A 134133-nucleotide genomic window follows, 5' to 3' on the forward strand; every position below is an offset into this window, starting at 1 on the left:
ATGAGGTTCCCCTCGGCCCAGCTCTCCAGCCTGTCCAGGTCTCGCTGGATGGCAGCACAGCCTTCTGGTGTATCAGCCACTCCTCCCAGCTTGGTACCATCAGTGAACTTGCTGAGGTTACACTCTATCCCTTCATCTAGGTATTGATGAATATGTTGAACAGGACTGGACCCAGCACAGACCGCTGGGGAACACCACTAGTGACAGGCTTCCATCCAGACTCTGCCCTCTTGATCATGTCCCTCTGAGTTCTGTTGAGCCAGTTCTCTGTCTGCTCATCCAGCCCACGCTTCCTTAGCTTGTCTATGAGGATGCCATGGGAGACAGTGACAAATGCTTGACTGAAGTCAAGATAGGCAACATCCACTGCTCTCCCTTTGTTGACCCAGCCAGTCATGCCATCATAGAAGACTACCAGGTTGGTCAAGCATGATCTTCTTTTGGTGAATCCATGTTGGCTATTTCTGATAACCTTCTTGTCCTCTGCATGCCTGGAGATGACCTCCAGGATGAACTGCTCCAACACCTTTCCAGGGATGAGGTGAGGTTGACCAGCCTATAGATTCCCAGGTCCTCATTCTTGAGGATTGGAGTGACATTTGCTTTCCTCCAGCCCTCAGGCACCTCTCCTGTCCTCCACGACCTTTAAAAGATGATGGAGAGTGGCTCAGCAAGAACATCCACCAACTCCCTCAGCACTCATAGGTGGATTGCAACAGGGCCCATGGATTTGCAAGGATGCAGTTTGCATAGGTGATCTCTGACCCAATCCTTCTCAGCCAATGGTAAGCCTTCTTTTCTCCAGATTTTTTCTCTCTCTTCTGGGGGCTGAGATGCCTGAGGGCCAGCCTTAGTAGTAAAGACCAAAGCAAAGAAGGCCTTCAGTAACTCCACCTTCCTTGCATCCTGTGTTACCAGGGCCCCTTCCTTGTTCAGCAGTGGGCCCACTGTATGACCAGAAATAACCCTAACATAGCACCTCCCCCTAAGGTACAGCCTGCAGGGGCTAAGCAGCAGAGTGCAAGCAAGAGCTGGAGTGAGTCCAGGGCTGAGCTTAAATGGGGACTCAGGGCTGTGTGGGTGGGGGGTCCAGGTGAGGCTGCTCAGGGCCAGTAAGGCATATAAGCACCCTCGGGCCCTCATACAGCTGTTCTATAGGGCTGTTCCTATCAGGGAAAGGATATGGTATGATCTGGCTGGTCTTCAGCACTTCTGGAGAAAAGGACTAAGTCTGGGCTTTGAGGAGGAGCTGGGAGATGCATTTTTGGGGATGAGAAATTAACTCTGATTTTATTGTAGACAGTGCTCAGGCTGAGTCTGCTTACAGTATTTGGGGACAAAAGCCTTTTAAGCTGTGATGTAGTTCAGCACATCCTTCAGCTTGTAATGAACAGAGAACAGGGGCATCAGCCATGCAGGAACAAAGCAGATCCAGAGCACCTAAAGCATAGGTGCACGCTCTAACTACAAGGCTGCCCTGGCTGTATGGGGCTGTTGTGTTTTAACCTCATTTGGCAACTTAGCACCACACAGCTGCTCACTCTCTCTGGCCCTGGTGGGGTGGGGGAGAGAATCAGAAGAGTAAAAGTGAGGAAACTTCTGGGTTGAGATAAAGACAGTTTAACAGGTAAAGCAAAACAAGGAATTAATTCACTCCTTCCCATAGGAGGCAGGTGTTCGGCCATCTCTAGGAAAGCAGGGCTTTATCACACCTAACGGTGACTTGGGAAGACAAACGCCATCACTCCGAATGTCCCCCTTCCTCCATCTTCTCCCAGCTCTATATGCTGAGCATGACGTCATATGGTATGGGACATCCCTTGGGTCAGTTGGGGTCAGCTGTCCTGGCTGAGCCCCCTCCCAGCTTCTTGTGTACCCAGCAGAGCATGGGGAGCTGAAAAAGTCCTTGACTAGTGTAAGCATTACTTAGCAACAACTAAAATACCTCCACATTATTAACACTGTTTCTAGCACAAATCCCAAACACAGCCCCATACTAGCTACTAGGAAGAAAATTAACTCTATCCCAGCTGAAACCAGGACGGGGCAGCCCCACACCCCCAGTACCCCCTGTGAGCTGCCGGGCTAGCACCTCTGGGGCAGTGGGGCTCAGCACACCGTGACACAGCCAGGGCACCAGGAGGAGAGCAAGCCTGTTGTCTTGCACTGCAGTGCAGGGTGAACAAAGACGTCCTTGTCACCCACGCAGTCTCACATGAGCAAGGTCTCCGGACACCAACGCCAGCCCAAGGGAACATCGCCCTGAGAGAACAACAGGGCATTAAGGAGCAGCCAGTGCTAGCTGCCCATAAGGGCCTCACCCTCCCAGGGTGCCTCCAGGCCCCTGGGGGGTGCATCCCTGTGGCCGCAGGTCAGCCATCAGGCATGCCACATCCAGCCTGAGGTCCCTGCTGCCCACACCCCCATCTCTCAGGACAGGCAGGGCTGAGCAGCTCAGCTGCCTTGCAGCCCCAGGGAGATGCTATAGCCACGGGTACCACCAGGGCTTGGATGCCTGAAAGGTTACATGCCAGCAGCTTTCAACGTCTCCAGGGAGACTTGGTTTTATCTGCTCCTGCTGGTATCAGTCAGAGCACAGACACCACCACCCATGGCTTCCAGGGAAGCCCCTCCAGCGCTTGTGCAGCTTCTGGGCTGACTGGGGGCAAAGGGTGGTGGTAAAGAAGGAATAGGGTTAACCTGGGCAAGGCAGGGAAGGAAGCAGCCTCGGCGCACTGCAGGCAGCGGTACAGCTTGCCAGGAGCATCTGAGAGAGATTCAACCTGCATCTCCACCCATGGCTATGCTGCAAAGTCTTCTCATCCCTGTGTCTGCAGCATGGGAGGGAAGGCTGCGGGGGACAACAAGCTGCCTCGCCCCCCTACTCCCTGTGCCAGCTTGGCTCCTGCCCCACGGATGTTCCTTGCAGAGGTCAGCACCTTCCCCCTTAGGCAGGTCCTAGGGGGCCAGCTCCCCCCCTTGGCTTTTGCAGAGAGAGCCAGGGATGGACATTTCCCAACCACAACCAGGGAAGGGGGTGTTTTGTTGCAGGCAGAGGTGGCTGGCAGCAGAACCAGTCCAGGAGGCAGTGGGGTACCCTGCACCCCAGTGTTCACCAGGAAACCGAGGCAGGGGGGACGGAAGGGGGTGAAATTTCCGCAGTTGTAGTGCAATCACCGTTATCGCCTTGCACTCTGCATGTCACTGCTGCTGGCATGCAGCCCCTGCACACACCAGTGGGGCTTTTCTGCTGAGTGACCCCCTTCCCCACATCCTGGCAGGGGCAGGGTGCTTCTGCAGGTGGCATTGGGTCCCCCTGCACCGTGGGCACCCAAAACCAAGGGGCTGAGGTGTGGCATGGCGGCGAGGGTGGGAGTGCGGCCCTGACCCCAGTGCCACGGCAGGCGGGGACTGGAGGGCTCGTGAGCAGTGACGTCTCGCCGGGAGGAAACAGCTGCACACCAAGGACGAGCATACGGCCCACCAGTACGCACCGAGCGCGCCGGCTGTTCCCGCAAGCACACCCGGCCGGACCTCGGTGCCGCTCGTAAGTGTGTGCTGGCGCGCGGGGGTCCGCGCTGGCGGGCGAGGGGACGCTGCTGGTGTGCAAAGCCACCGCGGCGGCATGCGAGGGGAGGAAAGCCCTGGTCGGGTGGTAAGCAACGCAAGCGGAGGCTGCAGGGGGGGATCTTTTTTTTTCTTTTTCTTTTTATGAAAAACCCTTCCTTTTTAACAAAATCCTGGGGGGTTTCACAACTGGCGGGTGCTTTTCCAGGTGGGCGCAGGCATTGCTGCGGGGCCCATGGGTGTGTCCTGGCTGGGATGCGCCTTTGTCCATGGCCCAGCGCTGCGGTGGCCGCGGAAGCACCCATCCCTTCATGCAGGGGTCCAAGCTGGGCCCGTCAGGGTGGATCCCCCGGTTCAGTACCTGCCGAGTTTTGCACAGGCAAACGTACCATACGACACCCCAGAGGCACGGAGCCCTAGAAGGGCAGGGAGACTTTTTGGCACTGGGGTGGGGCAGGGCACTTTGGGGACCTCCCTTGCCATGCAGGGAGGATGGATGCTGCTTTTTTTTAACCTGGTGAAGCTCCCTTTCTGCCCTGCAGGCAGGATGATTGGTGGCAGGGCTCTGGGTGTGCCAGGAGAGCCCCGCCAGGCAACAGGCAACAAAAATAGCTGCTGGGCTCCTGGGGTGAAACCCCTGAGCCCAAAGCCATGTTGGGGCTGTGGAGAGGCCGGCGGGGTGCACGCTGCTGGGGGAACAGAGGCTTTTTGGCAAGGGCGGGTCGTTCTGCAATGGAGACAGGCTGTGCACATCATTTAGGGTTTCTCATGGCACTTCCTCTGCTGGAAGCCCCTCAACACAAACCTCTCCATCATTTCTGGGGGGCAGGTACATCTCCACGCCTGGGCTCTGCAGCCTCCAGGTTTCGCCACATGCCCCACGGATGCGGTGTGTTTGTCTGGGTATCCTCCCCAGATCGTCTGCTGGCAGGGCAAGAGCTGGGGCTGCTCCCCCGGCCTCTGCAGAGGTGTCAGCAACGGTGGGGGACAGGGATGGGGCATTGCAGGGACAGGCTGGGGACTGGGTGTGGCCGGGGATTCTCTGCCACTGCTGATATGAGTCGGGCGGTCTCAGCCCAGCTGCCGCATGCGTGGAGCGAGGCAGAAAGGCTGCGCTGCATGGGGCTTTCTCCATTCCCCGGAGGGTACACAGCTTCACGTACAGGCTTCTGAGTTGCATTAAAAGGCTGTGTGGGCCAGGGGCTGGGATGTCCTGGTACCCACCCAGCACCTGGCCGCAGCGCAGCCCCACTCTGCACAGGGCACATAGGGACTCTCCCCCAACCAGGAGCCTGGGGAAGGGCAGCTTGCAGCCTCCCCTGCTGAAATGGGAGGGGAAGGTGAAGACAGCTCTGCTTTTCTGCAAAACTTCCTTCCCTCAGTAAGGATGCCTGCGGGTGCTTAGAAGGCTTCCTGCACCCAAGCGGGGTGACCCAGCTGCACCGATGGCTGCAGGGCTGGGTCTCTCCCTCCATGGCCACCCTTACACGGATGTAGGGCCAAGACGGGGAAGTTTATGTGATTTCCCCCTGCTCACTCCATGGCATGAAATCGAGCTTGGCTGGGGGCAGAAATCCCCCCAGGGCGGCCCCACTGTGCCTTGAGCTTTCCTGCAACGTGTCTCGGAGGGAGGGCGAGCACTGACGAGGAGGGAGCAGTGCCTCATGGCTGGAACTGACGCTCAGCGGTTCGTTTATGGCCACGTTCCATTTTCCAGCTGTTTCTCTCCTTCCGTCAGCTTTCTCAGAGCAAATGGCGCCGTCCGGGGACTTTCTTTGTGGGGGCTGGGGAGAGCCCACACCGCAACGGGTAGCAGCTATAAATGGTGCTAGTGTTAGAAAACAACCGGTGAATTACCCTGGAAACCCCACTGCGTTTCCTGGGCTCCGCTGTGTGCAGGGGACTGATGGCAGCCTTGATTAGGTGCATAGAAACTCAGATAAAGCTGGTGGGACTTCGCGGGGAGTGCCCAGCCCCGGCACCATGCAGTAACAGGGTGTCCCCAGCAGCTGCTGAAGATGGGATGGTGCCAGGGTTTGGGGGCTGCAGCGACCAGGGGGAGAATTGCGGGGTGCAGCATGGATGGTCAGCCCCACAGAGGATGCTCAACCCATTTCCATGTATTCAGCACTTTCTTCCCTTCCCGGTTTCTGTTGGTGCCGGCAGGAAACTGTGCGGGGGCCCATCTCCGCTGCCCCTGGCCTGCGGTGTCCCCAGCTCAGTGCCAGAGAGCAAAGGACCTGGTGACCGCAGGGTGGTTGGCAAAGCCCCTCTCCCTGAGCCTCCTCAACAGCACCTGGCCACCGCCCTCCCGCGGGTACCGCACCCTCAGCGACAGCTGGCAGCAGCACCCGAGGGAGGGAGCAAAGCCTCCCTTAACTAACACAGCCCACAGAGAGGCGGCTTTGTCTCATGTCGGCTTTTCTGTTCCCTCCTGCAGCTCCTCCTTGCCCTCGTTCTGGTGATTTCCAGCTTGGGAAGCCATGGCACCCAAAGGAAAGGTAAGGGTGACCCACTCACGGCAGGCATAGGTACCACGGGTGCCACAGGGCAGACCGCAGAGCCGGGGCAGCATCTCCGTTGTGCAGCAAGGATGGCGGTCGGTGATGCACAAGGGACTTGAAGCTGCCCGGAGCCTGTTTACATTCCTGCCTCTCTAGCCAGTGCTGTCTGGATGTGATGCAGATGGGGGAAGTGCTGGGGTGGGGAGCTGGGAGAGCAGGGGAAGCAAGGAGCAAAAATCCTTTTGGGATCATAGTGGGATAAGCGAGAGAAGCGGGGCTGTGGGAAGGGGAGGAGAAGAGATGTTGTGCTTGGGGATTTGGGCTTTCACTGAAGAGAAATCCCGCCTGTGCCTGAGCCTGCTGCAAGGCATGCAGCCCCACTTTGGCCTCTCCCCCTCAAGCCTGGATTTCTCCCCCCTCTCCGAGCCAGGGCTGGTGCAATGTGGCAGCTGGGTGAGCAGGTGCTCCCTCGCAGCCAGGAAAATATCTCGGTGTGGGTGGAAAACCCTGCCTCGGCGGACAGCTGTGGCTGGTAGGGTACAGTCTGCAGGTGGGGTACATCCTGCCTGCACTGTGCTAGGCGGGGCAGGAGTCCAAGTCCAGAGCTTCCCTTCTCTACTGCTGCAGGCCAGGCTCTGCTTTCCATTCCCTTGAGAAATCAATAATTGCCTCAAGCCCAATTACCTACCTGCCCAGCCAAGGGGGTCGTTGCCTCTGGGTGGGGAAACTGAGGCACAGCATGTGTGAGCATCACCCCTGCAGTGGTCCAGGGCCCCGAGCAGCCATGCAGTGAGAGAGAGCGAAGACACGCTGGGAATTTTGCTTCCACCCTCCTGGCCCCAGCATGACTTATTTTTAGCTGGGAGGTCCCAGGCTGGCCAGGATGACTCAGAGGCTGGAGGAGGGGAGGCAGAGGGCCCCTGCAGCTGAATTCGTGGATGGAAAGGGGGATGGACATGTGAGGAGGGTGCAGAGGGCAGGATGCTGTTTCCCTCCCGAGTGATGTTTCTGCATCTCCTTGGGCTCGTTCCCACAAGAGTGCAGGGAGCATGGGGCAATGCACAGCGCTGAGCTCCTGCCTCAGTTTCCCTTGCCCTCACCACAGCAACACCGCGGGAAGGCAGGCAGCTCGTGCTTCAATGGCTCAGCAGGCAGAAACACAGCCCTGCTGCTCCTCCTTGTTTAACCAGGACCAACCTCATGTCTCCCATAACCACCCATGCAACCCCAGCACCCTCCAGCCACCTTCATCCCCTCCTGCTGCCTCCAGGCACCTCCTTTGCCCTGCAGCTCCTTATTTACGTCTCTGCAAGGCACATGTGTGGGCAGCAGCTTGCACCAAGCCAGGAGGATCTAGGAGCTGCTGGGAAGCAAGGCTAAATCCAGCTCTCTGGATGAATCACCTGCAATACGATCTGTCCCCTCTCCTGCCTGCCAGTCTCCCTCGAAGGACAGCGTCTCCTCTTGCCCCGCCTGGTGTCCACAACATGGGACACCAGTGCCAGCAGCTCCTCCCAAGAGGGCCTGTGGGATGTGCCCAGCCCGGGCTGGTTTCCCTCTGGAAAATGGGGGCACAGAGGCCAGCTGCATGAGATGCACAGTGGAGCTGTTGTGCTGCAGCGTTGGGATGGGGCCTGGGGGAGTGACAGGTATGGGGCTGCCCCATGTCCATCCCCTTGGGTTTATTCCTGGAGGCACTTGCCGTGTCAGGGATGCTGGCACTGGTGCTGTCTCCCTGAAGCCCATCTTTTCTGGGGACATGTTGGCTTTAGATGCCCATGTTGGCAACAGCCCTGGGCATTTGTACAGCTCTCAGGGATTTTAAACAAGCCCTGCCGCAGATCCTGAGCAAGTAAGCCCTGGGAGGTGTACGCACCCAGTTGGCACATGGTATGAGCAGAGTCAAGGAAGGATGTTGAGAGTTCCCCAGCACGCTGACACAACTGAGAGCCCCAGCTCAGCCTGGCTCCCAGCCCTCCTGCTCCTCAGCAAGACTGCAAAGGAAACACTGCTCTTTAGCTCTTCCTGCTCCCTGCCTCCGGTGGGGATGTGTCCCAGTTCCTTATGTGGGGCCAGGCTGGTTTCACATATGGTTCCACCTGGGGTTTGTACTGGTCTCGTTCAGAGTCCAGCTCCAGACTCCCCCGGGCAAAGCTGACCTGGGGAGGCGAAACCCAGTCCCTGCTTTTTCCTGAGGTCTCTGTTTGGGGGTGTCGCTCCTGGGCTCCCCATTGTGCAGCCTGGAGGTGCAGAGGAGCAGACAGAAGTGGATCATGCCAACCCCCACGATTTCTCAGGCTCCTGGGAAAGCCTTTCCCTGTATCCAGGATCTCTGCTCCAACCCCTTGAACCAGCCTGGGCCCTGCAAGAGCGCACACTGGGGCAGGACAAGCTGTTGGCAGCTCTGGAGCTTCTCAGTGGGCTTAGTAGTCCACGATGATTTCGTGCCTGTAAATGCAGCTCCTCACTTGGAGGCCATGCAGAGCTTGGACATCCTCAGCATCCAGAGGGTTTCCCTGCTCACAACAGGCGGTAGGAAAATTACTTCCTTCATCACTCCCAATCCACTCCCATTACTCCCTTCAGCCTGGCTGCATTGCAGGGGGATCACCCTGATCCTTCCATACCTTCCTCTGTGTTCAGGCTCTCCAACCCTCCCGTGGGGTCTCCCCTTTTCCTACTGAACCCCCCAGATGGAGCTGGGAACCCAAACGTGCTCAAGAAACCTCTTCAAACCACCGGCTCTTGCTGGCACAGTGGGGAGGGTTGTATCCAGCTTAAACATGGGGCACAAGCAGCAAAAAGAGAGCAATGCCAGTGAGGTATGAGAGGGAAGGCTGTGTAGTCCAGTGACCCTGCACACAAACAATTTTCACAGCAGGGAGAGCAAACAGGAAAAGGAAAAACTGATGACAACAAGTGTTTATGTTTGAGGCTGCACTTTGTCTTCAGGCAGCCTGAGCGGGAGCAGATCTCACCCCAGTCCTGCCCAGCTTCAACTTCTCCTTTCTCCCATTCCGCTGGGGACTTCTCCTTCCCCTTTCACCTCACCTCCTTTTCCCTAGGTCTACAGGGGCTCGGTGAAGGATTTTCCAGGCTTTGATGCCAGCCAGGATGCGGAGGCCTTGTACAATGCCATGAAGGGATTTGGTACGGATGTTCCCCTGGACTGTCACCCTGGGGCCACCCTGATGTGCCCTATTCCTTCAGCTGACCCTTGCACGGCTGGGCATCCTGCATCACCTCCCCTTCAGCTGCCTGTCTGCATTAGCAGCATGCCAGGATCTCTCCTGGCTCTCCTTTCCTCCCTGGAGGCAGCTCAGCTCTGCTTCTCCTCCCGGCCCCGAGTCAGAAGCAGCTTTGGGCATGGCAGGATGGCTATGACGAGCCCAGCCGTGGGGGGTGAGACCCAGCCATGGGGGCTAAATGTGACTCCTGTCTCTCCCCACAGGCAGCGACAAGGAGGCCATCCTTGACCTCATCACCTCCAGAAGCAACAAGCAGCGAGTGGAGATCTGCCAAGCCTACAAGTCCCTCTACGGGAAGGTAATGGCAGAAGCATTCCCTGGTCCATGCCCCCACTGGAGACGCAGGTGGCCATGGCTCTCACCAACCAGCCCATGCAGGGATCCTCTGCTCCCTGGACCCTCTCAGAGATGCTGTGGAGCAAAGGGTTCCCCAGCCCCTTTCTCACCCTCCGCCAGGACCTCATTGCAGACCTCAAGTATGAGCTGACAGGGAAGTTTGAGCGGCTGATTGTGAGCCTGATGCGGCCCCCAGCTTACAGCGATGCCAAGGAGATCAAAGATGCCATCGCGGTAAGGGGTGGGCAGCCCCGCTGGGGCCCCTCTGAGGACACCCCAGCTGGCCCCGCTGCTCATGGGGCTGCGTCTCTGCCCACAGGGCATTGGCACAGACGAGAAGTGCCTCATCGAGATCCTTGCCTCCCGCACCAACCAGGAGATCCACGACCTGGTGGCTGCCTACAAAGACGGTAAGGACTGGGGAAGGGCAGGGGCTGCCCTGTGTCCCCTCAGGCCAGGTCAAGAGGCAGAGGTGAGGGGATCCAGCTCTCCAGGCACTAACCTCTCCTTCTTTCACCAGCCTATGAGAGAGACCTGGAGGCTGACATTGTTGGAGACACATCGGGCCATTTCAAGAAGATGCTCGTCGTTCTGCTTCAGGTATGTCCATCTGTCCAGTATCTGTAGGTGGTGGGTCCCTGCACCCAGCAGGGCTGAGGTTGTCTCTGTCCCACAGGGCACCAGGGAGGAGGATAACGTGGTGAGCGAAGACCTAGTGGAACAGGATGCCAAGGTGAGGCTTGGCAGGTAGCTGGGAGGGGTGGCATCTGGGCAGGGATGGGGCTGGTGGCACTGGGACCATCTGGACTTAGGGCTGCGGAAGGTGGGTGAGTGCCACAGGTGCCCGTGCTCGGGCAGAGCCCCACGTGAGCAGCACCCTGACTCAGGCTGTGCTGCCTTCCCCATCCCACAAGGACCTGCTGGAAGCCGGTGAGCTGAAATGGGGCACAGACGAAGCCCAGTTCATCTACATCCTTGGCCGGCGAAGCAAGCAGCACCTCCGCCTGGGTGAGCATCTCCTGCAAGCTCAAGGTTGGGCTTGAAGGTAACTTGGCAGCTTCTCCAGGCATCACCTCACTCTCATCCTGCAGTCTTTGATGAGTACCTGAAGATTTCCGGGAAGCCAATCGAAAGGAGCATCCGGGGAGAGCTCTCTGGTGACTTTGAGAAGCTGATGCTGGCCGTGGGTAAGTCAGCCCCGTGTGGGGAGTGCTGCAGAAACACACTGCTGGCCTTGCCGGGGTGGGAGGGCTCAGCACAAGAGCCAGCAGGGTTGGGGTTGCAGCTGTACCCGGTTTCACGGAGCTCAGGGAGGCTCTACCAAAGCGGGTGGAGATGCTGAATGTGGTGCCCAAGGGGCATGGGTGCTCAGAGGCTGGGGCACTGGTGAAGCCAGGTGCCGGCATCTCTCACTGTGTCTCAATTTCCCCGCAGTGAAGTGCATCAGAAGCACGGCAGAGTATTTTGCTGAAAGGCTCTACAAGGCCATGAAGGTGAGTGGATTGCCCCTTCTCCAGGGGGTCCCCACAGCATTGTGGGGAGCCAGCCAGAGGAGGGGTCCCCTTGAAACAGGGTGCTGCTGGAGGGCAGGGTGATGGAGGTCCATAAAGACAGGACTTCTGTGATATGGGGTCTCTGCTCTTCACTCTAAAAGAGTTATTCCTTCAGACCCAGGTCTGGGTAGAAATTTGATAGAAGGTCCCAAATGTGATGGGCTGAGCAGGGTTGCTTGGCCATCCCAGGCTTGATGCAGGGGCTCCTCCATTGCAGGGGCTGGGCACAAGAGACAACACGCTGATCCGCATCATGGTGTCCCGCAGCGAGATCGACATGCTGGACATCCGGGAGGTGTTCAGGACCAAGTATGAGAAATCTCTCCACAACATGATAAAGGTAAGTGCTAGGGGTTCCCAGTCACCATCTGAGCAGCTGCTAGTGCTGTCTTCCTCGTAAGGCCAGTGCCCATGGGAGGGCTGAGCCCCATCCTCAGCCACCCTGTGCTGGATGGCCATCTCTGAGGACAAGGCTCGAGGAGACCCCTCTCCATGCGCCCATCCCATGGCACTACCTTGACCCTCCCTGCCACATAGTTCTCCATCGCCGTCTGTTTTTCCAGGAGGACACCTCTGGGGAGTACAAGAAGGCTCTGCTGAAGCTGTGTGGAGGGGACGATGAGTAAGATCACCTGTCACTCCTTGTTTGTCCCTCTTCATCCCCTTGGTGCTGGGTACAAACCTCTGGGTCAGAGCCTGGTGGAGCACCTGGACCAGCAGCACACGTAGTGACAGCAGTTTGGTACAGGGGACCCTGTGGCCCCTCTGCATGGCCAACTACGATGCCATGGTCCTTTCTTGGCAAGTGGCAGCCCCACAGGGCAGAGATAAACACCTGGAGGGAGGATGCTCCTGTGGGGGCAGTTGGGATTTACCACCCGCTTCCCCCCATTCCCACCCAGCCCCACAGCAAGCGCCCAGCTCCTGCCCACCTGCCCCCCATGCCCAGAACGTGATGGGTACAAAACACCTCTCGTGGAGGGGCAGGATGGGGTGCGGGGCTGAGCAGGGGGTGGCTGCTGGTGGGGCGCGGTGCCCCCATGGCTCACTGTCCCCTGTCCTTGCCCTCCCATTGCAGTGCCGCAGGTGAGTTCTTCCCCGAGGCGGCGCAGGTGGCCTATCGGATGTGGGAGCTTAGCGCAGTGGCCAAAGTAGAGGTCAGCACCCCCCAGCCCTCTTGTACCCCACCTCTGCTCGCTGCCAGCTTGGGACCCCCGGCTGCTCCTCTCTGCCGTGGGGCACGGCCAGCCCTTCACCTCTGCTCTGCCTCTCGCTCCGCGGCTTCTCTCAATGCCGTTCTCCAGTTTTGGGGCACAAGGATGGTGGGGCGTAACCGGCAGGGCTGGCTCCCCTCCACCGGCTCCACTAACCTCCTTCTCTCTCTGAGGCCTCTCTCCCTCAGGGCAGCAGGCCCTGCATGTCTGTACAATGCATCACACGCAGCCCTGGCTCCGGTGCCCACCGGAGATCTCCTGCTCCCCAGGGCAGCCCACCCCAATGCCAGGGCTGGCCAGGGCACGGCCATGTCATGGGGAGCCAGCACCCTGCATGCAGCTGGAGGCACCCACAAAAGGGTGCCTGGGGATGTGCAGAAAAGGCAGCCTGAGCCCTTCATGCAAGGGGAGGACAGAGATGTGCTGGGAGCTGTAAGGACGCAGGAGGATAGAGTTACAGGGCAGGAGCGGGCACCATTTCAGCCACTCCTCTTTGGCTCTCAGCTGATGTGGCCGGCCCTGGCCAAGGTGTCCCAGCGCTAGGGGAGGCGGGTATAACACCAAGCAGGACACTGAAACTCCAGGGACTGTTGCCACCTTCTCCCCGCTCTCTGCTGGCCTGGCTACGGTTTGCCCCTTGATGGAAGGGGTGACAGTGGCAGGGACATCCTCACTGAGCCCCAGGTGCTTGCACTAACACACAACCTGCTTTGGCCTCGGCTTGCCGGGTGGCACCTTCCCTCCCTTTCTCCATCCCCTCCTCTCTCCCCATCCCTCCCTCCACATGCTCAGCTCAGGGGTGAACCCAAACCCCTCTGTGCATCCACAGCTGAGAGGAACCGTGCAGCCCGCGGGAAGCTTCAATGATGATGGGGACGCGCAGGTGCTGAGGAAGGCAATGAAGGGCCTGGGTAAGTGGGGACCATGCACCCAGCCCCTTCCTTCTGCTCCGCAACAGCTCCTGGGGCAGAAAACTCACCCTGGCCCATACAGGGCTGCATGAAAGCCCAAGGGAGGGGGAAAAGAGCCAGTTTTGGAGCCATGGGAGCTTCCTCTTCCCCATTTGCCATTTACAGCGGGGGACAGCAATGTGCCTGTGGTCAGGGGTGACATAGCGTGGCTCTGCTGGCCCCCCCTGGCTCTCCCTAGCATTGCTGCTGTCATTGCAGGCACAGACGAAGGGGCCATCATCGAGGTGGTGACGAAGAGGAGCAACGCCCAGAGGCAGCAGATCCTAAAAGCTTACAAGGCTCACTATGGCAGGGTACTGCCAGCCCCCCTTCCCACCCTGCTCCTTCCTTCTGCCCACATCCTGCCCCTTCCCACACAGAGATCTGCCCCTCACTGACAGAAATCCTGCCCAGGGAGCAGCAGGCAGCCAGGGCACCCCAATTTGCTCCAGCATGACTCCCCCAAGGAAGACCGAATTGTCAAAGCAGCCTCCTGCTCTGGGTGAACCACCAGCCCAAGGGGAGGGTGTCCATTCCCCTTCACTTGCCCCATCCTCGGTCCCACACAGAGGATTCCAGAGCCAGGATCTCCCCAAAACCACCCCACAAAATGTGACAGTAGACCACCCCAAGGGTCTTCCCAGATGTCTCCCACCTCCACACTCTCCTCCCATTTTCTCCCTGGTGTTGCCTCAGCTGGACCGCCCCTGCAGAAGGGGCTGGGGACTGAACCCTCAAACGCTTTTGCAGGACCTGATGGCAGACCTGAAATCTGAGCTGTCGGGCAGCTTGGCGAAGCTGATCCTCGGGCTCATGCTGACGCCGGCGCAGTACGATGCCAAGCAGCTGAGGAAGGCCGTGGAGGTAACTGCCACACTGGTGGTATCGGCTTCCGCACGTAGGGACGGCAGTTTTCGCTGTGGTTTTACCCACACTGCCGGTAGCCCAGGGCTGTGAGTGCACCCCAGCTTCACACACCCCCAGGCTCTCGTCTCCTGTGCAGAAGGAAAGCAGAGCAGAAAACACCAGGACAAGGACCTGGTTTGCACTCAAGATCTGCTGGGAGCCCCGTTTGGCCTCTTTGCAGCCCAGCATGCTCTAACCAGCTCATATGCAAAGCCTCTCAGGGAGGCCTCCCACTGCTTTACAGAGCATCCCCACTTTGCAGCAGGAGCAGTGCCCTGCCAGGCGCAGGCAGCCACAGGAGAGCCAGGGTAGGGGCAAACCGGTGGTGTGCAGCACTGTCCACCAGTCACACCAGTTGGGACCCCACTAGCAGCACACTTGGACACTTTTGTGCTGGTTCCTACCAGCCCTTGGGGCCATTTGCTGGACATGGACTTTTGGCACGTTGTAGCCCTGGGGTCAGAGCAGCCCTTCCTTGCCTGGCACTGGCGGGGTGGTGCCACCATGTCCCCGTCTGGCACTGGCACCCACAGCACCCCACCATGCCGCTCTCTTCCAGGGAGCCGGAACAGACGAGAGTGTCCTCATCGAAATCATGGCCACGCGGAACAACCAGGAGATCACAGCTATCAACAAGGCGTATCAGGAAGGTACGGTGGGGAGCACCAGGTCCTGGGCACGGGCCACATTTAACACTGCTTGAGACCCTTTCCAGAGCCTGGGGTACAACTTTTGTCTCTGGGTTGGGTCCATGGCTTGGTGCTGTGAAGGTCTATTAGTCCCTCCAGGCAACAGCAGCTCTTCTCCAGCTCCAACACCTTATTAAAGAGAAGTGGAAACCTGGGATGAGGCTGGCAGGAGCCCTCAAATCCATCCTGTGATTTCTCACATCCCTAGACCCTGCGCTTCTCTTCCCCTTCCATCCATGCCCCCTCCTCCCTAGGGAACAAGACCCATAAGCTCCAGGTTAAATCCCCAGCCTCTTCTCCCTCAGAAACCCCATGGTTTTAAACAGATGGCTCTGTGGCTGGTCGCGCCTCACAGAGTGCTAGTCCTGGCCCCTCTCTGTGTCACGGTGACATGCCCCAGCTCTGCCACCAATGTCTTCTCCCATGAGAGCTCTTTCACAAAGATCCCTTTCCCTTGAGAGCACCTGGAGCAAGAGGCTGTCCGCCTGCCCAGGGCATTAGAGCTGCTGAGGTAATCCCCTCCTCCCCAGGCCTCACAATAGCAGATGGAGGCATCTGCTTCAGCCGTGCAAAGGCTGGAGGATGGCCACCACCCTCTACAGGCCCCACGGGGATCACAGGCACAATGGGCGCTGGTGGGTGGGAAGCAGAGGTGCAGGTAGGGTGCAGGCTCAGCCGTTGCCCTTCTCCACAGCCTACCACAAGCGCCTGGAAGATGACCTGAGCTCTGACACATCGGGGCATTTCAAGAGGATTCTCGTCTCCCTGGCTCTGGTAAGGGCAGCTCTTGCTGGGGATTGTCACCTCCCTGCTGCGGGCAGCAGTGGGTGTCTGCAAGGACAGTGGCTATGGAGAAGATATATCACCACCGCCTGGCTGGGCAGCACTGCTGGACCCTGTGTGCCACCCCCTTGCTTGGGGCTCTCCCGGGAGATGTCCTCTCCCCAGCTCCATGATTTTTGTATTGAACCACAGGGCAACCGCGATGAAGGACCAGAGAACCTCACACAAGCACACGAAGATGCCAAGGTAAGAACCCTACCGGCAGTGCTGTTACAGGCTCTGCATAAAAAAAAAAAAAAAAGATGTTCCATCCCCTGGTTTAGAAATTGCATCCTCAGGGAAGCAAATGCTGCTGGGCAGGGCCTCTGTAAGCTGCAGGGGGAAATGACAGGTGAAGTGACACCCTTGAAGGTAAAGCTCCCAGGCCTGATTTCTGATGTTCTGGGCTCTGCTGCTGCATGCATGCACAGGGAAGATGCAAACCATGAGAGGTCCCAGCCCTGGGGAGCTCCAAACCAGGGGCTTCTGCATTTCTTGTGCAGAGCTGCCACTTTGGGGACCAGTAACACACACTGATACTGAAATCTGGCACTTGAGCTTCAAATGCAGCTTTGGGTTGGTCTGCAGGAACTACCCGCCTCTTTGTGCTGTGCATGGGGCAGCCCTGAAGCCTAAGCTGCTTTTCACCCTTCCAGCAGGCTGGGAGGCCAGCATCAGCCCCCAAACCATTGCCTCATCTTTTCTGGGCTGTGGTGAGCCAGGACTGGAGGGGGAAGGCTGAGCAGCCAGAAGTGATGCGGGCGGGGTGCTGGGGCCCCATTGCCTGGCTCAGCTCCCAGTCCCAGGAGACCTGTGACCCTCGGACTGTACGCCTTGGCCTCCTGCTCTCTTCTGAAAGGGGTTGGGAAGCTCAGTGCAGGGCCAAACCCAAGCTCTCGCTCTGCTGTCCTGCCCCAGAGCTGCTTGCTCCAACGCATGCCAGCAGCACGCAGACGGGCGGCTCTCCCAGTGGGGCTGCTGCCGGCAGAGGGAGCGGATGCTGCGCTGCCTGCACCCCGCCGCATGTGCTGCTGCTCGCCTTGACCTGCTGCAGAGGAAGAGAGAGCCAGGGATGACAAACACAGGGACGAGACAGCCAGGCGACATCTGGCCTGGCACTGCGCTGCGTTTTGTCAGCAAAGCTGCCCTTCCCCTCCTCCTGCTGCCAGTGCCTGGCAGAGTCGGGCAGGCCAGTGTGAGCCAGCCTGGGACCAGGCAAGGATGCTCCCCAAGGAGCAATGGGCTGGTGCCCAAGACCCAGGGGTGGGGGGCTCACTTTGTCTGGCCAAAGACCACCCCACACCGCCTCCCAGCTAGCAGTGTGGAGTACAAACTGGAGGACACAGGCCCAAAGATCAGGCCCACTCACAGGGAAGCAGGGGAGCTGGAGACAGGTCATTTGGGCGGGATTTTGCTAGGCTTCCCTCACTTTGTCAGGGAAGGACAAAGGTTGAGCAGCACCTTATGACCCTGTTGTCTTCCTCTCTCTCTCTTTCTCTCTGCCAGGTTGTTGCTGAGACCCTGGTGAGTGCCTGCCCTTTCGCTCCTCATCCTTTTTTGCATGTTTGAAGGGATGCTGGGGTCCTCGGATGCAGGGCTGGGGCTGGGAGGAGCAGCCCCATGCACCAGGGCTCCTTTGGCCATGCAGGCTGTGCTTGCTTGCTCAGGGCTCCAGGGTCCTTGCGTGAGCATGGGGTGGCAAGGGGACAGATGGGACCTGCATGAGGGCATTTCCCTGCAGCGCTGGGCAGGGAGAGAGCAGGGCAGGAGAGAGGGAAAGCCACCTTCCTGCCCTTGGGAGGGCTGGGGGCCAATCCTGTCTGCTGCCTGCACGCAGGACCCATGTTCCTGGCAGCCTGAGACTCGGAGCCGGCTTCCCTGGCTCACCAAAAGTGGGAATTAGGGAAGGGGTGACTTTCTACTGCAATAGCCTAACAGGCGCAATATGTGCAGCCTCCCAGTTCAGCCCCGCAGCAGGGGTGGCAGCCGTTTCACCCGTGGGCAGCACTGCTGCAGCCCAGAGTGGAGGGTGGTTCCTGTGTCTGGCAGCTCTGCATTTCCTGTTCAATGTTGGTCACCCCCAAAACATCCTCCCCAAAGGACAAAAAAAAATCTTAACCATGAGCATTGCAAAGCTTTTCTCATAAATCTGGAACATATCTTTTCAGAGGTAATGTGTGAGTGTGCAGCTGTGCACCTTCACATCCATACACACAAAATGCCTTTTTTGGCCAAAAAAAAGCTGTTTTCCTGCTCATCAGAGGCCACCCTCTTTGCAAGAGGGTGTTCAGGACTGGCTGTCCCAGGAAAGGCCACTTAACATCTTTGCCCCTCTCTGCTATGCTTGTCCCCCTGCCTCTCTGTTCACTCTCGGATGCTCTCCCAGAAACTTGCTGATGTCTCCAGCAACGACTCCAGCGACTCCCTGGAGACCCGCTTCCTCAGCATCCTCTGCACCCGCAGCTACCCCCACCTCCGCAGAGGTAGGACCACATTTCTCCATCGCTGCTGGACCCTCAGCTGTGTTACAAATGCTTTGATTTGGGCTGGATGGGACTCCTGGGCAGCAGGAAGTTGGGGTGGCCCTGTCTCCCCAGTGGTGGGAGGAGATGGCATTTGGTGTGGGTGGCTGAAGTGACCAAAGCCTGCTCTGGTCCCATCTGGTCCAGAAGTCTCCATGGTTGAGGCTTGGGTCTCCTTGGTGCCCAGGGCTGGGACGGAACGCTCGGCAGTGACGCTTTCCCCTCCCATCCCCAGTGTTTCAGGACTTCATCAAATTGACGAACCATGATGTGGAGCATGCCATCAGGAAGCGGATGTCAGGAGACGTGAGGGATGCCTTCCTAGCCATCGGTCAGTACCCAGTGGATGCTTCCTCGGGGCAGGGCTCCCCAGAGGGCAGGCAGCCCCTTTGCCTGCCTCTGCCAAGGCAAAATGATGCCAGATTCCTGCTGTCTTTGGGCCACGGAGGCTCCCAGCATGGCATGCGGTCAGGGCACCTTACATGGCCAAACCTGCACCCCTGTACCAAGGAGGGGTTTGCAGCTGACCCAATGGGTGGCATAGCTCCTCGCTGTGATGTGTCCCCTGGGTGCCACAAGCAAGGAGCCCACTTTCTCTCTCCTCTGTCTTGCAGTCCGGAGTGTGAAGAACAAGCCAGCCTTCTTCGCTGACAAGCTCTACAAGTCCATGAAGGTGCAGATGGGCTCTCCTGGGGCTGGGCTGTGGGAGGGGGCTATGCTGGGCAGACAACCTTTGGAACTCTCTAATTTAACCCCACAGCAGTGATGGGGTTTTTCCCCGGGCCATCCCTGAGGGAGCTGGGCAGGGCTGAGCTCAAACCAATACTGGGGTTAGCAGGAGACGTGGCAGGCTTGTGTCTTGCCAGCGGCAAGCCCAGCACGTGTCCAAGGAGAGATCATAGAATAGTTTGGATTGAAAGGGACGTTTAAAGATCATCTAGTCTGTCCGCCCCCCACCATGAGCAGGGGCATCTTCAACTAGATCAGGTTGCTTAGAGCCCTGTCCAACCTGACCTTCAATGTCTCTAGGGATGGGGCCTCCACAACCTCTCTGGGCAACATGTGCCAGTGTTTCACCACCCTCATCGTAAAAAATTTCTTCCTTATATCTAGTCTGAATCTACCCTCTTTTAGTTTAAAACCACTATCCCTTGTCCTGTCACTTCAGGCCTTACTAAAAAGTCTGTCCCCGTCTTTCTTATAAGCCCCCTTTAAGTACCAAAAGGCCGCAGTAAGGTCTCCCCACAGCCTTCTCTTCTCCAGGCTGAACAACCCCAACTCTCTCAGCCTGTCCTCATAGGAGAGGTGCTTCAGCCCTCTGATCATTTGTGTGGCCCTCCTCTGGACCCAATCCTCAGCTTGGACTGTGCTGTAGATGCTGGGAGGGCCCCTGAGTCCCAGTCCCTCCAGGATTATTTGTTCAAGCTCCCCTTTGCAGGGTGCTGGCACGGATGAGAGGACCCTCACCCGGATCATGATTTCCCGGAGCGAGATCGACCTGTTCAACATCCGGGGCGAGTTCATAGACCTGTTCGACAAATCGCTGCACCACATGATTGAGGTGAGCGGACATGGGCATCCCAGCTTGTCACCTTGTCTGGATGAGCCCTGGCCATGAGCCCTGCAGGGACCTGAGCCGTGAGCCATGCCATGAGTGGCACAGGGGCTGAGCATCACCTGGGGAGGGGGAACCTGCCCCAACCAGCCCTGGTACGCAGCTCTGGCTGTAGAGGGGCTGTACCTACACTTTCCACTGCTGCACAGATGCCTGCAGGGTGGCAGGGCATGGAGCTATGCCTTCCCTGCACCCCGTGCCCTAAACTGCGCTTCCCCAGGGCAAGCATCAGTAGGCGGTTCTCTGACATGGGTCTCCTTCTTGCAGAAGGACACCTCTGGCGACTACCGCAAGGCCCTGCTGGTCCTGTGCGGAGGGGAGGACTAAGCATCCGCGGGTGCCCCTTCTTCGTGTCTGAGCCAGCACGCACGCACCCACCGCCTTGATGTCACTGCAGCTTTGGGGGCTTCAGGGGACACTTGGATCCCTGCAGAGGACTACTCACTTTGCGTTGGAAAGTGGCACCACATTGCAAGCGGGGAAGTCTCGGGGAGGGGAGCAGAGGGGTCTGGGTAGGGGGATTATTGTCTGTCTTGGTGCAAAATAATTCATACCCAAACATACCACTAACCCAGGAATTTACCCAGATGGAGAAGACAATTTTAAATCTCATAAATAAAACTTTTCTGTTGCTGACACTGGGGCAAGACCTGTCAATTTATTGGGGCAGGTTTTGGTGGGACTGAGCCCATGCTGAGGAGTCTCAGCATCTCCTTGCTCCTGCAAACATGGGCAGGAGCCCTGCCCCAGCCCCAGGGAGGGCCCTGGAGACCCCGAAGGCCCTCTGAGGAGGACTGCGTGGTCCCCCACCGCTGAGAAAGGGGCTGGAAATGCGTCTGGGGCTGGCAGCAGTGCAGGGGTTTCACTGAGAACTTCACCTCATGCCTCTGAAAACCCCCGGCAGGGTTCGTGCCGTTGTGTGGATGATGCTTTTATAAAACACAGATACAAATCGGACTTGATGGCATCCACCCGTCCTTGCACGCGGTTTCCTGTGCTTTCAAGCTGCTGAAGAAGCAGTTGAAAGGCACATGCCATAGGAGCTACACCCCCAAACAGTTTATGTTTGCGCTTCCCCACACCGCCCAGGAGAAAAGAACTGGAATTTCCAAAAGTGGGAAATTCCAGCACTTTCAATTGTTTCCAAGTCAGAACAAAAAGTCTTAAATACCCAAGTCTTCCTCAGAACAGCTGCATGAGGAAAGCTTCACCTCCAAAATACCAAAGCAGCATTAGGAATAATAACACAATATTATTATAACACTTCAAAACCAGCTGAGGTTGAGAAACAGCATGTAGAGACAAACCAGAGAAGGTGAAACAACTCAGCTGGTAATAACATACACTGAAAATTCCCTTGATGCCTTCCTGTAAAACATCCCCTTGTAATAAAACCACCTTTGTTAGGGGAAAATGGCCTGGCTGAAGATTTTTCACTCTCTCCCAGAGAGATTTGAGCTCCTCTGTGTGTAATAAGGAATGGGCGTCCCGGTCCCGGCGGCACCTGGGTGGACTGAGCCCACCTCACACCCACAGCAGCTCATGGGTCACCTGCCTGGCTGGGAACCTGCTGCGAAAGCTTTGAGCAGATGCAGATGATGTTTTGAAGGGAGGATATAACCCTGATCTTCATCTGCCCGTCTCTTCCTGCAGCTCAGCACTGCAGCTCTCAGCTTCACAGCAGAGGCATGAGGCTACTGGAAGCTAGACACGGCACAGTGACTGTGGGGAGCAGAGCTGGCCACATCCCCGCAGCTGGGAACAGTGCTCTCAGGGACCCAGCTGCAGTGTCCAAGGAAGTTTTCGGGCTCAGGAGACAACCTGGCACCACTGGGAGGATCAGATTTTGGGCAGTGGAGCTCTGCTCCTCCAGAGCAGGGGGGGACATCTGCTCGGCATTAGCACAGAGCTGCAACACGTGAGCTATCATCCTGCCTCCTTCTTGTTGTCAAAACACAGGCTTTTGGGGTGATACAAGGAGGGGAGTATTCCCTGGGCACACACTTAAACACTCCAGTGAAATTTCTGGCTGTACCACAGTTGCTATAAGCCTGTGCCCGGTGACTCCATCACCACAGCCCAGCTGCCTCCGAGTGGCACAGGACCACAAGTGAGACCAGGCAGCTCCTTGGGGCCGGTCCCCATCCCATCTCAGGGCAATGCTGCCGCCAGGATGTCCGGCTGACCTGAGTGCTCCGGTCCCAAGGCCAGGAATTTCTCTGGCACCCACTGCTGGCTGCTCCTATGATGAGGGCAAGATACTGGAGTTACACAGTGTTTGGGGACACGAAGAGAGAGAGTGAGATGGGATTTTCTCCTCAGAGCAACTCCCTCTCCTGGAAAGTCCTGCTGCCAAAAAGCTTTCATCTTGCCCCACTCCATAGCAATCCATCTCCAGCAGCAGTCAGTAAGCTGGAGCAGAAACAGCCAGAGGCATTTTAATCGATGCAAATACTTAAGCACGCTCAATATCCTAATTAAACACAGGGTATTTCAGCATCCCACCCCAATGCTGCTGCGGTTGGCAGCACACCAAGGCTGCTCACAGGGGGCTGCCCTACCAGGGAGAACCGCAAACTGGACTGAGCTCAGCAGAACTGCCCACCTCAAGGGCAATGCCAGGAGGCTGACAGCATCCTGGGAAGCACAAGCATGGCCTCTGGGACTCACTCTGCCCCTGAGGCATTTTGTCCCCGATTTTTACCTTGATGCTTTCTTGCAGAGGTTGATGAATTTGCAGTGAACTCCTGTTTGGAGACCTGCTCCTGTTTGGTGTCATGCATTGAGTAGACGCATATCCCACTGCCAAGTGAATTAAACTCCTGCTGCCTTCCCATGCTGGAGAGCCTGAGGACTCCACACCAGGCCCAGAGAAATGAGACGCTCTGGTTAAAAGCAGCCATGAGGAAGGAGGAGTCACTGGGCAGGGGTGTTGTTCAAGAAGGGCTCCAAGTGAACCAAGAGGAGCCTGGGACCAGCAGCACCAAGACAGGCTGTGGACCCTGGGACATGGAGAAGCACAGAGAAGTGGAAGAAACCCAGTAAGAAGCACAGAGAAGAGGCAGTCAGAAGGTTAGACATGACTTGCCACCTTGCCAAAGGATTTGGGACAGAGTGAATGTAACCTGCGGTGAAACACAGAACACTGAGTCTAGGAAGGGGAAAGAATACGTTTGGCCTAAGCCAAGCCTGGGGAAGGAAGAACACTTGTTTTGTTTAACGCCCAAATCACTCACTAGTGATTTGTGTTAACTGACAATAAATTAAATAAAAATTCCCCAAGTGAGGACTGTTTTGTCCATGAAACCCTCTACAAGTGGGTGGGTCATAGACCCTTCAGACAGAGCAGCTTCATCCTTGTAGCGTCCTGGTCTCTAGAGAAAATACACTTCATAGCACTGCTCTCCAGGAACACCTCCACTCCATCCGCTGGTTCTGACCAGCCCAATCCGAGGGCAATCAGTGGCAGATCTCACACCTTCTTTCTGTGATCAACAAGAAGGCAAGCGGCTCAAGGAAGGCAAAGAAAGGAAAGGGGAGGACAAAACAATAGGCACAAAAAAGGGAAAGAATTAGAACGGCTGTGAGCAGGGCAAAGGCTGGAGGCAGGTCCGTGGTGACCACACACGCTTCAGCCTTCAGGGCTGCCGCAGGGAAGCCGCTGCTGGGGTCCGGGATTTACACACCAGTACCTGGCACGTGGCTGTTGTGCACATTGACCAGCAATGCTGGGGGCAAGGACTCACTTCCAGGCAAAGCCAATGCCAGATTTCACAGGTTGCAACACGCAAAAAACTCCGCGAGCCCACGTTTCGTTCCAGAGGGTCAGACATCTCCCTCTGAGTCAGCTCCACGGGCCACTGCAGATCCTCTTTACTACCAGAACCTGGGAGGAGCCACATCTGGTGCAGGGACACACGGGACGGAACGTTGGTCTTGGTCCTTGGCCCAATGCTGCAACATCAGCAATCCACTTTCATCCCACCCACTGTCCTCCCGTTCCCCTAGAGGGGAGAAACCCAGCCTTGAGTTTTGGGAGCTGGCAGAGGTTTCTTCTTCAGCTCTTCCTCTTCTAAGCCAAAGGAGGAAGAAGCAGCCTTGCCCCTCACAGTCACATGCTGTTCGTGGGCAGCCTGTTCCCTGCAGTGAGCTGAGGCTGGGGAAATGGCTGAGCTCACTGGGGCTGCTCTCCCCACACCATCATCCCTGGAGTTGGCCTTCCAGGACACGATGACTGCTGAGGAGCCCTTTTCTCAGGCATTGCAGGCAGATGAGACATGGCCTGGTGAGAGAGGAAGAGGGGAAAATCCCCTCTGTGTCTGTTGTTGATCTTACTGATTTGGACTCTGAATAATTCAAAGCTTAAGGCACGAAAAGAAACCCTTAGAGCACTTTCGGACCCAGTTCCCACAGCTCTTGGTTTATCTATTGTGGGGCTGCACCGGGTCCCACCACAACCCATTCCCTGCTGACTGTGGAGGAGGGAGGGGGGAGGACAACGAGGCTGTGGAGGAAGGCAGGAGGTGGTGATCTCCTGCGAAGTGTGTGACACTGAGCCTTGCCTCACATGCCAGAGGCGGAGAGAGAAGAGAGCTCTCGTTCAGCAAGAGTGTAAACCCAGCAAAGCAAAAGCAGCCCGGCATCCCTGGAAAGCCATGGTGTGACTCCAATCCCCTGTGAAGACAGGGCGCTGGGGGAGGTCTGGGCGAGTAAGACCGCTCCCCAGCACCTCCCTTCTCCATCCTTCTGCTCATCCCTCACCTATCCCAACCCCAACCCCTTCCACGCTCCCTCCTTCCTTCTCCCAGCCGGCCACTCTCCCAGGCTCCCTGCCCTGCCTCTCCCTCACCCTCCATCCCAAAGCCCTCCCATCCTGCCAGGTTAATTTGAGTTCCTGATTTGCATAGGCAGCAGATCGCAATGTTCTGGAAATCCCCTCCTGCGGCTGGAGCTTCCTCCCTGCTCTCACAGCGTCACTGTGGGTCTTCTGCTTCCCTTCCCTTGCTGGAGCATCGGGATGCATCAGATGAGTGCGGCACAAGCAGCAGCACCCAGCAAAACCCACTGCTGATGCCGAGAGGCACCCATCGGTAGCACCCTGCAGCCCCCTGCAGAGCTAAGCCCACGAGCAGCCCCGGGGTGCTGTGCCAAACCGGCTGCACCCGCCACCTGCTCTGCAGCTGTCTCTCTGCTCCCACCTTGCTCCAAGGCCAGCTCCCTTGCACCTATGCCACCCATGACAGCCAGGTTCTGGGTGGCCCCATCAGGGTTGAAATGCACTCCGTTCACCCAGCAGCGCTGACAGCAGGTGGATTTACTGGGCACCTCAGACTGCTGGGCCGTTTCCACTCGGGGTCCTCACCACCAGACACGCACAAGGCCCACCCTGCTCACCCCTGAGTGGGGTCAACATGGAGGAAGCTAGTCCTGAACCAAAACTAGGAAGAGCAGAGGACAGGAGAGCTCCACCATCTCCACCCGCAGCCGGTGCTCCTTCTGACCCCATTTCCCACAGCACTGTCACAAACACGGAAGCAATCAGGGTGCCTTCACATGAACGAACCTCTGCTGAAGGTGCTGGACCAGCACTCAGTGCCAAAAAATAACCCTAGTATGTAAAAGTGTCAGCTATGAACACATCTTCACAGCCACACAGGCTTGCTTATGAATTGCAGCTGCCATCAGGTGAGTTTCCTCTCCTGGAAGCATGGCAGGACCAAGGGAATGAGGAAGGACCGACGGGACCAAAAGTCTTTGGTTTTCATAGTGAAACTTGTTCTGGCATTTGGGCCAGTCTGAGCTGGCGACCTCAGGTAGAAACACAAAGAGCAGCTGGCTAGGGAGATGGAGAGGCATTGGGTGAGAGTGCACCATCGGCTGACCACCTCCATGGGCCCTTGGGTGCAGGCAGGCCCCAGACCCCATGGCTCCTCACCCCTCCTGCCAAACACCCATGTTCCTACCACCCAAACCAGCCAGTCTAAAGCAAGGCACTTTTCAGGCCTTGCAGTTCACGCCTGGCTAGTGTAGACCAAACATCCTGCCAGGTACAAATTTGTGCCTGCTGGTGAGGAGCTGGGGAGCTGGAATTGGCCTCTATAAAACAGAAGCACTTAAATCCTTGGTGTTTATTCCAGCACCAGCTGGCTCCAACCTTGGTTTTGACTATCAGTTGTCTTAGTGGATGATCTCCAGGGACTACCTGCATCCTCAGCACACCACCACCTGCCTGGCTCCCCCAGAAGAGCCAGCTCTTGCCTGCTCCCCCAGGAACACACATCCTGTTCTGACTCCAGAGATGGATGAGAATGGGATGGAAAGACACATGGGTCAACAACAACGCCTCTCACAAGACGCAGCAGCTTCCCTGGGGAGAACCACGACGTGTTTGCAAACCCAGTGAAGTTGCTCAGGAACCAGGCAAGGAGAATGATGTAACCAGGCTCTCCAGTCGTCCAAAAGTGAATCACAGGCCCCCCGACAGCCCCCCCCCCCCCCCCCCCCCATTTTGCTGACTAATACCTGACACAGCTTGGCAGCCCCTGGAAGGAATGGGACAGGAGAGCCCTTTAAGCGGTGCCTGGCTCCCTATCAAAAGCACGCAGAGGCTGCCTGGGACCTCCATCATGGGGAATTCCCCTTCTCCATGCCTAAAAGTAAGCTCAGCTGGGCCGACCTTCCTGCATTTGGTGATTGCAGCCGGAGAGCGCCTGGCACAAGGGGCTCTCACCCCACCGAGCCCCTCTGCAACCCGGCCAGGTGAGTAGGGCGATGGTTTTCTCGGTGCGATCGTGCCCAAGACAGGGCAAGGGGAAGGCAGGCAGCTTTTCGGCTGTCAGCCCAGAGTGCTGTGAAGCTGAACCATGCCACCCCCCCCCACTCCTCACAGAAATAGAGCAGGGTTTGGCTATTTTTTGCAGGCTGAGACGTTATCTTATAAACAAGATGTTTTCTGGTTCTGTGGGACCGCATTTAGCCTTGAAGCCAGGTGTTCCGAGGGTTTACAGAATAGCACTGGGCCTCTGGGGTGAAACAAGCCCTTCAGGGAACAAAAGGGAGGATGTTGCCTGTGCGTGGGGTCCTGCTATCTCATCCCCAGTTGAGACCTTGGACACAAGCACAGCCAAAGAGCATGTCAAGGTCTCAGCATGCGCTGAGCTGTCTCATAACCCAGCCCGGCTGCCAGGGTGATGTCCTAGTTGGAACGAAGGGCAGTTGGGGAAAGGAATTTGTTTGTTGTTTTTTTTTGTTTAGTTTGGTTTTTTGGGGGGTTTGTTTTTAAATTTTTACAACCCAAAATAACATCAGACCCCCAAGAAGAAGTGGAACTGTCTGAACTGAGTAGGAAGCCAGGATTGGGACGATTGGAAACAGCACGATCGCCAATGAAGGACACCTCTGCGAGCCCAGTAGCAGTCACCTACAGGAAGGAGTAAATAAATGTTAGGAGCACAGAGAGAGAGGGCAAGCATGTCTGCTTACAGCAGGTTTTCTTTGCTTCTGGTTTATTTGTACATATATATATAAAAAACAGCTTCCTTTTGTTGCAAAACCAACCGAAGAAAGAAAATCGGGTAGCTATGGAGCAAGTCCCAAACAGCTACGTGAAACCAGAAGGTGTTCCCTGTGGTTCCAGCTCCTCTGGCTGATTTCTGTTGTTCATGAATGCACAATAGTCAAAGCAGAGGAAAAGGATCCCTGATCATGAGCTCTCCAGCCGAGGGGTGCAACTTCCTTGTGTAATGTAACTCGGAGACACAGGCGTGGCGTGAAGTTCTCCCTGACTCAGATGCAGAAGAGGAGCGATCTGGTAAGGCTCAGCGGGAGCACACAAGCCTCCCTCCCTGGGCACCCGGGGCTGAGGGGGGAGCCTGGGACTGCCGCAGCGCACCTGCCCGAGCCGCCAGGGTCTCCTCTCAGCTATTCCTCCACACCCCAAACCGGCTGCACCCGCCGAGCGGCGCCGCAGGTGCGAGGGGGCCCCTCCGCCCGCAGCAGGGAGGTGGCGCGGCTGGGCCGTGCCCTCCCCTCGGCCCCGCCATTTTGTATCTCGATAGGCCGAGGAAGCCGCTGCCGGGCTCGGGCCTACCTCTCCCTAACAAGCGGAAACCCCGCTAAGGGGCAGACAGGCCAGGTCCCTAAACGCCTAAGGGCCCCGCTATGCCGGGCAACCCCACGGCACCCCGCACAGCCCCGAGCAAGCCACGCAGTACAGCAGCCACTCCACCATGACAGGCCACCGCTCCCTCCCCTCTTTATACCCTCCGCTCCGCGCCGATTGGCTGCAGCGCCTGTCCGTCAGGCTGGGAATTTCCCGAGGGGCGGAACCACCGCCCCCCGCCCCGCTTCCTCCCGTGGTGGCGGCGGAGCGGAGCGGTACCGGCAGCGGTTCGGGCCTCGCCTAGGCTCGGGGGCGCGCTGGCAGGTGAGCTCGGAGCGGTACGGGGGAGCCCCACGCCGGGGTCTTGCAGGGCACCGGGGATGGCGCCTGGGCACTGGATCGTGCCGCCCAGCCAGAGGTCCTGGCGGCGGGGAGGGGCCGGCGAGGCTTGGGGTTGTCGGATTGTACGGGCGGCCGAGGTGAATCCCTGGGGGGGGTCGTGGACGTGCTCCGGGGCCGGCCTGGGTGCTGCGGGCTTGTCGCGATAGTCGTGCCTCAGTTTCTCCTCTCTCGGGGCAGGGCAGGGGATGCCGGCTCCCCTTGCCGCTCCCGAAAGGGCAGGGTGGTGGTGGTGGGCTTCACCGGGGGAGAGGAGAAGGACTCAGGGGGTGCTGGGGGGGGGTCTCTCTCCCTTCTGCCCACCCGCCTCGGGCGCGGGTCCCCCGGGCCGGGCAGCCCCGCACCGCTGCCGGACGCCGGGCTCGCTCCTCCCCTCGTTCTGCCTTACACCACCCCGGCGTTTCCCCAGCCCCACGCATTCGTCTGCTGACGATTTCTGGGCTTGCGTTCCCCGCCCCTCGGGCAGGGTCGGTGCGTGGATCCCACGCCGCGGCCCACGGGTGGCCGCAGCTCCAAGGAGCCTCCAGTCGATGGAAGGGTCCACATCAGGTGTGGAATAGCCAGACTGGGGATGGCAGCCTCACCTCCCCCTTAGGGGAAGGGTGCACAGCTTGCCTCCCCACCTCCCCTCCCTCAATTCCAAGCTAAGGACCCCCGCTGAGGGCAGAGGAAAGAAAGATGCTGCCTGTCAGCCCTGTTTTTGGGTGAAAGTAGCTCCGGATGGGACTTGGTAGGGACCTGCAGCCTCTTGGAGGTCTGGGTGTCACATTCCTCAGTGCCCCTGGGCAAAGGTTACTCCCCATATCAGAGAGGCAAATACAACCTTTCCCCTTTAGCTCAGTATTTCCATCTGTTTGGGTGCGTAAGAGCTGTTCCACTGCCACAAGCTGTTTTGGAGTGCATATTTCATTGAGAGCACTGGCAAAAGCAGCTGAAGCTTGCTGGAGCCAAGAGACTGGACTTTGCTGGGGTGAGTTCTGGAAGCAGGAAAACTCCAGCCAGGCATGTCCTTGAGAGCCGCCTCTGTGGCGAGGCAAAGTAGGCAATAAGAAGAGAGGCTTTTTGCAGCTTTTGGCATCGTTCCTGGCTCTGCAAGAAATCCCACGATGCCCTTTCAGGCTGACCAATGCCAGACAGTCCTATTTAGAACGGGCTGTGGGTCATTGCTTGCCAGCAGCTGGCACAAAACACTCGTGGGTGGAGGAAGCTTGGACCATCTACTCCTGTGGCACTGCAGGTTTTGTTTTAAAGCAACAATTCTTATGCTTTGGGTGACAGAGGTGGCTTTGCTGGTTTAGCTTTGTGGTGCCACCGTCTTCTGTTGCTCGGTTGCAGCGCAGCTGAAGCGCACCAGATTGGACAGGAGTAGCCTGGGTTGTGCTGGAGCTGCAAGGAAAGGGGTGGCTGTGCCTTGCTCTGCTTTTGAGTGCTGTGACAAGTAGCCATGATGCTGTTGAGCTCCGTGAGGGGAAGAAACGGAGCAGGCAGCGCGAAACGAGATGTCTTCACAGCAGAAGACAGGGTCTGGCATAAAATGCCACTGTGCTGCCCAGGGGAACAACACCACCAGGTCTGGCTGCCTGTTCTGCCTGCGCCAGAGCTTGGACCTGTGGTGAGGAGCTTTGTAGCTGCGTGTGGTTACCCGTGTTTGTAAACCTGACTCCAAATGGGGAAATGTTTTAATTTCCTTGCGAGCAACCTCATCCAAAGCAGGTTGTTTTGTGAAGCCTCTGTTGGAGGTGGCTTTCTCAGGCGAGGGTGGGATCTCTGGCTGCAGCACATCCATAACATCTGCTGCTTTTCAGATGAGGCTCTTGCCTTTCCCACCCTCTCTCTGCAGCTGGCCAGGCTGGGAAGAAAAATGCTTCAAGTGGAGGTTCAGACCTTTCTCTTTGAGACCTGAGCCTTACAACGCTTGCTTTCCTCTTCTTTTATTGCTCCCAGCCCAGGGAGTCTATTTTTCTGGACTGCATTGCCCATAAACTTTCCTTATAATTGTTTCCTCCTAAAGCCAGCTCTGCTTTTGCTTCTCTGCAAGTGAAACCAGCCCAGTGTGGTTGGAATGGTTGTCCCTGGGGCTGGGAAGCTGCTGGGGCTCTGGAGAAGAAAAGAAACCAGGCTCGGGGTTGTGGCATTTTGCTGAATTCCAGTAAAATGATTAAACAACAAAAAAAAAAGTCCTCCACAGTATCTATCTTGAGTGGCTTTTGTTTGTTTCCTCTGAGGAGGAGGGATGCTGGGGCCTGGCAGCCCCGGTCATGGGGAAACGATGCTGGCAGGACACTGGCAGCCTGCAGGGATTTGCATTCACCTCGTGCAGTCCTGGCGGGGAGGAGAATTCCTGGGAATATTGAACACCAGGGCAAGGAAAACCCCGTTCTCCTAAGGGCTGGGCCAAGCCCCCACCATGGATCATGGGATGGGAATTGATGGGCTGCCAAACCCACTGCTTCAGCAGGCTGGTCTCCACCCCAGGGCTCACCGCTGAAAGCAAACCTCCAGCGGTGCCAGCCCACTCACTGTGCAGGATTTTCATCCTCTGCCTTCATGTCTTCAGCTGTTAAGTAATTTTAAAGCAGGAATTGTTTCATTTTACCATTTCTGCATGGCCAGTGCAGTGATGACTGCAGTGTTGGTGGCCGTGGCAGTGGGGAACAGTCTGGCCACAGCTACGTGGTGCCCGTTTGCTCCCGAGCCGCAGCACAGCTATTTAAATAGCACCCTTTCTGTCTTTGCCTGGGATTCTCCGCTGCCCTCTTGCTGTCTCATTCTCTCCTTTTGCTGAGTTGTCATAAAAATTTACTACCTAAAGGTCTTGGTGCCTCACTTGCAACCAGCAACGCCCACAGGTGACCACGGCGTCTGGCAGCCTCTGACAGCAGCTCTGCATGGAGCTGGTGAGCTATACCCAGGCAGCCATGGTCTGTGGCCAGCCCTCAACCCCCAGGGCTGTGAAATACCATCACGTTAGCTTAGAAACTGTTGATTGGCAAAGAGAAGTGTTTTCTGGTGGTTCAGTGGTTTCTTCTGGAGTCTGCGGTAGTCTTGTTTTCCTTGTGTTTCTAACCATCGTTAGGTGCTTGTCTGTAGTACTCTCTCCTCCCCTGGTGTTTTTATTGAAATGTGAGATTTTTTTCCACTGCAAATCTCACATTTCAGAACTCTTAAGGGGAAAATAAACAGGACTGGGAACCTGGTCCACATTCGCAGCAGCTTCCTGCAGAAATTGGGCTGTTCCTCTACCCTGGGCAAACCTGTCCTGACCCCAGTGATGGGCTCAGATGCTGTGGGTGCCCCCTCCCCTCATGCTGGGTCTTGTTTGTTGGTGAATTTGTGGCTGGTCTGTGCTTTTGTCAGCTGGAGATAGTTCAGCTCCTCTCCCCAGCTGCTGTTTGAAAACAGCACCAGTGACCCCTGTGCTGGTGGGGTGCAGACCTTGGGTAGAAAAATCTTTGATAAAACCATGAGAATTGGGAACAGTAGAGGTTTTCAGTGGCTCCATCCACCTGGAGGAATATCAGGTTACTATGCATATGTTCTGCTGGTGGGCAAGGTGATCAGTGCAGCTTGGGTTTGGGTGTTTGGTGCCGCATTGCCTTGCAGGCAGGCGTAGGGGACCTCCTGCACGTGTGCCGCAGGGAGAGGTGGAAAATCAACCAGTTTGGGGCCTGGAGTGCAACAAAATAGGGGCAGGTATTTCAGGCTGCTGCAAAGCCATACAGGGAAAGGATGCGATGTGAGAGGGGAGCTTGTCTCCACCTTCTCTGGCCCACACCTGGGTTCATCCTGGTGGAAGACACGACACCCCACGAGATGCTTGTTATAAGATCACTTTGCTAACCAGCTCTTCCCAGAGCTCCAGGTTTGGATCTGGAGCAGCACATGGTGACCAGATGCTGGTGAGAAAGCTTCAGGTCCCCAGCCTGCCCATGACATGTCCCTGTCATCCAGTGGGCTGGCCAGGCAGACAGAACAGCCACAGGGAATGGCAATTCCCTGCAGTGGAGGTGCCACTGGGTTCCCGGGCCACATGCATGCTGCCCTGCCATCCTCGGTTCCGTCCTGCCCACCAGCAGGTCTGCTTGGGGAGTTTTCCTCATCCCGTGGTGGGGGGGATTTCATACCGGCTGTGGCCGTGCTGCCCAGTGCTGGGACCCGCGACATGGAAACTGCCCTGGTTCTTCTGCAGCTTCCTGTCAGCTGCTGTGGGCTCCAGAAATAGCCGCTGCTCAGCCTGCCCTGCAGCTGGGCACCTCCCAGTGGTCACCGCCTCCAGCTGCTTGGGACAGGACTACCGGCTCCCTGTGCGGGGCCGTGGGTGATGGGGGGTTTGGTGGCACCCACAGAGCAGGAGGAAGGTGAGACCTGCCAACAGGTGCCTCTCCCAAAACCAGACTGCAGCTGAGGCCGTGTGTAATTACCTGCTCCCAAAGCAGGCATTCATTGCCGCTCCAGTTGCAGATGCTGCCAGGTGGCAGTTGTCATCTGGAAAGTCCCTGCTGCTCCCTGGCAGGCAGGTCGTCTAAACCAGTGGTCAGCCCGGATTGCTTGTGGCATGAGCATTAGTCTGAGGTCAAGACAGTTTCACATACAGGCTTCCCCCCTTCCTCTTTCAAAATGGTTCTCCCTTGGCCCCCTCCTGCCCGTGAGCACCCTGCTGCCTTGGCTGGGTGGAAGAGAGCTTGGGGGTGCCCACAGGTGCTCCTGTGGAGCCCCCGGCAGCTGGCACTGCAGGCAGCGCCCCAGCTCCGGCTGGCATCGCCCCCAGGACTGTCTTGGCTGCCGCACTGTCCTGCTTTATAGCGAGCTGGCATTGGGGGGAGCAGTGTTTTCAATAACCTGGGCTGTAATTCCCAGGAGCTGCTTTATCACCCCCAGCAGATGGGTGAGACCTGGGGCTGGGATGTTGCCTGGCCAACCCCAGGCCAGACCTCAGCAAGGGGGGAGGCCTTGGGCTGTCCATGAATGCATGGAATTAAAAAAATCAAATTGTGTGCTGCATGCGGGTGTTTCCTCTCCTCGTACTTTGCGCCTGGCCCGGCACATGCCCCCATGTCCCGATTTGAGAAGCCATGCCATTGGCAGCCGGTTTCTCTGGCTGAGCTGGAGGGCAGAGAGGGTCACTGCATGGCTGCTGGGGTCATCTACCCCCTGTGGTGCTGCCAAAACAGCCCACACGCAGCTGCAGTCACTGTCCTTCCCCAAATAGCCCCTTGCAACCCTTTCTGCCCTCCAAAAATATCCTGCAGTGAGCAGGATGCTCTGGTGACAGTGCCCAGATCCTTGGTGGTGTGGGTGGATGATCCTGGGACTGGGTCTCCATCCCCACGGGGACACAGGGACAGGCAGCTGTGACCTCCTTGGGGAATCCCATGCCCCACAGGGATGAGAGCCAGCCTTGGGTCAGGGTGCTGGTGATTCCTCCTCACGTGATGGTTCTCATGGCCGTGAGTCACCCTGGCACGTTCACCCTGTGAGCAGGGCTGGGGGGGAAGTGACTTCACCTGGGACACTTCTCCGCTGGCCGGCAAGCAGCGAGGCAGCCCTGCCTCCCTCGATGTGGTACCCCAGATCCCTGTACAGTTGGGGCCAGGGGACCATGGCTTTCTCTGGGACCAGAGGAAGGTGACACTGTGCTCCCTTGCCTTGCAGGGATGCCCAGCTGGGAGGTAGGCGACTAAATGGCAGGCATGGAAGGGAGAGGACCCTACCGCATCTACGATCCCGGAGGGGGAACGGATGAGAATGGATCCACAGCCTTTGAGCGGCTGGTGGAGGAGAACACCCGGCTGAAGGAGAAGATGCAGGGGATCAAGTCTATCGGTAACTGCTGTGTGGCTGGGGGACGATGTCTCCCTTCGGGGCAGCTCAGCCTGTGCCCAACAAGCCTGTGGGTTTCTTGCTCTATTTAGGAAGGGTGCTATAAGAAGCTGGGGGTCTTGGCGCTGGGGCAGTAGCAAAGCTCTCCCTGTCCTGGGGGTTGAGCAGACGTCTGGGCTTTCTCACACAGGGGTGCAGAGGGAGCAAGGCTTTTGCTGAACTGGGGTGCTTTATGGTGGGATTAATGGCTGAAAAAAAGGCAAGTGATAGAGGAAGGTCAGCTTCCTGGAGTCCACTAGCGGCAGGTCACAGATGCTGGATCTGTTCTGCCTTTGAAAACCCCCACCTCCAGCAACTCCTGTCGGGTCTGGGGCTTTTCCTGGGTTCTGGTTAAAGACCCCAGCGTTGGATGCTTCCTGCAGTGACAGGGACGTGTCAGTGTTGAAACACCCCAGCCGAGTCATGCCACCCCCTTTCTCCTCCTTGGCCGTCTTCCCCCACCCAACCCCAGTTTTGTTTTCGGTCTCGTGACCCAGCTTCCACTTTCAAGTCCTGTTTCTGCAGCCAAATTTCCACCTGCCTCATGATTCCCGTCACGTTGCCTTGCCCCTACCTGGGACCTGGACCACTGATGGGGGAGCAGCTGTCCAGGGTGGGGAGAGGATTGCATTGCCAGTGCCAGACCCCAGAGCAGGCAGGCTGGACCCCTAGGTCCACCAGCTAGGCTTAAATTTGGCTCTTCTGGGAAGCGGAGGAGACCTCTGAGAGATGCAGTGCTGCCCTGCGGCCTCCTGTAACCAGTCCTCTGTGTCCGCACAGGGGACTCTGAAGCCCATGACCCACTAATATAGCTTTGCTGTTGGATTTGGCCAAGAAAAGTTCTTTCTGGATGGAGAACCACGCTGGGTATTTCTCTACCCAAGCAAGGGGCTTGGTGTTGGTGGATGGGGCTGCTGCAGGGTAGATGCTCGGGGAAGGAGGGTGAGCATCCTTCTGTTGTCCACAACAGGAGAGCTGCTGGAGGAGTCCCAGGTGGAGGCATCCAAGCTGCGGCAGAAGGCAGAGGACCTCGTGAAGGACAACAAAATGCTGATGGCGTCATCTTCCGTGGAGGACCTGGTAGAAACTGGAGGTAGGAGATGTGGGGCTTGCTGAGGAGGGATAACCTGATGGCTCAGGATCCTGAGTTCAGGGAAGGGGAGAGGGTGTGAAGGAAACTTTCATGAAGGTTCCTTGCAGCCCTGTCATCTCTGGAGTGTATCAAATCACTGCCATCCTCCCTTCTCTTGGAGGGAGGTTTCTGTCCCACCCCCATAGCTGGAGTAGAAACCGTCTATTGGTGCCTGGCCTCACAGGGTGTCTGCTCTCTGCATCCCCATGCCAGGCAGGGAGAGGCCCTGCTCTCCAAAAGGCTCATGGTTACATCCTCTCCCCTCTCTGCAGCTGTCGGCCCTGATCCCAGCTCTGCACGGGCTGCCCCAGGCAGCACTCAGCCGGACACAGAAGCACGGAAATCTCCTCCAAGTGTGAGTCTGGTGAATGCAAGAGCTGGTGCTGGCATGGCCAGAGGGAGAGACTCTCCATCTAGTTAAAGCAAAAGGAGGCATTCTTTAGCCTCTAGAAATGGGGATAAATCAGAAATGAGGGGTCAGCTTCCCTGCTGTGCTCCTGTCCCATCAGTCCCTGCCTCTGTGGGGTGGGCATCCTGGGTTCCTGTTCCCTGGAGAGACCTGACCTGGGTGCCTCCCCTTGCAGGGATCCTCCTCGGAGTTTGAAATCGTCACTGTCGAAGCGCAGGGGTTTCCCCAGGAGAGCGGGAGAGCGGTGAGTGGCCCTCGTGTCTGTGGGATTTGGTGGGTGGCAGGCGGAGAGTCAAGTTGGTGCGGTGGTGGTACAGGGGCGTAGGAGGGTGTGCAGACAGGCAGCTGTGTGCCCCAGTGGTATCACCGCCAGCAGGCACAGGCAGGGCTGGGGGACCGACCCGTATCAAGGCAGCCCTTGGGCAAACCTTGGCAGGGGAGGGATAAACTGTGCCCAGGCGTTGCCAGGGGAGCAGAGCCAGCCCCATGTATGGCCCCGAGGACGGTGCTTGTGCTGCAGTGCCCAGCTTCCGCCACCAGCAAAGACGAGGGGACCTGGCCAGTCTGCAGGCAGGAGAGAACCACACAGCTCCATGGCTGGTCCTCCCCATGTCTCGCTGTGTCCGGAGGACCTGGGAGCGTACCACTCCTCTCACCTGGCCAAGGCGGGGAGAGGGGACAATGTGCAGGCTGCCCTCCAAGGGCAAGGGCTCCCAAGTACAAGGGGCCTGGCTGGGCTGCCTGGGCATGGGACCAGCAAAGCAGCCCCAGCCAGACTGAGATACTGGTGTCTCCAGATGCCATGTGACAGTGACAGGAAGGTCTGTGAGGACCAGAGGAGCTGTCAGCAATGCTCTGATGCTCACCTCCTGATCGCCACACTGCATGGGAGGACCAGGTCTCCAACCCCCATCATTGCTGACAGCATCTGCCCCAGCCAAGGCACCTCTGTGTGCTCTGTTTGCTGCCACCTGACTGTCCCCCTGGCTGGCACTGCCCCATCCTGTCCTGCTCTGGCTTTTTGTGTGTGATAGAAGGGAGAGGAGGAGGCATGGGGAGCCCAAGGAGGGTGAACATCAGCTTGCCCCACATGGTGCCCATAAGGGGACATGCTCTCGTTGCACATCCCTGTTTGCATTGGCCAGAGAGGGTCCAGGAAGGGTTGAGTTTTATTGGACCCTCCTGGGATGCAGCCATGGGGTGACAAAGAATGGGGTGGCATCTGCTTGGTGATCGGCTGCTGGTGCCTCTGGCGAGTGCTAGTCCCGTGCTGACACCTGGGCTCTTCCAGGCAGTCCAGCTGGGCTCAGGTCCTCACCACCTCCCCTTGCCAGCTGGCACTGGAGGGAGGAGTTGGCTATGCAGTGCCCTGCACACACCCTACCATGGCAGTTTCGGGGCTGTAAACCGCCGGGCACCAGGGACACGTTGGGCTCCTGGCCCCATGTGGTGCTTCCCGGGGCATTCCCATGGGCGGCAGGCTGAGTCAGCAGGGCTGGGAGTGGAGCTGGCAAAGGTGTGCCAGCACATCCCTACCTCCTCCCCAGCAGTGCCGAGTGTGCTGGGCTGGGCTCTGTTGTGCTGGCACTGTCTCCTAGGCAATGGAGGAGTCACACCAGGGGAGGACAAGCCTGTTGGGGACACCCCTCATGCGTGGGTGGGGGTGCGCCCTGACGTTGGTGGGTGCGCCCTGACCCGGGCTTTCCCGGCCACCATTTAAATCCTGTGCATCACCATCTTGGCTACTGCCTGCCAAAGAGCACAGGCTCCCGGTGCCCGGCGTGCTGCAGCGGCAGGGGAGCCTCAGAGGGAGGACAGGAGGAAGGAGAAAATGGGGACTTGGGTAAGACAGCCCCTCGCATGGCAAACCTCAGGCCCTGGTGCAGACCAGGGAGTACGTGGAAAGGACAGTCTCAGGAGCTGGGATTTCTAGTCTTGGTGCCGATGGGGAGAGCTTGGGAGGAGAAGGGACCAGGGGTAGAGATACCTCTATTGCTATCAGCAAGCCAGGAGCGTGGTCTGCTCAGACTGCCAAGGGGCATGGGGAACCGTGGGCTTGGAGAACTGCTACTGTAAAATACCTTCCACCTGGGGACTTGGTGTCCCATGTCCAGCAGCTGGGAATTAAACCCTTACAAAGTTGACACAGTTTTTCAGCATACCAAGGCCTGTGGCAGAGTGTCTCAGTGGTGGCCTAGCTCCCTGCCACAGCCCTGGATTGGACACAAGGCTGACCTACCCCAAAAGGGAACTTTGCAGTGTTCGTTGAACTGATCTGACCACGCTTCATCCCCTCCCTGTCCCCAGGACTTGGACCAGCTGCCAAATGAGGATGCCAACCTGCTGCCCCAGCTACAGCAGCTGGAGAGCACGCTGAGTGGCTGTGCCAAGGAGGCCAGCAAGGACCAGGTCTTCGTGCGAATGGGCTACATGGCCTCCGAGCTCAAGCGCCTGGCTTCCAAGGTGCATAAGAACGAGCAGAGAACATCGTTCCTGCAGGTGAGCAGGCACTGATCAGGGTCTTTGTGGGGGTCTTCCCCTTTCTTTTTTTCCATTAAGCCCCTCCTTTCCACCCTGAGGCAGGCACCCACCTGCATGCCAGGGCTTGGTGGGAGGTGGGTGGCCAGGCAGGCCCCTGGGTCTGGCCAGCAATCCTCATGCTGCTGGCATTCGCCCTCCAGACGCTGTGTGAGACACTGCACAGTGAGAACAAGGAGCTGCGAACCAAGCTGGAGCGGGACCTGGAGCAGAGAAACCAGGCACTGGAGAAGCTCAGGTGAGGGTGGGTGGTGGGGAGGGGGATGGGACTGCCCTGGGTGCTTATTCCCGCTGACTCGGCTCTCCCTGCATGTAGGTGCGAGAACCAGGAGCTCCGGAGAATGGTGACGCTGAGCAGCCAGGATAGTGGCAAGAGGGAAGCTGCCGAGCAGCAGCAGGTGAGGGAGCATCATTGCCCTCGAAGAGGGCTGGGAGGGAGGTGGGGAGCCTGCTGACACATCAGCAAATGTGGCCTCATTTTAATCGGGTCCCCACTTTGTCCCAGTATGACCAGCAGGACTTCTCAAGGTCTCAGTGGGATGGGGGAGGCCATGGGAGGGGAACCGGCTCATGTTTAGCCAGCCTTCAGCACAACCTCTACAAAAGCACTGAGGGTCCCCCTGTGCCCATGTAGCAGAGCGGGGCCGCAGTGGAGAAAGCACCGGGCAGAGGAGAGCTGGAGGCGAAGGAGAAGAAGGTGAAGATCCTGGAGCACCAGCGCAGGGAGGTGAGAATGGTGCCAGGAGGGAGGCACGGCCAAGATCAGGATGGGAGCAGGTGGTGGGACAGCCTGGGGGAGACGGGCAGGGCTGTGGAGCTGCAGGGAAGCATTGCTGGAGCTGGAATCTCTATCCAGCTGGTCCCTGAGGCACTTTTGTGACAGGAGGCTGCTGGGGACCGCCATGGCTGGCTTGGGGTAGGGGTCAGGGTCCTGTTCAGCTGTCCCTCTCTCCCCACAGCTGCTGGAGGTGAATAAGCAATGGGATCAGCACTTCCGAGCCACAAAGCAGAAGTATGAGCAGAAGGTAAGGCTGGGTGCTCAGGGGGCACATCTGGGTGCAAGCTGGGAGACTTGGAGGAGACTGGCTGCAGGGGGATGTTCTGGGGCTGCCTGTGCCTTCTTCCCCCCTGGTGTGGCTCCTTCTGAGCAGGCCAACATCTCTGCTTCCTCCTGGCAGGTCACAGACTTGCATCAGGAGCTGGCTGAGGCCCGCAGGGCACTGACTGAGCTGGAGTCAGAGCGGGAGCAAAAGCAACGGGATTTTGACCGCAAACTGCTCCTGGCCAAGTCCCGGATTGAAACAGAGGAGGTGAGTCCCTTGGGAAGTGCAGCGGGGAGCTGGTGGCCCCATCGCCCTGCCCTGGCTGATCTCCATCCCATGTCCTGTAGGCAGAGAAAGAGAGGCTGGCCATGGAGGTGAGGGACCTGCAGCAGAGGATGCGGTTCCTGCAGGAGCAGCTGGCTCCAGTCACCAGGCAGCGGGAGTACCAGGAGAAGGAGATACAGAGGCTGAACAAGGTGGGGACCGGGGCAGAAACCCTCCCTGAAAAATGTATTTTATTTTCTCCATCTGCTTCTCTCTCAAATCCAAAACTGACCCTGATCAACCCCCTCCTGCCCAGCTCCTTGCCCGGGGGGCAGCTTGTGTCAGACAATGCCCACCACATCTCTTTAGACTCCCAGGAAAGGGGGATAGGGGGTCTGTAGTCCCTCTTGCTCTTGCCTAGTTATACCCACTTCCCATGCTGGGCATGTGCCTGTGGCCCTCTGGTGTTGTCATGGGCACAGCACCTTGCTCTGACCCCCTCCCTGCTCTTCCTCTCCAGGCACTAGAGGAGGCCCTGAACGTCCAGGCCTCCCCACCACCCATCTTTACCAACACCATGGAGCCGGTGGGGACAGTGCCACAGCAGGAGCTGCTGACCCAGAACGAGCTCCTCAGGCAGCAGGTACGGCAGGACACAGAGCTGCCAGAGGCATGGAGGAAGCTACATGCCCTGGATCTCCCTGGTAAAGACCCTGGTGTGGCCAGGAGCAGCCCAGCAGTCCTAGCAGGTGTCAGGGATGACAACACAGTAAAAAGGGGTGCTTGGGGGAGCTCTCAACTCTTGGCCAGTTGCGCCCACATCCCTCCCTCCTGCAGGTGAAAATTTTTGAGGAGGACTTCCAGCGGGAGCGGAGCGACAGGGAGAGGATGAACGAGGAGAAGGAAGAGCTGAAGCAGCAGCTGGAGAAGCTGCAGAAGCAGCTGGTCCTCTCCAACAGCCAGGTGAGCAGCCCTGGGTACCGCCAGCAGCACCCCAGTAGCCCCATATCCCCTGGGGATGTGTCAGAGGTGTGCTCATCCCCAGTGTCACAGCCCCTGTACCCATCTTGGAGCAGGGGCTGAGTGGTGATAGAAGGGCTGGAGCAGTGGTTTTGCTGCCGCTTGTCCCTGCTAGAGCATCTCCTTTCACTCATCTCATCCTCTTGCCCCTCTCCTGGGGGTCTGATGGGGGGTGACCAGTGCAGGCATTCCTGCAGGGAAGGGCAGCATCCCCTGCCTCATGGACATGGCAGGTAGCAGGGTGGGCTCTGCACTAACCCCACCTTGCTCCCAGCTGCGAGCCTCCAAAGAAGACTGCCAGCGGGAGAAGGAGAAGCTGAAGAAGCTGCTGAAACAGCACAAACAGGTGAGGTTGGGGGAAAACCCCTTCCTGGGTGCCAGGGGCTGGCCCTCATCTGCTGTGGAGGGGCAGCTCTGAGCTGGGCAATGGGTGGTGGCAGTGGGCTCCCTTCAGGGCTCTCCTCAGCATCTCCCCTGGTTCCTTGCAGGCTTCTGGAGAGAGGCTGCACCCTGAGCCACTGATGGGGCCGTTGAGCCCTGCCTGCCCCCTGTACCAGTACAATTCCCCCGTGGCTCACCCCATGTACCACGGCTTCGACGAGTGGCAGCAGCTCCGATACCCGCCAGCGATGCCAGGCGAGCACACACCAGGACAAAACTTCCACCATTTTCCCCAGGTGAGTGTCTACCCATGCTGCACAAGGGGGAGCAGAGGTTCCTGTGCAAGCGGGTCTGGGGCTTGCTGCCAAGCGAGTGGCTTTTCCAGGCCCACCGAGTCACCAAGCAGGGAGCTGAGCAGGCATCCTCTTGGCACATGAACGCTCAGCCCTTCTCCTCCTCCTCCTCACACCCTGGCAATTGAATAGGGAGCAAAGCCTTGTGATTCACATCTCTGATAATTCGCTGTTTCTGTTCCATCTCTTCCTGCAGCCCGAGTACCCCTGGCACCCACCCTGCGCCATGGCTCGCAGTCAGAACGCTCAGGCAGTGGCCGGGGTGAAACCAGTCCCCAAGGACTTGGGTAAGGCTTGGACCCTTGGTCAGGGGAGCACCCCTGCCCTTCACCCTGAGACCCTGCGCTGAACACTTGTGGGAGGGACGGGGGAACAGCTTGCCAGGCAGTGGCCATTTCCCTTCATCCCCCACCTCTGATCAGCTGACGGGATGATTCTGCCATGGGGTTGGTCCCTGCTGCATTCCCCCCGCCACCATCCCCGCAGCATCTGGAGACTGGCGCAAGCCTGAACCCCAGGAGCCCTTAGGGTTATGGCAATTGGTGCGGGGCTAACACCCATCCCATGGCTGGTATGTCTCCTGTGGGACTTGTCTGGGTGTGAAGAGCCACCTCATGATGCCCCTCTCTGTGTTTCAGAACAGGCAGGTGCCGGATTGCCCTAATGCCAAGGACCAGCTGCACTGTGATACCGGCAGAAGAGGAGTAGGGTGTGTGCGTGTGCCCATGTGTATATATCTAGGAGCTTCCTCTGGCTGCCTATCCTTGTGAGCGGACATGCTGTGGACATGGCCGCACCCACGGCCTGGAGCGGCTCAGCAGTGCATCCCTGTGAGGAAAGTGTGAAGGAGGGACTGGAGGTGCTGTCTTGGTGGCAGCCAACACAGGATCAGCAGCCCCCTGTGGCCATTCCCTTCCCCACAAGGCATCGGGCCTGGCATTGCTATAGACCCGAGCCAGGTCTTCAGGGAAGAGGAGTCAGCGTTTCCCAGGAGCATGCCAGGAGCTGCCCCGGTCCAGGGGCTTTGATTCAGCCGCCGGAGGAGCGGGTGACAGCAGGGACTCTCCCAGCAGTGGGAGATCCCATGCTTGCAGGCGGGTGCCTGCTGCAGCCATGGCCCAGGCTGAGGGTGGTTGGTGTCTTTGTATTTATTTAAGGACTGAAGTGTAGCTGAGTCTCTCTGGTTTTATCCTGAAAGCTGCTTTCCCTAGGACAGCCTCTGTGCTGGGCTAGATGGGATGCCAGGGCTCCCTATGGGCTTGGGTGTAGCTGCGGGGCCAGAGCAAGTGCAAGGGGGACCCAGCTCCTGCATGGGCACCCTAGGATCTACTGCCCCAAGCGTATTCCCCCAACTCCCTCTGGGGAGTGGGCTCAGCCCCGTGTCCTCCCTTCTGCCCCCTGCCTTTGCCAGGGCCGGGAACCCCCTGCTCCCTACTCTGCCTTTCCCTGCAGCAATGGCCTTAGGGCCAGTCTCTAAAAGTGCACAGAGCAAATCTTGCTCGAGGAAAATGGGGGGAGGGAGAACCCTACTCTATTAATATAAGCGTGGCTGTCACATGCTCCTTGGGGGTGGGAGCAGGGACCAGCCCCCCACTTTTCCACCCTCTGTGTTCTGCACCAACACCCTCCCCCCACATCGGGGGGGCCATGATAAATTTTTTTTTTTTTTTTTTTCTTTTCAAGTGAACTACCAACATGGAGTTTCTGCAGCTGGGAGCCATCCCTCCCTGCTCATAGCCCCAGGCTAGCCACTGTACCCCCTACTCTCTCCCCCTGGCCAAGAAGCAGGGCTGTGCATTTGCAGAGCCTTTATTTGGCATTCTTTATGGTGGGAAGCAAGGGGCTAGCTGTCCCTGGGTGGGAGAGGAGCATGTCTCTGCACTGGGACCACAGGCAGCTTGAATGCACTGAAGAGCTGCTCCGTGCCTGGCAGGATCAGGCCAGGCCCGCCCCACACCAGGGGCTTTCGGGCTAAGCCTTCATGGAGACGTGGTCTTCTTCTCCAGGGGCGGCTGGCCCCTGCATCCCCCTGCTGTCTGGCAAGGCGGGGGGGCAAGCTGGGGGCCAGGATAAGGTGTCACGGCCAGGGCTGGAGGTGGAGCATGGGATTATTGGGAAACGTCCCCCTCCCATCACTGAGGTCTCTGCCACTGGGTTGCCCTGCCTAGCATCCCAGGTGGGGGCTGGCAGAGACCAGAGCAATGGAGGGGGCAGCGTGCTGGCTCGGCGTTTGGCTTCTGCTGCTGGGGACAGAGAGGGAGCAGCCCTGCGTCAGCGAGGGGGTGCCAGCAGGAGGGGGAAGCCACCCTCTAGGCTGGCATCGCCTGCCGCTGCTGCTGCTGCTGCTGCTGCTGCCTCATGTAGGTGATGATGTCATTCTTCACGACAGCAATGTTGGCGCGGTGGTACCAGCGCATGACAGGCACGCCATCGGGGCCCACCAGGAACTTCTCAAAATTCCACTTGATGTCGTGGTTCCGCAGGGGCTCCCAGAAGAGGTTCTTGGGGTTCCCAAACTCTTCCGCCACCGGGGGACAGGCATTCTGCAGTGGACACCAGCACCGTCACTGCCTTACTCCCCCCAAAAAAAACAAGCTGGGTACTGTCCCCCTGCCCACCACCATGACACCCACCTTCAGGAAGGTGTAGATCTTCTGCTCTTTTGCCCCGTTCACATCTCCTTTCTGGAAGAGCTGGAAGTTGGGGACAAAGCCACCCCCCGGCCGGACATACCTGCAAGGGGAGGGTTTGCAGAGCATCATGCAGCAGGCAGCTCTTGGTGCTGCACAGGGGTAGCGGGGGAACCCCAAGCCCTGTGCTTTTGGGGACCACAGCCCCAGGCTGGGAGGGGGGTGGGAGCCAGCAGACGCTGCACCCTATGTACCCGCCACCTGGCTGGGGGCCCAGCAGCCCGTACCACAGTACTCACTTCAGTGCAGGGAGGATTTCTGAGTTCTGGCCAGGTTCCTGCTTCCCAAATTGGTTCGAGGGGAAGCCCAGGACGACGAGCCCATAGGGTCTCAGTTCATTTTGTAGTGCATTCAGTTCTGTGTGCAACCAGAGCCAGGGATGGGTTAGCAGGGGACCGGGCTTACCCCCACACCTGTACTGACCCCCTCAGACCATCCCCAGCTGGGCTGGGTCCTGGGGAGCAGGTATTACCCCTTCCTCCAGCTCCCAGAGCAGGACAGACCATGGAGGCCTGCCAAGGGCTGCATGCCTGGGTGACACTGCCTGCTCCTTGCTTGCCTGCCCGTGCCCCACAGGACACTTACCGAGGTACTGCAGGGTGAGGCCTCAGTATGTGGCCACATTGACGAAGAGCACCATCTTCCCTGCGTAATTCCTAAAGGGGATGTACTCGTCCCCATCGATGGTCAGGGCCCCGTAGTCGTAAATGGTGCCTTGCACTGAGCTGTAGCATTTCACCTGTGGTGCGAGAAGCATTCGATGGGATGGGGCTGGGGGCCACTGGCCACCCCACTCACCCACCCCATGGTTGCCCAACAGCCACCAGAGCAGCGGGTCCAGCCCTGGCACTGGCTGAGATGGTAGCTGCCTGCATTGTGTCTCCTGGCCCAGATGTTGCTGGCAGCAGCCAGGCTCCAGCATGCCAAGGTCAGGGTGGCGGGACTGGCTGGCGTTTGTGTGCACATGCATACACATGTGCATACATGTGCACACCCGGCCAGTGGGGCTGGCTGCAGCTGGAGGGATGTTTACCCATCCAGGGTCAAGCAGGAAGGCGAGAGGCTGGAAAACAGTCTAAGCTGGTGCAGGGAGACCAGTCCAAGCCTCCCCAGAGCTGCAGGCAGACAGGACCCCACCACCCCTGCACACACCCCTCTGGGTAAGAGGCACCCAGAGCACCCTGGACCAGCACTGGCTGCTGTGCCGTGGCCAAGCCAGGCCCAGGCAAAGCGAGGCTCAGGGCTGGATCAGCAGGGAAGTGCCAGGGTGGAGCAGCCTCTGCCTGCAGTGCTGCAGGGGTTAATTCAGGGGAGCCCATCTCCAGTTCCCAACAGGGGACCCAGGCTCACCCAAGTGCCACCGAGGGACTATTTTGGGAGCTGGCAGGAGATAAAGTCACAGGGGCTCTTCCCAGGGAGCTCAGCCTCCATGGGGCCAGCTGGATCCTGGCAGTGGGGCTCTACTTCACCTACCCAGGGTGGGGTGGCTGGCCAGGGGGGTGACAGTCACCCCTACTCTGCCCACCGGGGTGTGGGGACACAGCAGCCCCACACCCTCCAAACATGGGTGCAGCCCCCTGGACACCGTGCATGGAACAAAAGCCCTGTGCTCTGGCCCCTATGGGGGTCACTGGTGGGGGAACGACAAGGCTCTGTCCCCCTCTGTCCCCAATCCCAGGACAGCGATTCCCCCTTTGCAAGAACTGGATCAGAAAAGTCGTGTCCCCCCCATGATCCAGACATCGGGACGGGGTCACCATGCCCCACTCCTGCCCCCAAGAGCTCTGCAGCGAGCTTTGGTGACAGGTGGGTACCCAGGGTGCCACATCCCACCCCACCCCCCCAACCCGCGCAGCCCCCGTGATTCCCCCACACACACCTCTTACCTTCTCCCTCTCTTGGCTCTGCCCCGGCTGGATGAACCCAGCCAAGAAAAGGGGCAAAATCCAGGCGCTGCGGAACCAGCCCCCCATGGCCGGGGCGGGCGTGGGGTGCGGGCACCCTCCTCACACCCCCGGGGGACAGCGGTGCGGGGGGGGAAACACACCTCTCCCTGTCGCCTTCTGCCACCTCCGAGCCCGACAGCCGAGAAATAGCCGCTGGGCTGAGCGGGGGGAGCCAATCGCCGGGAGAAGGACGGGCCGAGGGCTGCGTTAACCGTGTGGGCCCTGGGAGGGACGCGGCGGCGCGGGGGGGTGCGGGGAGGAGGCGGGTGGCAGCGCCGTGCTGGCACCTCGGCGGGGCAGGGACCTGGGGGTGGACGGGGGGGACACCCGCGAACACACGGGGCAGCAGCATGTGCCGGTGGTTTATGCAACGAGCTGTATGAGCCCCGGACGTAGGGATTAAAACCCACAGGGTGGGAGAGGCGCCAGGCGATGTCCCCACGCTGCCGAGGGTACCCGGTAGAGGTGACATCCACGCCCGAGTGGGGTGCTGGGACCCGCGGAGCAGGGACCAAAGCGCCCCAGCAGCATCCCGGCTGGGGTGCGTGTCCTCCCCTCCCACGGCTGTGCTGCTCAGGCGTGGGCAACGGTTAATCAAGCTTCCCTCCTTTGCAGCCCAGCAAATTAGGGTGCCCCTAGAAGCAGTTCTGGTGTAGGGTCCCTCCCGGGGGGGAGGGCTGTGCTGGGGCTGGGGGGCCCATAGCCCCATGGTGACCCTGCCGTGATCAAAGGCAGCGCACGGCTGTCCCTTAGCCCTTGGTGTCCCCAGGGGCAGGAGTTTCCAGGGTCCTGTTTGCATACCCAGGGAATGCAAACATTTACCCTGGGCTGGCTCCAAGGGAAATATCCGTGGTGAGGTGTAAATTCCCTGAAACCCCCCAAAAAAAAGTATTTGATGACAGAATTAACTGGCTGGAGAGGAGCTGGGGGGAAGCTGCGGTTTGGGGTGGGAGCTGGCCTGGGAGAGAGGGCGGGACAGGGTGACAGCGGGTGAACCCTGGGGGGACTATGGGCACCAGCTCGAGGTTTGGCTTTACTAGAAAGCAGGGCCAGCCCTGCCAGGGCGCAGTCACTGAGCCGGCTGCTGGAGATGCTGCCAGGGAAGGGGAGTGGGGCTGTGGGCTTGGGGGAGGCTGCAAGCAATCTCCCACCCCTTGTCTTTCACCGGCAGGAACACCATGTTCTGGGAAAGGCTGATGTTGTCAGGCTCCGAGTGCAGCCTGGGCTGGTGTGGGATGGCTGGGGGTTGTGTACGTCCCCCAGGGAACCTAAGGAACAGGGGACCTGTGGGTCCCTCCATCATAGGCAGCCTTTCCCAAAGCTTTAAACCTGCACTGCTACTGGAGAAGTGACTTAGCCCTGCCCTAGCGTGTGTCCCCAAGTGGTGTGGTGTGCTCCCCCAGGTCCAGGCAAGCCCCCAAGATGATCAGCCGCTGCCTGGGGACTGCCTAAAGCCCGACACAATGCGCCAACGGCTGGGCTGGCCGCAGGGATACTCCGGTCACCCCTCATGCATGTGGCCATGAGTGGCATGAGGCAGCTCCTTGCCAAAACCAGGGAGCCTGTGGGTGCCAAAACCAGGGGCTCAACTCTCCCCACCCACTTCCCAGGCTCTGGGGAGATTTGGGGCCACTGGGCCATGGGGCTCCTGGCTGACACGCAGCTCGCACCTTGCTGCAGCCTGCAGCCAAGAGGGACTGGTGCATGCCCGGCACAGTGCCACGCTCCCCGGCATGGTGCCATGCTCCCCAGCCAGCTCACACTGCTGACCCTGGCCAGGGCTTGAGCCACCTCCCGGGACAGAGCCAGGGAGCTGCTCAGGGCTGCGCTCCCTGATCCGCTAGTTCCCACCACAGAAAGAGCCACCCACTTCTAATTATATCCCCTAATTGCCTGCGTGGGGCTTTGGTGGCCTTCCCGTGGTTAACATGGACTTGGGGCCGGGAGGAGTGGTGCGGCACGAGTAGTGGTGGCACAGCATGGTTGAGTCCCTTCCACATGTCCCTGATCCCTGCCATGTGCAGGGAAAGGCTGAGCCAGTCCTGAACTGTGTTTTCCTAAAACCAAAGTAAAAATAAGGGACCCGTTTCTCCAAGTCCCCTCTCCTTGGGTCCTGGCACCAAATTGGCCTCGATAGAGGTGGGGAACAGATGAGGATTTAAGGAGTTGATGGACACTCTCTCTGCCACTGAGCTTCTGTGGGACCCTGGGCATGTCATCCAGTGTCCCCACCGTGCTATGCTGTGCCATGCTGGAGGCAGCATGGGACAGCCAAGGGTGCTGGGGGCTCCAGCAAGACCGTTCGAGGGCAGTGTGCTGGTCCACCCTGTCGGATCAGGGTCCTCTTAGGTCCCCCACCCCAAATGGCAGGCACACTGGGCGGGCTGACCCTCGCATGAACCTCCTTCCCTGGTTGTTTTTCCACCAGAGCTGGGCTGGAACCGCCCCCGCCTGCTGCAGATGTTTGGCAGGAGTCCGGGCGCGGGAGGCCAGGCGCTTCCAGCCCCCTGGCTACCATGCTGCCACTGCCACCAGCCTCCCGGCTGTCTCTGAGCCATGGGCTGGGGGCTGCAGAGACCTCGCACCAGGCTGCAGGGCCACGGTGAGCACAGGGAATGTGAAACCAGTGGTGGGGACCACAAACTGCTGCTGGCTGGGCTTGTCCCAGAGCCGATCAAGGAGCTTCTTCCATGCAGAGTGCCAGAGACAGCAGCAAGGGACTTGGTCAGTGGCAGGCAGCATCGTTCTGCCTGGCAGCGGCACTGCTTTCCCTCTGGCAGCCTGGCATGGCATCAATCCCGGAGCAACCTCTGAACTTTTGTTCTAGGTGTGCAACGGGAGGCGAAAGCAAAACAAGCTCTGGCGGACGAGAGGCCCCAGCTCCCCTGGCGCCAGGCTTCCCCCATGCTGCCGCCTCCGCAGCTCAAGCAGACTTTGCTGCCCTGCCCCAGCCTGTGTGCTCCTGCAGGCGCTGCCCTGGTTTGAGGGCAGGCTCCCCGCTGATAACAGTGCCCAGTGCCTTTTGAGGTGGGGACTCCCCTCCCTGAGTGCCCCCGAATCCCCCATCCCTTTTTCTCCCAGGCAAAGATTTGCCCCCTGCAGAAATACCCCTGGCCCATTGCTCCCCCACCCAAAGGCGCAGGGGCACCCAGTGCCCCACTGCTGCCAAGCAGGGGAGGGGAGACCAGTGGCTGCTCTCTCCTCCAGCATGAGGAGCCCCTGCTGAGTGCTCTGACCCCGCGGGGATTTGCTCCTCCCTGAGGCTGGGGAAGGACCAGCCCGCTGGCCGTGATCTTTGCAATGTGCTCCTGCAGACCCCACTGCAGCCTGGAGCATGGGGGGGCAGTTTGGGACCCCGTAAGCCTCCCTTTGGGGCCACAGGGCCCACACTTGGGTCGTGTATCAGCAGTTGCTCCAGGCAACACTTCTCCCACAGCACCCAAGAGGTTTGGGGTTGGCTCCTGCTGCACAATTGCCTTTGGGGCTCCCCACAACCTTCCTGACGAGCCACCAGGTCTGCGATGCCCTGTCCGGCAGAGATAGGGCAGCTGAGCTGGGTGTCTGCATCCACAGCATGGCTTTCATTGCTGCCCAGAGACGAGGTGAGAGCCAGCATCCTGCATCACCTCCTCCCCTCTGGAGCTGCCAGCATCTGCCTCCCCCAGCAGCAGCCCTCGTGGGCCAGCAGCCTGCTCCCGCCGCGCTCCAGCACCCACTGGCACTGGCAGGGAAGCATCCCGGCGGATGCTGAATCACCTCGGCACCCTCATCACGCCTGCCCTGCCGCAGTGTCGCCACTGCAGGACCTGCTCCCCAACAGGCAGGAAAAGGCATTTTTTTCTTGGCAAAACACCACACAAACGCTGCCTCCAAGTTCCAGCACTGTTCAGGCACTGAAGCCAGGGCAGTGGGGGGACTTCTTCCTCTTGCTCAGTCCTGGTGGAGGAATTTCCAACCTGACAGCGCACATCAGTCTAAATCCATCCCCCCATTTTCATACTTCAGAAATGTCCCAGCTTCTCTCTGCTCTCCCCCACTGCCATTTTGCTTTGCGCAGTTTGTTGTTGTCATGAGCAAACCCGTCTTTCCAAGGCTTTGCAATACCTTTCCTGGAAATGTTTGCCATGAGCCTGAAACTTCCCAGAAAACTCCTACAATGAAACAAAACCTCTTGCAGCATCCCCCAGCTGCTCAGGACAAGGGGCACAGGGAGGTGGGATCAGCCACCGGGCACGGCTGCAGGGCTGTGGTGGGGGGGTTGCATGCTTTTCCTTGGGTGTTTTTCTCCAAACCACGCTTCCTTTTCAAACCACTCCAGTACTTCTGGCTTCTTCCCCTATTCCTGTTATAGCAAAGCTGCTCAGCTCTGGTTCCTGGTGCCAGAAGCCGCTGTCTGTCCCACACCCGATGGTGCCCCCAGGGAAAGGATGCTGGAGTGGAGCACAGGGGGGAAGCAAAGCTGGGGCTGCTCCCACCCAGCACAGCCATCATCTCCTCCAGCTGCCTCCACACTGTGCCAGTGAGGGAGGGAGAAAGGGGGAACAACAGGAAAATAACTCTAGTTATTTGCCTCAAATTCTGCAACTCGATCGGGGAGAGAGAGAGGCAACAGCTCGAAACAGAAATTTGTTTCTGGGCAACAAATACATGTCCGCTCCCTCCCCAGCACAACCGCAGCCCACAGCTCCAGTGCAGGCGTTTCCGCTCCCCGGGCCTGCGTCCCCGTGCTGGGCTCCCCTCCCCGGGGCTGGAGGTGTTCGCCCAAGGTCCTGCTTCTCTGGGAGTCACCTGTCCTTCCAGCCCCAATGCCAAAAGTAAGCCCAATGCTGGCTGTCATGGATCAAGCTGCACGGGGATGGGATGCAGGGTTTCCAACACCATGGGGCTGGCTGCTCTTTCCAGCAGAGAAAATGGGATTTAAACAATTCCCACCAGCATCACCATAGCATCTCCTCACATCCCAGTCTGATTCATTTCATTATTCGTGACTTTTCTCTCCATGAGTCACTGGAACGCTGTTTCGGCCCCAGGACTCCTGCCACATGCCAGAGCCAAGCACGAGGCTGGTGCGGGGGAGCGATGCCGGCCGCGCGAGCAGGAGAAAAGCAGCCATCACCGCTGTCAGAAAGTCCCTGGGGATCCTTCCTGCTCGCTGTTTGATGGTCACTGCTGCTATCGCAGCCAGATTCGGGTTTGCACCCCCAGAGTGTGGGGCCAGGCTGGCAGTGTGCCTCCCGTGGTGCTGCGGCCACCAGGCTCAAAGGCCAGGAGAGAACGCTGGAGACCTCGAGCCAAGGTGGCGCAGGAGGTCAGCTCAGGGAAGCTTTCTGGAGAGGCTGCAAAGTATCTCAGATCCTGCACATGGGTACCTGGGCACCATCCGTAGCATAGACAGAGCCACATGACACACGTGTAGAATAAAGTCTGTTTATTTGGTAGCAAGGGGCAACATAAGAGCTCAGATGGTCCCTTGCCACTGCCTGGGCACAAACCCCTCCACTCCTCCCACTTTGCCTGCCCGGGCGAAGGGCGCACAGACCCCCGCAATGGGGTTGGCGTGCCAGGCGAGTGGTGGGGGCCCTTGCCATTGGCAGGGGTGCTGAGTGCAGCTGGCATGCAGGCGGCAGGCTGGCAGGAGCTGCCCACGTTCCTCTGCTCCACGAGATCCGGAGGAACTGAGCACCCTGTAGGATTTCCCTACAATTTAAGTAGTTATTTGATAGAGAAGAAGCCGGTGCCAGCTGCACATCTGCTGTGCAGCCAGGACAGGCTGTCATGGATGCTTTTAGCCAAGTCTCGGAATGCAGAACCAGAAGCCACATCCATCTTGGTTTGACCCTTCTTTCCCAACCACCCCAACAGTTGGCACTCCAAAGAAGAAATAATTTTGCTGGGAATTTCCACGCCTTGCTGCTTGCCTGGGAGGAGATGGGGTCGCCAGCAAAGGTGAGACCAGCTTGCCTGCCTCACGGGAGCGAGTCATTTCTAGCTGGACATGTCTGCAAAGTCACACATCTCCCTGCTGGTGTCAAAGCCACCATCTCCCTGATGTTCCCCATGAGCTTGGTGGGTAAAAAGGAGGCAGTGGGCTCACCCAGTGAGAGCCAGGTCCAAGGGCAGGCACCTGGGAGCTGGCCCAGCCTGGCTCCTACCCATCTCTCCCCATCTCTTGGGGTGCCCCATCAGGTTCTGTGGAGTCCCTAGCACAGGGTCCTGTGGCTGTGGCCCCCTGCCTGGCAGGCCGTCCGTCCCTTGTTGCCTTCACCACAGCCTCACACAATGCCGTTGTGCATGGGGTGAGTCCGTACCCGGTAGATGATGACAGCAGTGGCTGGGCAGAGCAGCAGGGCTGTCATGATGAGGATGGTGCCCAGGATGATCAAGACGATGACCCAGATGTCCAGGATGTGCTTGGGGAGGGCAGCAGGACCTGCAGGGTAAGAGAGGTCCATCCTGCAAGGGAGAGGCAGAGGGGTGATGGGGCAGTCCCCTCCAACCCTCCTATAGCTAGACCACCTCCCCATTGCTCTGAGCGCCCTGCTGCTCTCTCCAGGGAGAGCCCTGCGGCCACATCCAACTTTGGCCTCCTTCAAGAGCAAAGAGCTTTGGTAAAGGCTTCTTTGAGAAGCCCCAGAATTTATAGCATGGTTTGATGCAGCTGGATAAAAGCCCAGGGAAAAACTTCCCTATTAATTGCTGCTGTTGTTAAAGGAGCTGATAAAGCAAAGCCACAATCAGGCATCCTGCCGGTCACCCACGAGTAGGGTCATCGGGTGGAGAAACGGTGGGACCAAGGCAGCTGGAGCCCCCCTCGCTTCAGGGGGAGCGCCTCGCACCTTCTCCCCCCTCCTCCCCCCGGGGTGCCTCCTGCTGAGTCACCGAGTTAGCAGCTTAATTAGCAGCAGGGCTCGAGGCTGAGCACTGCCTTTCCTCCGACCACCCCTCCGGGGGCCCGCAGCTGCCCTCCGCTGGGCCGGGGTTCCGGCGGCCGGCTGATGCGAGCGACAGCACCGGGCTGAGCCCCCGCGTCCGCCCCATCCCGTCCCGTCTCGTCTCGTCCCGGCAGCCCGAGGAGGGGGACGAGTCCCCGCCGCGGGGGAGAGGCGGCGGTAGCCTGTCCTGCCTACTCTGCCCGCCCTGCCTGTCCGTGCCCCCCTACCTGCGGCGCTGCCTGGCTCCGGCTCCAGGTCCAGGTCCGGGTCCGGGTCCGGCTCCGTCGAGGCAGCCGCTGCGGCCGGATCCCCGCCGGGGGCGGGAGGCTTCGCGTGGCCCCGCCCGGCCCGGCCCGGCTCGGCCCGCAGGGGGTGGTAGGGGAGGGGGAACGGGAGGGAGAGGAGGGGAAGAGAGGGTAGTGGGGGCAGGACCTTTTTTCTGCACCGGGATGATGCAAGAGCACGCTCCAGCTCATCCCCGCCCCGGACGGGGTCGCACCGGGAGAAACCACCTGGAGCCCAACCCCAAGGTCTCAGGTGCCAAGGAGGAGCCGTGGGGACACTTCACAGCAGAACAGCTTCATAAAGGGCCTGTCCCCTGCCCCGTTCCCCTCCTGCCTTACCAACAGTAGGGCTCACCTGCTCCCACCTGCCTCAGGGGCAAGAGGGAAAAGCAAACCCACCGAGAGCCTCCATAAAACCCAGCAGTGAGACGACAGCCAGCACTCCCCAAGGCTTTGGCGAGGTTGACTTACAGAGACGCAGGCAGAGAGCATCTACTGGGAGGCGGCAGACCTCAGCCTGCTGGCTGGGAACAGCGTTTCTGCTGCTCAGCAGAACATCCCGCTCCATGGCGATACTGAAGGGCAAAGCCAGCAGCAGCAGCTATTCCTGGCCAGCCCTGGGAAGGTGGGATGCTCTGATTTTCCTGCTGGGATGCAAGCCCGGTGTCAGACACTGCACCCTTCATTCCCACCCTTCCCAGGGAAACCTGCTGGATTCCTGGTGGTGGAAACCACTTCCATGTGCTCTCAGACACCCTTAGCCTCTGAGCACTACCCGGGCGTGCAGCTCCCTGGTAGCAGCACACAGGCAGCCAGTGGGCAGCCTCCTCCTTGCCTTCCCCACAGTGTGTTTCCCTCCAGCTGCTGCTGTCAGATAAAAAACACATGGGGTTTTTACCACGTGTGGCGGTGGGTCCATGCAGGCAAAAGCTGGGGGCTGACGCCAGCACTGCGTGGGAACAGGCGTATCAGGAAACGACACCGCGGGCGAAGCTGGGACAGATGCTCGAGTGGTGTGCCTACAAGCAAACCGGAGGTGGTTTGGTGATGCAAACTCTCCCCTCTGGATGCACGTTGCAGCACAGCATCTGGAGACCTCATGGTTTCTCTGTGGATCCCCGACAGAGGGATGTTTGGGTTTGTCAGGATCCCACCTTAGAGACCGTGAGACTAAAGAGAAACCACCTTTGGGGGTGAGGAAGTTTGGTGTCTTGTGGGTTCAGAGGGGAATGTGGGCAGCAAAGCATGCGTGAGTGAAGGCTCAGGGAAAGGAAACAGGACAACGGCTCTGGGATGTGCAAAGCGGCTGGGCCGGCCTTGATCCCCCATTGTCTCCCCTGTCCAGCCTGGAGGGAGCAGAGGGGTGCCCTGTGACAGTGCATACAGCCTTGCCTGGGGACAGAGGAACGAGGAGCCAGGGCCCCACAGCGGCCTGGGGAAGGCCCACAGCAGGTGGAGTGCTGCCCCCAGCCCTGCCGGCTCCACTTGTTACATCAAAACGTATATATATTATTCTTGCATGAAGTGGAAATAGCACAGGAGTTAGTAGTAGTTAAGAAAGGATCACAGGAGAAGAAACTAACACCTGAGAATTTTAACAAGGTAGTAAATAATGCTGAGGCCAGATGAGCGGGTATTAGCAGGGCGTGCCTCGCCAGCCAGTGCTTCCTCAAAAGAACACAGATCAGTAGAAGTTCAAGGACTTTGTGAAGATCAGGGAAGGCCACGGGTGAGTCAGCAGTGAGAAAAGGGAACTTCTTGCCCCAGAAAGCACTGAAAAACTGGACAATTGCCAAATTCCAGTAACTCGGGGAAAGGTAATTCTGGCGGGGGAGATTGCGACCTCTGACTCCACTGAGGGACGAAAGGCTGACGCCCCCCCCCCTTCACCCCCCCAGTAAGTGTGGGAAGTAGATTAAAATCACATGGTAGCCTTAAAATTAAAGATACAGACCAATGGAAGGAGGGGACGCTCAGGTCAATGATTACATATTGGATAGGCATGGTGCGTAAACTGTCATGTATGCACGTCAAAACGAACACGGGGTGCTTGCTTTGCGGAAACCCCCCGCCTTGCACCCGGCGCGGAGCACACCAACGCCTCCCCTCCAAATACTTCGTGTTTCGCAGTTATTTCAAATTACATTAAGGCGCTGGAGCCGGGGCGATGACGTCCTACGGTGACGAGCGGCCACGTCACACTGCGGAGTAGCGCGGGGGGGGGGGCCCTATGCGCTGTAACCGCCGCTCCGTCCCGCAGGGTCACGTGATCGGGGGCGGTGCCGTGCCGGCGGCGGCGCGGCGGCGTAACGTCAGCGGTGACGCGCGGCTGCCGCCTCGCCTCTCCAAGATGGCGTCGCTGCTGCAGTCGGAGCGGGTGCTGTACCTGGTGCGCGGCGAGAAGAAGCTGCGGGCGCCGCTGTCGCAGCTGTACTTCTGCCGGTACTGCAGCGAGCTCCGCTCCCTGGAGTGCGTCTCCCATGAGGTAACGGCGGCCCGGCCGCGCCGCGCCCGCCGCCGGCGGGACGTTGCCCGCTGTCCGCGCCCTGATTGGGCGGTTCTCCCGCTGCTCACTCGCTGCTAGCTATACCGTTGGCTGGTGGCGCGGCGAAGGGGTGGGCACAGCGGTGCCTTGATGGAGCGGGGTGATTGGCGGCGAGTGAAGGGAGGGGCGGTGCTTTGCCTTATATTGGGTCCGCACCCTTGTCTGTAAACGGAGTTCGGGCTGTGATTGGCTGAGGCGCGTGTACCATGGGTGGGGGCTGCCGTGAGAGGCGGCTTCCTCACATAGGGGATGTGCCCCCCTCTCTCCGAGAGCCCCCCCCCCGACCCACCTACGACCCACCGTGTGGCAGCAGGGACCCCCCGACCCACCCACCCCCTCCGTGGGGCCCGGCCGGGGAGGGGCAGGGAGCCCCCGACCCACACCCCAAGCAGGTCCGGGAGCCCCCGCAGGGAGCCGATGCTGTCTCACGGGGAGGGCGGGGAAGCTGATCCCGGGGCTTGCCGAGGTCTGCTGGCCGTGGTGGTGAATGCAGTAACAAACCCCATGCCTTCAGCGTGCTGAAGCATTACACCTGCTTGAAGAATGAAGTCGGGGTTGGGAGTGTTGGTGTGAATTTATTTCTACCTGGCTAAGCTTCCCTCCCCGTGTTGTACAGTGGGATTTCTGTTGTGAAGGGTTAGTTCCTTGTCCAGGAACAGCCGGAGCCTGAAGCGTAGGTTGTCATCAGGCTGGGATAATAGTCTGCAGGCAGGCCTTGGTCCTGGGGCTGCTCATGTGGCTTCTGGGATCATCATAATAAAATTGGTAAAATTGATTTTGTGGAAGTCTGGGTGAATTAAGAAATTATGCTAGATTTGAAAAGCCTTAAAAGAATGACCGTGCAACCCAGATCTCAGAAGAGGTGTCTTTTCGCAAATATCAAAGCCTCTGAAGAGTAGAAAATGTATTGGTCACCAGGCTGCATCTGTTGTGAATTCTCCGTAGCTCGATGAGAGCAGTCATTGTGTATTTCCACATTTAACGATAAGCTCATTTTCCCCTTCAGGAAAGGGACCCCCTCCTTCCTGCTGTTGTTTTAATTAGCAAAATTAGTTTGCTACAGCAGACAGATACAAAACATTTTCTGAAATGCATGGGTTTCTGACCAGTGTAAGTACCAGAGCAGGATAGATGTACATGTAAATGGAAGACAGCATGTTAAAACCAGCTCTTGAGGCTGAAAAAATAAATTCTGACAACTACAAAATAGCCTGTTGTCCTTTTCCCATTTACTAGCCAGAGCGGTTTAATCTATCCTGACTTAAGCAACCTTCCGACTTACATTACTAAAGATCAAAATTTGACCAAGATGGGCTAAGATTTCAGATACCAAAAAAGTCTCAAGCCTTCACTGACTTCCCCTGCCTGTTGCCAGACACAAAGCCTTGTTAAATCGCATGGCGGAGTTTCAGGCTGCTGCTGGCATAATGTCTAGACAGACGCTTGCCAGGAAGTGTGATGTGACCATGTTGTTCATCAGGTGGACTCTCACTACTGCCCCAGCTGCCTGGAAAACATGCCTTCGGCCGAAGCCAAGCTGAAAAAGAATAGGTAAGGTCACTTTGGCTTTTTTCATCAAGACTCGCTGTTTTAAACGGCTCCTTCCTTATCGACATCTGATCACATGTATCTGAAACTCTTTTCGAGAATTACGTTACTTCTTATTACCTTTTAGTCTTGTTTTGGGCAATAAGTGTCTTTCCATGGTGTATCATGTGCTCTTCATGTTCTAGATTTTTTGATGACTTGCTCTCATAATACAAAGGGTTTTTTAGTATCACCCAGTATTTCTCACTGTCGCCCTTCTTACGTTGACGCTGAACCCTCCTGTTAACAGCTCCGTTGCCCTTTTCACCTAATGCTGACACATAAGATGAAAAGATCTGTTGGTTTAATCTTGATTTGCTTGTTGAGAGCATTTTCCTTGGCCTGGGATCCTTGTCAGAGCACCGATCTTATGGGCTTTCCTCTTTACAGGTGTGCCAACTGCTTTGACTGCCCCTGCTGCATGCACACCCTTTCCACCCGGGCCACCAGCATTCCTGCTCCGCTCCCTGATGACCCGGCTAAGACTACCATGAAGAAAGCGTATTACTTGGCCTGTGGATTTTGCCGCTGGACTTCCCGGGATGTTGGCATGGCAGACAAGTCTGTTGGTAAGTGACCGTCAAAGGCAGAAATCTGAGTAACAGCAGGAGCCTGGTATGTGTTTTGAAGGTAGCAGATATTCAGATTAGTTTCTGGCTGTACGATATATGTAATATCTGCCTGGGTTTTGAGTCATGGTTGGAAATTCACAGGAAAGCAGTTTGTTGCTGAAGTCTCATCTGAAGAGCTGAGATGAGTTAGTGGAACATGTGACCCGCCTCCATGCTCGTGTTACCTGACTACCGAGAAAGCTGTCAGACAAGTGGCTTTTTTAGTTGGTGTGCTCTCCCCACAGCTGAGATCTTGTTTGTGTACCTTCAGAGCCTTGGAAGGCTCTCAGTCTGACAGCATAAACATCTCATATATTTTCTGACAATTGTGTTCACTTAGGCTTATTCCAGAGTTGCTAGTCAGTACTTGTACTTGGTTTTTCTCTTTGTGACAGCACTGGAACAAAGCTTTCATCTATTTCTTGATGCATAAGACTTGCAGAAAATACTGTCAGGCTCCAGAAATGGGGCTGAGTAGACCAAGCAGATTCTCTTTGATTTCCAGTGTTGATGTGACCAAAGACTGGGAGCTGAAGGTGCAGGGACATGGGCAGCCAGTAATAAGAGACTGTTCTTGTAAACTTATGTACCTGCTGCTAAAGTGACTCCTAGGTGCTGATCCTGAGTATCTCTCAAACAGCAGTTGTGTAAAAGCACAGTATAAAAGCTTGGGAAGCTCCTTCAGCCCAAACCTGCCTGTGAAAAGCTTTCAGAGGTATATATTTGTGCAGGTGTGAACTTGAAGAATTGCAATGATAAGTGTAGTGAAAATAGGGAGTGTCATATTTCATGAGTGAGACCCAGACAGTTGGGTGTTAAATCTGATTTCTCTGTGGAGTCTGGAAATCTTCTCCTGAGGATTTTGTTTTTTCTCTTTCTTGTGCAGCTAGCGGCGGCTGGCAGGAGCCGGAGAATCCTCACACACAGAGGGTGAGTGAGTGGGAGAGTAATGCTTAGGCTGAGATGCATGAGCTAGAAAGAGCTGTTAGAGACACCAGGCCCTCTCGATCACTTTTCCTGCATCTGTATAATCCTTCAGATATCAGTTCCAGTTCCTAATCTCCACCTTGCCTGTATTCAATGGAAAGAAGGCCTCTTAGAGGCTCTCCTATAGATATCGCAGTATAAGATCTAATTTTCAGAAGAAACTCAGTTGAAAACATCATATTTAATAGTACTGTTAAAACAACACCAATGAATATGCTGCGTATGTGTGTGAAAAAAGCTGGGTTTTGATCAAGAGTGTGTCTAGGATCTGGAAAACAGACCCGCACTTTTACTACCCTTCCCTGTCACCAGTTAGGGCTCTGTGCTAAATGTGATCAGCCTCGGGGCAGGGAAAAGATGCTGTTTGCTCCACTAATCCAAATTGCTCAGTTTTTGGCCACATGGCATTACTCTGTCCAGTTGTGGAAAAGGCATGAACAAAGTCTCAGGTGCTTCACTGCAGAATGAGAATTGGACACGGCTCTCCGACAGATGCCATTCCCAAAGGAGGGTCAGTTTGTCACCTGCAGTGTGGGTTAAGACATGCAGGCTTCTTTAATGTGTATCCTTCAAACCATTGGTAGTACTAGGAACAGAGTGAAACAAGTAGCAGGAACCTCAGCTTGTTCACAAACAAATAGCAGCTGATAGGGCATTTGTTCCCCTTTCACTGGGTATCTGTTCCTTTTCATACCTCCAGATTAACAAACTGGTTGAGTACTACCAGCAGTTGGCTCAGAAAGAGAAGATCGAGCGGGACCGGAAGAAGCTGGTGCGGCGCCGAAACTACATGCCTCTCGCCTTTTCGGTGAGCTGGGAGTACTGTGCTCTCAGAGCAGGAGAAGTGATGCACAACAACCTCAGCTTGGAAAACTAGATAGTTGGTAGCTTGATAGGGCTACTCAGCTTTCTTTTTTTTAGAACAACGTGAAGAAAATGTGCTAGGGCACATGGGTTTCTTTGGGGACAAATAGTTTTACACCCGTTATTGTCTATTACATTGCCGCTCTCTCTAATAGTCCTCTCTGATAATGCCAGAAGGGTTTATACTTGCCGTGCAAAGGAATATGTTATCCAGCAGTGAAATGCAGTGCAACCACAGTCATGATATCGGTGGTAGCTCTTTCTCAGGACAGCTGGTCACCACAGCTCAGTAACAGTTAGATCAGGATTGTCTGGCGCTTTTCTGCGTGAAGTCTCAACTGAAATTAACCTTTAGACTTGGTTGTGGCCCAAATGACTTGTTTGATGTAACTGGCGGGTAAATGCTTACTTCGTTTAGCTGGGTGACTCTGCATATGCTTGCTACTTCTCAATTAACTGTGCTTGCTCTGTGCCCATGCTTGTGTCTTATGGCTGCATTTTTTGTCTCCGTTGCTACCTGCTGCTATTTTGGGGGCACTCCACAGCAACACACTATACACGTAGTGGTAAGTCTTTTTGCAGTTTCTGCTGGTGTTAAAGCTCTCATGGTACCAACTGAGGGGCAGTAACAGATCCTACTCTTCACCTTGCCTCAGGCCCTCTGACTTGGATGTGCCTAGAACAAACACATGTGAAGGCTAACTAGTTAGAGGATAACATTTATTACCGAAAAATCCCCCTTTTTGTTAGTTTACAAACAGGGCAGTCTGTTCGGGTAAGTAACGCACACTTGAAAGGCAGTCCTTTGCAAAGCTTGGCTGAGATGCAGCCCTCTGTCTACCTGAGGCAAATGACAGTAACATTAATCTTCTGATCCCTGAAAAACCACCAGGGTGGGCTGATGCTCACATTTCTTGTTTGGTGAGAATTCAGGTTTTCAGCCCAGAAGGAAGACTTCTGCCTCCAAGCACCCTTGTGCCCAGCTCAGCTGTAGAAAGCTGAGGAGTAGCTCAGCTATTCCTATTAACTGGTGGTGCCTGGCAAGAGAGACCTGTAGGTAACGAGGCCTGCAGGAGGCTGAACCTTCCAGCTGCTTCTAGTAGTGCTACAGAGCATCTCGGATGGATGCATACCCACATCGACCCAGTTTCTTTTGGCAGTTGAGCTCTCATTCTGCACTACTTGACATACAGTTGCTCTGAAGAGAAGATCAAGGGAAAATGTGTCAGTAGCACAGGCTGGTGATTTAAGGAAAGAGCAAAAGCTTTATAAGCAGTAGCCACATCTGTCTCTCCCCATCTGCAGCGCAGTGGTAATTGTTTTCTCCTTACTAACAGTTTAAGCAGGGAAAAAAAATCATGGGAAGCATTGAATACCTTTCATTTTTTGCTTTCCTTTGCTTGTTTCCCTTTGCTTGCCATGCAGCTCAAAGGATGAGTTTGCAGTAGGTCTTTTTGTCCTGGCAGGAAGCAGGCCTGAAGCTGACAGTTCCTTTTTCCCTTGTAGGACAAATACGGCTTGGGAACCAGGCTTCAACGCCAGAGGCCCGGAGCACCGATCGGTGCCCTCGCTGGACTTTCGTGAGTCTCAGGGTTGGGGTTGTCTTTGTGGGAAGGATAGGAGGTGTAGGCAACCTCCTACAGAACAGTAAAGCAACTTCAGAAAGATGATGAACATGTTAGCAGTGAAAGGAGCTTTCTTCTTTGGAGTGTTAGAGATGTCAAATCCTCGGGCATCTCTGTGCAGCAGCTCCAGCTGTTTTGCTTTCTCCTAAGAGAAACAAGTGACTGCTTACATCCTAGGCGGTCTCTATGTAGTCTCAACTTTTGCTGCCTTCTGTGTTACAATACTGCTATTGCTGTCTGTCAGTGCATATGCCGTATTTTATGACCGAGTTGTCCCTCACTTTGCTTCAGCCTGAAAGAAGGAGAGGACCAGAAGGAGATCAAGATTGAGCCAGCTGATGCAGTGGAAGAAGTGGAACCTCTTCCTGAGGATTACTACACAAGGCCAATCAATCTGACAGAAGGTAACACCTTTATGTTCTGTCACTTTTTGCCCTTATATCTGTGAACATGGGCAGTGCCTGGAAAGTTATCTGTGGGGTTCTTAATGGCCTGAGGTTTTTGTAATGTTTATGGTCTGTTTGAAATGCTGGGAAATTTGTGACTTTTTAAATGGTAACTTTCAATGCAACCTCAGCTTTGTGTTGTAAATGGAAAGCTCAGAGCCAAACATGTCAGGCCTCTTAATGGTTGTTTCATTTTCATGATGACCTTAATTTCTCTGCGTGTGAAGTGTCAACTTTTGGATGGAGAAGAGATTTGACGCCCTTTTTCAAATAATAGGAAGTAAGGAAGTAGCTGAGCTACTGGGGAGTTGGAACCTTAACTGACCTGTTAAGTAACAATTGCACATTCCTTTGACATCAGCTTGAGCTTGCGTACACTCACCAGTTATTTAGCTGGTTCATGATTTAATCATAAAATATTGTAAATTGGTCAATGAGACTTGGGAGAGAATGGGATAAAACAGCAGGTTCAGGAAGCAATGTGGATTTCCTGCTGAGGTGGCTTTAAGTAGGACAGATGCTCTTGGTAGTCCACTAGGTCTACACAGTCCACCAGTATTAATTAATTAATGAAAGGTTTATGGAAAGGGGTAGCTTATCTTGGTCTCCTTTTCTCATGAGACTGTCAGCATTGTGAGAGTATGATGCTGGTAAAGAAGACAGCTTTTGTGGTTCCCTGCAGTGAGGGAAAGGCTGCCAGGTGGCTCACTGCTTCTTGGACACTGGGAACAGTGAGGAGCCTGTTTTTTGGGAGAAACCCATGGGAAGTTTGGCTGCTGGAGTTCCTTGCCTTGGGAACTTTGTAGTCACTAATTCTATGTGTGAGTCTGAGTTATGCAAACTGCTTGCTGAGAAGCTGTGTATTGTACTTGAGCAGCACCCAGCTGTGAGGGTAACAAAGCTATGAGAACTGATTTGCCTGTGCGGGGGAAAGGACTTTTTTTCTAGATGATTACAGAATTCTGTTTCTACCCCAGCTGAGCTTTGAATAGAGGTCAGGGTCCCTTGTTTCTCCTGGGCTGGCACTGATGTTGCTCTAGTGTTACCATGCCGTCAGGGCAGCCCTTTCTACAATTCTTACCTTCCATTCATTCACTGCTAGAAACAGTGACGCTTGCCAGTGGCTTCTGAATTACTGGGCGCAGGTGAAATTAAGTCTCTCGGAGGCTGTAGTATGTCAACACACAGTGCATGGCATACTTACTCTTAGGCCAGCGCACATGTACAATCCAGCTTGAGTTTCAGTGCCTGAGAGAGAGGTTAATTTAGTCCTGCTTTCTGTTGCGCACCCAGTGACGACTCTGCGTCAGCGTCTGCTGCAGCCTGACTTCCAGCCGATCTGTGCGTCCCAGCTCTACCCACGTCATAAGCACCTCCTGATCAAACGTTCGCTGCGCTGTCGGGTAGGCAATTAAATAAAAAAAAAAAGGTGCTTTTTCTAGAACTTGGATTGTAGGAAGTAGGTGGTGTATTTCTTCTTAAAAGAAACTGCTCAAATGGTTCTGGTTGTTGAAGGTTCTCAACCAAATTACTGGTGGCAGCACTAGTAGAAGTGGGAGGCTGTCGCATCTCCAACCTGAAGAAGATTGTGAAAGGGAGGCAAAGTTGTTAAATACACGTAAAGATGCAAAGGTGGGTTTGCATAGGGTCTGCGTGCTCTGCCTTGCCAAGGAATCATAGAAAGCTGCCAGTATAGTTGGAATTAAAAAATTTCTGCTATTAGTGAAGACAAAAATCAAGTCGTCAGACATCAGTGAGAGGCAGTGCAGAATACTGAAGGTGTCCTCAGAGTGAAGGTAGAAAGAGGATATTTCAGGGAAGAAAAGCAGGGAACTGGAAAGTGAAAACTGGCAAGAATTAACTCCAAGTTCTGCTGTTGACTTACTACATGGTCCTTAAGAGCTGCTTACTTTCTCAGTGAAACCGGGATATTTATCTAGTTCCGGGAGCAATAGAGCAATATTATTGTGAGTATTTAAGATGCAGAATGCTTTGCAAATGCAGAGTATTTTCTCAGAAGTAAGTAATGTCAGGCCAACCCTGTGTTTGAAGAGTAGCTTATGAGGATATCAGTCTTGAGTTCCCACTGTTTGTTTTTTTAATGGATTCTGAAGCGTAAGTCAAAGGGCTTGCAGGTATTTGTGCCTTCTTCCTGCTGCAGTCAGTGAGTTGTAAGCCTGCTTCTGAATCTCCTGCTTCTGAGATTGCACTGATAGTGCTGGCTATCACATTTTCGGAGTACCAGTAACTTGGCACAGCTATGGCTACGTGCATCCCAAGGTAGTTTTTATGTGCACTGCACTAGAGGCCGGTAATATCATGGCTTGTGGTGCTCTGCTTGCAGCTCTGACTCTTCAGTGTGACTGCACGCTGTCTTTTGGTGCTTACTAAAATATCTTTCTGCCTAGCTATGTGAACATAACCTGAGCAAACCAGAATTCAACCCAACATCTATCAAATTCAAGATCCAGCTGGTCGCCGTGTAAGTAAGATATGGGGGTTGGGGAGAACAATGCCTATCAATTCTTAGTTAATGCCTTCTATTTTAATTTCTTTTGTGCTTTTGATTTGACCTCTTGTGTGGTTGTGTCATCTCTTAGGATGGTGTAACCACCTTTTTAAATATATTTAGCTTATCTGTAATAGGTTTGCTTCCTGATACACTAAGAAGTTTGCTGATGATTCTAGCAGTTTGAAAAAGGCACTGCACACTGTGCTAGCCCCACATGGTAGGCAGAGTTTGTAGCATTAAGTTCATGTAGCAAAAGGGCACTTTGTTTTTCTTTTTAATGTAAGCTAAGCTCTAATAGCATTGAATGAGTTAGGTGGATGTCTGTGAATACGTCCCTCTACTTCAAGAGGTAGGTTATAGACAGCAGCATGGTCCATCACGGTCATTTGCTTTGTTCTTGTTGCAGTAACTATATCCCTGAAGTGAGAATCATGTCTATTCCCAACCTGCGCTACATGAAGGTCAGTAGTTTTTTCCAGAAACAACTTAGGGTGAGACACAGTCGGGAGGTGTGGACATGGGATCTTTTAGGAAGATGACATGGTGTGATGATTGTTCCCTGAGGGCTTCGCTCACTCCATTTAGAGAGGGTGCAGGGTTTAAGGGAGTGGTCAGAATAACACTGCATGTACTTGTCACTGTGCAGCGTGACGCCTGGCATCACAAGCACATATTAATATCCTAAGAACAAAAGGTCGGGAGTTGAGATCTTGGCTAGGTTCCAAAGATGTGTATATCTTACTTGAGGAAGAGTGCTGCATGGCATTGACACCTTTCTCATGGACTGGGAGCGTTCATTATCCGTCCCTTGGCAGGATGGATATGTGATGCAATTTTTGAAGGTGTTGATCAGTCACAGAAGATGGAGGTGCTAACATTAACTATGAATTTTAGAGTAATTGCTTCTCGAACTGATTCCTGAATCTCCCCAGGAGAGCCAAGTCCTTCTGACTCTGACTAATCCAGTGGAGAACATCACACATGTCACACTGCTGGAGTGCGAAGAGGGAGACCCTGACAATATCAACAGCACTGCCAAGGTATTGTACCCTCCTGCTGTGTGAGCCCAGGCCTCTTCCAAGGCTTTCCACTCCCATTTATTCTTCCACAGGTCACACTTTTCATATGTCCTTCAGTCCCTGCTGACTGTGTTGCATTTTCCCCCTTGGAGCTCAAATGACTGTCATCAGTGTAAATGTCAGCTCATAAAGTATTTTGAGATTGTGTCTGTTCTTTGAGATCCGGAACCCAAGGGAGAACTAGATGATTTCACTGGCAGAGTGGTAACCAGCTGGTACCAGAGTGGAGGAAAGCTGAGGATGAATCACTGCTCTATTAAACCATAGTAAAGCAGCCCTTAGAAGGGGAGGGCTCTCTCCTGCTCACAGTGTAGGTGGTGATCAGTACTGAAAGGCTGCTTCTCTTTGTGTTCTGTTTCAGGTGGAAGTTCCTCCCAAGGAGCTGATTCTGGCTGGCAAAGATGCTGCAGCAGAATATGATGAGCTGGCAGAGCCTCAAGACTTCCAAGATGACCCTGAGTGAGTGTTGTCTGTCCTGTGGGGGTCCTGTCCCTTAAAAACTTGGCACTTCAACCAAGTAACTCACTCTCCTCTCTGTCTTCAGCATGGTTTGGGTTTTTTTTTTTTTCCAGGTTTTCTTGTGGGGAGGGCATGTGGTGGTTTTTTGGGGGAGTCAGAGATCAGCAATGCAAATCTTTCAGCATGTGGTTTGGCTGTTCAGGAGACATTTGGTCCCTTTGAGGCAAGGTGTGCTGTTACAGCAGTTCAGGTATAGGTGGTGGTACTCTAGGAATACTCCGTGTAAGCTTTATCCTTGCAAGCAGGGGGTCACAGTAGTGGTGAGAACTATACAGTAGTTCTCAGTGTGACAGAGTTGCCTCCAGTCTTCAAAATGGAATATGTTCTGCAGCCTCTAGAGCAACTAGAGCTGTATGCCATGGCCCTTCCCTGTTGCACAGCTGGGTACATAACTCCCATGGCCAAAGCAGGCATGTTCTGTTTGACAGATGCGCTGGCAACTGTCAGCATGAAGGGGAGTGTCTGTTCTGGTCTTGAGGGGCTGTGGGGCCCCTGCAAAAATTGCAGCGGGTGAGTAAGCTACAAACCAGGGCAGCTGTTCTAGCAGGGCATATTCAGCTCACGGGCCATAAACTGAGCATCTCTGTTATGTGGTGCCAGAATAAATCTCTCAGAACAATTGTCTGAGAACTTGGCTGACCCAGTGTTCTTTTGTTTTCTGCCTTGCAGTGTTATTGCCTTCAGAAAAGCCAATAAGGTAGGAGTTTTCATCAAGGTCACCCCACAGAAAGAAGAGGGTGAAGTGACCGTGAGTTTCAAGATGAAGCACGAGTTTAAAATCCTCACCGGTCTAATCCGGCCCTGCGAGGAAGAGGATCATACCTCTGGGGTCATCTGGCTCACCCATCACGTGGAGCTCAGCCTCGGTCCAGTGCTCCCATAAATGCTCCCAACGCTTGCACCCCGACAGCTGGCTGCAGGACGGACTGTCACAGCGAAGAAAGCACCTGGTGAAGCATTCTGTGAGAGCTCCTTTGTGATGTGTGGGTGTGTGCCACGGGCCCCAGCCGGGCCACGAGGAGGTGGCTGAGGGTGCCGTGGTTTTGGGATGGTTTGTTCTCTCTCCTCTTGTCGTAGTGCCCACTAACTACCGCTCCGCTTCCCCACACCACCACAGGCTAGTTTAACTTGCAGCACGTGTTTCAGCACAGAGAAAGATTTTCTCTCCAGATTTACACTACACCTGGCTGAATTTGGGTTCATCAAAAAAACTGGTATTTTTTCTCCATGTCAGCCCACAGACCTGATGTTACGTACTAAGTAGCGAACAAACTCTTTTTCACACAGACCTATGCCCTTCCCAAACAAACATTTTAAGAGGTGGCCGTGTCTGCTGCGTTGTTGGCAAGTTATTGGCAGCAGCACGACACTTTGTTTTCTGCTTCCTCGTAGGATACCTCAGCTGCAGGGGATTGGGACATCCAACCCCACCGCTCTGGCATATGTAGCTTGCTTAGCCAAGGTGATAGGTCTGTTTTCACAAAGGAAATTATCAGTTTGCCTTTAAACTCAAAATGTAGTGTACTGTAGTGGTCATGGATTTGACTGGCAACTGAGCCTGCTGTCAGCCCGCTGTGTTGCAGGTGGGTGTGGTAGCATGATGCGCCGTGAGCTGGGAATTCAGGTTCTGGTACAGCTCTTGACTGAGGCAGGGATGCTCCAGAGAGGCTCCCTGGCAGTCTTCAGATCAGTTAATGTGTGCCGGTAGGGGTGGTAATCGGAGTATGAAACTGGGAGAGTTAAGATTAGGTCTGGTATTCATAAAACTACAGGGGCTGTTTGAGTTCATACTCTTTTTCCAGTTAGGGTGGGTGGAAGGAAGGTATAAAGGTGGAACATTTTAGTAGTACACATTTTAGGTAGTACACATTAACTAGCATACACTGTACCATAAGGTAATTTACCTGGGGTGCAACTTGGCTATAGTCCAAGCTAAAACCAGTAATTAAGAGCAGTGTATCCAGGATACTGTATTGCCATTACTGCGTAGCTTAGTGCAAGCAGGTGGGATCGTTCTTCCTGCAGAGCATTCCCAGTTCAGACACTGACCTTTGTTAGACATTTCTGATGGGTGTTGGCATGCTGCGGTGCTGGGAAAGGCTTAAATACCTGCCAGCCACGGCTTTGTTGCTCAAGACACTTGGTGCCATGGTTTTGCCAGCCTGGAGCTGCAAACCCCCTGTGCGGGAGGGCGGGATGAGACTCCCCGCTCTCCAGGGCAGGCGGTGGTGCAGCACCCAAAAACATCTCCTGTAGTGCCAGAGACCTGCCATGGTGCACCTGGCAGCCTAAGCCCTGCAGTGGGTGTCACAGCAGCGTGGCGTCACGGTGACAGCGTTGTGTAGGCTGCACGTGGATGTTCGGCATGAGCGTAGGACTTGCAGTTTGTAGTTAATGTCTCACACCTGCCGCGGCTTTCCCTGGCCAGGTAGCAAAGCACTTAACCTTTGGCTGCGACTTATCCTCGTCAGTAGCCAAAATAGCTGCTACACTTGTGACACTAACACGGAAAAGAGCCTTCCAGGGCGAGCTGGCCTCGAGCTGCCGCCCCGGGTCCCGCTGGGGCTGGTGCCTGCCGTCCCCGGGCTGGGGTTTGCATGGCCTGCTCCCGAATGCGCCGCTCCTCACTGAGAACAAGATGGTGCATCGATTTATCATATTCTGAGCGGTCTAATTACCTCGGTGAGTTGTTTGTTCCCCCCCGCCCCCATCCCTGTAGGTGCTTGTAGGCGATAGGAAAGGTGTTGGCGTGTCTGTCTGTCTGTCCCTGCTCCTTGGAGCATCTGCCCCTTCCCCCCAGGCCTTGCCGCTTGACGTCGTGTAGTGACCTTCAATAAAGCAAACGTGGCTCTCAGATCTTTTGCCCTGGTTCTTACGCTGCAATTAATCAGAAAATGCTAATAATTATTTAAAAAAAAAAAAAAAAAGGCAAAAAGCTAAGGCACCCACCCCCCCGCGCTCCCAATGGTCTCGGCCCCCCCACCGCACCCCTCCTCGTTCCGATGGTTTCGGCCGCTCTGCCCCTTGGGCTGCGCTCTATGGTTCGTCGTGCTTAGAGCGCCCCCGCCGCGGCGGTCTGCGGCACGCCCCGGTACTGTCGTTGGCGGAAATGGCGTCACTTCCGGCTCCCGCCGTCTGCCGGGAGCGAGGCGGGGCGGCGGAGGGGAACGGAGAGGGGCGCTGTCGTCGCCATGTCCACATCGCTGGGCTCGAACACCTACAACCGGCAGAACTGGGAGGACGCGGTGAGGCCGGCGAAGAGGCGGGCCGGGCCGGGCCGTGCCCTGGCCGCCGGGGCCCTCCGCTACTGGGAGGGGCGGGTGGGGACGGGGACACCGGCCGGGGGGGGGCCGCGTCCCTGCCCTCCCCCCGTCCGGGAAGGGGCTGCTGCGGCCACCAGGCCCCCCTGCGGGTTGGAAGAGGCGGGGTGCTGCCCTGGGCGGGCCTCCCCGCCGGGTTCTGGGGTGTCCGGTGACCGTGGAGGCCTCACGGCGGGCGGCGGGGGCTGGGCCGGCCCCGCCGTGGGCCAGCGGCCGCTGTCCCTGAGCTGAGGCCGCTCCCGGGTGGGCACGGTGCAAATAATGGGTGGGGAGGGGCGGTGGGGGCGGTGCCTGCTGCAGCCGGGTCGCTGCAGTGTGACGGTCTCAAAATACACTTCTTGTTTTATGTCAAATTTATGGGTTTAAGTTTTATTTCAAAACGGAGCAGCAGGTCGTGGTTCTTCCACACCCGGGCCTCGAGTCGGGCCTTTCCCAGTGGCGCCTTTGGAACAAACCTTTTTGCATCTTTCAGATGGTCTGATTAAACTCACTAGTTTAAGGTCTGATTTAACTAGCTTTTTTTAACCTAGTTTTAGGTCTGATTTAACTCACTCGTGTTCATCCAGTGTGTGATCTGAATGCTGTGGTGATGAGAATTTGTTGCAAGTCCCTGATTTTTCCTTTTTTTTTGCTCCATGCAGGACTTCCCCATTCTGTGCCAGACATGTCTTGGAGAAAACCCATACATCCGAATGGTACGTGCCTGTTTGACCCTGCTGCCCTTCCCTCTGTGTTGGCCCTAGAGCTGCTGGGTTTTGGGGACTAAAATAAGCCTGGCTGCAGGAGGAGATGCTGAGGTGCACGTGCCCTCCTAATTAGTTGGTTCTGCACAACAGGATTTGGTTCCGGCCATTTGTTGGTATGTGATGTCATGGCATTAGGTATGCGAATTAAGAATAAATTGGTCAAAAAGGTGAGCAAGATGATACAGTCCAATGTCTGGAGCACAGGAGATACTAGAAAGCAAAGGTTTGATACTCGTAAGTCATGTGACATGGAGGACAGTGAAACGACTGCTGAAATATTAAATAGTTTAGCATAATTTCTAAAACGTGCAGGATACGAGCCTGTGCAAATAAGGTAAAGCTGTCTTATGAAGGCTGCCTGATGGTCATTTAAATCCTTGTTCATTTACCTTGGTTTCCTCTGTGCCGGATGAGTCAGGCCATTTATGCTTCTTTTCTCTGTCCTCAGTCTGGTTCCGTGTGACCTACAATTACATTATCTTTTCTTCGCATTTTCATTCCACCGAGTTTGCTGAGAGAGATTATGATATTTTTGTGAAACATAACTCAACTGCCAGTATAGGTGTTATCTCAAAAACTGCTTATTTTCACATGCTTATTTCACATAATGATATAATCTTTGCTTAAAAATAGCTGTTCGTGTTCCATTTAATTCTCACCTCTCATCTCTCTGTGAAGTGGGGCTTATAATACCGTGTTATAATGAATGTCTCTAAACCAACATTGGATTGAGAGATTTTTAGGACTTTAGGATTTTTGCACCTGCCAAGGCGCAAGCCCAATGTGCTATAACATCAATTATATGTTTTATGTTGAATTAATGATATTTTTTCTTGTTGTTTTTGATTATATTTCAGACCAAAGAAAAATATGGAAAAGAATGCAAGGTATGTTTGGTTTTCTTTGAAGAACAAGCATCTACATTGGTGCACATCTAGGAATATTAGATTTTAACATTTAAAAAATCCTGTTGGCTTCAGGAAATTGCTTGTCTGGGTTAACAACTTAAAATGTTTATGTAACTGCAGGAATATTTAGGTCAGTCTACTGTGCGCTGTGTTAGACAAAGTCAGTCTTAAAGTAGTAAAATTACTGAAGACTATTCAGACAGACTTAGATTTGCTCGTGTTTATCAGCATTAGGTTCTACTAATGTTGTTGTACTATATTTGAAGGTGTTTCAGCATTTTAAATCATCTCATGTTTTTCTCTTGTGAGTTTGTTTTTGCTCGTAAGTGGTGCACAAATAACCTGAGTTTAGGTTTTGCTAGGAGTATGTGATTTGTGTTGGCTGTCTAAGAAATAAGCCACAGTTATTTCTGAGAGAGCAAGAAATGTTTAGTGTTGTCTGACTGGGGGAAATTAAAGAGTTTTTTTGCCCCTTTTATCTATCAGTTGTCATCTGAGGTAAGGAGAAGGTGAAATCTTGCTTTCCTTCCTCAAACCGTGCGTTGCAGCAGAAGCAGGTGCATCATTCGAGTGGGTAGGATAGAGACCACTAGTAGTCTGCTGGACCAAAAGTCTCATAACCTCTCACTGGGCTTGGTGTTCTGCTGGTGACTGATTTACAAATAATGGGTAATTTATTTCTGATAGCTCTATACTGACATCTCCTGGAAGGAAGAAGAATTCCTGTTGTCTTTGAGTAGATCAGCATTCGGGTTATTGTAATGAATCAAAAAACCAACCAGAAACCTTCCTAAACCTTTCTCCTGTCAAAGTAGGACACCAAATAGAAACAAATATTTCTTGAGGTCTCAGTCTTAGATGAAGAAGTTGTATTTACAGTTTGATGTGTTTGGACTTCAGGTTTCCCTGCAAGAACTGGAATGGTAACTTCATTTTTCTGTGTGACAGTGATACAAGTGTTGACTTTCTGTCCTTCAGATTTGTGCCAGACCTTTCACGGTGTTCCGCTGGTGCCCTGGTGTTCGTATGCGTTTCAAAAAAACAGAAGTATGCCAGACATGCAGCAAGCTGAAGAACGTCTGTCAGACCTGCCTGCTTGACCTGGAGTATGGTATGTACCACAAAATGTAAACTGAGAGAAGCAGCTGGTCTACTTGCCTCTGAAATAAAAGTTGGTGAAATATCTCTAAATGTGTGCCTGTAATTGGCATGGTTGTCTCGTCATCTCTGGACAGTCTTTGAGAAGAAGAAGCCTTGATGATCACACCTCTCCTGAGGTTCAGGGGCAGCCCGGTATACCTGAGCAGTAGATGAGTTATCTCTGGCTAATGCAGGGTAAAATAACTATTCCTGCTCTTTCAGCTTGTGCTTCGTATGGATTTGGTGGTAGTTTGGTGATTCTGTATTTTTGTTTCATTCTAGGTTTGCCTATTCAAGTCCGGGATGCAGGACTCTCCCTTAAGGATGAAATGCCAAAGTCTGATGTCAATAAAGAGTACTACACCCAGAACATGGAACGGGAGGTAAGAGAGTGTAGTTGTAGTCATACTGTCTCTGTGTGGCGATGTGTAGGGGAGGAATGACCTAGCTTATCTTGAAATATTTTGCTGTGATTCTGATTCTGTGTGTTAGTTTTCAATGATGATAAATACATAATTATTTGTGTTTTAACTACTGTTTAGATATCTAATTCTGATGGTACTAGACCAGTTGGTGCACTAGGGAAGGCTACTTCTACCAGTGACATGCTGCTGAAGCTGGCTCGGACCACTCCTTACTATAAACGTAATCGTCCTCACATCTGTTCTTTCTGGGTAAAAGGAGAATGCAAGAGAGGAGAAGAGTGCCCCTACAGGTACAAATATAGCTTAAACAATTAATCCATTCAGCACAGTCAGATAAAGCTCCCCTTAGGGTTCGGAGAAGAGGAGGTGCTGCAGTCGACCGGAGAGGCAGCACTGGGACTGGGGTCAGTGCTAAGCTCGCATTCAGTTGTCGCGCAGCGCCAGTGAACGAATCTTTGTTGTGAGAAGTTCGTTTGTGAGGAATGAGCTGCACAGTCTGGTTGTGTTTTGCCGAAGCAGCGGCTGCAGCTCTTCTGTGGCGTAGTTCATTTCTTCCCTTCGTGGTGTCAGTCCCCTCAATCAGAGATCTTTGTGTTTGAACAAGAGGCCATTTGAAATCCAGCTCTTCTATTTTGGAGTGTTGGCTGCTGAGCTGTCAGAAGTGCCATTCATTCAGAACTTGAGGCTGTCCTGGCTGCAGTTTAATTTCTCAGGGCTTTTTGTTCCATTTTGGCATGTTTATGTGAGCAGGGTTGAGCATATAAGTGACCAGAGGCCTTCAGAATGGTAGGTAGCAGTTCAGTCATTTTAATCTGATGCAGCTGTGCCTCGTGTTATGGAATGCTTTGTTTGCTGAACCCTAGACATGAGAAACCTACAGATCCAGACGATCCTCTGGCTGATCAGAACATCAAAGATCGTTACTATGGAATTAATGATCCTGTGGCTGATAAACTTCTGAAACGAGCGTCAACCATGCCTCGTCTAGACCCCCCTGATGACAAGACTATTACTACACTCTATGTTGGAGGTCTTGGAGATACTATAACTGAATCAGATCTCAGGTGTGTTGGTGAATTTGTGTCGCCCTTGCCTTTTTATTTGACGCTTTGATTACTGCTCATCTTCAAGTGAGAAAATCTCTTGCCAAGAAAAAAAATCTGGTTTTCATTTTTCCTCAACGGGCAATTGGTTGGTGGGCAAGTGCAGAGGAGTGCCAGCTTGTTGGAGAACAGATAAACAGGCACATTTTAAATGCTTTGATTAAAATTTCTCTCTTTAAGGATGAGTCATCCTTCTGAGCTGTTGGGGATGCTGTGTTACACTTCTCACAAGAAAGTCTCATAGCCTGTCTAAGTAGCTGCTGCGAAAAGCTGCAGAGATTTTATTGCTCCATAATTGCACAGTGGGGCAAGAGACTTGATTTCTAAGGGTTAGTCTGAAACTGGTGGTGGAGAAAAGAAAGGATCTGAGCGTAACTCTTTCAGCACGTGATGAGATCCTACGTACCCTGCAGCTAGGAGGAGTGGTGTTTCATAATCACTTTTTTTCCCCCCCCACAGAAATCACTTCTACCAGTTTGGGGAGATTCGGACAATAACTGTAGTGCAGAGGCAACAGTGTGCTTTCATCCAGTTTGCCACCCGGCAAGCTGCGGAAGTGGCTGCTGAAAAATCCTTCAACAAACTCATTGTCAACGGCCGCAGGCTCAACGTCAAATGGGGAAGGTGAGCACGGGAGGAGGAAGCCTTGTGGATGCTGCCACAAGATTCTTCACTCAGTTTATGCAGTGCTCATGAGCAGGATTGGATTGGGTTGGATATTAAGTTGGGGTAGACACCAATTTGGTAAATAGTTTGGTTTTCTTTCAGCAGTGGGATCTGGGTTAGAGATCAAACAAATTGTGCAAGGGGTTTTCCTGGCGGAGGGTTATGGATAGGTTTCGGTAGTTTTGCATCTAATCCATCTCCTGTAAACACTGTTTGCACACTTTGTACTAGCTGTCTCTGATCTTCTGTGAATTTGTCATGGATCTGGATTAGATAATGTGAAAGTATTGTGGTGTGAATATCTGCTTATCCTGCTTTTTTTCGTCCTTGTTCTCCAACTTTTGTCTGGTTTTTAGGTCCCAGGCAGCGAGGGGAAAAGAAAAGGATAAGGAAGGTACTACAGAATCTGGGATAAAGCTGGAGCCAGTTCCAGGACTTCCCGGAGGTAAGGGAGTTGTTTTCATCTCTCAAACGTTTAATGCTGGCTTGAGAGAGGGTGGTGATAAACCTCTGAGAGCAGTAACAGAAGTCAGGACGGTGGAGGCACTGGTGAGCCCAGAGCAGGCAGTTACAGTAGGTTTGCAGCGGATCCAACTAGGATGGAAGGGGAGCTTTCTCAGGAAGGAAATTCGTGATGAAAAGAGAGTTCTTTATGTGATGAGTGAAAAGTTAAAGCTGAGTTAGTTACTTAGGTCTGAGATGCTGGCAACACACACTTTTCAAGGCTTGGTTAATGTTTTCCTAATCCACTGAGTGTTGTATGACGGAAATAGCAAATCTGGTTTTGGGTGAAGAAAAATGGTGACTGTTATGGAGTTTCAGTGTGGTCCCGCTTCTTGCTCCACTTCAGGTGTGCAGTAGCAGCAGCAGTTTGCCCTTGTGGAAGAACTGATTGCGCCTCTTCTCTGAAAGCAGATACCTCTGTGTGTCTTGATCAAGAGATTTTTCCATAACCACCGTGTGCTTTTTCTGCAGCTCTGCCCCCTCCTCCAGCCGCAGAAGAGGAGGCTTCTGCAAATTACTTCAACCTACCTCCGAGTGGCCCTCCAGCTGTGGTTAACATTGCACTGCCACCTCCTCCTGGCATTGCTCCCCCACCACCTCCAGGTACTTGTGTTTTCCTCTTCGAGTGGGGGTGTCTAACTCAGTGTTAGATGATCTAGTCGTCCTTGCTCAGCTGTGCTGTAGCACTGATGCGTGCCCTGAGTTGATTTTCCTCATCCCTGATCATACAGTGTAAACTGATGATGTAAACCGAGCTGTCAGCACAGCTCAATTAAACTGAGCTGCTTGCTGTGGTATGTATTCACTTGCAAATTCTCAGACATGTCAGAGATCCCTGTTCCTGGTACCGAGCAAAAGCTACTCGGTGCTTTTGCTGGCTGTGTAAATGCCACATTAACCTGCACTTGAAAGGGCAATTGTGCAGCTGGTTGAGCACCAGCCTGTGTTTGGCTGTGTGTATATATCTAGCTGGAGACCCTCTTTTTGTGGGATGTCAGACTCTTGTGGATATGCTTTGCTTTGCTCCATGGCCGAGTAGGAAGCATTTAGATTGGCAGTACCGGCGCTTGTTCAGTCCCCGCACTGGCTTTTGTCTGTGTTGGGTAAGGATTGCCCTCAGTTGTACTGGAAAGAGGGGAAGGAGTTTGGGGATTTGAAGAATCATGGGAGATGTGCACCTTTCTAAGGCACAGCTGTAAGCCAGCTGTTTTCCGTCGGTAGTTTCAAGCCGTAGTACATCTGTGTGGGTTGTTCTTTGCTTTCTCTGAAGCTGCCAACTTTGTTCCCGCAGGTTTTGGACCACACATGTTCCACGCCATGGGGCCCCCGCCTCCCTTCATGAGAGCCCCAGGCCCCATTCACTACCCGTCCCAAGATCCCCAGAGGATGGGTGCCCACGCAGGAAAGCACAGCAGCCCCTAGCACGTCGTGCCACCCTCGTTGTTTAAGCAAATGCTATTTTCTAGTTACCATGGTAGCACCATATGTTGAGCTGTGGGTGAGCTAGAGAAGCCTTATTTCCCTGCTTGCAGACACCGGGCAGGCTGAGCTCTGTGTCTCCACTCATAATCGGGTCGTTGATAACAACCCAGGTCTTTCATTTAGTGTTGGGGAGGGGGGCGGGGGGCAGACAGAAGGGCTGTCGGGGCGTCTGTGGATCAGGTGTACCAGAATTACAGTGCTATCCATGTATCCCGTTTGCACACTTTTGAAATAAACTTCTGGAAAAACAAAACTGAACCCTTTACAAGCCCATTTGATATTCTTGGTCTGAATGCTGTGGACTATGTAAACGTAACCAGAGGCTCTTCTCTGTCAGGTAACTAATGACTTACTGTTCTAGTAAAGAGCTGAAAAACAAGCTCATCAGACGTGCCAAACCCATGGCTTTGCCTTACTATTGCCACAGCATTTTCCTTCCTCCTTTTTCCTGACTTCCTCCTTAAAAAGAAACATAGAAAACAAAACCTTTTTTGAAACTTCACTTCTAATCCTGCATGTCCTGAGTAAGATAAACGTTAGGTCCTGTGAGCAGCTGCCGGGTAGCGCAGTCGTGATATGGAGTGACAGGTTAGCAGCGGCCTTTCAGCCCCAGGGCTGAAAGAGGGCTTATGTGGCTGGCAGCCACAGGGGGAGGACACAGTGCAGCTGCAAGCTTGAACTGGGTATACTGGGAGCGTGATGAGGGCTTTTGAGGCCTGTGGCTACAGTCTCCTCTTAAGCTGTGAGATGGATGCTGCTTTGTCCTGCTTTGATAAGATGTGAAACTTTACTTTCTGTGCTCCAACTAGGGTGTTTTTGTCTGGGAGCAGCTCTCCCTGCATCGAGTCTGCTGTTGAATAAGGTGCATGTACGTGTGGCTGGAGGATTTTAAGTTTATCTGTATGTCAGCTGCTTTCACATTATGGATCTGTGGACATATTTCTGTAAAGCAAAACATGGTGGGACCTATTCTGAAGCCTCATTTGCTTGTTTTAAAAAAATACACTAAAATATTTGAGTTTTTTGATGCTTTGCTTAGACCCTGCTTCCCAGAGCACAGTGTCTGAGGACTTTGATTTTTATTTGGCTGCTGCCAAAGCCAAGATGCAGAGTGAGCAATGACAGTGCTACCGTGTGCCATGCCATGGGGTCCCGCTGGTGCTGCCACCGAAGGCACGTGTGCTGCTGCCAGCCCTGCAGGGCTCTTGGAGGTGGCGTAGCACATGTGGCACCTGGGGTGTGGCTGGCATGCAGGCTGGCTTTCTCTGGAGAAAGAGCTGAGCTTTGGGTGAGGGCCATTAGTTTTCATCAGGTTAAGAGCCACCCTAGGGCAGTGTTGGAGAACAGGCAGAGGCCTGATGGTGGGTCGGGGAGGGCTGCAGCGTTTGCCGCTGCCGTCGGGGCTTGTGAGCTCCACGCAGGCAGATCTCGACTGCAAGCAGGCTTTACGTTATTGCAAGTTATTTATTATTTGCAGCCAGGTCCACAGGGGTACATGGATCCTTCAGCTGACGGACAAAGAGAGAGGGCTTTGGAGGGGACAGCAGCTGTGCATCGTAAATGTTTAATGTTTAAGGAATGGACCTTTTTTTTTTTTTCCATTTGCTTGTCCCCTCCTGCTTCTGTGGGACAAACAGAGCAATGGAAGTTTCCTGCCTGAACGATGTGTTGTGGCAGCAGAATCCCTGTGTGGGATTTGTCTGCACAGCATTACAAATACACTTCACAAGTGAGGCAGCTGTTAACTGCGTTTTTACCACAGAATTTACTTGCCCAGTTTAACCACAGTGGTGGAAAGAGAAACTTTTATCCTGATGCTCCTGCCTTTGCAAGATTAAATAAGGGTAACATTAAGAACCTGACAAAAGCAGTTGTAGAAAGCCCGTATTAAGTTAGAGACTTCTGTGAGCAGGGTTTTCCAGATGTTCTGATGACTGCCCTCTAGGCTGCTGTGAGCTGCGTGTCCCGCTGCGTGTCACTGCTGAAAACATTTGTCTCCTTGAATCCTCACTGCTGATGTACGCGTTCATGCAGAAGCCCGTGCTTGCTCTGGAGTCACGGCTGCGCTGCCTTTCCTTCCCGCTGACGGTGAAGTTGCCAGAATGCCCTGGCAGTGTCTTTCAGACTGGTGCGATTTTGCAGTGCAGCTGGTCCAGGCAGGGCCTGATCCTTACTGAACAACTATATGAAGCAAATGTGGCGTAGGTCAATCAAAGGGCTTAGATGTTTAAGCAAGGCATGCAAATAGCAGTAGGAAGGGGAAAGTGATAGCTGCCAAGTGCTAGCCAGTAGCTTGTGGAAAACGGGCACCAGTTTCCAACTCTCAGTGTTCCCCTCCCATCTATCCTGGCTGTGCTGTACGTCTGTCGATAAACAGGCAGATGCCCAGTCCCTTGTTTGTTTTTGTTGTCCAGCCAAGCCCAAGGTAATTGCTTTTAACATGCCAATGCCTTCAGTAACTTTTTTTGCTGGTATTCTTCAATTATCACCTCCTCTTGCCGTCGTGACTGGAATGACAGATGCAGAGCTGTCCCAAAGACGGAATTTCTCTGCAAAGGCACCAGCTGTCGGAGCAGGCCTTATGTGTTGGTGAAGAAGCAGCAAGACAGCTTGGTGTGTTGTAGCTGGCGGTCCTGCCATTTTCCATGAGGCGGGGAAGAGGACAGGCTGTACGGGATGTTTTGTACAGGAGCTTACGGGCATCTGCTTGCATTGACGATGAGAACTTGGCCGGTTGGCTTAGCACTAAGCACCCTTGTGGCAATGCCTGGTATGAGGGGAATTCAAAATGGTCCCAGACTTGAGCTTGTTCAAATCCCATGGAAGAAGATAACTACCTGAGACCTCTAGCTTAGCTTTCACGAAGAATACTTACTCCGCTCGCCCCTACTGTGCAAAGTATGTTTGAGTCTAGCGATAAAAGCATCCGTGGCAATGGGGAAGGGAGCGCGCGTGCTACAGCTCGTCACTCTCTGGCAGAATCCGCATCCAACCTTGTGGCACTCTGTTGAAGTTGGGTCTGTGGGAAATCACCTCCAGAATGCTCAGGTTATCCAGCTCCACGGCGGGCGCAGAGAACAGGTCGCTGACCAGTGTTCTGTCAAATGGGGTGGGAGTCCTGTGGCACGAGGATAAGCAGACTTAGCACGTCATGAGGAAAAGTTGTGCGTGTGGTAAATGTGATGGAAAAAGCAGGTCTGGATGGGCTCACTCTGAGCCCAGCAGGAACCTAGCAATGCCTGTAGCAAATGGGAACCCTCCTCTTCCTCCCCAGGATGGTGTTAGAGCCTCTGCTAGGCCAGCGAGGTGCTTCTCTTGTGCAGAGTCAACCTCAAATCAAGCTTTGGCAGGCCCGGAGAGTGGGGTTTGGTGCCTGTCTTGTGCAGGGGAAGGGAGGAAGCGTGTTCCTACCTTTACCACAGTCTCTTTTGATGGGCTCTGCCAACAGCAGTAGAGATGTTTTGTGTGTGAAAGAGGTTAGATTAAGAGAGCAGGTGATGATTTCAAACCCGCTGATCTTTAGAAAGTGACTCGTCTGCAGCTAATGTGTTCTGCAGAGGGCTGAGGCTGATAGTGCTGCCTCCTGATTGCTCTAACACATGTGCAGGCAAATGTCTTTCTCTTGGCCCTGGTTCCAATCTGCCTTTTGGGACAGCTTCGCTTGAACTAGGACTAATAGGAGGAGCTGTGTGGGGGCAAGAGCTGTCATCCCTTTCTGTTAGAAATGTGGAAAGGGACCGGGGAAGAGAGTGCCCGCCCCTGAAAAGCTAGGAATGTTGGTTTTGGAGCAGCACACGGAGGCTGAGCTATCAATGAGGCATAGCTGGGAATGTTTGCTTTGGGAAGCGCTGCTTGAACATGAGTAACGTGGCACTGTTTTGCAACAGTGTCCTAGGGAGAAATAAGGCGGGAAAGGTAAATGAGAGAGGTTTGTTCCAGAAACTTTCTCCCTTTTAGGAAAAGACAGTCCTTTTCAGAGCTTGGTTTTCACTCTCCCTTAAGGCATCACACCTTAACAAGGTGGCCACAGGTCTTTGCATCACAGCCTGAATGTTTAAAATTGGGAATAAATCACTCTGCTTTAATGCCATTGCTGTTGAGATGGTGAATTTGCCCTTGCCCTGTGACCCACGTGAGCTGTGCTGGGATTCACCTAGCCTTAGGCAAGACCACTGGCTTCTCACTAGCTGATTTGCTCCAAAAAGGTTGTTTTTCTGCACTTTGGTATTTGATGAACTGAGAAGTGATTTAAAAACCAGCAGCTTGGAAGATCATGAAAAGCCCAGTTAAAAGCAGATTGGCTCTCTGAATCTTCATGCCTCAGTGAAGAATTAGAGGAGGTGGCGAGAGGCTTGGTGTTAAATTAGCATCCATCTGTATTAAATAACAGTTCAAGACTTTAAATAGAAAGGCAGCGTGTGAGAGGGGAGAAATGGTACAGGGTAAAGCATTATTCAGAAACATGCCCTTGCTTCAGGCCCTGTCCATAAATAAATACTGAGGCAGGAACATGGCTAAAAGTTGAAAGAAAAGAGCCAAGTTTCTGCAGCCGCTCCTTGTTCTCCCCATACGGCACCTCCTCGGATGTTACTGCTCCAGGAAAGCTCAAGATGGCTGCGTAACTGGGAAGGAGACCCTGAGGGAATAGCTAATGCAGCCCCTTTGCTTCTCCACACTTGCCCATGGCTGCCCATGGGCTCTTGTCCCTTCTGTTAACCTCATCTCCCTCAGCTCCACTCCAGTGCAAACCAGTGTGCTGCCACGCTTTCACTGGTGTGGAAGGGGGTACACAGAGGGGCTGAGTGTGCAGCACCTCTGTGCTGTTCACCTCACCGGGCCTCACGGCAAAGCCCTGGGGCTGAGGGAGCGGAGAGCAGCAAAGGGAGGGCGGCAGCACCACCTCAGCTCTGCCGGCGGCCAGGCTGATCTCTGCCCTTTGGGACACGGTTCCCATGCAGAGGGGCCGTAGTTCCCCCCAGCCCCTTCTGCCAAGCGGTCAAAGTGCAGCAGTCGCCTCCCCCATGACTCAAACCCAACCCTGGGCAAGCTTAGGAAAGCTGCCATCTGCAGAGGCCCAGCACCATGGCAGATGGTCTGATGGGGGGGCACTGGTGTGTCCCAGTAGGGAGCTCCAGTGGGAGCTTGCTTACTGGAAGGTGACTTCGGCCAAGCCACCGAGGCTCATGTACTTTCATCCTCATGGAAGAGGCTTTCAGTGAGGAGGAGAGCCAGGACCTTGGTTTGCAGATTCTCTGGGATGATGTTCAGCTTACTAGTTCAGTTCTCATTATTTTACCTTGGGCTGCTGGGGCTTTGCTACCACTAGATCTCCATCTCCTGAATCCCCACCAAACACCTTTCCACAATGGAGATTTTCCTTGGTGGTGTCTACTCCTGACCTTGACCCCAGTATAATTTGGAGGTGCTCAGGAGGTGCAGGGCATGGAGCTGATCAGGCTGAGCCACCAGAAATGGGCCTGGAGACATCAATCTGAAGCAGGTGTTTGGAAGGAATCTGGTGACCTCTTAGCACCTTGTGAGAAGATTAACCTTATACCCCCACCGCTTCCAGCAGCTGCTTGGATACCTTAAGGAAATTAGGAGAGAGACTTGGCACTGTCTGTGCCGTTCTTCCACCCAGCCCAGAGCTGAGCTCAGCTGGGAACAGCAGCAATTCTTTCTCCAGGACCACATGCTTTACAATTAGTCCTCCCAAATTTCAGTTGTCATCCCTGAGGTTACCCCATGAGACCAAGCTGCTTAAGGCTGTGCAAGCCTGGTGATGGAGCTGAGACAAGGTCTGGGGAGCTGCTGGAGGCAGGGACCTTTGCAGAGGAGCCACAGAGGAGCTCCTGAGCAAAAGAGCAACCTGAGCCCTTGCTGCTCCCCAGTGGTGTATAAAGAGTGCATGGACCATTCCCTGGCAGAATGGTAGGTGCTTATTGAGGCTGAAGGGCTTGGCTAGGGGATGGACAGGCTGGTGGTGCCTGTACTTCGGCCAGCATTACCTGTTGAAGCTCCTGAAGTCCCATGGAGCGGGTCTCATGGGTGGCTGGTTCTCGCCATGCACAGTGTTGTCCTTGTCAGCGAGGAGGTCCTGCCATGGGGAGCGGTAGCCCTTGGGGATGGCAGTGATGTTGAACTTCTCTGGGGGGACTTCTTTGAGGGGGCCCGAGTATCCTGCGTGGGGAGAGAGATGGCATGGGCTGCTGCAGCTACAGCCAGGCTGGAGCAACATCCCAAGCAGGGGAAAGGGGACTGGGAACAGCCCTGCCTTTGCATGGCCACAGAGGACCTGCTGTTGGGAGCAGGCCTGCATATATAACATAAATATATGTTATATATTTATACATATAAAAACTTTGGGGGAGGTTTTGGGGAGGACCCATCAGCAGGCAGCAGCTCGCTGCCTCCAGCCCCACTTTACCAAGATTATAATGGTGTTGGCTTTGGGGTGTAGGTGGCATTTACCTGGGGCCAGAGCATCGGGGTTGAGGACTTTGCTCATCTGCAAGACTTTCTCTGTCTTCTTGGGCACTTCAGGGGGGCCACCCTGGGGCAATGCTGCCACGTGGAGCTCGGAGTGATAACTCTGCTGACCCCCGGCGTCCTCCCCTGCCTGCAGAGGGGACAGTCAGTGGGGCACAGTGAGCTCCCCCTGCCCTGGTTGGGACTCAGGAAGCTGTCAAAAGCACTTTGGACCTTCTTCCACCTACTCACCATCCACTCGTTCGCTGTTCCCTCTGAGTCACCTTTCTCAGTGTGGTGTGAGCCACCTGCCCCCAACCCTGGGAGCTGCAGGAGGCGAGGAGAAGGGTTAGTGGGTGCAGGGGGGGAACCAGCACTCTTGGTCTTCGGTGTGTGCTGAACCTGATGCTTGCCCATCTCCATGCCCAGCCCACAAAGCCATCCCTGCTCTCCCTTCATCTTGGCGTAGCGGGCAGCTGAGCATGGCCACCCATGCAGAGAGACCCCCAGTCCCACAAGGAATTGCTCCCCTGCAAAGGCTGTGAGAGCCAGGGAAGGGCTGTCGCACTCAGAGCCAGGGGATGAGAGGGAGACCCACCTCCTTGTAGCCACTGGGATGCTCAAAGATGAAGCGCTGCATCCGCCTCTGGCGCTGCTGGAAGAGCTGGGAGCCACGGTTGTTCCGCAGGGAGAGCTCCTCAATCATCAGGTCCTGCGGCGTGCTCACCTTCTTGCCCAGGTCCAGCCGGGGTGCTGGGGAGGCTGCGGTAGAGCACAGCCACAGCTGAGGCTGCTGCAGCACTGGGGACCCCCATGCCCAGCACAAGGACCGCATGTCCCCTTGCTGGGGTCCCTGTCATGTGGCTCGGCCATGCGACCGGCATTTCCATGGTGGGGGGAATTGTCAGGGAGTTAGCTCAGCTCCAGAGGCTCAAACAGCCTCTTCTGTCCCCATGCATGGACCCCTTCAGCCTTCAGCACACGATTGCTACCTCTTGGGGCTCTAGTGCAAGAAGGGACCAAGAAAGCAGGCACAGAGACTCTGTGGACTGGGGCCAGTGGCTTCAACCAGAGCTGGGTCTGGCCCCTAGGCAGTGGGGGCAGCACTGCCCTGGGACTGGCAGCAGCCCCAGCCCCACTTACCATCCTCAGGGCCTGGTCTCATGATGGTCATCACTTGCTGCCAAGCTCCTGGGGCAGCTCTGCAGGAGGGGGATGGATCCTGCCCAGCTGGAAGAGAGAGGCAGCCCTGGGGTGACACCAAGCATGGGGATGCATCAGCCCAGACATGCCATGGGGAGAGGCCAGGCTTCAGCTGAGCATCTCCCCCAGATAGCATCATCCCTGAACACCTCCCCTGGCCAGCATCATCCTCACGCTACTCTCCATTCCCTTCTATGGATGTAGGGGAACGTCCAAAGCATGCCACCCCTCAGTTCTGCTTGTCATCTTCTCTCTGTCTTTCTTTAGGGCAGAAAATGTCCCCAGGTCTATCCTTGTCTGCAGTATCCTCATATCTGAGCCCCCTCAGAGCAGCACCCACCAGTGCCGGGTGGGCAGGAGCCCTGGCTGCCCCCCCACCAACAATGGCCTCAGCAGAGCTATTTTCAGCTGCTGACCCTAAGGGTGCAGGAGCCACAACCCTGACCCTTCTGGGAAGCTGGCAAGTCTGGCCAGTGGCAAGACAGGGCATGGGACTGCTGGTCTGGGTTGTTTCTTCACGGGGAGGTGGCTGGAGACCAGCCCTGGTCTGAGCCCTCCCCAGGCTGCCCACCCACAGCAGCACCCTCCCGTGCAGCCAGGGTGTTTGGCTCAGTGAGTGTGAGGAGTGGGATGGTGGCTTGGCCCTCTTTGGTGCATCTGGTGTCCCTCAGCTCAGGCTGATGCTGTGCAGCTCCCCTAAGAGCCCTGGAGAGCTGGGGGTCCCGCAGGCCACAGCCGTGGCTGCCTGGCACACAGCTCCCTGCCAGCTCTGAGTTCAACATTAACCATCTGCACGGCAAGCATGGGACCTGTGCCCCATCCTTCCCTCAACACCCGTCTGGGGAGACCACGCCCTGACCCCCATGGTGGCCACATCCCCGCCACCAAGGCTGGGACATCCCCAAGCCCCGTGCATCCACCCACTGACCCCAGCATGGGACCTCTTCTCCCCTACCTGGCCAGGGGACGCCCCAGACCCTGGGGACCGAAGATGTTCTCCTGCTGAGCTGGGGATGAGGACAAAGCCAAGCTGCAGCCACAAGCGCTCGGTGACCCCGGCTGGTCCCCCACGGCACCCCTGGGCTCCCTGCCGCTCGCCCCGACCCGTGCTGGGCTCCAGCCCAGATGCCAAGGTCCAGCCGCGGGACAGCAGTTATTTCTGGCTGAGAAAGGGGGTGGAGCAGGGCTGACCCTTGGGGACTGGGACACTGTCACCCCCATAGGGAGCAGAGCTGATCCTTGAGAACTGGGATGCTGTCACCCCTGTATGGAGCAGGACTGATCCTTGGGAACTGGGATGTTGTCACCCCCATAGGGAACAGGGGTGACCCTTGGGGACTGGGATGCTGTCTCCCCTGTATGGAGCAGGGCTGATCCTTGAGGACTGGAATGCTGTCACCCCCACAGGGAGCTGGGCTGACCCTTGGGGACTGGGATCCTGCCAAACACACACCATCACCCCCCACCCTCCCCCCATCCCCCCCATGGAGCAGGGCTGACCCTTGGGGACTGGGATGGTGGTCATGCAGCAGCAGCAGGAGATGGCCATGTGCCATGTGCGCCCAGGCCACCTTGGGGACGGATTGGAGCCAGGCAGGCCAGGCTGACTGGGATAACAGCAGTTTATTTCTCAGCTGGGTATACAACTGTGTGGCGAAGGCAGGTCGTGGTGGCTGGTGGAGTGAGGGGGGGCTATGTCCTGGAACGGGCAGGCTGCAGGACAAGGGGACCCCAGAGTACAGGGACAGGAATGGGCTGGCTGCGACAGCATGTCCCAGGGAAAGGGACAGGGGATCCCCAAAAGGGGAACATGATAGAGCCCTGGCAGCCCAAATGCATCTTCCTTTCTCAGTGCTGGTCTTAACAGCACCAAGGCTGTGTCCCCTGGGTGGGTGGCTGCGGTCACTGCTGTAACATCTCCTGGCACCCCAACTGGTTCCTGCCCACCCCTGGGTGGGGACAAGTGCCCTCCTGGGCACCCACTGCTCTCCCCAGGCTCTGTCACGTAACTGACACGTAACTGTGTCCACACTGAGGCACTCCCTTTCCCATCACCTCTCCTCCCTGAGCCTCCCTCTGACACTGCTGCCCCCAGAGGGCCTCTGCCTGCCAGCTCCCAGCCCCTTGCAGGGCTCCCCACGGGAACACTGGCTCGTCCCGGAGACACTCTCAGCATCGCCTCCTGCACCACCTCCTTCAAACTTTCTGCAACCTGTATCACTTCCTTCTGACCTCCGCGGTCCCCCCACCGCATCCCACCCACCCTGGCTGCTGCAGCACCTGCTAGTCCCCTCTGTGTCCCTCCGTCCTGCAGGGGTGGGGACAGGGATGGGGTGAGGTTGGGGATGGGGACGGGACAGGGTACAGGATGGGACTGTCCCACTTTGCCTGGGCAAGCTGGAAGGGTACCTATAAATGGTCTCCTTGACATGGCAATAAATAACTTTGGCTCTCTTTTTGGTCACTGGGGAAGGATTTCGGGAACTTCTTTGAGAAGGGGTCAAAAGTTTAAAAAAAACACAACAGTGAAGAACTAGGGGGCTGGGGGCTGGAATAAAAAAATTATCTTTTCCTCCCCCAGATCTGGTTTCAATTGAAACCAGCCAGATCTGGAGGCTGGGAGAAGCTGGGAGAGGTTGTTCTGGTCATGGCACCCACTCTGCACTGCCCACCCATGCTGGGTGTGCCGTGACCCCACGGGCAGCGGCACTGGCTGTGCCACCCCAGAAAGCAGAGCTGTGGGGTGCTGGGCTCTGTAACACCCTGGTGCTGGGGACAGGGGACTTGCAGGGGACCACTGAGCCCGTCCCAATCCCTGCTCCATGGTGCAGGGCTGCGGAGGGAGGAGGCCATGCCAGGGTCTGGCTCCCCCCCCGCTGCCCGCTCTGCCTGCTGACCACGCAGTCCTGCCCCGAAAGGTTAGGGTGGTAAAAATAGAGCAGGGCCATGGGATGGCGGGCAGGCGGGAGGCACCTGACCCCACCGGCATGCCGAGGGGCTGCAACAGCTCTGCCATGGAGCAGGGACGCCGGTTTTGGGGGAACTCAGCCCCAAGTGTTGGAGTGTTCCCAGCGGGTGGCATTGCCCGGGTTGGCGGGACCGGGGAGAGGGTGGCCTGGCCGGGGCTGGCTTGTCTAGGAGGTGCAGGGGGCCCCCGAGGGCAGCCCCCCTGGCTTCAGCCGCAGACTGCCGGTCCAGCCCCGGGGGCAGAGGTTGAAACTGTGAATGCCCGGGCTTTTCGCCCCCGAGTCTTCGGAGTCGAGGGAGACGTCCGAGTCCGTCGGGGACCGGGAAGTGCAGCGCTTGGCTGGGGACCGCCCGCCTACCACGGGGGATGGCAGGGGGCTCTTGGGGCTGGGGGACAGCCCGGGGACGAGGCAGGAGGACACACTAGGTGGCAGCAGGAGCCGGCGACCTTCTGCCCAGATGGCTCGGGGCATCCCGGGGGAGGCACAAAATTGGGGGCCGTCTGCCCGAGGTGATCGCAGGGGGCTCTTGTGGATGGGCAAGGGGCTGCCCAGGCTCCCCGGCATGCTGCTGGCAGCCTGTGGCGCCGGGGCTCTGGTGCTCTCCAGCCATGCCGGCCGGGGAGACTGGGGCAGGCTTGGGGGGCCGGCGGGGATAGGGGTGAAGGGGCGGGAGCCCTCCGGCCCCACAGCTTTGGGAGAGGAGCTCTTCCTCCGGGCAGCATTGATGATGTTCCTGGCGAGCCGCGCTTGCATCTGCCGGCTGGCCCGGGGGTCGGCGTCCTGCCGCAGCGGGGACAGGGACCTCTCGCTCCATGGAGGGGACGTGGGGGGTCCCTCATCCAGCTCGGGCACCGAGGCTGGGCTGGCCCAGCCATCCAGGCTGCCCGGACACCGCGCCAGCCGGGGCGTCCAGGTGGGCGAGGCGGGCAGGGACAGCCGCCTTTCCTGGAGGGGGACAGAGAACAGGTTAATGCCAGCACCACTCAGTGGAATGAAGGGGTCAGAGCAGATGGTCGGGGCAGAAGAGTCCATGCTGGCTCAGCCCTGTGGGAACCGGGGATGCACCCTTGTGCATTGCACCTCTTGCAGAGCTCCCCAGAAACGCATTTGCCTTTGCACCCCCTCACCAGCCAAGCAGGTTGGGGCAGGCTGAGCCTGCAATTAATCATCCTTGCCCAAAATATGACCCAGGACCTCTCACCACCTGCAGCTTCTTAAAGCCTCCTTCCAGGCGATGCACGGAGACCCCCCTGTGCTGCCCCAGGTATCCATCGCCCAGCAGCCATTCCCCAGCTGGCAGGAAAGAGAAGACCCAGGTCTGACAGCGCAGAGAATGTATTCAGAAAGAGGGGAGAAAAAAAAGAAAAACCAGAAGAAATAAAAGCACAGTCGAAAGGCAACTTGTTACCGTGGGGAGAGCAGCAGGAGCAAGGGACAGGCAGAGGCACAGCTGGTTGACAAGCATCGGGCTAAGCATCGCTGAGCTGGCCCTGCCCTCACCTGCTCAGCACATCCCTCGCTCCTGGCCATGCCAAGGAGCACTGCCTGTCCCCAGCTCCAGCACCAAGTGTAGGGAGGGACACGGACCCTGCAGTGTCCCCAGCACCCTGGGGCTCCACTGTTCCCCCAGGGATGTGGCTCCCCTCCGTGGCATGGAAGCGAACGAGGACAGATCCTGAAGGAGCAGCAAATGAGACAGGAGCAGGCACAGTGAGGCAGAAAGGTAGTGTGTCCCCTCCGGATTTGCTTTGGTAGCAGGCCGATAGGAGCCAGCAGAACAGAAGGGCTGCAGGTGAGCGGGCAGAGCCAGCAGCTGCTGGCTACAGAAGCTGGAAAGGCAGGAGGCGAGGAAAGGACGGAGCCAGAGACATGATGCTCCATACAGTCACCAGGCAAAAGAAAGAGAGAAAGTGCCAGCAGTCCCGGCAGGCTCCCAACGGCTCTTTGGGATCCCATGGGCTCTGTGCCCCTTACTCCTGCCACCTCCCCTGGACCCCTTGGCTCCTGTTACACCAGGGGCTCGGCAGTATCTGTATCACCCACAGTTCCAGCACTGCAGCCTCCTAGCTACTCCTTTTTTCTATTTCATTTTCTTTTCTCCCCCTTTTTCATGGATGGTTCAGCTTTTGGCTCGACCCTGAGCAGTTAGGGAGGACTTGGCCGGCAAAGGGGAGCCTAAAACCCCCATGTTTTTCTCTCCACCACTGCTACTTGTAGTAAAAAGAAGGTTTCCACACCTGCGGCTCGATGCCGGCGTTCCTGGTGGAGTAGGAGGGCCGTGGCGCCTGGAAGCCCCCCTTCACTCGGGGCGGCAGCAGGCGGGATGGGGAGGCCAGCAGCACATCAGTCGGGGCTCCGGGACCAGCATGGCTGCCATGAGTCAGGGGCAGCACCCCAGCAGTGCCAAGGAAGGGGCTGGAGGTGGTCTGGCCAGCACTGGGCACAGCAGGGGGTTGCCAAACAGGGGAAGGAGGCAATGGTGAGGTCAGGCAGGAGGTTTGCTGGGAGTAGGGATAGGCATCAGGAAGAGAGGGTCTGGGTGGAGGCATCTCCCGGGGCATGGACCTCGCTGGTCCCTTGGATGGGGAGAGGATGAAGAGTGAAGACTGGAGCTGGTAGGGCTGGTGCTTGGAGATCTCTAGCTCCTTCTGGGAGACCTCATTCTCCACCAGTTTGCTGCCGTACAGAGATGCCGGGGGGGTGTTGGAGGACCTGGAGGGACTCTTGGAGGGGTGTCTGGAGACCATGGGCGACAGGCAAGCATTGGCATCATATTTCCAGGAGGGAGGCAGGGACATGGTGGGCGATGGGGACCGCAGCAGCTCAGGCTGCGAGGGAGCCTCGATGATGAACTTCTCCATCCTGGACTGCCGACGGGCAAAGAGCTCAGCCCCCTTCCCTCTCGCTTCACTGAGGTTGTGGCTGGGCTGTGGCTTCGGCTTGGGCTGGATGGTGGGGGACTTGAGGCAGGAGGACCATGCTGGAGCATCATCGGCAGGCGGGAGGTGCTGTCCGCCCCTGGCTGCGCTGCTGGGGACAAAGTTGGCGGCTTCAGCCCCAAGGGCAAAGGGCTCATCCTCGGCACCGGCCTCCCCCTGCTCCTTCTGCTTCTTCCTGCTGTCCACGCTCTGGACCAGGTCCAGCAGATCGGGGTTGGGGCCCAGCTTTGGCTTTTCGACAAAGGTGAACATGGACTTTTTGCTGGCTCTCCGGGCAGCTGACTCCTCCAGGATCCCTGTTTTGGGCAGGGGGTTCGGGCCGCTCACCCCACAGCTCAGGGTGGGACCTGGCAGCATCTTCTGCTCCCGGGGAGGATACAGGGCTGAGTAGGCGGGGGGTGAGCGGACACGGGTGAGCGGTGGGGGGCTGCTCAAGGTCTCCACATAGGTGGGTGGCGGGGGCAGCTCAGCAGTGGGAGGTCCCTCTGTGGGCTGGCCACTGGCAGGGGACACCTGAGTGCCGAAGGGTCTGGCTGTCCGGTTCTTCACAGGCTTGGGCTTGGCCAAGGTGAGATGGACTTCAAAGTACTGCCGGCCCCGTGCCCCATTCTGCTCAGGGCTGGCTGGGGATGCCGCCCCCGTGGCCGTCCCCGCTGGTGCGCTGGGCACCTCACCAGGCACCTCGCCATTCTTCCCCTCCTTGGGGTTCTGCGGCAGGGCAAGAGCCACCATGCTCGGCCTCACAGGGGCTCCCGCATCCCTAAGCCCGCCAGCCCCGTTCTCCATCCCACCAGAAGCCCGCTCTTGCACGCCATTGGTGGCAGACGATGCCATGTTCTCCTTCAGGTAGATGCTAAGCGGGACCTGCTGGACTTCGGCAGGTGGCTCCTGGAACGGGGACGTGTTCGCCCGCAGCTCTCCCGTGGTGCCGGGCTGGCTGGACTCCAGCTTTGTCCCCTGCCCCTCGCCCCCTTCCATGACTGCTTGCCGAGGCCAGGGAGTGGGGCTCAGTGGCAGTCCCCCGCCATGCCCAGCCCCAGCAAGCCCGTCAACGCGCTGCTTGCGACGGTTGAAGAGCAGGACGCCCTTGGAGCTGGGGCCAGGCGCCGTGGTGAGCTGCGCCGCAATCCTCCGGCTCCGCGCCTTCGCCTCCTTCAGCTCCTTCTCAGAGAGGCTGGCACTGCGGGAGAGACCTGGGCAGAGGGGAGAAGGGGGTTAGGGGGGCTCGGCAGGAACATGGGATCCCAGCCCACCCCAGCCAGGTCTGGCAACCCTTCCTCCTGGTATCCCTCAGCATCCCAACCCCTTCCCTGGCAGCTGGGGGAAGGCAGGAGGGATGCTCTGGGTCTGGGGTACACTGGGGGGATATTGTAGCCCAGGGGTGATGAGGACCCAGCATAGCCCCTGCCAAGACGCTGAGCTGCAGCACTGCAGACCACGGGGACAGATAGCAAAGTCCAGGGGACACTCAGCGGCACTCAAGACCTTTCCTCCTGTCCCACCACAGTGACCATATGGGAAAGGAATTCCTCCAAGGGCTTCAGCAGGTCTCAGGTTGCAGCTCACATGGTTTTGGCCCCCAGCTTGAAGAGGCAGCGGGCAGGAAAGGGGCCAGTGTGTGTCTCCAGCCCCTTGCCCCAAATCCCAGCATGGTCAGCCCTGAGTGGGCAGGAAAGCAAACCCAGCATCAGCGGGGAGATGCCAGCCCGCCATGACCGCATGGAAAAGCCAGTGGCCAGCCCCGTCTGGGGACTGATTTATGCAGCAACACGAGATGGCAGCAGCCGACAGACGCTGTGCAGATCCAGATCCGCCGGACACAGACATAGCCTGCAGCAAGGCACCAACCTCATGCCTTGGGAACCTATGCAAGTGCTAAAAGCAAAGTGCTACAAGCTCAGTGGCCAGAGTGCCACTGAGCTTCTTGCGTGCTGGCCAAAAGGTCAAGGCACCAGCCCTTCCCAAAGGCAAAAGGATGTGGAGCTGCTGGGAACGCATTTTCTCAGGGTGAGTGATTTCCTACAAGCACACTCTGAAGTGCCCATGGGAAAGGCAGCGTCCCCGGCCCTGCTGAGGCCACTGCTTGGGGACAGACACTGGTACAGAGCATCAGCATCAGCCCAGCACCCCTCAAGGGTGCAACCTGTTCCCAAAGGCGCTGCCAGGATGGCTGTGATGGGGTGTCCCCACTCTGGCTTCAGCAGGGAGGTGGGTGGTCAGGGCCGCCCGCCCCAAGCCCCACTCCTCCAGGCGCCAAGAGCACCCGCTCCCTTTCTCTTCCCAGCCCTTCCTTCATGTGTTTCTCATTTTCTTGCCTTCTGTGCCGCTTGGGAGCCTTCCAGGATATTTTCAGCAGTGGCTCAGCCTACCAGTGAGGGAAGGGATGAATGACTAAGCCAAATCCTTCCAGCAAGCCCACGGTTAAGCAGGAGGGCTGCTGCAAGCTGGGCATCTCCTCTTCCTCACCCTTCATCCCTCCCACCCCCTTCAGAACCCAGCAAGTCCCTGCCCTGGCCCCAGCACCACCAAGGTGTGCAGGATGGCCTTGCCTAGCTGGAGGGGCCAAAGAGGAGGAGGAGGAGGTTGGACTGCCCAGCAGGAAGGTTTGGGCCAGGCACAGGGGAGAGAAGGCAGAGATGCCGGTGGAAACTCTCTCCTGGAAACGAGGAGCCCGTCCGCAGCAGCGATGCCGGCGGCCAACATCTTCCCCGGATAGCGCCCGGCATTGTTTAACGCCCCATTTCTATTTGCTTTGGCGGCAGCACAGAGCAGGGCCGCAGTTTCCTCCGGCCGGGCTGGCTGGAGGGCGGCCAGCACCGCAGCTCCCGCTCCATGGGGTCACCCTCACTGCCTTTATCTCTGAAACAGCGGAGAAATACGGCCAAGGAGCCATTGAGAAATAACCCACAGGCTCCAGATGTCTGTGAAATTCATGCTCCAAGCTGAGCATCCCCACTTCCTCAGAGGCCGAGGCCGCCTAAGAAGCCGAGCTCTCAGCAGAGCCATTTCACAGCCTCTCGCTCTTGCTACTGCCTTTTAACAGCAACCAAGGGGCCTTGGGGGATCTCCTCCGCACTGGAGGGATGACTCAGCTCTTGGCCAGCCCATTCCTGCTTGGACTAGCCACTGGATACACTCCTGTGTAGCCGGGACCAGCGTTGGGATTTGCCCCCCGGGATTTTGCCCCCAGGTATCCCAACCCCTTGCCACCACTTCGGGCACAGGTATCCCTCCAGGTGGGACAACCCCCCCCCCCCCAAATCCCCCACCTGGCATCTGCTCCCATCAGTGCCTTGCAGCCCCCATCCCCTATGTGCTTCCAGCGCTCCCTCTGCCCCCGCCCACCTGGTACCTGCCATTCCCAGCCGCTCCACCCAAGCTCACTGGAAATGAATCCCTCAGGATACTAATGGGGATGGGGAGCAGTAATAACTGCACTTCACATCCAATTTTTATCACACAGATGGAGAGCATCAAAGCCTCCGGCAGGCCAGAGGAAATTGCAGAGAACAACCCTGTACATCGCCCTGCTTGCACAGCTGCACACAGCCCAGCGGACAGACGGACAGACAGGTTGCCCTGAAACCCAGCTCTGCAGGCACTGCTGCAAATGTGGATCATCATCACTCAACCCAGGGTGACATCACATCCCCAGCCAAAGGGCAGGGACCACTTCCCTCCCTCTTCCCCTCCAGTCTGAGACATAGGATGAGTTATGACCTGACGTGAGAGCCTTTAGCCATGTGCCATGGTGGCCGGAGGGACCCCTATCACCTGGGGCAGATCCTGCACCCCTCGCTCCCCTCCCAGCCACAGGGAACATCCCCTCATCCTTCCCTGCCCCTCCCTGCCAACCAGGGACCCTTGGGTGGGCTCTGGCTGGGTACTTCCCCCCAGCCCCAGGCAGGTGAGGAGGAGCTCAATGTGCTGAAAACATCCAGGTGCTGGGGAGGAGTAGGAGGGGTGCAGGGCCAAAGGCAGCCTGAGTAGCGTGGCGAGGAGACAAAAGAAAAACTATGCACGGTTGAGGGCGCCTGGGGCTTGCGCAGCACTGGAAATTGGCTACCGCCCACTAACAGGAGTCCAGTCCAAAATCTGAAGGGTGACCAGCTCATCTCATGCTCTTCCACTCTTCCTTCCTTCCTTCCCACACCGTGCACCGGCTCACCACCACGCTCCTCTTCGGGAAGGAAACGTCTCCCCTCTCCAAATGTCCCTGCTTCTTCCAAGAACAATGAATCCAGCCCCGCCAGCCCTCCTTGCTGCCGTGTCCCTGCATTGGGGGGTCCCCTGGCAGCCCCCAGGCCTGCTCTCCAGGGATGCCGGAGAAGGAGATGCTCCATGTGCCTCACAGGATCGCTGGACTCCCAGCACACATGAGCAGCTGGCCAACAGCCCCCAAGTGCTATTTCGGTGCAATGCACATCAGCTCCAGACAGAGCAACCTATAGATGTCTATCTATATATTTATATAGGCACTTGCTCCATAGGTTTCCCATTGCTCCAGGGGTTACTTCTAGCAACATCCCCCAAGTCCAGGGCTTAACAGCTTCTTTCTGAGCTGCACTCATCCTTCCCGCAGCACATACTATGCTCTCTCCTCCAGAGTGAGGATGACGAGGGTGATGAAAGGCATTTTTGTGCTCTCCCCCACTGGCCAGATGGGGAAAAAAAATTCCTTCCAGCTCAGCTTTCCATGCAAAGGATGGGTCCCCTCGGCACATCATGTCTGAAGTCCAGCCACCAAAGGCTGGAGCCACCATCTGACCCAAATTGATGGTGAAGGATGTATCAGACCCTGCGCATGGCCTGCCCTGCCCTGCCATCGACTCCAAAAGCTGGAATGAGATGAGGATTTAGCCCCAAATCGCAGGGATGGGAGACAGCCCAGGGCAATCTGAGCTGTAAGATTCCGTTTCTGATCTTGATGTGGCTGGGATGTCAGATGAAGAAAACCAGCGACTTGGAAGCTGCCACCTTGCAGGTCTGTGGGGTTGCAAGCACTGGGCGTGACGGTGAGAAGTCCTTGTACGAAGAAGCCAAGAGGTATTAGAGTCCCAGTGGAGCCAGTGTGATGCAACAGGCCATGCGAAATCTTGGACTCAAGGCTGGCAGGTGACTCCAAAATCTATCCCTAGACTGCTCCTGGTTTGGATGTTCGGCCATCCCAGCGCTGCAGCCCACCATGGCCAGCTCACAGGAGGATGCTCAGGATGTCCCACCAGACCACCCACCAACCCAGGGCTGTCCAGGGCCAGGCAGAACATGGACCAGAAACCCCAAATCCACCTTTGCAGAGTCCAGCAGCCTCCATCCATAGCCAACAGGTGTTTTTCCCCCTTTCCAAACATTTCTTGGGCTGCTGTGGGTCAACCCAAATGGTGCATCTCATTGGCAAAATCCCACCAGCAAAACCAAGAACTAAACCGAGACAAACCCCATCTCCGCCGCTGTCATGTCACCTCCCTGCCACGAACCCAAACGCACATCTACAGCTGGGCACTGATGGGGCAGGGGAATCCAGTGTTTTCACCCAAACATTGAGGGCTTTGGACGCCGAGGAAATGTAAGCAGGTTTTTTGGCAGAGAAGCCAACTGGCCTTTTGCCCCAGCTACAGCTGTGCAGGATTTTTTGCAGTGCACACTAACTTGCACACATTTAAGCCTGCACTTCCCTCTGGCTCCCAGAGTTACCCCAAATAATCTGCTGCTAGGAAAACAAGAAGGGTAGCACAGACAGGCAGTCAAGTTAGCTAGAAACAGATATGATTCAAACAGGGATAAAAATACAACAATTTTCTGCCTCGTTCCCAGCTTCCGGCCCTCCTATACCCCATATATAAAATCTCCATGAAGTTTTTTCCATGCTAGCCCTGCAGACTTGAAAAGCCCCAGCTCAAGCAGCGGGTGTTATGGTGGGAGCAACTTTGCCTGCCTGGCAGGGCACACCATGCGGGGCCTCTCCTCTCTGGTGCCTTTGCCAGTGACAAAATCTGGCACAGCAAGAAAATTCGATGCGCTTGCAACTTTCCCCTGTGCTCTGTTCACAAGGGCTTTGCTGGATTTGGAGCTGTTTGCCTCCCAACGCTCTTCCCGGCTCACAGCCATGCCCCAGCCTTGCCTGGCTCTCAGCACCCAAATCCTGCTGAAAATGGCCCCACTGTCTCCAAGCACCAAGCCCTGGGGCACCCATATGTTACCTGGGAGGAGGAGGAAAAGGGGCTGGGGTTGGGGGGGATTGCTTTTTAATAGGGACTGGCTGCCCAAGCCCCAGCCCCACTTTCCTGGGGCACACCAAGCCAAGGAGATGCTGCAAGCACCCCTAGACCTGAGTGCATCCATACTGGGGAAGAAGAGGCTGCTGTTACCACAAAATTGGAGGCAGCACCTTCCCCCAGCTGGCCAAAATTAAGCTTTTAGCTTTGCAAAAGGAGGCTGGAGATGGGCAGACCTCCTCCAGGCTGCCCTGCCATCCATCCGCCTGGCACGCAGCAGAGCCAGCCCATCTCATGGCTGGGTACCAGGGGGACCCCATCCCACGTGGCAGGTGAGTCCCAGTCCCCCTACTCCCACCAGTGCTCAGACTCCCCACAACATATCCTGGGCTGCTGGGGCCCTGGTGACAGCCCTGCCAGGCTGGTGCCATGAGCCGGAGGTGCTGGCCTTGTGAGAGAAGGTCATCTGGCTCGGCTTGGCCCTGTCGGATGGATGGAGCGGGGAGGGGAGCAGAACAAAACGGGGCCTTTGCCTGTCCCTTGCACAACCCGTAAAGGATCCATCCCACTGGCTGCCAAGCCGAAGGGACAGACCTTGTGTCTCCAGCGCAGGGTGGCACAGCCAGAGGAGGGGACATGCCCCCACCGAGGGGACAGGGGACATTGCCTGGGAAGACGCTCTGCTGAGCTGGGAGGTATGACCCTGCCGAGCCGCGGGGGGACCCCTACGCTCCCCCGCCGCGCCTCCCACGCCCCGTGCCAAACCCTCGGGTGTGGGCAGAGGGAACCAACACCCGCCCGGCTAATTTACCGAGAGAGGAACCCCGCTCAGCCCTCGCCCCACCCGGGCTGCCTGCGGCTCCACTCGCCTGCCTTTCACCCACCATCAGCACCCCACGGGGGGTTCTGGGTGTGGACCCCCCGACCCCCATGCACCCCCGGACCCCCCCGTGCACAGCCAGTCCCCAGCACCCCTGGATATCCCCATATCCCAGCACCCCCCCTTGCACCCCCGCTCACCCCCCTCTGCTCTCCCACCCACCCCCTCACTTCTGCACTGGCACCCCGCGAACCCCCGGTCTCTGCCCCGGCCCACCCCCGGCCGGCTGCCCCCCCCCCACGTCCAGCACCCCCAGCCCCGCCTGGGGACAGCCGCTGCCTACCCAGTCCCGGCCCTACCCGCGGTGCCGGTGCCGGTGCCGCCGCCGCCCCTCGCAGCCCGACTGCACCGGCGAGGAGGCGGCGGGCAGGAAAGTTGCGGCAGCTCCGCCCTCGAAGCGGGCCCGGAGGGGCGGCGAGCGGGGGACGGGGCCGGGGGGTGGCGGGTCCCGCCGGCCCTGCCCCTGCCCGCCCCGCCCGCCCGCCCGACCGGACGGGACGGGTACCCCTCCCCGGCGGCACCGGCAGCCGCCCCGCCGCTCCCCGCCCGGCTGGGTCTGCCCTGAGCCCGCTGCCGGGGCGAGAGCGGCCGGGACATCCCCTTATTCCACCCTGAGGCATTCCCCTACCCAGCCCTGCGCATCCCCCCACCCCGAACCCCCTTTCCCTCTTCCCAGCACCTCTGGGACCTGCAGCACCGTACAGGGTGGGGAAGCAAGGCCTCCCCTTGCTGCTGGTTCCCTCTGTGCCTAAAGAGCACAGGCGCTTGGTGCTGGACAAAAATTCTGGGGACCCTTGGGAAGAGCACTGAAAGCCCTGTGCCATGGGTGGTCAGCTCCCAGTGATGGGGGGTCTACAGCCCTGAGCGAGATGATTCCCGGAGAGCCAGCATCACCTCCCACCTCTACCACCCTGCTCCCGCTGGGGCTGCAGAGCTTCTGCGTACCGCTGCGGGTGGGAACAGCCTCACCCCCTTCCCGTGCCTGTCCACACCGCAGGATGAGCTCTTGGCCTTATTTTTTGCCTTTCTAATTTCCTTTCTTCCTGTCCCTCTTTGCTTTTTTGTGCTTTTCTGGTTTTTGAGGGAGACTGGCGCTGGCTCGGCCGCCCCCAGGGAGCGAACCCTTCCGTTTATTTGCACACCAGACAGAGAAACCAGTCCTGCCTCCTGCATCTCCCAGCTGCTGCCTCTACCCGGGGCTCCTGTGCTCCCCAGCCTGCCTCAAGAGGTGCCAACCAGCTCGGGCCGCTGTGCTGGATATTTGGGAGCAGCCAGCCTGGCTTTGGGCTGCTGGATGGGGCCCAAAGGGGCATCCGGGACCTGCCTGGGTGGGTCTGCACCTCTCGGGGCAGGTGGCACCTGCTTGGCTCCCAACTTGCGGGACCACCCCTGCATGATTTTGGGTGCAGACGGATGCACTCTTTTTGCTTGCAGGAACTGCATGGGAAGGGGTGAGTGTATTTTATCCCCTGCACGGCTAAGAAGAGGAGCATATCACTGATGACTCCTGGGGATGCTCCTGCAAACATCCTGCTGCCGAGGCAGTTCTGTCACCACCTGCACGGGGACCTGCCTCTCCCTCCCTCCTCTCCTGCTGTCCCTGCTCTGAACCAAACCTCTCCTTAGCAAACCTGCAGGTTTTTTGCAAGGTCCTGGCACTGCGGCCGATGCTCAGGACCCTCAGCGACATCCTGCCCGGAGGCTCTGGAAAGTCTGACGGGTCCCGCAGGCAGTGGATGATGGTGATCTCACTTGGAGGGGGAGGAAATGGGACAGACAAACTCTTTCCAACAAACCTGTTGAGTTACTTTAAAATTCCAGGCTGGCAGCAAAAGTGCTGGATGGTGGTGTGGGTTAGGAAAATGCTGAGCCTGGACAGAGTCAGGCCTGACCTTTCCCTGCCGCAGATCTGCCTTCCCAGAGCAAAGTGAGAAGTGGGAAGACTATTTGGGTCCATCTGGTTTGTGTGCTGAGCCCTGAAACACGACGCCCATATGGCCGGGGGAGCTGCTAGGGCAGCAGTGAGCCAAAGGGCTTGGCTGAGCTTCCCAGCCCAGCCAGGGAGCTGCTGGTTTTGAGGACATCTGACACCCCAAAAAGGCAGGGGACAGATTCTGGACACCAGGTTCATGTCGAGCATCCCCAGCTGATACCGTCCCTCCCCATCCTGGGGGCTGCTTTGGGAGAACCAGGCTCTAAGCAGAGCAGCAGCATCCGATAACACCATCCCTTGGGGACAGTGACACACCTGCCCCAGCACCACATGGCAGCTGAGATAACAGCTGGGCAGGAGCAAAATAGAAAGAAGGGTGGAAGCGAGGTTTAAAAACGGATCCGATGGCTGTAAGAGGATGGGTCTAATCCTGTGGGAGCATCTCCCCTGGGTGGGGAGGTCTGGCCATGGGACTGGCTGTGGTAACCCTAGATATGCGCCTGTATTTCTGTCACTGTGGCCAAAGGAACAGTCACAGAGAGGAATGGCTGAGAAACAGGGCTGTGAAGAGAGGCGATGGCAGAGTACATTGTAGGAACCAACCAGCCTGAAATAAAGCGCTTAGTTTTTAAACCAGGGGCTGAAAGAGAGATGGCCCCAATCCACATAACGAATGCTTGGCCACACCCGCCCTGACTGACTGGGGAGAGGTGTCCCTGTCCCAGGCAGCGCCCCAGGAGCTGGCCTGGATTACCCCCCTTTTGGCAGGGTCCTGTTGAGCCCCAGGGCCAGGGTGAGGGCTGAGAAGCCCACCCAGCTCGTGCCCCACTTGAGGTTCAGTTGAGCTCTTGGAGACTGTGAGAACTCACCCGTTGCCTTCCCACCCCTCTCCTAAGAAAAGACATGGATTCCTCCTTATTTTTAAGGCCAGAAATATCATCTCAAGCTAAAAAAAGTCTCAGTAGCTCTCCAGGAGCCTGGGACCTCTAATCCGGCAGAGGTCCTGCCCTGGGAATAGACGGGTGTTCCCACTGCTGTGATGGTCCATGGCAGCCCTGGCACTGGGAACACAGCACTGCTTTTCAGGGTGTGGGATGGTAGCCAAAGGGGGTTTCTCTTACCCATTTTCCTCGGCTCGCCAGCAGGGTTGATGAGGACCCGTTGGATCTTCACCACTTTCCACTCCTGGTTGGGGTTGGCCACAGGGATGGCTGCTGCAGGGGGCAGATCTGGGGCAGACCCAGGGTCTTCTGTGGGTGCTGAGGGTTCAGCCACCGAAGCCGGGCTGCCACCATCCAATGTGGGACCTGGCACATCCCCATTGAGCCCCCCAGGCTCCTTCCCGCAGGTCCCGCTTGCCTTCCCTCCCAGCAGCCCCATCCATCCCTCCTGCTTGACTGGCTCGGGGGCAGGAGCATCCCGGAGCTGACGGCACCTCTGCCCCCCTCTGTTCCCCCTCTCCTGCCAACAGCTGGTGTCCCCCTCAGCTGTCCTGCAGACACATGGGTTTTGCACAGCCTCGCTGGCTGTGGGGCAGCCAGGTTGGGTTTGCAGGCAGGGCTGCTGGAGCGTTGCCTTCAGCATCTTTGACGCTTTCCTTTGCTGGCACTCCACAGCCTTTCAAACCCGCTCTGCATGGCCAAGGAGCTGGTTCCTCCCCGGCAGCATCCCTCAGAGCACAGGCTGCGTCCAAGAGGGGAGATGACCACGTGCCAGGTGCAACCTCAGCTTTACTCCCCGTGCAGGTGGGATGAACAGGCACGATGCCTTGGGAGTGGGCAGCTTTCAGAGACCAGCCACAGGGATTTGCCTGGAGGACACACGTCACCAAGGATAATTTTGTAGGAATTTCTCTTATCCAGGCAGGCAGAGGAGGAGCATCTAAAAACCTGTACAGAGGGAAGGGGAAGCATTGAGGATGCTTGTGTATGCACTGATTTCCTCTGGCTGCAGCCAGTGGTGCAGCTCCTGCCATCCCCAGCCTGGGCTCCAGCCCCAGCACCACTCCCCATGAGGAAAGACCCCCTGAGATGCAAACACTCCTTACCAGCTCATTTGGAAATGCCCCCCACCCCAGCAGCCCCCACAATGCCACGTTTACCGCACCACACCCTTGCCCACCCATCCTCACCCTGGGGGCAGCACCCAGGGCCAGAGCACAGTGCCCAGCTCCCTTTGCTTTAGCAGCCCAGACAGGGCCATAGAGACCCCCATTTGTGGCCAGTGCTGAAGGATGGTTGCTGCTCAGGAGGTGGGAGCATTCAGGGAAGAAGCCCGTTCCCTGTGGAGAGGGATTTACTCAGGGTTAGCAGGAGCTCTGGCTCCCACCACCATCCTGCTGGAAAGCAAAATTCCCAGCATCCAGCTAACAAAGCCATGTTTAACCATTGAGTGACTCACACTGTGCCAGGACAAGCACAGACAGACCCACTTCCCTTCTGCTGAGCATAAATCCCGCCGAATGACGAATGCACGCACCGACACAGCCGAGAGGTGAGGTATCAGCTAGGAGAGGGGGATGTCATTGCTCCCGGTGCAGGATACGGGTTACAGCGCACGGGGGAAATTCCTGTGCTGTGAGTCCTCTGCAGCCACTCAGCACAGCGTCGCCCAGCTGTGCTCGCTGCAAGGCTGGGTCCCACGGAAGCGCCTGCCAGGCACTGCTGCTCCTGGGAGACCCACAGAGCCCACAGCACACAGGCTGGGGTGGATTTCCCAGCCTAACAGCCGGCCGAGGAGGAAAAGTGGTTTCTGCTAGACCCAAAACCCTCCCTGAGTTATCGCAAGATTTTTCAGTGAAATAAGAAAATGCTCTAGGTCAACACCACAGGTTGAGCTCAGGCACAAATACACCCTGCAGCTTCATCTGGGGCTCGCACAGCTTGTGTGCAAAACTTTTCCCATCCTTAGCAAGGTTATTTTGGAAATTAAGGCAGATTTGAAAACAGCCAGTGAAAGCTTTGCTGCCAAACAGGGGCTTGGGCATTTCCCAAATGTGAGGCTGCATTTTTTTGAGAATGTCCAAAGGAAATCATCTGCCCTTTCTGAAATCCTTCCTCCTGCTTTGCTCTGCTGCAATTATTCAACATGGGTTTCCAAAGAGATCCTGGGGGGAAAATTTTGATGTTTCTCTCTGAAAAAGGAATCTCATCCTGCTCTTTATGTAATTTGGGGCCCCAGTAGTTGCAGGAAGCCACCCACATCTTTCCTTAGAAACATGGCAAGTTGTGGGAGCTGGAGGGAGCTGGCTTATCTCAAATGAGGACAAAGAGAAAGTTGCTGAAAATAGCCCCAGCCCAGCTCGGGTCAGCAGAGATCCTCTCGGAGCTGCTCTGCCGCCTTCCCCCTCCCACCCCCTCGGCTCCATATGTAGGGGGGAGGTTTCTTGGGCGGCACGATTCCCGCCCATCCTCACTGGAGCTGCCTTGACAGTTGGCTGGGCAAACCCGTACCACCCTGAAAACCATCTTCCAAAGCCACCCCCTTCCGTTTCAGGAGCTCTTTCTGCAGATAGGCATATCCTGGGGATGGGCGCCCACGATTCCAGCGTTCCCTGGGCAAACCCCTCCTTGGCGACACCCGAGCGGCAGCATTCCCCCAGGACACACTGCAGGGACTGGGCTGCCCACGCTGCCGAAATACCAAGTCACGCGTCTGCTGCCTTGCTGGGGACCAGTCTGAGCCCGGCACCACGGTGGGGGAACGTTGGCAGAGCTGTTGGCAGAGTAGCTGCCTTCCCCCGGGACATGGCTCTTAGGCTCTACAGCAGCGCAAGAAGAGAATATTTATGGGTAACAGGCATCTCTAGCAAATGCTGTGAGTCTGATCCTGTCTGCTCAAGGACCAGCTGGGTAGGATGGGTATATGTGCCCTGGGTGCATCACTGCACCAGCGAAGAGGAGCAGCAGTGCACAAAACCAGGCCGAGGTAACAACAACCCGCCTGTGCAGACACCCTCCTGCAGAAAGAGGTTGTAAAGGGGCGTGAGGGTCATTTCAGTGACAATTTCAGGGGTGCAGCATCAAACGGGGGAGCAAGGGATGCTCAAGTTGGGCACCAGTGTCCAGCTCACAGCACCAACAAGCCACTGCCCAGCCATGCCCCTCCAAAAAAGAACCTCATGCTCCCCAGCAGCAGTGAGTCCCTATGAGAAGCTGAAAAATGGTGCCAAGGGAAGGAAGACTAAAAAAAAAATCCTTCAATTCACAAAATGCTGAAATCTGGCAGCAGGGAGACCTTTTGCTTGGCTATCTTTCCCTGCCCACTCGCTGGTGGGTGATACATAGCCCCCCCCGCCTGCCTTTCTCACACCCTGCCACCCCTCTGCCATTGAAAAAAGGAAAACTAAAGTTAACTTTCCACCTCCCACACAAATATTTTTGGCAGGCATTGCTGGCATTCAGGCTACTGAGCACAAGGGAGACAAGGCCTGCACAAAGTCTTCATATCCATCTGCTCCTGGCACCCACCCGGGGGACCCAAGAGACCACGGTGGCCTGGGCTGGTCCTGTCCCAGCCACAGCACAGGGGCAGCAGGCAGCACAGCTGTAAAAAAATGGGGTGCACCTCCAGGACAGCCCTGGGGACTGCAGGTAGCCCGGCCACAGGTTATCATAGGGTGCGGTTGGATTTGTATGCAAGACTGGGCTCTGTCCCCAGTCTCCTGTGTTGTCCCCAGCCTCATCGCTGCCCAATGCTTGGTTTTCACCATCATTAAACAAGACGGGACGGGGGTGGGAAGGGGTGTGAAAGCTGTCCCCAGCACAGTGGGGGCTCTCGGATTTCCCTGAGGTCAGGCAGCGGGTCGCTGTCACTCAGGCAGGACCCTGCTGTCCAGACTTGCAGTCCCCAGCTCCGGTCACAAGATCAGCTCTGTCCCTTTCCAAAATAGCCCAACTGCAATGTATACATCTGGGAATCTTCACACCTTTCCTGTGCCAGCAGCTGAATGTCCCCTCTGGGGAGCCGAGCACCTTCCCCCTGTGGCACCTTCTCCCCCGTGGCACTTTCCCCTCCGTGGCACCTTCTCCCCATGGCACTGCATGGGGAAAGGGGCCTGGGTTGGCTGCATCCCTGAAGGGGTGACTGTGTATCCCTGGGGTGCCCTGTGTCTCTTTAAGGGAGCGCTGCCTCCGCACCTGATACGGGACACGTCCTTGTGGTGTAGCTGTCACCCAGCAGCATTTGGAGCCATGCCTTGGTCACCCTGTGCCCAGACTGTCTCCCATCTGCTGCAATCCAATATCCCCCCCCAGCTCCCTGCATACCTGGCTGGGATGTGCTGCTGAGCCGCATGCTGGGGGGGCACATGGCTGAGCCGCCTGCGGGGTGACTCCCCCTGCACAAGGACCCCACCATTAAAGCACAGGGCTGAGGCCAGCTCGGTGTCACCCTGACATCCTTCCGTGGGAGACCGGGACCGCTCCAAGCAGGGAGGGGATGGCAACGGGAGGGATGCAGCCAGGCTGTGCAGGATGGGTGGAGTAAAACCTTCTTTGCACGGGCCAAGAGCTCTCTGAGGGGATCCAGAACCCAGGGAAGGTGCTCAAGTGAGCTGGGATGTGATGTGATTTCTTCCCTGGAAAACCCTGCCAGGATGAGAGAGGAGATGCCATGTCACCTCCCTTGGCATGACAGGTCCCCAGCCTTGCCAGGCCAGGCCAGACCCTGTCCCCAGAGTGAGCCCTGGGAGTGTGGGCAATGACAGCCGCATCCCGGCTCCTTCAGAGGAGGCAGGGGCTGGCAGGCACAGCAGCCAGCAGCGTGCTGGGGAAAACAAAAGCCTTTTGCAGTGCTGATTTACTACCTTGACGGAAACCAGGATGGAAAAAACAACATTCCTGAATGCCTGTCCCCGTGCAACCCCCGTGGTCCCCAACGCCCCGGCCTGCCTGTAGGGACCTGGGGCTGCTGGTTCTGGCACGCAGGTGCCCATGCGAGCTTGCACCCTCATCTCCTGTCCACAGTTGGCAGGGAGAAGCAGCAGGAGAAATGCCTGGGGACGGCAGGGCACCAGAGGAATTGTTCTTATTAAGCGGTGAGCAAAGCAAGGGAAGAGGAGGACAGCGGCATCCCGGACAGCTGGACCGTGTCCCTGCCTTCCTCCATCCCACACTGGAAGCAAGTGCTGGATGTGGCTGCAGGGACTGCTTGGCATCCCTCTGCACTGCTCTGCATCCCTTTTCTCTGCTGCATGACTCCTCACACAGGCCCTGGGCTTGCCCTTCCGCCATTCGGGGAGGACAGGGAGGACAGGGAGGACCCTGGGCAGCTCACCTCTCTGCTCTCAGGCACCAAAGAGGCTGAGAGCAGGCTGGGGTGGAGGGCAGCTCGCTGGGGGGCGGATTGCCGGTCCCTTGGAGGGCAGCACAGTGCAGGCTGGGCTGGGCTTGGGGTGAAATGCATTCTATACCCCAGCACAAACATCCCATACCAAGCCCTGGTGGGTGTTTGCACCCGCTCCACTGCCCCAGTCCCCAGGGGTGCTTTTTGTAGGGTTATAGCACTCAGCAAAGCTGCTCCCTTCCTCCCATGATTCAAACCACCTCCCAGCCCCAGGCTGTTGGAGGGCTTCAGCAAACCCCAGTGCTCCATGGGGATTTACATCCATTGAACATCAGCCTGTGCACTCCAGGAGAGTGATGCTGACCTTGCTCAGTCCTCCTAACTGGGTCCAGAAGTCAATCTACCCCCCATATCATCCCTAACAGGGCTGTCTGACCTGGCAGTCCCATCCAGACCATCCCGGGTGATGCCTGCGTGGGCATGCCTGCACTTTGCTTATCTTGGACCCTGACTTCAGCTTCAGCTGCTGCATCACTGGGGGTGAGGACAGCCCCAGCCCAGCTGTCACGGCTGCCCTAGGCCTTTCTTGGCGCAGTTTTGTGGGGCTAAGCACCAGGTTTGCCAAGCACTGAGGACCCCAGGTCCCACCAGCTGCAGTCTAGTGCAAACTTAAGGTGCCACCGAGGTTTGTGGCCATCCACAGGGACCCCTGGCCACCACTGCTCAGGGACATAGGATGGCCAGCTGGAGTCCCAGCAGATCACTGTGGGAAGCCAGAGATGAAACTGTAGCTCAGCTTTTTCAAAGCTCAAACCAAATGCAAAAAACAGGGAGGTCTGAGACAGAAGACAACCTTAAATACCAAGATTTGGGCTGACGGCAGTCGGGGTGGGGAAGCCCAGCCCTGCTGCCATAAAATCACTCGGGGCTGTGTGATGAACTGGGGACTTTTCCAGCCCTGGGACATGTGGAGCTGAGGCAGCAGTCCGGGAGGAGGCAGGGCAGGGAGGGTCGTGCCGGTTGGGGTCCAGCAGCCAGGCTGGGAGCACTGCATGGGTCTCCCCATGGCTGGCACCACTGTGACTGCAAAGCAGACCCAAGCTGCGCCGGCGAGAGCTGGCTTGGCAAGCCGGGTGCAGGCAGCTCCCAACCCCACTACTCCACACATCCCTGCCCACCCCGGGCAGCTTGCCTTCATTATCCATCACGCGGGAAGAGCCCCCGCCGCGCAGCCACTGGCTTGCCGGCACAGCAGGTCCCACACCCAAATTTCCCCGCAGAGTTCCAGCAGCAGATGCCGGAGGGATGGCTGGCTCGACTGTGCCTTCACGCCTTTCCCAAGTGATACTGCTGAACATTTGCTGGGTGTTGATGACAAATGCTTGCTAATTAAACAAAATCCCAGTCCTGGAGGTGAGTGCAGTGGGGATGGGGTCACCCTCGGCTGTCGTGGCAGCTGTTGTCATGCCAAAAACCTGCCTGGGTGGGGAGGGCAGGGCAGCCTCCTGCAGCGGGGTTGGGGCTCACCCTGCAGTGCGTTTGGGGCTCATCCCACAGCCACATCGACCCCAGGTAGCTCAGCCTCAGTAGACATTAGACACGACCCATTAACCAAGCAGAAAAACCCACAGGGGCTTGAAAAGCCAGTTTAAGCAACCTCTGTGCATTTGGGGCTGCCTGAGCTGGACCAACTGACAGCCAGAGCACCTCAGCCCCCCAGGGCCCAGGGGCTGCCGAGCTTCCCGGGCCACCCTGGGGCCCAGTGCAGCATAAGCCATGGCCTGATTTCACAGCTGTGTTTCCCACTGCCGCAGGCCCCCCAGTGTCCCCTAAGCAGACAAATGAGGGGCCACGACCCAGGGCTGCCGGGATCACGGCACGCGACCTGCCCACGTGTAGATGCAAGGTCACTGGCAGAGCTGGCGGTTCTGCTAAGGTTTGCTGAGCCCTGGCAGCCCCATCCTCCCCACTGTGACCCCCCCACCAGGCATCCCTGAAGACCTAAAACCTGGAGGAGTTGGCTGGGGAACGGGACTGTGCTGCTAAGAGAGGGGGAGCAGCTGCCCGGTGCCTCCCGCACCTGCAGCCCTGGCCAGTCCCTTGGTCCCCAGCTCTGATCCCAGAGGGGCAGGACAGGACCTGAGAGGGGAGAGCGTTGCACACAGCCTGGAGACCACCAGGACCAGGAGCAAGGACATTTTAACAGCACAGTGAGAAAGCAGGGAGCGAGTGCACCCGAGAGAAGGGTCTCACCCCTTCAAGCCCCACAGGCAGCACTTGGGGACGGTCCATGGGAAACAAAGACCATCCCAGGGAGAGGGGTGTTTTGTTTCCAGCCCAGGAAGGCAGCCAAACCCCAGCACATGCCCGTTCCCAGGCCTTGGCCCCAGCGGCACAGCGGGCTGGTGGCCTTGGGACATGAGGTTTGCTCCCATCCAGCTCGCTCAAAGCTGCAAGCTTAGCCAGGACAGGCAGGGTGTGGGCAGGCGAGCCAGGAGGGCAGCCCTGCTGCTCAGCTGGGCTCCGGGAGTCCCTGAAACCAGAACACGGTCACCAGCCGTTGCTACTCACAGGGGTCCCCGTGCAATTCCTAACGCCGGGGAAGATGAGCAGGAGGTGGAAGAGGAAGGGTGCGACTGGGACGCATTTTAGGATGGGGCTGTGCGTGGATGAGCGACAGAAGCAGCGTGTGTGTGTGTGTGTGTGCAGCGTGCTCAGCAGTCTGGCTCTCATTCTGGCAAAAGTGCTTGTGCAGTAGGAATAAACATGCCGAGGACACATCCAAGCCAGTGCAAACAGCCCCTGACTGAGCCGCTCTCTCCCAACCCTCTGTTTTCTTTCTCTGCTTTTCCTTTCTTCTCTTAACCCCTTCAGGAGCCTGGGGGACCAGCTTTGGCAGCCCTCAGAGCTGCTGGGACCAAACCCTGCAGACCCCTGGGGGTCTGGCCACGAGGAAGAGCTGTCCCTGTGAGGGGACACCGATGGGGGGCCTGGGTCCTCCCAGGGCTCAGGGATGCCTCCCTGGGTTGGTTCTGCTGCCACCAAGCCCTCTGCCCAGCACAACTCTCCCTTTCCTTCCCCCACCTTGTCTCTCCCCTCCAGTGTGCTCCCACAGCAGTTCATCCTGTCCCCAGTGGCTCCACGGGGATCCTGGGGAAAAGGGCTGCTCCCCCTCCCAAATCCCCACCCTCCCCGGCCAAGGGCAGGCTGGATGCTGGCAGGGAGGCACCCCATCCCGGGCAGGATCAAGGAGCCAAGAAAGCCCCCATCATGAGGAAGACATGCCAGGGGTCTTGGGGAAGCCCACCTCCACCCTCTGCTCTGCCGGGAAGATCCTCCGTCTTGGAGTTTGCTGATGCTGGTGCCAGAGGAACATGTCCTTCGACACCAGTTTTCCCCCATGGGCACTGCGAGCCATCCACAGCCAGAATCCTGCTGGGACAGCCACAGAGCGCAGGGCAATTCCGGTAAGCCTAGGGATGCTCGTACTCGCCATGCTCACCTCTTTCCCCTTCCCTTTTCTCCTGTGGGGAAGCAAAGCTCTCTGCTCTCTGTGTGCTCCAGCTGAGCCTGGAAGGGGTCAAGCCCACGGTCCCCCTGCTGTGCCTGGACCCCAGGGTCCCAGCCAGGAGCTTGGAGCCAGCAGCACCCGGGTCTCCTCGCCTGCTCTCCTCCAGCCGCGCCGTGCAGGGCAGGGTGAACAGGGGGGAGAGGGGCGGGAGGAGGGGAGTGGGGAAATGAAACTTTAATAGCACAGAGCCCCTTTTGTTTCCCAGCATATGGGATATTTCATACATGCTGAAGGCATTAACCACCTATATGCTTCAAGCGCTCACAGCGGCTGGGAGCACGGCCCCGTGCTCGGCTCTGGGGCACAGTGTCTGTCCCAGGGGGCTGGAGGCGGCAGCAAGTGGCCCCTCTGCCCCATCACCTCTCCCTGTGTGGGGGGAGACCCTTAATTACAGCCTGGAAAACTGCTCGATTTCATCAGGATCACCCCCCTGCATGATTTTGTCCCTCCAAAAGAGCAGCCAACCCCACTGAACTCAAGGCTAGGAAAGGGGTGTCCCTGTTTTTGGGACATGCTGCATGTCCCTGCCATGAAAGGAGGGGAACCGGCCCTGTAGTCGAGACCCCAAACAGCCCTGCCATCCCAGGGACATGGCAGAGCCCCACGGTCCCACGGAGTTGTGACTAATGGTGGCAGAGAGGGGCTGTGGAGGGCTGGCAGTGCATCTCCTCCCTGTCTGCACCCCAAGGAAACGAGAGCATCCCTGGGAGCAGCAAGCAGGCAAGGTGCTGGCAGGGTAGGGGTGGAAAATATCCACATTGGATGTCCTCATACTATTCACCCATTTCCCCACTCCGTCTCCCTCCATGGCACCTGGGGACAGACTGTGGTGCCTGTAAAACAGGGTGACACTACTTTTGTAAGGAGGGAAGGGACACCTCCAGGTCCCCAGCACAGAGGGTGGCTGGCACTGGTCCCTGCAGTTTCCACTGGCTGCCTCAAGGTAGGATGGGGACATCTGGGGTCCCTGGAATTGCATCCCTCCCTTATTCCCATAGAAGAGATGTTGGCTTCAACCTTCTGCGCAGGAGAGGACATCGGCTGGTAGCAAGCCTCCAAGCAGGGTTTGATTCTGAGGGGACCGCCGATGTGCTCTGTTTTCCCCAGATTGGGTGGACCCTGCAGCACTGGGGCCCTTTGGTGGAGCCCACCCCCTTGCCCTGGCACCCATGGGGGTACCCGAAGTGGGTTTCCCTTCCCCACCCTGGAGTTTCAGCCAGCCAGGGTGGGGAAGGCATCAGCCCAGCTTGGCCAGGGTGAAGGGACGCATTGTCCATCCCGCAGAGCCGCAGCTCAGCCTGACCCCAAGCCCCCAGCCCCGAGCTACGCGGGGTGCCCGGTAAATCAGTACTTTGTCCAGTGTTTATCCAGTCACACTCTAATTTGAAATAAAAAATGCAGCCAGTAAAAGGCCTTTATAACTCTTCAGAGCTCATAAACCTGCAGCGCCGGCGGATGGGGGCCAGCTGATTGGGGGCTGCTAGGAAAATTTATTGCAGATTTTGGTAAGTTAAACATTACAGCTCTGTGAGCCCTGGGACTGGTTTGCTGAGCAGCTCCCAGCGGCAGGGATGGAACAAGGGATGCTTTATTGGGGGAGGGAAGGGGAGGGCTTGCAGGTCTCACCCAGACCCATGGTTAACATTAACCTGGCTTTAGACTGTCTCATTTTTAAGGCAAGGCACAGCCTGGATCCAGAAACCCTGGCATGAGGATGGAGCCAAGCTGTATATCCTCTAGACACATCACCCCGGGATGCAGGCAGCCCTCATGAGCATCCCGGGGGCAATGGCAAGCGAGACTGTGCCAGCACCAACTCATGCCACGGCGTCTGGCTCAGTGGGTGACCTCATGGCAAGCTCTGCCGCAGGGCAGGAAGAACCGGGACAGGGCCGCCAAGCTTGTCGTGGGAGTCAGGAGAATTTGGAGAGAATGAGAGGAAGCGGCTGGGGCGGGGAACATTGGAGGGAAGGCGGGTAGCGGGAGGGAAGGCATTTTTTCCTTGCCAGTGTCTTGGCTGCTTTGGTGTGAACTGCTATAAATTTGCTCCTTATCTCTCAGGCCATTTAATGTTTTCATGAAAAGAAAATAGTCTACAGGAAAAAAATCCTGCTGATAAAATATCACTTTGGCGTTGGGAGGAATGTTAAATGCCTCTAATCAGCGGGGTCTGGGGCTCAGGGCACTCCTGGGGCTGGCGGGGAGCTGGGAAGTTGTGGAGACGGGGCAATGCCTGAAGCAGGCTGGCCCAGCACCCTCCCAGGGCGGTGTTAACATCTGCACCCCTGGGTGCCCCTTGCACCATGAAAGGGGCCAGGGAGAGCTGCATGGGGGACATGGTGGCCAGTGTGGGATGGCAGCAGCTATAGCTGGGACAGCTCCAGTCACACTGCCCTGCAGCCTGTGACACCTCACTGGGGACAAATTAAGCCAAATACTGCCAGAAAGAATAAAAAGTGGGAAATCAGGGGAGTAAATTCCATGGGAATAGGGATATGGATCCAAACCCTTCTTGGGTTCTGCCCTGGCACAGGCAGGGCAGGCATGGGCTGCACCAGGGACCCACACGTGGCTTAGCACCTCCGGCACCCGCAGCCCCCTCTGCACTGGTACCCACGGAGAGGCCCGGGTGGAGCCCCGAAAGCCCTGCGTGGCTGCAAGCATCCTTCCCCAGGAGAGCTGGCCCACAGACAAGTTGCTTTTTTTATTTACAGCTGCAAAAGCAAATCCTGCAGGAGCTTCCCACTGCACAGCCGTGTTGTCATGCCAGGTTGGGCATGCTGGCACAGATCATCCTTGGAGCATCCCCCCTGCCCCTGTGCTAACCCTCCCCTTGCTCTCACTGAGGACTGGGATGCAGGGCTGGGGGCACCAGCTCATAGTCTCTGGGCATGAGCATCCCTCACTGCAGGATCAGGCACTCTTTGCTTGCACTCCTGTAACATTTGGGCACTAGGCTACGTCCGTGAGGTTTCTTCCTTCCTCCAAATGCTGGGCAATGTGACTGTCATTGTCCCACATGCTGGCACACCCCAGGCTGAGAGCATCCCCGCAGCACAGCTCCCCGAAGGCCATCCCCGCTTGGCAGGCTGGGGCCAGCAGAGCCGCAGCACAGGGACATGTGAGCCTCTGAGGCACAACTTTGTGCCCAGGCTGAAAAACAAACAAGCAAGCAAAAAATGTGACCGCAAAGGGGATTTTTCAGGGTGGGAAGGAACGGTTAGCGTTGAATTTTTCCCTTTCTTTTTTTTTTCCCCTTTGGTAACATTTCATTTTATATTCTAAGAGATCAGAAAAGCTATTTCAAATGAAAAAATGAAACTCTTCTGTTTCAACACGCTCCCCAGGCCAACGTCCTCTCGCACCAACACACCCACATAACCAGCTTTCCTCCCAAAAACAGCCCCGGTCCAGCTGAGCCCGTTTCCAGGCAGCGTTTTTCCTTGGCCAGCCCCATATCGGAGCATCCCACCTCCCCTGCCAGCCCTGCTCCCGACCCCATCCCGCCATCCACATCCCCACTCTGCAGGCAGATACATTTTCTTGCACATCCATCACGTGGAAATAGGATGTGCATTTCGGTGCCAAAACACGCACGGACGGCCGCGCCAGCAGCGCCTGTGCAGCTCCACAGAGCTGCTTGTGTTTTGGTGGGTTGCACAGTCTGCTTTTGTGGGCAGTTTTTGGCTGTACCTGGTGTGGTGAGGAGGAGCCGTCAGCTGGCACGTGCCATCAACACCGACCTGCCGAAGTTGGTGTTGTGCCAGGTCTTGCACTCTTTGCTTGAACATCTGCCTGTGTGCCTGCTCTTGCCTTTCCATGGGGTGTTTTTGTGCCTTTCAGAGCCAAAAAAATTTTATTTTGCAAAGTTGGGGGTTGCTTGGCTTGTGGGGTGGACTGGCAGCACTGCTGGCATCATGGTGGCATCATGGAATGAGGATGGTTGCCACGCATCAGCTCTGGGCACCCAGCATCCTCCTGCCACTAGGTGTGGGCAACCTGGGTCTGGGGGCATGAGGGTGCCGAGGTCTCACCCCTGCAAAGCTCCCTGCGGCAGCTCCCTGGGGGCTCCAGTGCAGCCCCGCCGCCGCCACTTTTCCTGCCCTCTGGAAAAACCCCCCATCCTGCCTCCGTCTGCCTCTGACGCAGGCGGCTTCATTTCCAGACAGGCTGTGCTCCCCCCGAGCCCACACCGAAATAAAGCCCCTTTGTTCAGCTCAGCAAACGGGGCCCACGCCGCCAGCTGACCCCACCGCCCCGCACAGACCTCCACCACCCGAAAACAGAGTCCCCGCTGTCCCATGGGACAGGGCATGCACGGGGACGGGGACAGGGGCAGCCCTGACGCTGCCTCTCCGGTCAGGATCAGTGCCCGGGGATGCTGGTATGGGTCACAGAGGGTGCACGGCTATGGAGCAGCTCTGTCCTGCCGGGAGGGATGGACAGATCAATGGAGGGATGCTCTACAACTAAATCTTTCATCTCATGGTTGTCTGAGACAGGCAAAACATCACTGGGAAATAACCATAGCCGCCAAGCTCACCAGGGCGGGACGGGGGAGCAGGGACGGCGCTGAACAAGCTGCTGCTAATGAGAAGCAGGTGGAGAGCCTGGCGTCGCCCCCCTGGTCCCCTCTCACCTCTCAGGGTCAGCTTGTATTTTCTTAAGTCCTGATTGCCAAGAAATTGGAGGCTTGTGTGCTGGTGAGGTCTGGTTAGCTAACGGCTGGCCCAGGGCACAGGACCCCGATGCCACGGAGCTGGGTGAAGCACTCTGAAGCAAAGGAAGCCTGGCAGGAGCTGGGCATAAGGTTTGGAAAGGCTAGGGGGGGACCCTGTCACCTCGCACCCAGGCTGAGCAGGACACAGGACCCACAGGGTGCTGCCTGCCCCCATTCTGCTCCAGCAGGAGCATCCTGGGTGCACCAGGTTGGGAATGGCAGCATCCCGTCTGATGGTGCTTGGCTTGGTCCGGGTTTGCACACAGGAGAAAAGGAGCGCTGAGCTGCTGAGCCAGAGAGGAAACGAGAACAGAAAAATGCGATAAACAGCTGTAAAGCCTGGCCCTGGCTCTGTGCTGCTCCCGCCGTCGCGGGTCGGCCCCTCAGACTGTTTATGGAAAGCCCAGTTTGCCGAGAAATCCATCTCCCATTTCCTGTTGATCACTGGAAGCCAAGGTCCACGCTCAGCCAAGGGCTGCTGCCGCCCGCGCACGTCTCTCTGTAACACAGAGGAAGGGCTGAGCCCAGGTCAGCTCACCCAAGCACCCCAGGGGACAGGGGGAAACAGCCCCACGGGCTGGGAGCCGTATCCCTCAGGGAGCAGATCAAAGCTCTTGGGTGAGATGGAGCATCCCCGGCCCCTCTTGGACCCCTGGTCAGGGAGGGGTTGGGTGCTCTCCCCTGTGCTGCTGAGCACCAAGAGCTGCACCTGCAGAGATTGGGGGCCGGTAACATCTACCCGTTTCCATCAATGACCCCTGCAACCCTTGGCGCATGCAGGTGTTCACCAAAGACTTCTGAGCCCCCCACTGGGGACAAGCAATGGGGTCCCCCTCTTCTCTCCCTCCCCGCTCCTCCCTCCCAGTTCTGACCCTTCTTTCTGCCTAAATCAAGTGTCGGCGGGTGTGGAAGGAGCCTGCCGCTCTGTGTAAACTCTCTCAAGGCCAACACCATTGTTGCTGCAGCCGTGCCGGGTGGGAGCGGAGCCAAGCAGGGCCGGAGCCGCGGATGCCGCCATCGGCTGTCTGAGTCATCGGCCCGGAGGAGCTGAGCGAGGGAGAGCCGGGTGCTGACCTGAAATCCAGCCGATTTTTTCCTCTGAATCAGGACAAGGAGGAAGGGAAAAGAGCTGGGGGAAGGGGGAAGCACTAAGTGAGGTCAGGCTGCTCAAATCCCTCCTCCCTCCAGTTGCTCCAGAGGGAGATGAGAATAGGGCAGCATCCAGGTTGACGGCAAGGGGCTACGGAGAGCCGTGATGGGGATGGTCACACCAGGCCTGCAAGGAGAGGGAAGGGGCTGAAAGATGCCAGGGCGGTGCGTGCCCACACTGTCGCTGCAGTCATCTGAATTAATGCTTGGAGGAGGAGAAAGGAGGAAAAGAAATGGCGAGAGCTTCCCACACCCCGTGCCAGGCCCCTCCCTGGGCTGCGGTCCCCATCCGAGGTAGAGATGGGGATGCTCCCCCGGCACGCGCCTCTTCCAGCCCCGAGCACGTGGCCAGACCCAAGATGTCCCCCAGGGACGGTCCCACCCCAGCAGTCGTGGGGAGGGGCAGAGCTGGGGGGTGAGGGCAGATCTGGTTCCTGCTGGCCAAGGAGAGGTGGCTGCACCCCAAAAGTCACATCTGAGAGGTCAACTGGGTAAAAACGATCCCACCCCATAGCCAGCCAGAGCCAGCCCCCCCCCCCAGCCTCTCCCCCTGTTGCAATGCTGTCTACTCTGAGTCCCTCTGCAATAAGATAATCCCAAAGGCTCCCAAAGTGGGGATGTGTGGGTGGGGAGCTGAGCCGCCCCCATGCTGCACCTTCCCCAGGCCCGCAGCAACAACCAGCGTTGCAGGAAATCCTGTCTTTAGCCCTTCCATGGGCCTTCACGGATCCCCCAGCAACCCCGGCACCAGAGCCAGGGGAGGACACCCACCCCCAGACCCCCCCAGTCCCTGGCCCCCGGCTGCTCCCTATGAGCAGGGAGGGTCCGTCAGCCTGGCTGGGGAGCAGCGGGGGGACTGCTGCCCATGTGGTCACCAGCTGCTTGGAAATCTTCCCCTGGCTCTGGGTCATAAGTACAGATTTTTATAATTATTAGCCTTAGTAATTTACCGTAAAATATTTATTCTGGCTCATTCCAAGGCGTTTGATTCATGTTGGGTCTGTATGGTTTTCGGGAGGGTGTGCATGGGGAGGCACATGGCTTTGCAGGGCTGGATGCTCCGCTCCCATCCTGTATAAATATCCCTGTGGCTGTGTGTGGCCCAGGGAAGAGACCCTGGTGGCAGCCCGGAGCAGGGGTCTGCCTCGCTGCGCTGCTCCTCACCCCCTCCCCACTGCAACACCCCTCCCCCAAAGGCCTCCATGCACCCATGGGCTGCACCCACCGTCATGCTGCAGGGCTCCCCTGCAGCCCACCCTGGCCGATGGGACCCTGTGCCAGCACCAGAGCGGTCCCCGAGGACAGCCTGATCACCTGCATGAGGGGCACACAGCTGGGACCCCCCTCCCCAGGGACATCTGCTGCAGGAGCCGGAAGGTCTCGACTCAGGCGGTGGTGGCATTGCATGCTTCAGTGTGCCGGACAGAGCTGGCAGCTGTGAATTCATGCCAAGGAGGAGCCCAGCAAGTGATCGCCCAGGTCTGCCAAACTAAGGGGGCAGGTGCTGTCCCCCCTGCCCGTGCCAGGCTGGGAGCAGCACCGCGGTGGGGCAGGAGGTGCTGGGGCTGTGCTGGCTGGCGAGCGGGCTGCAGCTGGGTCAGCCCCGCTTTCACCCTCCTTTTTGCTAGGGCCGAGGGGGGAGCTGGAGGTTTTTGGGAACAACGAGCATCCACAAGCTTGATGCCCGGGCCTCTCCCCAGCACAAAGGCTGAAGCCGGGCAGGGAGCCAGCCCGGCTCTCATGGCAGCATCTTCCGCCTGCTCTGCTCGCTGGTCCTGCCACGAGCCCCAATGGGCAGGATGGGCAGTTAGAACATCTTCCCGGTGGCCCTGGGGATGGTGTGTTACAGGGGAGTGTGTGTGTGTGTGTGTGGCAGTGGCATTGCATGTGGACTGGACCCTCTCTGCTGCGGAGTCTGGCTGCACGGTGCCCACGTGGCCACCAGCCCTGCGGGACACGGGGCAGGGGAGGATGGAGGCGATATCCTGCATGGAAGGGACAGCGGGGAGGAAGCACCCCAGCAAGCCTGGGTGAAGGCAGGTGGGTGGAGGTGGCAAGGAAGGATGAGGAGCCGGAGGGTCCCCGGGTGGTTCATGCCTGGCTGCGGAGGAAGGGCTGGGAAGATGGGGGCTGAGGTGGGCTCTCTGCCATGCTGACTACCCCATATAAGGGGGGAAGACATCCCGAGCACTCTTCCCTGCCTGCCCTGGCACTGGGACCCACATTGTGGCTCTCCAAGCCCCAGGAGCTCTGGCAGCAGCGGCCCCGTGGTGCACAGGGAGGGACAAGCAATGAAACTCAACCCAGATGTGCGACAGCAGGAAACTCTTAACATTTCCCTCCTCTGTACCTAGAGCTAAAAGCTCCTCTAGCAGCTCTGGCTCCTGAGTTTCTCCTCTCTCACTCCCCAAGTGCCCTGCAAAGGAGCTGCAGACATTGTCCCATGGAGGGACAAGGACGGGGACTCACCAGGGGTGCTCTGGGAAGCTCCAAGGTCTTTGGGGAAGGCATCATCCCTGCCTGGGGCCAGCAGGCAGGGGAGAGGCAAGCAGCCCATAGCAAGCAGCATCCCAAAAGCAAGCTTTGTACCAACAAACAGCACTGAGTCCCCCCAGGGCTTAAAAACAAGCGGAAAATTATTAAAATATTTGAAACCTATATATTATGCGGGTTGAGTTACACCTTCACGGCAGTGCCAGCCCCTCAGTGGTGGGAATGTGCCGGTACCAGCATGATTTTTGTCACTCCCTGTGCCCAGAGAAGTTATATCTGCATTTAGATGACTAGCGGCTGTTTTGCTGAATGAAGAGCTGGCAGGACAGCTAGAGCCACCCACATCTTGTCGCCCTTTGCACACCCTCAGCACCGGGAGCCTTATTTAATGTCTGCCTTTGATTTTCTTCAGGGCTCAGCATCACCTCACAGCCTTTCCTCATCCTAAAGCTGCCCTGAGCCTCCCAACCCGGCCTCGCTCCACCTGCCTCCCAGCTGCCCCTTGCGTTATTAAACCAGAACCACCTTATCAGCCCCTATCTTTTTTCACTTGTGCAAAACCCGCCTGGTTCTAGATTTGCCAGCCAGCAGCACTTGCATTAGGAGCCAGAAGACATTCGGACAGCCCTTCAGTGCTGACCCCGCTGGCTCCAGCTGCGAGAAAGCCACCGAGCACCAGGTCCCTGGAGAGTCCCGTTCCTGGGGGGGCACCTGTTCATCCCCCCCATGCCCCTGCAGCCCCTCTGCGGGACGACAACTCACCGCTTCCCTGCCCCAAGACCCCTGGGAAGCGGCCCCAGCTCTCCCCAGGCTCGGAGCCACTCCGACACCTGGTTTTAATAATAAACAGCGCGGGAAGGGACAAAGGCGCCTTGCAGGAGGGCATCGGGATGCAGGATGGTGGGGGGCTGGCAGGTGGGGAGGGAGGGGGGACACCGGGCTGGGATGAGGGGGGTGCTGGGGAGGACATCAGCCCAGGAGCTTCGTGGGGCTAGAGGGGTCTGGCTCCCAGCAGAGCCCCACGGGGTTACAGCCCCGAGCTGCTCATCACCACGTCTCCTCTTTAAAACAAACAACACTCGCAAAACTGGATTAACTACAGCCACCGGAAAGCCGGGATTAATGGAAATTGGTTATAAGACAATTTTCCAGGATGGAAGAAACATCTTTTTGTCATCTATCCTTTGACATTTCAAGTCTATTTTACATCTCCAGCGTCTTCTGATTTAGGCTGTGACATTTAAATGGGTGATTTGTATTTACAGTCTTAGACATTGTAAATATCTCATATATAAATGTCTTCTAATGTATAGAAGACATTCTATACATTTGTATCTTCAAAACAAGACCTATAAATCTTTACAGGAAAAGTACAACTTCTACAAAAAGATATCTATCAGCTTTGCAATCCAGGGGGAGATGAACATATAAAAATACCTTGACATTTTTCAGATGCCAGAATTCAGCATTGTTTTATCACAAACTGTAAATACTTCACCTCAAAATCACAAGAAGCATTAGAAGAAATATTTTGTGTAACTCTTATTCAAGGACTTGGTGACTTGCACTGTCCCCCCCACCTAAGCATCGTCCCACCCCGGTCACAGGTCCCATGACAAGGATGCAGTACGTGCCAGGGCTGGAGAGCCATGGTCATGTCCCAGCAGCTGCAGGGGTCATGCAAAGTGACAGGGCCCTCCGGTGGGGCTGGCACAGCTGCTGTCCCCTCCCAGCACACAGCACTGCTGGATGACACTGCACAGGGTCTCAGGAGGCTTTAGGCTGCCCCAGGTCTGACCTTCCGTGAGGGTCCCATCATCCCAGCAGGAGTCTGACCACAGCCAGAGCCCTCCCAGCAGCACCTCTGCCACCTCCCATCCACGTGGGTCCTGATGTGTCACCCCTGCACCCCACCTCCATGACAATATCCCCCAGGGAGGAGGTCCCCAGCCTGGAGGAAAGGGCTGTGGAAGAAGGCGAAGACATCACTGCTTTCACAATCCTGCCACGGTGTGAAATATTTGCGTCATCTGGTTTTAACCTCCAGCCATCTGGTCTGGGGATGCCTTTCTCAGGGGAGCAAGGGGCTCCTCCGCGGTTGGAGTTCTCTGTTATTTATAGGATGCAAACCCACCCCTGCTTCTCCCTGTGAGAGAGCAGTTTCCATGGCCCTTCCCAACTCCTTTGCTTAGGTTTATTAGAGCCCAGTTCTTGGACAGGTTTGCACTTGCCAGCCTCAGCCCCTTTCATGTACCTCTTTGGAGGAGCAGAGATAGGAGGTCATTAGCTTGGTGGGGATTTCTCCAACAGAAAACCATGTTATAGACATTGTTTGATTGAAATTATTCTGATTTCTGCTAAGTCTCATTGTAAAGCTTGATATAAACGTCGAACTTCAGTAGGCTGTAAAGGCTGGACACAGGACGGAGCCCTTGGAGGAGGAACCCATCCCACCCAAAAACTGCTGAGTGCTCCCACCTCTGCCTGCTTTGGGAAGCCAATACAGAACATGGTTTTCCAGCCATCCAAGAGGGTTTTTTTTTTTGTCCCACTACCCACTCTGCTCACCAGACAATGGAAGGCACGATATTCCCCATGAGGGTTTGCCTCCCACATGCTCCCAGCACTTGCATGGAGCTGGGCCACTGCCAGCAGCAGGGCAGGAGGAGCCGGATGGGGCTCCCCAATTGTTGGCACTGCCACCTTGTTCCCCAGCTGGATATGCTGTGAAACCCCCCTCCATCCCCTCCTTCCCAGGCCTGGGCAAGGAATAGGGGTTTTAACCCAAGCGAGGCTGCGAAACTGGGAACTTCACTTCAGTCGCCCCTTTCAGGAGCGGGCTGTTAATGCCCATCTTGCTCAGGGCTGTGCCCTGCGTGGCTGAGCCGTGCTCTCTAGTAGCAGATGGGTCTGCTGGGGAGCTGGGGGCTTGTAAATCATTTGCCCTTCCAGGGTATAAGCTCCCCAAGTGATCCTGGCAGGAACCTGGGAATCTCTTGGCTTTTCCCTCTTCCTGCAGGCACTCCTGACCCATCTGATGGGCTCTGGGAGCAGAGCGCTGCACCTCCAGCCCTCCTGCCAATACCCCTGTCCTGGTGAGACCTGTGCAGCCGGCAGCACGGCCACTGGCAGGGCAGCTCGGACCTCCGCAGGAGCCAGCCCTCACAGCCCCTGGGGGAGGTCAGGGGCTTGGTGGCAATGCCGGTGCGGGTGGCTCTGCATGACTGTGGGGTGACAGGGTGTCACACACCGGCTGCATGGGGGAGCAGGACCACAGCCACCCCACTACTCTGGGAGGCACCTGGAGGGAGGATCCAGCCCCTGGCCTGTGCAGCTGTGCTGGGGACAAGGAAGGGGGGGCCACAGGTCACCTGCATTCACCCAGCCCCATGCCTCGCCAGACAAGCCATGCATCCTGCTTCTGACATCCCACGCTATCCGCATCCCTCCCTGCCAGCCCGGCGGGCTGCGGCATGACCACCATTGCCTGGCCCCATGCAAACAGCAGCCTGGGCACTGCTGGGCTCCACGTCTCTCCTGCGGCCATCGGCAGCGGGGATTCACTGGCACATCCTCAAGCAGCCAGGAAGGATGTGGGACATGTTGGGGCACAGACATGGGATGTGTCAGGACGCGGATACGGGACATGTCAAGGCATGGCTGCAGGATGAATCAAGGTGCAGAGAGCAGCCCCCGGGGCTGGACCGGACCCCGCAGCAGCTTGTTGTGGGCAGGAAAGCCAGCCCTCACCACAGCCACCACCACAGTCCTGCTTTCCTCTCCTGCATGCAGGCTGGGGGCTGTGGAGGGCCTGGAGCAGCCTTGGGCTCAGCTCTGAGACCTCCAGGACCCCCCAGGAGGCTGCTGCCTCCCACCCACTTCCCCACACAGCCCCCATCCTCCCAGGGGCTCCCAAGGCAGTGGCTGCCTTGGGGTCTCCAGTGAGCATTTGTGGGATGAGGCCACAGCAGAGACAGCCCCCGGCAGCCCCCAGCTGGGGAAGGGGAGCAGCCCAGGGCATGGCAGGGTTTGAGCCCTGAGTGGGAATGCTGGCCAGGGCTCCCACTCCCCTCCCAGGGCCCTGCCAGCCACAGCCACCCAGTCCCTTGCCCTTGCCCAGCCCGGCACAGATTTCACCAAGTTTGCACATTTTCAGCAGACACAGAAGCCAGAAAACACGACCAGTGCCAATGTGGGCCATGGGCGAGGGGGATGGAACCTTCCTCCCCCATGGCTGTCCCACAGCTGTGGGAGGGCAGAGCCCTCCTCCTCCTCCCAGGCATTCTGAGGCCATCACATAGGGCTGAGCTGTGCTCCTGGCCCAATTAATTAACAAGCAATTAACTCAGGGCCAAGCTGAGCCGCAGCTGGTCCCACCTGGTGCAGCCCAGCTGAGCTAGGGCACATTGCACATCGCCTGTGGCTGGCTGGGGACGATGGGGCCAGCCCTGAGCACAGCCCCACCACTCCCTCCTGGGATCAGGGACACTGGGAAGCAAACCATGGGGTAACGGTGTAGGGTGCAGGGCCTGGCTTTGCTCCAGCATGGCCAAAAATTAAAAGCTGCCTTGTCCAGGCAGGCAGCCCTGGGGGTGTGGGCGGGCAGGCAGGCAGCCCACAGCTCTCCCCTCACAGCCCCCTCTCCTCCGTCCGGCAGCTCCTGCAGCACTGCACATCGTTTGTCACTCCGACAGGTTCAAACAAACCCGGCTGGGATTAATTAGGCTCCATCTTCGTTTCCTCCAGCACTTCACAGGGGCCAGGCTGCAGAAGGCGGTGGGGAGGCAGCAGACAGGCGGGCAGGCTCAAGCAGGCAGCGACTGGCTAATCAGGCAGGGGGAGAAGGCGAGCGGGGATCCCCCTACTCCCCCCAGAATCCCTGCCCCAGTGCTAACGCAGTCAGTGCTGGATGCTGTCCCGGCTGGCTGCGGGCCCCATCCTGGGAACACGAGGCTGCGGGCAGCTGCGCAGCACAGCCAGATCTGGGACTAGACAGCTGCTGCCACCTCGTGCATGGAGGGCTGCTCCCATGCACACCACTGTCCTCCCCCAACCCCCCCAAAAGATGGGCCTGAAAGGCCCCGGTGGCAGATGGGACCCCCCGAGGAGAAGGCTGGACCCTGCCAGTGAGGAGAAAAACAGGCAACAACCAGCAAGTAAAACCAGAGCCCCCTGATTTATTAACAGTTGGTTCAACTGGACCTTACACAAGTGCCCGGGAGCCTCTCCTGGCACAACCTCACAGAGGGGCAGAGTGGAGGTGCAGCCCCCCATGGCCCCACGCATGGCTACAGGGGCTCCTGCAAAAATAACCGAGTGGGAACCCCGGCTGCCAGAGGGGCCCCTCCATCACCCAGGGCGAAATGCCATGTTCCCCTGCCGCTGCCCTGGCCCTGCTCTGGAGGCGAGGGCGGCATCCTGGGTACCACGTCCACCTCCGGCGGCAACCAGACTGCCATCCCACACCCCGCGGAGCAGCTCCATCGAGGGGAAATTTGGGTCCTTATCTCAGTAAACTCGTGATAGCTCAATCATCTCAGTTGCCAGCCCCGGCTACAAAACCCAGGGGACAGGACAGGGCACGGGAGAGGCAGAGCCAGGGCTGCAGCTCTCTACGGCACCACCAGTATAAAGACATGTCTGTGGCTGGGAAACCGTCCCCCCATTTCCCCACTGACCTTCATCCACGTCACCAACCAAACAGACACGTAACAACCAAAGAGACCACGTGAAACCCTCGGGGTTTAGGTACAAATTCTGGCACCAAAGAAAAACAACCCCCTTCAAAATGGGAACCAAACAACACCACCCCCCCACACCCCACCCCCGCACCCCAACATTATTAAAATACTTTTGCTTTTAATATTCAAGAGGTTTGAAGTTCTCAGAATCTTTCTGATTGCTGTTATCCCAACGTCCGCCCTGTCCCTGAGGGCTGGCTTTCCGTGCCAGGGGACACTGGGCGCCGCTCGGCTTTACCACAGGAAACACCACGCGTGTACAAGATCGCAAGGGGGGCTTTGCAGGGTCGGGAGTGTGCCGGGGCCAGCACACCGTCCCCTTCTCCTGCTCGGCCACAGTCCCACAGCACTGCCCACGGAGGGGGAGAAAGAGGTCGAGGAGTTTGATAATGAACAGGGATGACAAAAGAAATCATGCCCAAGGCTTTGAAAGAAAAAATCCGCCTTGCTCGCAGCTTTTCCAAGTAGGTGTCGGGGGAATCCAGCAAACTCTCCTGCGTCCTACCACGGGGCTGATGGTAGGATTGGATCTGGGTCGCTCGGTGCTTTGGGTCTCCACCAGCTCCGTTCCTCTGCTCCAGCTCAGCAGTCACCTCCCAGCATGCCCAGAGCGGCTCCTCCACTCTCAGGCCAGGAGGTGAGGGATGGCTCTGCCACTGCCCTCAGGCCCAGGGGAGTCGGGGCCCATTTTGGGCAGAGAAAGGGGGAATTTGTGCCACTTCCCCATGTCGGAGTGGGGCGGGAAGGAACCTCACTGACAGGCCCAGGAATTAGAAAGGAAAAATAAAATGAAAGAGAAATGGGTGCGGGGTAGGTAGAGAGGTGGCAGCACATGGACCACAGCCAGGCCGCTGCTCGGGCAGCCTCCAGCGCAGCCGTTTGCTCCCGGGGGTCCCCTCCAAGGCGGCTGCCAGGTATTGCTGAGGAAGGTCCCGCCGGGTGCAGGCGTCAGCCCCGCTCCGGTATTGCTGGGCAGGCAGCGGGCGGCAGCTACCTGGTGCTCTGCAGCTCCTCCCGCAGCCAGGTGGGCAGCGTCTGCCCCATTTTGTACAGGAGCTTGGAGAGCTCTATGTTATGGTCCCTGTAATAGTCCCGCAGGAAGGCGCGTGACTGCAATGGGAGAACAGATAGAAGGGTCAGGGGGACCAGCCCCAAGCCCACTGCCCCAGCACAGCCCCCAAGCCCTGCTCGGGACCATCCCAGGAGGCTTTCTGCATACTCACATCCGAATCCATCTCAGGGTACTTCCTCCCTTTGCTCTTTCCCAAGCATTTCATTTTCCCTCCGTCCAGAAGCTGACACCAGAATCCTTTCTTTGGGTCAAACCTGCGAAGTGACAGCTCTGCCTCACCCCTCTCGCTCCCCCACACCTGCTGCAGGCAAGCACACTGCCCAACAAGCCCCACTGCCACCCAGCCCTGCATGGGGGCCCTTCTCCACCTCTTCTTTAATTCACAGCCCAGCTAACATCTTGTTATCGACCCCCTTGTACAGCAGGTTCCCTGTACAGCTGCACAGTAAGTGGCCTGACAAGGTTCATTCATCACCACATCGCCCTGCTGTGAGGGAGCATGGGGGCCTACATGGGTTTAATTAGTATTTTCTGCAGCACCTTTGGCCCTGGATGCTCTCAGGAGCCCCATGACACCTGGGTGCAGACTCAGAGCGGTCACATACACAGGCGAGCCCAGCGCAGAGGTAAATTACTGTTTTTCTAGGAGCTCTGGAGGCTCCTGCTTCCCACAATGGGCTTTAATGTCTGCAAGGCTGAGAGTGGGATGGCACCTGCAGAGATGTCACATGGCCAGCAGCAAGAGCTGCTCTCTGCAGCGCATGCACAAGGAGACAGGGTGCTGGGGCTCAACACTGTCACAAGTGGCATGAACGCAACCCTGAACTCCACTCCAGAAGCCCAGAGCTGCTCCTGGGCTGCCCGGGGTGACACCGCCATCCCCACCGCAGTGCCTGGATAAGCACAGCAAAGCAGGGTGCTTCTTGAACGTTATTTCTGATTGCAGCTACCCCAGTGTAGGCCACAGCACTGAGGAACTGCTGTTCCAGCCTCAGCTGAAACCCTGATCTCAATAAAACCAGCAGCAGCTCTGCAGTGAGCCCCAAGGCTGAGGGCTGCCCCCAGGACAGTGCTGGGTGTCCCCAGGGCCAACCCACTGCACTGGGAGCAAAGGCATGTTGGAGGAAGGAGAAGCCTGGGGAAGGACTCACGCCAGAGTCTTGTGGTAATCGATGAAGTTGGTCACGCCAAGGAATTTCTGGACTGTTTCCATCACTTTGGCGGGTTCTGTTCGGAGCAGCTTGCCGTCCAGGACCAGGATCTGCAAGGAGCAAGGCAGGGCAGTGAGGTGCCGCTGGCTTCTGGCTCTGCTCTTCTGGGGCACAACACCTTCACTGCACCTTTTGCCATCTTGGAGCCAAGTTTGCCACCAGCCTGCACAGGGTCCCTTTTCGAATGCTGACGTGCCCCGGTGTTCACTTATGCTGGGTGTTGGAAAATTAAATGCAAATAAAAGCCAGAGCCAGGATCCATCCAGGACAGCACCAGAGCTTCAGCTCGGGGCCCCCCAGTCCACAGCCAGCCAGGATTGCATTACAGGAATTATGCCAGAAGCAGACAACTAATACACTTTATAAGGTTAAATGATGGTGGAAAAATCATTCAGGGACTGAGTCCATACACTGCCAGCAGGACTCCACTGTGTGGGGCACAGCCGGGCTGGCATCCAGCCCCCATTTCCCCTGGAGGCAGCTCGAACCACAGGGCAGCTTTGCCCGCTCTTTTTGTCACGCTTTGATGCTGTGGTCACACCAGACAGGGCAGCCCCGCTGGGGTCTGTGGCCAAGAGCTAGAGGCAAGCAGTGGGTGCCCCTGCAGAGCCACGCACAGCCCTCCACCCCACGCCCCCCTTTACCCTGCTTTGCCGGAGGGCCAGCAAAAGGACCTACCTGCCCAGGACCGGCACAAGGACATCTTTGTGCATCAACTGTTGACAACCTCACACTACAAGGGTTTCCTTCATGCACAATATCTGCCCTCTGCACTTTACCCAAGCACTTTTACTCTCCTTCCCATGGTTATTAAGGTATAAGAAAAGCAGGTGCTCCCATGGGAGCACCCTTGCAGCTGACTTGGCACCTAAACTCTCTTCCCTGCGCATCCTTGCTTGGGCAAGGGGGGCTCCCCGGGGTGCTGCCACTGTAGGAGCAGGGTGCTCCCATACCTACCTGATTGGCATGGTAGCTGTTCAGCCAGCGCTCGATGTGGGTGGCGTACCAGCCTGGCACCAGGCAGCGGTTCTGCAGGGTCCGGAGCTTCGGAGCAGCCTCGGGTCCTGCCGTGATCACCTCATGGAAGGTGTATTTCAGGGCAACTGGGTCGTCGTGAGCTCGCTGGTGCTGCAGGCATGAGTGAGGCAGGTTTGCTCCTGGCACAGCCCAAATCCTGGGCTGCCCACGAGGTACCATGGCTCCCAGACCACTATGCTGTGCCCTTGCACATCTTGTTCAGCCAAAAAGTGCAGCGCCCGCAGCCACCCCACCTCCCAAACCAAGCTGATGGAGGGAAGCCCCTGGCCCACTGCCCCATGGGGCTGTCCAAGCCAGGGGAGAGGCAGAGGCAGAGGCTCACCTGATACCAGGAGTAGGCTCGATCTGCAGGGTTGATGAGGATGGTGATGACTTTGGCCTTGGAGAGCAGGGCCGCAGCTCGCCGGGGAGCCACTTCTGAGTCAAAGTAGTTGGCACTTTTCTCAAAGTAAAAGTCGGAGGTGGTGTTGGAAGGGATGGGGAAAAACTCCATGTACCTGGGAGAGGCACAGCGTGAGGCGGGCGGACAGGCACCACGAGATGTCCCCAGCACCTCCCCTCGCAGGTGACACCTCAGACACTCTGTACCACACACTAACCCTGCAGGGTGCCCCTGGGTCTGACATGCTGCCTGGGGCTGCACAATCCCCTCCAGCCATTTTGGAGGGCCAAGCCTCACCAGATTCCCTGAAAACAGCGGGTAGCAGATGTGCACACATACACATTTCTTCTACTGAGGGCACTTCTGAAGCCCTGGCATGTGGCCTTTGCCTTCAGGACAACATCTCAGGGATAAACCATGGTGGTGTGGTGGTCTGAAGGTAGTGTGGCAGCAACCACTGCACCGCAGACCTCTGCAGTAAGCCAAACTCTCTGACCACCCAACAGAGCTGGTGCTGGCACGAGGACACCCTTGAAAAGGGGACAGCCCATGCAGGATTTGTCCTGCCTTGCAGCACCCAGGTGCCCTCTGCCAAGAGCCCAGTGGCTGCGAGGCTGATGGGAAACCCCCTGGCACTGCTGCTCCAGTTCCTGAAGGAACCAGTGCTCCCAGCTCAGCCCCTGCAATGGGGAGACCTACCAGTCAATGCCCTTGTGATAGTTGTGTCCGTTGAAGAATTGTATCTCTTCGAAGGTCTCTGAGCTGGGGTAGTTGCTGCTCAGGTCCGGATGCATCCCCAAGAAGAGATAAAGGGCAGTTGTTCCTTTGGACAGACAGAAAGTGAGAGCTGACTTTGGCCAAACCTCTCTCCAAGCTCTGCTTCAGGGCAGGAGGGCTGAGAGAGACTCTCTGGGGGCGTGCGGGGGACTCAGCAAGCCCCCCAGTGCACTCACAGCACCAAGGGTGAAGGGAAGCACCTGTTTTTTGAGGCCCGATGATAAGTAGCTTTGGGAATCGGTCACAGGTCTTTTCTTTGGACCAAATGTCTTTATGACGCTTGTCTTCACAGGGATCCTGAAATGTGGGGTGGGGAAGATCAGAGACAGGGCAGCCTGGACGGGACTATGCACCACTGCTCAGACCCCTCCAGCCTGAGCAGACACATGGGGAGGCCACGTTGCTCGGCAGGCAGGGCAAAGATGGGTTATTTCCAGCTCTATGGGGCAAACTCCTTCCTGGCACCACCTGCAGAACCACAAAGAGGTGAAACACCTCCTATTCTCCCCATTCCAGGCATGACAGGTACCTGCCACAATGGGTCCTTCTCCTCAGAGAAGATCTGGAAGTATTTCTGTGCCAGCTGCACAGGCGGCAGCGTCTGCAGCTTCAGGTTGGTCCAGGAGTTGAGGAAGCGGACCAAGTGCTTGAAAGTGTACAAGCCCAGGCGGTCATTGCCGTAATTGGACAGATGGGTCATGAAGATGCTGATCTGAAGCAGACAGGACAGAGCAGGGGTTAGCAGAGCCTCCCCCAGCAGCCGTCGCATGCAAACAGCTTGCACCCTGGCAAAGGATGTTGGGAACATTGCCCACAGTGGCACCAGGGGATGGCTCTGCAAGACACACCTGCCCGTCTGTCTCCAGGCAGCCGGACAGCAGTACTTACAGGGTTGAGGAGCACAGTCAGGAACAGTTCACCCCCATTGATGATTTTGTCCAGCTCACTGGAACCACCGGGGTACTCATTGTAGAAGATGGTGTGTGTGAAGAGGCCGCAGGTTTGCCGGGGGAGTACCTAGGGCAGGAGAAAGACATGGATGGAGCAGCCAGGGTTGGGTCCACATTCTCCTCCCAAACGAAAAGGGGGTCCTCAACCCCTCAGAGGTCAGGATTGGCTCCACTGCTCCTCACCACCTTTGACTTGAATCCCGATGCCCACAATGGATGGAGATGGACAAAAGGAGAAGCCAAAAATTGTCCTCACATGAGCTTTCCCCATGCAGGATGAGCAAGGGCACAGCCCCCTTAAATCGAAGCATCCAAGCTGCCCAGAAACTACCCCCTGATGTTCTGGGGTTTAGTGGTGGAGGCAGAGGAGAGAAACACCAGAGATAAAACCTGGCCACCTACCATGATGCCGTTGTGGATGAAGCCACGGCGATAGCGAGCAGGTTTCAGGTGGGGGTACTCCTCTGTGCTCGTCACTTTGATTGACCAAACCTGCTTCCAAGCTTCGTACAACTGCACGTGGACAGGGTACACGCCCGAGTGGTGGGGGGCCACAGCGTACCCCATGTCAGTGGGGATGCCATGCTCCTGCAGAGAAGAGAACAGGGAGCAGGTGACCACGGAGACCCCAGAACCACGATGTTACAAACCAATCTCTCCCCAAGGGACTGCCCATTCCCAACTACAAATTGTGAATTTGTGCCTCTGAAGAGCAACCAGGGCAGGGCTGGGCCTGCACATCCTCTCCTAACCAGGGCTCTCTCCATGAAAGGAAACCAGCAGCACACATGCTGGGTGGACACTCGCTCTTTTGCTTCGTGTAGACCATCCTCATCCCTGCCGTTTCTGCTGTCACCAACAAACCAACAGCAGCAAAGCTTTTCTGTGGAGAATGAGGAGATACATCCACACAGGGCTGTAAATTGGTTTGTATCAGTCGATATAAAAGAGCCTGGAAATTCTGAGCTGGACAACTGCCCATCCCAAGTAGGGTTAGTCCAGTCTCTCTCTAATTAAGCACCTCTAATTATCAGACAATGAATTCAAGTTAGCCTGAAGATCCCTCTCTTAGGCCATAGGACCCAATTATTATTACTGGGTCTGGCTTTATTGGGTTTGGATTCAGGACAGCTGTGAGCAAATGAGTCAATCACACCATGATCTGGTCTCAGTGCTGGCTTTACTCAGGGCAGATAAAGGACGGTCCAAGAGGATGGACAACCCCTTAGCATGCTGAAGGTCAGAGCCTGCCGTTACACACCAAACATGTCCCCAACAGCTCAGCCTGCAGAGGGAGTTTCCATCAGCAGGAGCCTCCCAGCACATGGCCACCGCTCCATAATCCTGCATCATTGCCCAGCACAGCATCAACTGGCGCCAAGCTGAGCACCCAAACCCAGGCTCAGTTAAAACCCAGCACACACCAACCCAAGCAGACGCTTCCTTCTGCAGAGCTATGGGTCAGACCTCCGCATCCCACACGGGTTGGACCCCTGCATCCCCCCAGTGCTGGGCTAGGCAGGAACAGCTGCAACACACAGATGACGTCTCCCCTTGAATGGGCAACCCAGGCAGCTCGCTGCCTCTTTGCCCCCCTTCTCCCACCACCACAAACACCCCCTGCCGGCGGCATCTTACTCACGACAGCGAATTTCTTGTTTAGTGTCATCTGCTCGGCGAGAACCGACTGGTTGTGGAAGAGGTGAGGCTGCATGTGGCTCCACATGTGGGGGAACCACCAGAACTCCCTCACGTAGGACAGCAGCAGGTCATCGCCTTCATCCTCGGCATCAGTACCTGTGGGTGTGATGCTTGGCATCACCGCCGGGCATGCAGAGCCACAGGCGAGCAGCAGGGACAGAGAGAGGTGGAGCTCCTCTCAGCAACTGGATGATGGGGGGCAGCGGGGTGGGATGCCCGAGGACCCTCCTGCAGCCCCAACTTGGCCTTCCTGAGCACTGATTTGTGTCTCAACACCAGCTGTACGGCACCAACAGGCAAAGCGATGCCCTTGCCCTCCTTACCTGTGTGGAAGAATTTCCCTGAGTATCCCAGGTTGAAGGTGAAGTTTGGGATGTGGGTGCGCAGCTCATTCTGCGTGTCAAATAGTGCCTGGGAAAGGGTGAGAGAAAGCAAGGCGTCCTCAGCATATGGCCACAGGGATGGCTGCCATGCCAGGGCGAGGACCCATGTCCCCAAGAGCTTTGCAGAGGGGCTCCCACAGGGCCAGGGGATGCTCTCGGGGCAGGAAAGCTAATCCCTGGAACATCCTAGAGCAGGCACAGACCCCCAGCCCCACGCATCCCCTGTCCACCCAGCCAGGACATCACAGCCGCACCTTGACATCTTCCACTTTCATGCGTGTGCCCTCCTTGCCCACAAAGATGTCATCAATGTCCACCAGGATGTAGCGGTCGAGGGGCAGGGAGAGCCTTTTGCCCGTCAGGAAGGAGACAGAGTCCACAAAGACAAGCTTGTGCAGCCAGAAGTTGAGGTTGTTGCCAAAAAGCACCCTCTGGATTCCATCGTGGAGGCCCAGGTCCTGCATCACGGTAGTGTGCAGTGCTGCATCCACGCTCATGTGTGGGATGGACTCAGCCGACTTTGTCTTGGCCAGGAGGACAGGCTCGTAGGTGGAGTGATTGGACTGGAAGACAGTCCAGTCCTCCCCGGGAAGCACACCCTTCTCCACCTCGCTGGGGCGTGTGATGTACAGCAGGGGCGACTTGGGGTTGATGCTGCAGTCCTTCAGCGCCAGGTTAGAGTGGAGGAAGAGGGGGAAGCCCTTCAGCTGGGCACTCAGCAGGCTGTTCTCGTTAGCCTGCATGGGGAGAGACGGGGGTTGGAGAAGCGAAGATGCCGGGAATGGAGGTGTTGAAAGACAAACCAAGCACACAGCCTGGCTGTGCAGGCAGGGTCTCACCAGGGCACCAATGGCCATGGCAAGGGGTTAGGTGGCTCACCACCCCCAGAGATCCAGGTTCTGGGTCCCCCACTTCAGCTCCTGAGCACGGGGCACCCTCATCCCCCTTGCACACACAATCCTGCTCACGCTCAACATGTAAAGCGCCCCAGGGCTGCGAGCCCTGGGCAGGAGAAGGACAGGGGGCTGCCAAGCAAAAACCTGCTCATGCTTTTGGCAATCACCAGCAAGGGTCACTGCTGGGAAATGGGATGCTAAAAGCAACTGCACTGATCCCAGAGGCTTTTTTACCCCCAAAACACCCAGGAGCTGCACAGCCCTTCCATGGGGAGAGGACTAAGGTGGCACCCACTGCGAGAAGACTGCACCCCATTCCAGGCTGTGGGCTGGCTCCACAACAACTTGGGCTGCTGGCAGAAAGCATGGGGAGGGCACAGTCCCTGCAGGGCACCAGGACCCCAGAGCCCCCTGCTCACACCCAGCCTGGCCAAGGGGTCTCGGTTCGCCCCACACACCCCCTTACCTTGAAGAAGCCGATGATGCCCACACCATACTCCACACAGTACTTGTCCAGCAGCTCCCGGTTCCAGGCGTCCAGGTTGACGTACTTGAGGATATTCTCGTAGATGATGAGAGCAAAGCGCCCCCGGTCCTTGTCAGTCAGCGTGGGCATGTCCCCCTTCCCCGGGGCAATCTCTGTCCTGTATTTGAAGCGACTCGACTCCAAAATGGCCACGATCTCCTGACCCAGCTGGGAGTAGAGGCTCTCCACGAAGACCAGCACCAAGGGGTCCGTGCGGGAGGAGTCAGCCACCTTGAGGGTCTTCAGCGGCAGCAAGCGGGAAGGGGCAACCTTAGGCTCATCGCAGTCTGGCCCCGCCACGTCCCCAGAGGGCTCCAAGCCCCTTTTCCACCCATATAAATAATATGCAGAGACGAAAACACTGAGCAGACATAAGACGAAGAGCAGGAGCAACACCACCTGCGGAGAGAGCTGCCGCATACCCCGCCGGGCCCTGGCCAGCACAGTCATCCTTGCATCCGCAGGGTGAGGTGGGGCCCCTCTCCCCTGCCCACCCCCTCCCCTCACAAGCCCTGGGGAGGGGCAGAAGCAACCAACCAACCAAAAAAAAAAAAGTAAAATAAAATTGAATACTACTAATAAATTAAAATACTAGGAGGCCGCCTGTGCAGGCTCTTTCCCCTCCAGCAGTCCGGCGTCCCTTGCTGTCCGCTTCATGTCACCATGGCAGATGCACCGAGAGTCCCCTTGCTGAGCTGAAATCCCCGCAGTGGTGGCAGCGGCAGCCCCATGGCCTCAGCAGGGCGAGGGGGCGGCGGGCGGCCTCGGCGCGGCTCGCGGCGGGCACACGGGCATGGCGGCTCCCCGGGGCGCCCCAGTCCCCCGGCTCCGCACGGCGCCCTGCAAGAGAGAGGCAGGATGAGCAGGCAGGGCCGGCGTCAGTACCAACACCGTCGCCTTTATTTACGCCAGCACGGCAGCCCTGGCAGATCCCTCGGCACGCTTGCCGGCGTGCCAGGGCTTGCTGCGAGAGCGCTGTGAGCTCCCGACACCACTGGGGCGGGAGTGCAGTGCGCATGCGTGCCACAGGACCCTAGCCGAGGTGCGTGCCCAGGTCCTGGCAGCACCGCCAGGGTGCAATGGGGGAGCCCCCGACTCTCCATGAGTCAGTCCCCATAGTACCAAGCAGCCGGAGAAGCAGCCCTGCTCCTCCTGTTGGCCAGGCAGCCAGCAGGAGCCAGGCTGTGATGAGGAAAATGGGGTGTGGGGGGTCTGAGCACTGCACCACCCATCCCGGCTGGCAGGGAGGGACGTGGGCAGTCGGCCAGCCCTGGGAAGCACGAGGCCAAGCCGGGAGCTGCCAGCCAAGGTCACTGAGGCAGGCATGTGGGAGCACCCACATGGAGCCAAAGGGACCTTGGGAATATTTTTTCATTCCCTGTTAAAAGCCCATTTAAAAGCAGGAAAGAAAGAAAAAGAAAGAAAAAGAAAGGATGGGTACTGCTTGGTGGGAGGTGAAGCTGCCCCAGCAGGTGACACTGACGCTGCCAATATGTTTAAGGAAAAAATAAAAGTGGTGGCATGGTGGCTTGCAGCTCCATCCCCAAACCCACTGCCAGAGCAAGGTCCCTGCTCCTCCCCAGGGAGAGATCCTTGCGCCCCGCCGGCACCGTGGCTGAGAGCCCGCCCTACAGACACCAGCCGGGTACGTAACGGGATTAAACATGGCTGGCTGGTCGGTACTGTGGATTACAGGCTGGGGCTTGGCAGGGTAATCCTGTCATCCCTGCCCTTCCCTGCAGCAATCCCCACTCCAGCCTCTACTTCCCAACCCTGCTGGTACGATGCTGCTCCACCCGGACCCCACGCACGCTGCCAGCAGCCAGCCTCCATCGCTGCCTCCACCACCCACCAGCAACCTCCGCTGCCAGCTGTACCGGGCACAGCAGAGCACCTGGTTTTACTGATTTGTAATTTACTTATGCACACATGTCCAGGCAGGACCAGGACAGGATGGTTCTTAGCCCCCCAAGTTGTACACTGCCCCAACTCACCCCTTCCGCCCCTCTGGCAGGGCTGGACCTTCAGCATCGCCAGGAGAGCACCCCACTGGGGTTCTGGGGCAGCATACTTCTCCAGGGCCAAAAGCAGAAGCACACAGAGACGTTGCTTTTAGGGATGCGTCCAGGCAGAGGGAGGCTCCCTCGCATCCCTAGGGATGCTGAGAGCTGGGACCACATTATCAAGTATCCAGGCCGTGCCATCCCACTCCCCCTCCCTTTCTCTCATCTTCTAGGAGCTCTGGGTGCTGGCAGCCACATTCCCATGGCGACGGGCAGGGAAGT

At 56.8% G+C, this 134133-nt stretch overlaps 9 protein-coding genes and 1 long non-coding RNA gene across 22 annotated transcripts; 5 read left to right on the forward strand and 5 right to left on the reverse strand.

Moving 5' to 3' along the window:
• The first annotated feature begins 3414 nt into the window (after positions 1 to 3414).
• ANXA6 (annexin A6) lies at positions 3415 to 20564 on the forward strand. 6 transcript variants are annotated; one of them, XM_075102669.1, is made up of 26 exons: positions 3415 to 3547; positions 6008 to 6068; positions 9137 to 9221; positions 9523 to 9617; positions 9776 to 9889; positions 9975 to 10065; positions 10176 to 10255; positions 10332 to 10388; positions 10570 to 10663; positions 10747 to 10842; positions 11090 to 11148; positions 11426 to 11548; positions 11772 to 11830; positions 12287 to 12365; positions 13252 to 13333; positions 13592 to 13686; positions 14123 to 14236; positions 14838 to 14928; positions 15662 to 15741; positions 15943 to 15996; positions 17296 to 17313; positions 18176 to 18272; positions 18547 to 18642; positions 18926 to 18984; positions 19750 to 19872; positions 20194 to 20564. In XM_075102669.1, the coding sequence occupies exons 2-26, from the start codon at positions 6051 to 6053 to the stop codon at positions 20251 to 20253; spliced, it is 2019 nt and encodes a 672-aa protein (XP_074958770.1). In that variant the 5' UTR covers positions 3415 to 3547; positions 6008 to 6050; the 3' UTR covers positions 20254 to 20564. The 6 variants fall into 6 exon arrangements, with proteins under 6 accessions (XP_074958770.1, XP_074958774.1, XP_074958772.1 ...); XM_075102671.1 differs by having other exon boundaries at positions 3476 to 3655; XM_075102672.1 differs by lacking the exon at positions 3415 to 3547 and adding an exon at positions 5788 to 5884.
• Positions 20565 to 28234: 7670 nt separating this feature from the next.
• On the forward strand, positions 28235 to 42594 carry TNIP1 (TNFAIP3 interacting protein 1). 3 transcript variants are annotated; one of them, XM_075102676.1, is made up of 18 exons: positions 28235 to 28351; positions 34079 to 34249; positions 35256 to 35378; positions 35690 to 35772; positions 36002 to 36070; positions 38134 to 38325; positions 38508 to 38602; positions 38681 to 38762; positions 38999 to 39091; positions 39324 to 39389; positions 39543 to 39674; positions 39755 to 39883; positions 40192 to 40314; positions 40509 to 40634; positions 40966 to 41037; positions 41180 to 41368; positions 41622 to 41712; positions 42064 to 42594. In XM_075102676.1, exons 2-18 carry the CDS (start codon positions 34108 to 34110, stop codon positions 42087 to 42089), a joined length of 1833 nt encoding a protein of 610 aa, XP_074958777.1. In that variant the 5' UTR covers positions 28235 to 28351; positions 34079 to 34107; the 3' UTR covers positions 42090 to 42594. The 3 variants fall into 3 exon arrangements, with proteins under 3 accessions (XP_074958777.1, XP_074958779.1, XP_074958778.1); XM_075102678.1 differs by having other exon boundaries at positions 39002 to 39091; XM_075102677.1 differs by lacking the exon at positions 28235 to 28351 and adding an exon at positions 29375 to 29396.
• Positions 42595 to 43218: 624 nt separating this feature from the next.
• On the reverse strand, positions 43219 to 46418 carry GPX3 (glutathione peroxidase 3). Its single transcript, XM_075102679.1, has 5 exons — positions 46002 to 46418; positions 44701 to 44854; positions 44355 to 44472; positions 44059 to 44158; positions 43219 to 43968 (listed from the first exon to the last, which is right to left on the reverse strand). The coding sequence occupies exons 1-5, from the start codon at positions 46086 to 46088 to the stop codon at positions 43735 to 43737; spliced, it is 693 nt and encodes a 230-aa protein (XP_074958780.1). The 5' UTR covers positions 46089 to 46418; the 3' UTR covers positions 43219 to 43734.
• A 2087-nt stretch (positions 46419 to 48505) lies between these two features.
• Positions 48506 to 50373, forward strand: LOC142060767 (uncharacterized). 2 transcript variants are annotated; one of them, XR_012661909.1, is made up of 2 exons: positions 48506 to 48785; positions 48889 to 50373. It is a non-coding gene; the product is annotated as an uncharacterized LOC142060767 (long non-coding RNA). The 2 variants fall into 2 exon arrangements; XR_012661910.1 differs by having other exon boundaries at positions 48506 to 48663.
• Positions 50374 to 51474: 1101 nt separating this feature from the next.
• Positions 51475 to 53342, reverse strand: SMIM3 (small integral membrane protein 3). 2 transcript variants are annotated; one of them, XM_075102683.1, is made up of 2 exons: positions 53221 to 53342; positions 51475 to 52514 (listed from the first exon to the last, which is right to left on the reverse strand). In XM_075102683.1, the coding sequence occupies exon 2, from the start codon at positions 52511 to 52513 to the stop codon at positions 52334 to 52336; it is 180 nt and encodes a 59-aa protein (XP_074958784.1). In that variant the 5' UTR covers position 52514; positions 53221 to 53342; the 3' UTR covers positions 51475 to 52333. The 2 variants fall into 2 exon arrangements, with proteins under 2 accessions (XP_074958784.1, XP_074958785.1); XM_075102684.1 differs by lacking the exon at positions 53221 to 53342 and adding an exon at positions 52820 to 52842.
• Positions 53343 to 55548: 2206 nt separating this feature from the next.
• On the forward strand, positions 55549 to 68906 carry DCTN4 (dynactin subunit 4). The gene is made up of 13 exons (XM_075102681.1): positions 55549 to 55762; positions 57303 to 57373; positions 57800 to 57978; positions 58907 to 58950; positions 59708 to 59815; positions 61378 to 61451; positions 61788 to 61900; positions 63236 to 63345; positions 64351 to 64424; positions 64861 to 64915; positions 65387 to 65494; positions 65895 to 65992; positions 66722 to 68906. The coding sequence occupies exons 1-13, from the start codon at positions 55628 to 55630 to the stop codon at positions 66933 to 66935; spliced, it is 1383 nt and encodes a 460-aa protein (XP_074958782.1). The 5' UTR covers positions 55549 to 55627; the 3' UTR covers positions 66936 to 68906.
• Positions 68907 to 69161: 255 nt separating this feature from the next.
• On the forward strand, positions 69162 to 76599 carry RBM22 (RNA binding motif protein 22). The gene is made up of 11 exons (XM_075102682.1): positions 69162 to 69297; positions 70014 to 70067; positions 70976 to 71005; positions 72005 to 72137; positions 72449 to 72549; positions 72709 to 72881; positions 73455 to 73655; positions 74154 to 74318; positions 74717 to 74805; positions 75336 to 75467; positions 76156 to 76599. The coding sequence occupies exons 1-11, from the start codon at positions 69244 to 69246 to the stop codon at positions 76284 to 76286; spliced, it is 1263 nt and encodes a 420-aa protein (XP_074958783.1). The 5' UTR covers positions 69162 to 69243; the 3' UTR covers positions 76287 to 76599.
• A 1187-nt stretch (positions 76600 to 77786) lies between these two features.
• On the reverse strand, positions 77787 to 85535 carry MYOZ3 (myozenin 3). 3 transcript variants are annotated; one of them, XM_075102688.1, is made up of 8 exons: positions 84973 to 85535; positions 83958 to 84044; positions 83413 to 83576; positions 83067 to 83141; positions 82818 to 82965; positions 82355 to 82526; positions 79340 to 79464; positions 77800 to 78527 (listed from the first exon to the last, which is right to left on the reverse strand). In XM_075102688.1, exons 2-8 carry the CDS (start codon positions 83986 to 83988, stop codon positions 78517 to 78519), a joined length of 726 nt encoding a protein of 241 aa, XP_074958789.1. In that variant the 5' UTR covers positions 83989 to 84044; positions 84973 to 85535; the 3' UTR covers positions 77800 to 78516. The 3 variants fall into 3 exon arrangements, with proteins under 3 accessions (XP_074958788.1, XP_074958789.1, XP_074958790.1); XM_075102689.1 differs by having other exon boundaries at positions 83958 to 84063; XM_075102687.1 differs by having other exon boundaries at positions 77787 to 79464.
• A 90-nt stretch (positions 85536 to 85625) lies between these two features.
• On the reverse strand, positions 85626 to 108921 carry SYNPO (synaptopodin). 2 transcript variants are annotated; one of them, XM_075102685.1, is made up of 4 exons: positions 108741 to 108921; positions 100075 to 100842; positions 89224 to 91118; positions 85626 to 87931 (listed from the first exon to the last, which is right to left on the reverse strand). In XM_075102685.1, the coding sequence occupies exons 2-4, from the start codon at positions 100535 to 100537 to the stop codon at positions 87152 to 87154; spliced, it is 3138 nt and encodes a 1045-aa protein (XP_074958786.1). In that variant the 5' UTR covers positions 100538 to 100842; positions 108741 to 108921; the 3' UTR covers positions 85626 to 87151. The 2 variants fall into 2 exon arrangements, with proteins under 2 accessions (XP_074958786.1, XP_074958787.1); XM_075102686.1 differs by lacking the exon at positions 108741 to 108921 and adding an exon at positions 101432 to 101452.
• Positions 108922 to 122328: 13407 nt separating this feature from the next.
• On the reverse strand, positions 122329 to 132436 carry NDST1 (N-deacetylase and N-sulfotransferase 1). The gene is made up of 14 exons (XM_075102690.1): positions 131789 to 132436; positions 130681 to 131163; positions 130367 to 130454; positions 129985 to 130139; positions 128745 to 128930; positions 128281 to 128409; positions 127922 to 128104; positions 127593 to 127689; positions 127315 to 127438; positions 126556 to 126730; positions 126153 to 126323; positions 125136 to 125245; positions 124136 to 124238; positions 122329 to 124022 (listed from the first exon to the last, which is right to left on the reverse strand). The coding sequence occupies exons 1-14, from the start codon at positions 132296 to 132298 to the stop codon at positions 123903 to 123905; spliced, it is 2634 nt and encodes an 877-aa protein (XP_074958791.1). The 5' UTR covers positions 132299 to 132436; the 3' UTR covers positions 122329 to 123902.
• Between the last annotated feature and the right edge of the window lie 1697 nt (positions 132437 to 134133).

Source organism: Phalacrocorax aristotelis, chromosome 8, assembly GCF_949628215.1.
Source record: "Phalacrocorax aristotelis chromosome 8, bGulAri2.1, whole genome shotgun sequence".
Taxonomy (NCBI): Eukaryota; Metazoa; Chordata; class Aves; order Suliformes; family Phalacrocoracidae; genus Phalacrocorax; species Phalacrocorax aristotelis.

Bases quoted from the DNA above. Each gene is read 5' to 3' on its own strand.
- ANXA6 (XM_075102669.1), top strand. The intron at 10,256-10,331 runs GTATGTCCATCT...TCTGTCCCACAG, and splicing joins TGCTCGTCGTTCTGCTTCAG to GGCACCAGGGAGGAGGATAA. The intron at 18,643-18,925 runs GTCAGTACCCAG...TCTGTCTTGCAG, and splicing joins GGATGCCTTCCTAGCCATCG to TCCGGAGTGTGAAGAACAAG.
- TNIP1 (XM_075102676.1), top strand. From the start codon at position 34,108: ATGGCAGGCATGGAAGGGAGAGGACCCTACCGCATCTACGATCCCGGA. The intron at 35,773-36,001 runs GTGAGTCTGGTG...CTCCCCTTGCAG, and splicing joins CACGGAAATCTCCTCCAAGT to GGATCCTCCTCGGAGTTTGA. The intron at 36,071-38,133 runs GTGAGTGGCCCT...CCCTGTCCCCAG, and splicing joins CCCAGGAGAGCGGGAGAGCG to GACTTGGACCAGCTGCCAAA.
- SMIM3 (XM_075102683.1), bottom strand. From the start codon at position 52,513: ATGGACCTCTCTTACCCTGCAGGTCCTGCTGCCCTCCCCAAGCACATC.
- DCTN4 (XM_075102681.1), top strand. From the start codon at position 55,628: ATGGCGTCGCTGCTGCAGTCGGAGCGGGTGCTGTACCTGGTGCGCGGC. The intron at 58,951-59,707 runs GTGAGTGAGTGG...TCATACCTCCAG, and splicing joins AGAATCCTCACACACAGAGG to ATTAACAAACTGGTTGAGTA. The intron at 65,993-66,721 runs GTGAGTGTTGTC...TCTGCCTTGCAG, and splicing joins GACTTCCAAGATGACCCTGA to TGTTATTGCCTTCAGAAAAG.
- RBM22 (XM_075102682.1), top strand. From the start codon at position 69,244: ATGTCCACATCGCTGGGCTCGAACACCTACAACCGGCAGAACTGGGAG. The intron at 70,068-70,975 runs GTACGTGCCTGT...ATTATATTTCAG, and splicing joins AAAACCCATACATCCGAATG to ACCAAAGAAAAATATGGAAA. The intron at 75,468-76,155 runs GTACTTGTGTTT...TTGTTCCCGCAG, and splicing joins TGCTCCCCCACCACCTCCAG to GTTTTGGACCACACATGTTC.
- MYOZ3 (XM_075102687.1), bottom strand. From the start codon at position 83,988: ATGACCATCATGAGACCAGGCCCTGAGGATG. The intron at 83,142-83,412 runs GTGGGTCTCCCT...CGCCTCCTGCAG, and splicing joins ATCCCAGTGGCTACAAGGAG to CTCCCAGGGTTGGGGGCAGG. The intron at 79,465-82,354 runs GTAATGCTGGCC...CTCGTGCCACAG, and splicing joins GACTTCAGGAGCTTCAACAG to GACTCCCACCCCATTTGACA.
- SYNPO (XM_075102685.1), bottom strand. From the start codon at position 100,537: ATGCTGAAGGCAACGCTCCAGCAGCCCTGCCTGCAAACCCAACCTGGC. The intron at 91,119-100,074 runs GTAAGAGAAACC...CCCTCTGCCCAG, and splicing joins TGGCGAGCCGAGGAAAATGG to GTCTCTCCCGCAGTGCCAGC. The intron at 87,932-89,223 runs GTGTGGAAACCT...GTCCCCCTCCAG, and splicing joins ACGCCGGCATCGAGCCGCAG to GAAAGGCGGCTGTCCCTGCC.
- NDST1 (XM_075102690.1), bottom strand. From the start codon at position 132,298: ATGACTGTGCTGGCCAGGGCCCGGCGGGGTATGCGGCAGCTCTCTCCG. The intron at 127,690-127,921 runs GTACCTGTCATG...CCCACATTTCAG, and splicing joins AGAAGGACCCATTGTGGCAG to GATCCCTGTGAAGACAAGCG. The intron at 125,246-126,152 runs GTAGGTATGGGA...TGCTCCTTGCAG, and splicing joins ACAGCTACCATGCCAATCAG to ATCCTGGTCCTGGACGGCAA.